Source organism: Delphinus delphis, chromosome X (genome assembly GCF_949987515.2).
Source record: "Delphinus delphis chromosome X, mDelDel1.2, whole genome shotgun sequence".
Classification (NCBI taxonomy): Eukaryota; Metazoa; Chordata; class Mammalia; order Artiodactyla; family Delphinidae; genus Delphinus; species Delphinus delphis.
Window position 1 is genome coordinate 86258970 of NC_082704.1, and position 141232 is coordinate 86400201.

The 141232-nt window shown below is 48.1% G+C and overlaps 4 protein-coding genes across 16 annotated transcripts; 1 reads left to right on the forward strand and 3 right to left on the reverse strand.

Annotated features, from left to right (window-relative positions):
* Positions 1-20942: 20942 nt before the first annotated feature.
* On the reverse strand, positions 20943-51163 carry LOC132418443 (cyclin-dependent kinase 16). 6 transcript variants are annotated; one of them, XM_060002293.2, is made up of 36 exons: positions 51143-51163; positions 46070-46277; positions 45333-45466; positions 45118-45243; positions 44973-45029; positions 44760-44874; positions 43964-44058; positions 43803-43865; positions 43414-43537; positions 43089-43209; positions 42882-42979; positions 42692-42797; positions 42568-42610; positions 42326-42416; positions 40957-41034; positions 36389-36572; positions 28915-29024; positions 28611-28741; positions 28148-28265; positions 27864-28051; positions 27679-27740; positions 27455-27554; positions 26921-27094; positions 26680-26838; positions 26070-26294; positions 25845-25928; positions 25632-25726; positions 24689-24895; positions 23961-24013; positions 23516-23773; positions 23370-23440; positions 23104-23216; positions 22003-22152; positions 21799-21914; positions 21538-21626; positions 20943-21464 (listed from the first exon to the last, which is right to left on the reverse strand). In XM_060002293.2, exons 2-36 carry the CDS (start codon positions 46269-46271, stop codon positions 21327-21329), a joined length of 4278 nt encoding a protein of 1425 aa, XP_059858276.1. In that variant the 5' UTR covers positions 46272-46277; positions 51143-51163; the 3' UTR covers positions 20943-21326. The 6 variants fall into 6 exon arrangements, with proteins under 6 accessions (XP_059858276.1, XP_059858275.1, XP_059858274.1 ...); XM_060002292.2 differs by lacking the exon at positions 51143-51163 and adding an exon at positions 50702-51092; XM_060002291.1 differs by lacking the exon at positions 51143-51163 and having other exon boundaries at positions 23531-23773; positions 27864-28009; positions 46070-46292.
* A 3759-nt stretch (positions 51164-54922) lies between these two features.
* On the reverse strand, positions 54923-77347 carry UBA1 (ubiquitin like modifier activating enzyme 1). Of its 2 annotated transcripts, none has more exons than XM_060002902.1 (26): positions 77226-77347; positions 69195-69311; positions 69007-69065; positions 68738-68906; positions 68516-68650; positions 67453-67559; positions 67103-67193; positions 66864-66996; positions 66282-66379; positions 66041-66187; positions 65735-65911; positions 65505-65609; positions 65337-65417; positions 64815-64970; positions 62989-63154; positions 62641-62837; positions 60576-60640; positions 60139-60334; positions 59345-59419; positions 59036-59225; positions 57583-57671; positions 57196-57288; positions 56877-57068; positions 55597-55698; positions 55392-55492; positions 54923-55254 (listed from the first exon to the last, which is right to left on the reverse strand). In XM_060002902.1, exons 2-26 carry the CDS (start codon positions 69309-69311, stop codon positions 55119-55121), a joined length of 3177 nt encoding a protein of 1058 aa, XP_059858885.1. In that variant the 5' UTR covers positions 77226-77347; the 3' UTR covers positions 54923-55118. The 2 variants fall into 2 exon arrangements, with proteins under 2 accessions (XP_059858885.1, XP_059858884.1); XM_060002901.1 differs by lacking the exon at positions 77226-77347 and adding an exon at positions 73771-73963.
* Positions 77348-82719: 5372 nt separating this feature from the next.
* On the reverse strand, positions 82720-112241 carry RBM10 (RNA binding motif protein 10). 7 transcript variants are annotated; one of them, XM_060002462.1, is made up of 24 exons: positions 111807-112241; positions 109814-109955; positions 97712-97895; positions 96005-96235; positions 94082-94151; positions 92103-92176; positions 90590-90676; positions 88459-88519; positions 88139-88315; positions 87596-87756; positions 87323-87420; positions 87149-87236; positions 86357-86543; positions 86111-86253; positions 85907-86024; positions 85731-85822; positions 85479-85643; positions 84339-84488; positions 84177-84242; positions 83913-84101; positions 83759-83833; positions 83362-83468; positions 83157-83286; positions 82720-83062 (listed from the first exon to the last, which is right to left on the reverse strand). In XM_060002462.1, exons 1-24 carry the CDS (start codon positions 112120-112122, stop codon positions 82937-82939), a joined length of 3237 nt encoding a protein of 1078 aa, XP_059858445.1. In that variant the 5' UTR covers positions 112123-112241; the 3' UTR covers positions 82720-82936. The 7 variants fall into 7 exon arrangements, with proteins under 7 accessions (XP_059858445.1, XP_059858444.1, XP_059858443.1 ...); XM_060002461.1 differs by having other exon boundaries at positions 87599-87756; positions 97712-97937; XM_060002460.1 differs by having other exon boundaries at positions 97712-97937.
* Positions 112242-112384: 143 nt separating this feature from the next.
* Positions 112385-115105, forward strand: NDUFB11 (NADH:ubiquinone oxidoreductase subunit B11). The gene is made up of 3 exons (XM_060002467.1): positions 112385-113100; positions 114599-114729; positions 114884-115105. Exons 1-3 carry the CDS (start codon positions 112894-112896, stop codon positions 115008-115010), a joined length of 465 nt encoding a protein of 154 aa, XP_059858450.1. The 5' UTR covers positions 112385-112893; the 3' UTR covers positions 115011-115105.
* Positions 115106-141232: the final 26127 nt, after the last annotated feature.

Sequence of the window (141232 nt, forward strand, 5' to 3'; positions counted from 1 at the left end):
CTGATGTAGGAACTGTTTAATTAGTTGAGTTTCTACCGTAAGGGACATAAAACTGGTTTACCCCTGTCGTAATAAATGATACACTTCTGCTACAGTTTATGGTCCAGTAGGGTACCACTTCTGACATGGACATCAAGCCTATACTTGCCTGCCACACATGAACCAGTCTACACTCTCTAGCATGACTGGGGATGGACAATCCCATCACCCTGGACTTCCTGCTGGCCACTGAGTCAGGGTGTGTGCAGTTGCCAACACCTCTTGCTGCATCTGAATTAAATGACATATTTGGCTGGCTTGGCTCTGGATCAAGATCCTGGCTGCAGTCTGTCCTCCAGGCAGGTGTGATTATTCTACTGGGAGTCATAGCCACAGTCACTCTCATCTGATTTCACTCAAAATAAATAGAAAGGGTTTTTGTCCAAGCCCCTATCAGTACAATGACTGATGGGGCATCTGATGGGATGGTCTGTGCTTCTAAAAATAATTCTTAGGGACTTCCCTGGTGGTCCAATGGTTAAGATGCTGCACTTCCATTGCAAAGGGCGCAGGTTCCATACCTGGTCAGAGAACTAAGATCCCGCAGGCCACGCCACAGTGCAGCCAAAAAATATAAAAAATAAAATTAAAAGAATTCTTAGCTAGCTGGATCCATGAAAGGTCAGGCAGTGCAGGTGTAGGGGAATGGCTCTGCCGTGGCGGTGACCTTGCACATCTCCATGGAGCCCACATGGGCCAAGGTTTGGCTGAAGTCCGAAATGAGTCTTGGCAGAATGTCCTGGGATTTTCCCTGGGACATAACAAGACAAGCAGCCTGAGGAGGAGCCGCCAAGAGGCAATTTTCCATCCGCCTCCCTGGCTCTGGTGCAGCTGGAATTCCCACCTTGATCACACTTAGGGTACAGCTGCAGGCTTCTGTGTAAAGTCTACAAAATTGCTTGGCTGTGGTTTAAAGTTGGTTCTTCAATAACAGAGCGACCCACGGTCTAACATCTGGCCCTTCTGGTTCAGTGTCAAACTGTGGGACTAAGGACATGGGAGCTGACATCACGCTGGTCTTACTTTTGCTGTCTCTGTAAGGACTACACTGCCTGAGTGAGTTTGGTTTCACTGTTTCTTTTCCGGCTGAATCCGTGGACATGTGACAAGCCAGCTTAGCAGCTGCCAGTGCACTGCTGCTTAAGAGCTGTCGCCCAAGTGACATAAATGTGTTGAAATGTGAAGGAGGATATGCTTTCTCACACTTTGGCGTTTTGATAAAATATCTTCCCGGTGTCACCTTATCTTACAGTTTCCCACATCACCTCCCAGAGTCACATCGCCTGGATGCCACCTGTGTGGACTGTGGAACTCGGCAGGACATTAGTCATTGTGAACCCACTGAGGCAGGAGATAGATGGGCTCCAGGCTAGAAGTTTACAACTGGCCTCCTGTTCATACTTCCTGGGGTGAGAAAAAGATGGGCTCCAGGCCAGACATTCACTACCAGACTCCTGTCTGCATTTCAAGATCTGCACTTCGATGTAAGAAACAACAACAGGAATAGGGCAAATAGCCGGACACTGGACACTTCTATGGCAGGACCAGAGAGGGACTAAACCTTGTTAAAAGATCAAGAGGTCATACACTTCTCATCCTTGGGGCAAGGGAAACATTACACATATGCAGGAAGCCTCCATGGGGTCAAAAAGGCAGGGGATGCCAGACCATAATGAGTCTTGCTATTTTCCCTCCCAGACGCCTTTGCAATGGAATGATACCAACACCATCTTGACTGAGGGGTGCATTCGCACCCAGGGGAGGGTCCTGAGACAAATAAGCCATGGAGTCAAAGAAATACGACTGGTCAAGAAGAAGACAAAGACCCAGAAGACTGCCCCCTTATAAAGGATTTAAACTTCCCAAAGGTGCGACTCTCAGGACTCTCTCGTTGAGTTCGCCCATGCATCTTTCTGCCTGTACTCTTCTTTCCTAATAAGCACTTTACTTTCCTCCATACCTTGTCTCCTTGTCAGATCCCTCCTTTAAAGGTAGACAGGGACTGGGGATTTAGTTTCTGGCTGCTGGCCCTGTGGTCTAGCAGTTAAGATTCCTGGTTTCCACCCAAGCAACCAGGGTTCGATTCCCGGTCAGAGAACTATAGTCTCGCTCCCAGCCGCTGCTCACTGCAAGCTACCACTCACTGCTGAGTGTGTCAGAAATCACCACCAGGAGCTTAGATGTGGAGTGTTACTTAAGAGATTCCAAAAGGGAAGACAGGAAACCATAACCATTTTCCTAGAGAAATACCCCAATGAAAGGAAATTAGTTCATCTGTGTAAGCTTAGGACGCAGATCACAGACATTTTACAGTGAAAAGGGTATTTGGAGATTAATTAGGTCAACAACAGCCTAAGTCAGATGGGTATGTATTATTGTACCCATCTTACAGGTCAGGAAATGGAGACACCCAAATGTAAAGCAGCTTGCCCAAAGTCTCAGTCATGGAGTTGGGACTTACAATGTCCCTTTCTTCCATGGAGTTGGGCCCCTTTCACAAGCTATAGTTGCTGGAGCAAACATTGGACAACTACAATATGTTCTTACACTTTTGTTAGCGATTCTTTTCCCCTTTCAAAAGTTAAAGCAGAGAGTTAAACACCATCTGAAAGCAGGCAAATAGATGAAGTTTCTCACTCTTATGGAAAATGCATACCCCACAAGTGAGACTGCATGGAGCGCTCTGGAATGTCACCACCACCAGTAGGTAGCCCTGGCAGTTGCTGTCATGCAATGACTGTGTATATAGATCACAGTCTCCTCACAGCACGCATGCATGAAGGGCTCCGTTTGCCTGCAGGCTGGTGCTCCCAGTTTGGAATGGCTTCTCCTTTGTGCCTGGCTGCCCTCTTGCTCCCAATCTCTGTTCTGAGGCTGTCACCCAATCCGTGCCTGTTGCATATTCAGATGTATATCTTGGTTTGTGAAGGAGAATTAGCAAGAGAACCAAAAGCTTATTGTATTTGCAGTTTTTGATCCTACACATTAATCAAACTTATAATTGCCATAACCATAGTTATATAGCAACTTATAATTAGTTATAAAATAGTCTCAATATTTGAGTAAAAAGCAAAATACTAGAAAGACCTGGCTTCTTTACCTGGTGTTCCTATTTCTTTTCTGAGTTCCAGCATGGCTATTTGAAAAATCCCTATAATAATTATGAATTGCTTAGATTAAATTAAAGTAGTACTAACATGGTAAATTCTCACATGTTCACTTATGTCTTTTTAAATAAAATTAACTTTAACAATTTATGTTCTTAAAGGAGAATGTTGGGAATTCCCTGGCAGTCCAGTGATTAGGACTCAGCGCCTTCACTGCGGGGGCTGGGTTCAGTACTTGGTCGGGGAACTAAGATCCTGCAGGCTGCACAGCCTGTCCAAAATAAAATAAATAAAGGAGAATGTGATCACAAAACTTTTTTTTCTGTATTATTGCTTTTTTCCCCCTTTTTATATACTGGGGTCACTACAATGAAAACAAAATAGCATTACTGAATTTTAGCTAAAAACTACTGTTCGGTGGAGGCTCTGGGTCTGAGACTTACTCTTCTGTTGTCAAAAGATGTACTTCTTTTGTCAAAAGTTCCAAACTGAGACTTTCTAACTGTGATGCCTACCGAGGCTGAAAGAACCTGGAGAATGGGTCATCTCTCTCACTTGTGATTCTCTGTTATTTAGTGCTGTGTCCATAATTACCACCAGGGATAAATGCACCCTGCACTTAGGACTGAGCATCATTTTATTTAAATTTTGAAATGTGCATCAATTTAAAGAAATATATTAGGGCTCCTACACTGGTGGTGGGAATGTAAATTGGTGCAGCCACTATGGAAAACAGTATGGAGGTTCCTCAGAAAACTAAAAACAGAGTTGCCATATGATCCGACAATCCCGTTCCTGGGCATATAATTCAAAAGATACATGCACCCCAATGTTCATAGCAGCACTATTTACAATAGCCAAGACATGGAAGCAATTTAAATTCCCTTGACAGATGAATGGATAAAGAAGATGTGGTACATATATACAATGGAAAACTACTCAGCCATAAAAAAGAATGAAATAATGCCATTGGCAGCAACATGGATGGACCTAGAGATTATCATACTAAGTGAAGTAAGTAAGACAAAGACAACTATCATATGATATCACTTATATGTGGAATCTAAAATATGACATGAACTTATTTACAAAACAGAAACAGACTCACAGACATAGAAAACAAACTCATGGCTACCAAAGGGGAAAAGGGGTGGGGGAGGGATAAATTAGGAGTTTGGGATTAGCAGATACACACTACTATACATAAAATAGATAAACAACAAGGTCCTACTATATAGCACAGGGAAGTATATTCAATATCCTGTAATAAACCATAATGGAAAAGAACATGAAAAGAATATATATATATATGAAACTAAATCACTTTGCTGTACACCAGAAACTAACTCAACATTGTAAATCAACTATACTTCAATAAAGATTAAAAAAAAACATATTAGGTAATAACGTTCATTTGGTATATGGATATTGCAAAAGTAGTGATGGTTGTACATGAATTACTGAAGTCTGTACCACAGTTTTATCATATGAATATGTTTTCTATGTATATGTGTCACATATGTATGTTATATGTGTCATATGGAACAGATATAATATGAAATCCAAATATGTATACTTTTTATATATACCCTGCATGTTAAAACTCTGGAAATTATGAGGAAAGTATCAGTCTCTGGATTTCTTTTTTAGCTGCAGCTAAAATCTTTATGATGCAGTGAATTGAGAAGTCAACAGGAGAATTAGGCTATAAATTAACACATCACACACCAACTTCAGAGAATGGACTTCTGTGGCCCTTTGCCCATGGCTGTGTTTTGAGCATCACCTGCTTAGTAAGCTGGAACTCAGACCAGTTCTCTTGACTCCAGTGCTTGAATGGTTTAAATTATGCTATGTGCTTAGTAACTGGAAAAACCACATGTGATAAGAAAAACCTATGGCGATGGCAACAGAAATCGATTTATTCCATAGTGTTCACACAACATAAAAACATAAAAGGAAGGACTTATTCTGAACACTTTCCCATTGTTACATAATTATAAAATGTTATAAGTAAAAAGAAGGGCACTTTGCAATTCAAAATATCTCGCTATAGTGTCAAAAATGGGGGAAGGGGTAGATATTTACTCCATAGAGTTTTATTTTAATATTTATTTATTTATTTGGTTGCACCGGGTCTTAGTTGCAGCAGGCAGGCTCCTTAGTTGTGGCTCGAGGGCTCCTTAGTTGCAGTTCGCCAGCTCTTTATTTGTGCCATGCAAACTCTTGGTTGTGGCATGCATGTGGGATCTAGTTCCCTGACCAGGGATCGAACCCAGGCCCCCTGCGCTGGGAGCACAAAGTCTTAACCACTGTGCCAACAGGAAAGTCCCTCCATAGAGTTTTTTTGTTTGTTTGTTTGTTTTTTTGCGGTACGTGGGCCTCTCACTGTTGTGGTCTCTCCCGTTGCGGAGCACAGGCTCTGGACGCGCAGGCTCAGCGGCCATGGCTCACAGGCCTAGCCGCTCCGCGGCACGTGGGATCTTCCCAGACCGGGGCACGAACCCGTGTCCCCTGCATTGGCAGGCGGACTCTCAACCACTGCGCCACCAGGGAAGCCCACCTCCATAGAGTTTTAAACCATTTTAATATATTCTATGAAATCCAAATGTTCAAAGGGCCAACCTTAAAATGTATAAAAATGTTGGAACTGTACTAACACTCATTACTAAAGAATATTCATTGAATATTTGCCCCAAGCCCAGCAAATGAGGGCTGTAACCCCCCACGTGGGCCTCTGCCACCTCTGAGAGCAGCCAAGTCACTCAGTCTCTCTGTGAGGCAGAATAGTCATTAAGAAACAAAAGGTCTGCTCGCAAAATCCTCCAACACATCTTTCAACTTTTTACTTGAAGAAAACAAAAACATTGCAGTTCACATATTTAGACAACTTTATCACTATTGCTCAGAGGAAAGGCCTGTCTTGGTCTAGTAGAATTCTACAGGAAGCCCTTGTGCTTGGTAAAGTGGGGAATATTCGACTCTGGCAGCCCACTAATCTAATTAATAAAATGGTACCCTTTATACCCCACTTGGATTATTAATTTTTCAGAGAATTTGAATGCAAAAAATAACACTAAATCAATATAATTTAGACGTTATTTCACAATTAAGAAAGTATCTCACCAGTCTGTTGAGTTGCAGGTGTTTATGTTCTATCACTTTGCTAAGAAACAGAGATATCCTTTGTGTATCACAAACTGTTCCCAGGCCATTTCAAAATCCTTGTTGGGTGCATTAGGATTTTTTAGGTGGTAAAAAGAAAGTTTTGGATTTTTAAAATTACTGTGGCCCTTGCAGCACTATTTACAAGAGCCCGCTCATGGAAGCTACCTCATCGACAGACAAATGGATAAAGAAGATGTGGTACATATATACAGCCATAAAAAGGAACGAAACTGGGTCATTTGTAGAGATATGGATGGACCTAGAGTCTGTCATACAGAGTGAAGTAAGTCAGAAAGAGAAAAACAAATATTGTATATTAACGCACATTTGTGGAATCTAGAAAAATGGTACAGATGAACCGGTTTGCAAGGCAGAAATAGAGACACAGATGTAGAGAACAAACGTATGGACACCAAGGGGGGAAAGCAGGGGGAGGGGTGGTGGTGGGATGAATTGGGAGATTGCAATTGACATATATACAGTAATATGTATAAAACAGATAACTAATAAGAACCTGCTGTATAAAAAAGAAAAAAGGGCTTCCCTGGTGGTGCAGTGGTTGAGAGTCCGCCTGCCGATGCAGGGGACACGGGTTTGTGCCCTGGTCCGGGAAGATCCCACATGCCGCGGAGCGGCTGGGCCCATGAGCCATGGCCGCTGAGCCTGCACGTCCGGAGCCTGTGCTCCGCAACGGGAAAGGCCACAACAGTGAGAAGGCCCGCATACTGCAAAAAAAAAAAAAAAAAAAAAAAAAAAAAAGAGATAAAAAAGAAAAAAAAATCACTGTGGCCTTTAAAAGAGTAGCAAGTTACTGCATTGTATGTACTGCCAAAAAAGTATCTGGGAATAACGATATAGCAGAACAAAAGCTGAAAATTATTTTCAAGGACTAAGGAAAGGAGTGCATGGTACATGCTACATGTTATCAGTTAAAATAGTCAACTATGGTGAAATATCTTTGGGGGAAAAAGTAGAGATTTTTACAAATGCAGAAGAAAATGTTACTTCTCTGGGTCTAAGTACAGTAACAAGGACAAGGAAAAATATGTCAGAACAAGCAGAAAAATCAGGTTATATGTCTTGAGAATCAAAACCTCTAATTGATTCTCACTAAGAGAATTACTGTGAATAACTAGGTGAGTTTGATAGCAGCATGAAAAACAGAAAGAGAATGAGAAAAGCAGGAAATAAATTCGAATAGCCACAGGAGTGGCTTTGACCATGAGCATGGTGTCAGAATTTCAGCAGTGACAGAAAAAGCAGGCAGACATATGGCAGAGATATTTGCTGGAACCATAAGGAAGAGAGCCTTGAATATGTTATAATTGCTTTTGAACCCTTCAGCGTCCATAGCTCTCTGTGAGGAAAAGCTCTGCTAGCCTTTGAGACTAATGAAGACTGGTTGCCTCGCTTTGGGAAATATGGGAGGTTTAAAATGGAAAAGCCTGGGCTTCCCTGGTGGCGCAGTGGTTGAGAGTCCTCCTGCCGATGCAGGGGACGCGGGTTTGTGCCCCGGTCCGGGAAGATCCCACATGCCATGGAGCGGCTGGGCCCGTGAGCCATGGCCGCTGAGCCTGTGCGTCCGGAGCCTGTGCTCCGCAACGGGAGAGGCCACAGCAGTGAGAGGCCCGCGTACCACAAAAAATAAATAAATAAATAAAATGAAAAAGCCTAGGGTTTCTCGATGAAAAGAAATGTATGATGGGGCATTCAAACCCAAAGCAGCATTTTTAAAAATTGAAGTATAGTTGGTTTGCAATATTGTATTAGTTTCTAGTATATGGCAAAGTGATTCAGTTCTATTTTTTTTCAGATTATTTTTATTTTCCATTATAGGTTATTACAATATATTGAATATAGTTCCCTGTGCTATACAGTAAATTCTTGTTGCTTATCTATTTTACGTATAGTAGTTTGTATAATCCCAAACTCCTAATTTATCCTTCCTCTCCCTCCCTTTCCCCTTTGGTAACCATAAGTTTGTTTTCTATGTCTGTGAGTCTGTTTCTGTTTCTTTTGGGTTTTTAAAAATAATTTTCTTTCTTTTTTTTTTTAGGAAGTCCCTAAATGATATCATATAATATTTTTCTTTCTCTGTCTGACTTTCTTCACTTAGTATGATATTCTCTAGGTCCATCCATGTGCTACAAATGGCATTATTTCATTCTTTTTATGGCTGAGTAATATTCCATTGTATATATATATATACCACATCTTCTTAAACCAATCGTCTATTGATGGGCACTTGTGTTGTTTCCATGCCTTGGCAAAGCATCATTTTTTGAAAATATCTTTGGAGAGCAGCTAATTAGCATTTTCTTCATGGTTGTTCAGGTGTTATATGAAAAGAACCTCTAAGAAACCATCACCTCTGTGACAACAGTTCAGGCCACTCAACTCCTGGTCCTCAGCAACACAGAAACAAAATAAAACCATGCTTCCTAGGACCAACATGGATCACAGAGGGACTCCTGCCTTCTGTGAACCCTTCTCTCTCTCTTTTTTTTTTTTTCTGGCCACATGCGCTGCATGTGGGATCTTAGTTCCCTGACCAGGGATGGAACCTGTGCCCCCTGCAGTGGAAGCACGGAGTCCTAACCACTGCACCGCCAGGGAATTCCCTCAGCCATGTGGCTTAATAAGTCTAACGAAGATGCTCTGTAGCAGTCCTTAAATTCTCATGATGAGACTTTAGCAAATGAGGACCTCCAAGAGTTGTCCCCAAGAAGCATATGATAACTGAGCATCTCTGCTGAAAAGATTGCCTCAGACTCACTTAAATGCAAAGTGCTCTCAAGTCTACAAGGCACTTGAAAAGAAGCACCAGATTGAAGGCAGTGGTTGAAGAACAAAGTCAACACAGAAAGGCAGTCATTCATCACTGATAAAGGTGTTTGGGGGTGGGGGGAAGGGGAAATAAATACTAAAAAGCATCTTTTTCTGATGTGATCACCTGTTTGCTCCAGAAAAGGTTAAAATGGGTCATCTCTCTCCCTGTGTCTCCTCTACCCACCTCCTCCACAGCTCTTACAATTCCACAGCAGAAATAATGGCCAATAATCGCTGCGATCACAAGTAACTGATGGTCACAAATGCACGATCATGAACATAAAATTATCTATACTTTAAAATACAAATTACCGGACTTCCCTGGTGGCCCAGTGGCTAAGATTCCGCACTCCCAACGCAGGGGGCCCAGGTTTGATCCCTGGTCAGGGAACTAGATCCCGTATGCTGCAACTAGGAGTTCACATGCCGCAACTAAGGATGCCACATGCAGCAACTAAAGATCCTGCATGTGGCAACGAAGATCCCGCCTGCCGCAACTAAGACCCAGTGCAGCCAAATAAATAAATAAATAATAAATAAATTAAATAAAATACAAATTACCAAAATAAGTAAAATATGCATACACATAGTTAACTGAGGTTATCATAGAGACAGTCAGCCATACTGTTCCCCATTATTGCTCATCATTGCTCAGGAATGCATCCACTATAATTATATTATTCCTAGAATACTCAGACATGTGTGTGCGTGTGTGCACACACGCACACAGGCTAAACACAGTCAAGCAACGTATTCCAACAAAATTTAGGTTATGCTGTTATTTCATCTGTGCTCTTGGAACCATGGAAACTCAGAGCTGCAAGAGTTCTGTATCCAGAGCCTCACCCAACATACTATGGTTGCAGCTGTAGAAAATGAGGTCAAAGCCTGAGATGGGAATTAGGAGCAGGCTTCTGACTAGACCCCAAGTGCACTCCTTGTCCCTAGAGTAAGATGGCATGGAAGAGACCCCCAGAAAATGCTAACTTCTGGTGAAGGAGGTCCCCTTTGACATTGGAGACTGATGTCTATCATACAGAAAGCACTATTGTGAAGACATTACCGAGCTCTGGAATGTGAATTATGCCTTTATCTCTAATTTTATCATCTAAAAATGCTTTAAAAGTGCAAATATCACTTTTTGATTCTATGCTTTCAGTGAAATTAATAAGTGATCGCTGCAGTTTTAAAAATTGTACTTCCAAAATAGACACATAACTCCTGATTTTTTGGGAATGCTATCACCTAAGGGGCTGGCTTATAAAATTCTAACTTAAAAACAGAATAGGGGGCTTCCCTGGTGACTCAGTGGTTAAGAATCTGCCTGCCAATGCAGGGGACACGGGTTCGAGCCCTGGTCCAGGAAGATCTCACATGTTGCAGAGCAACTAAGCCCGTGCACCACAACTACTGAGCCTGCACTCTAGAGCCCGTGAGCCACAACTACTGAGCCCGTGTGCTGCAACTACTGAAGCTCACGTGCCTAAGAGCCCGTGCTCCACAACAAGAGAAGCCACCGCAATGAGAAGACCGCGCACCACAACCAAGAGTAGCCCCCACTCGCGGCAACTAGAGAAAGTCCACTCGCAGCAACGAAGACCCAACACAGCCAAAAATAAATTAAATAAATAAATAAGTAAAACAGAATAGGTTTTCCACAAATTCTGCTTTAGGAAAGTGTTGGAGGAAAAGTGGGGGAGGGGATAAGGAGGGGTGTTAGAAGGATACCATGGGAAAAATAAGAAACATCCCAGCATTGCAATAAGAAATTAAAGATATCTATTCTGTCTTCGGAAAGATCTCAGAACAAACTGGTGGTTGCCACAGAGGAAGGGTTGGGAGTACAGACGAAATAGGTGAAGAGGATAAAGAGGTACAAACTTCCAGCTATAAGGTAAATAACTCACAGGTATATAAGGTACACATAGGGAATATAGTCAACAGTATTGTAACAGCTTTGTATGGTAATGGGTGATAACCGGACTTATTGTGGTGGTCATTTCATAATGTATAAAATATCAAATCACTATGTTGTACACCTGAAACTAATATAATATTGTATGTTAATTATAACTCAATAAAAAAGATCTTAGTATGTGAGGTGAGAGGTGTTAACTTGTGGTGATCATTTCATAATATATGTGTATATCAAATCATCGTGTTGTACACCTAAAACTAATACAATGTTCTATGTAAATTATATCTCAATAAAACTAAGAAAAAATAAATAAAAATTTTAAAAAGGCCTCAGAACACACACCACCACAAACACACCAGCTTGGGTTCAGCACTCACTTTCCCTGCATGCTCAGATCTCTTTGCTAAGAGATTCAGGGCTTCAGATGTAGTCAGTGACAGGTAATATATATGCACTTAATACATTTCCTTGTCATCTAATTCAATACATTCAATAAAAGTAGCCTACTTGATATGTCTAACTCCCTTGGGCAGTTCCCTGTCCTATCTCTAACAAAACAATTTCTTTTGGAGTTTTCTGCTGAGTTTTAGCATCAGAAAAGATGCAAGCTTTGGATTATGGTTATTATAAACTCTCCATTCTCCAAAAACACAAAATAATCTTTAATTTGTATTCCTGTGAATAAAATTACTTCACCTGAATACAACAGCACAATTTGAAGCTTCCAATATTTCTGTATCCTGTAAAAATGGAGAAGCAGCCCTGTGTGGTTCCATGATGGGAGTCCTCAGAACATGCCAAAGATAGGGATGGAGAGAGACATGGATGAATTACACTGTAGCAGTCAATTACACTGTAGCAGTCAATTACACTGTAGCAGTCAAAACAGGTGATGTTCAGTCTCTGCTTGAGCAACAAAATAACCACCCTCTTCTTTTTTTGATACTGGGTTAAAACAAAGAGCTACCAAAAATAGCTGAAATCGGGGACGGGGGGGGCGGGGGGGCGGGAAATGCCTAGAGAAAGTCAGCTTTGTTAAACTGCTCACTTTCAAACCTTATGCCAGAACCACTAAAAAAGTAGCAAATCCCCTGAACCTGAGACATCCTCCCTTGCCCACCCTATGATGGAGAGCCCTTCACTAACCAGGACGGCATTAACCCCACCATGGCAGGGCACAAAGAGATAAAGCTAGGGAATGAGATGGTCTAAAATAATTAACTGCTCTCTAAAGAGCTGGCTTACTAACATGGCTCATTCTTTCAAATTATAGTAATACATTTCCTTTTTTTTTTTTTTTTGCCATGCCGTGCGGCTTGCAGGGATCTTAGTTCCCCAACCAGGGATGGAACCCATGCCCCCACAGTGGAAGCATGGAGTCCTAACCACTGGACCACCAGGGAATTCCCAACACATTTCTATTTTTTAAAAAGCTTACACATGTTCAAATTCATTAGGAGGGGACTTCCCTGGTGGTCCAGTGTTTAAGACTCCATGCTCCCAATGCAGGGGGCCTGGGTGGTTCGATCCCTGGTCAGGGAACTAGATCCCGCATGCCACAACTAGGAGTTTGCATGCCACAACTAAGGATCCCGCATGCTGCAACAAGGATGCTGCAATGAAGATCCCGCCTGCCGCAACTAAGACCCGGTACAGCCAAATAAATAAATAAATATTTTTAAAAATTCATTAGGAGGAGTGAAAGTACTTTATTTTTCTTTAAACAAATAACAATGCTTTTCGGCACATGTTAGAAGGAATAAAGTAGTAGAAAGAGTGGGGCTGTAGAGCTAAGACTTGGCTAAAAGATACCGCTTATTTGCTATATGACCTTGGGCAAGGGCAAAATGCCTACCTGCCTCAGCGGCAGCTCCATCATCTACGACATGGCAATGATAATACCACGTCCCACAGTGTTACACAGAGGGCAAATGAGAATGTATCTGGAAGCTTTTTTGTAATTTCTGAAGTCCTATACATATTGTTGTTTTTATGACATTAGACCAGCACACAGTATTTAATAATTATGAAAGTATTTTTGTCCCCAGGATAGATTCAAAAACAGATTTTGTTTGAAAACACATATTTTACCTTCACTGAAATTCATAGCCTTATTCATACATCACAGAAAGAAAGGGTCAGCTGATGACAGGGACAGGAGCTTGGGAAGAGGCAGCAGTGATACCAAATGGACACAAAATCTGCTGCTTTCAGCACAGTCTCCATTTGGAAAGAGGAATGGTCCTCTCCAACCTGCCCCATTTCCAACTGGGCACAGGAAACCTATTAACTGAGGGAAGGAGAGAGAGAAAAGCACCTCAGTGACTGTAACTGCTAGAGCAAACCAAATCCAAGATTTTGTTAGGATCTAGACTGGAAAGAAACAAGATTTTAGAGCTGCTCAGAGAATAGGACAGGGATCTTACACGGCAATAGAAGAAAAAGAGGATGCTCCCTTGGAACCCTGACTTCAGACATTGTCCATTGTTAAACATACCAAAAAACTATATTCACAATTAAGTCTTCTTCTACAGTGTATTTACATACTGTTTGTTTTTACCATTTTATAGAGTAGCTAACACAGGCAGTGGTCCGCTCAGTGGGGTGGCTGGTGAATGCAAGTGGACCATGACCAGCCATGCATTGCAGTCTATGGAAACTATAACTGAAGATCTAGAAACAGTGAGGGTTACATGCCATTTCTGTAAACCTCATCCATGTGCTACTAATTTTTCCTACTTTTCTATTCCCTCTTCTCCCTGCTTTCTTCTACCTTCCATATTTCTTTTTTAACTTCCAGATTGCTCTCTCTGCTATCTCCTTTCCACACAGAAAGAGTGTACAATTTTTTAAAGGTACAGTAAGTTTTTAAAATATAGAGATACCCATGTTTATATACATTTTTTCCAGTTGTTAAGGAAACTTTTTTTCAAGGTGAGGTCTATGATGGCACCAAAAAACTGTAAGCATTTCACAAATGTGTTACTTTTTTTATTTAAAGAATTTAAAGAATCCAACAGTGTCAAAAGTAATAAATCTAGTTACATGGGGTTTTTACAATCCATATTTCTGTTTTTTATTATCTAGGAGTACAAACATATCAAGGCAAAAAGTTAGAATAATTAATGAACTAAGCCTTCATCTCAAGAAGTGAGGAAAAGAACAGCTAAACAGCAAGTTTTACAAAGTTGTGGGAGAGCACTTCTGCTTCCAGCCAAGATGAAGCAACAGAGACAAGACTCACCTTCTTGCCTGAAACAACAATACAACTAGACAAAATATGTGAAACAACAGTTTTTAAAACAATGGACAATGGAAATGAAGGACAGTGACCCCTGAGAAACAGGAAGCAGATGAGGTGAATTCCCCAGCTTACTGCCTGGAGGGATTGTCCAGGCCACTGCTCAGGCAGGGGAACCCAGGCAGAGCCTGGCAGAGCCCTTGAGATGAAGAGACACAGCTGAGAGTCTGTGGAGACCAGGACAGCTGGAGTCCTTAGGACAGAGTACCAGAGAGGAGAGAGCTGCAGAGAGAACTCTGGTGATCTGCAGAGGGTCTTCCTGGAGCAATCAACAGAGTATCAAGCAGTGCATCTGTGTGAGGAAACTGCCCAAGACTGGGGAAAGAGCCATTCAAAAGGGTTATAGGGAACAAGGTCTGGCATTCACACAGGGTGGTTCCAGTGGCTGATCCAACCAGGAAGACTGGAAACACTCGTAATTCTCAGGTCGTTGGATACAGGACTCAGGAAGATCTTGCCTCAGTGGTGGGGAATAATTAACCCTAGATTAAACACTTCTTTGGAACTGCCTAACATCATAAAAGCAAGACTTGAAAGGATGAAACTATTTCTAAGAAAATTAGATGCATCCAAGAACAAAGCTCTAGGAGATTTGTAGGAATACAAAAATATCCAGCTACTAGTAAGATAAAATTTACAATGTCTGAGATCCAACCAAAGAGTATCAGAAATGCCTTTTCAGGGAAACATGACCCATAATAAGGAGCATAATCAATCAAAACTGATTCAGAACTGATACAGACATTAGAATTAGCAGAAAAGGACATTAACACAGTTATTGCTATTATTGTATGCCATATGTTCAAAGTTAAGTAGAGACATTGAAGATATAAAGAAGACCCAAATTGAACAGCTACAATGCCCCAGTTGAAAAATACACCAGATAGGATTAACAGCACATTAGACATTGAAGAAGAAAATAACTAGTCAACTTGAAGTCACAGGAATAGAAACTATTGATAATGAAGTACGTAGGAAAAAAAGAATCAAAAAAAAAATGAAAAGAGCATCAGTGAGCTGTGAGACAACTTCAAGCAGCCTAATATATGAGTAATTGGAGTCCATAAAGAAGAAGAGAGAAGGGAGCTTCAGAAAAAAAAAAAAACATATAAAGAAACACTTGCCAAAATTTTTCCAAATCTGATGAACACTAGAAACCTGCAGATCCAAGAAGCTCAAGGAACCCCAAGCACAAGAAACATGAGGAAACGACACCAAGGCAAGAAACTATCAACAAAACAAAAAGCTGCCTACTGAATGGGAGAAGATATTTGTAAACAATATATCTGCTAAGGGGTTACTATCCAAAATATATAAAGAACTCATACAACTCAACGTTAAAAAAAACAAACAACCTGATTTAAAAAATGGGCAGAGGACCTGAATAGACATTTTTTCAAGGAAAACATATACATGGCCAGCAGGCACATACACGAACGATGTTCAACATTACTAATCATCAGGGGGATGCAAATCAAAATCGCAATGAGATATCACCTCATACATGTCAGAATGACTATTACCAAAAAGACAACAAATAACAAGTGTTGGTGAGGATGTGGAGAAAAGGAAACCTTTGTGCACTGTTGGTGGGAATACAAATTGGTGCAGCTAGTATGGAAAACAGTATGGAGATTCCTAAAAAAATAAAAAATACAAATACCATGTGATCCAGCAATTCCACTCCTGGGTATTTATCCAAAGAAAATGAAAACACTAATTTGAAAAGATATGTGTACTCTTATGGTCACTGCAGCATTATTTACAATAGCCAAGATATGGAAGCAACCTAAGTGCCCATCAAAAGAGGAATGGATAAAGATGTGGTATATATATACACAATGGAATATTACTCAGCCTTAAAAAAGAATGAAATCTTGCCATTTGTGACAACATGAATGGACTTGGAGGGCATTATGCTAAGTGAAATAAGTCAGACGAAGACAAATACTGTAAGATTTCACTTATATGTGGAATCTAAAAAACAAAACAAATGAACAAACATAACTAAACATAAACAGAGAACAAACAGGTGGTTGCCAGGGAGGAGGGGAGGTGAGGAGGAGAGAAATAGGTGAGGGAGTTTAACAGGTACATACTTTCAGTTACAAAATAAGTGAGTCATGGGTATGAAATGTACAGTGTGGGGAATATAGTCAATAATTATGTAATATCTTTGTATGGTGACAGTAACTAGACTTATCTTGGTGATCATTTTGAAATACATAGAAAAATTGAATCTCTATGCTGTGTACTAGGAACTAACATAGTGTTGAAGGTCAATTATACTTCAAAAACAAAGAGACAAATTTATAGAAAAAGAGGTCAGATTTGTGGTTCCCAGAGGCAGGAAGATGGTGGGGAAGATAATTGGATGAAGGCAGTCAAAAGGTACAAACTTCCAATTCTAAGATAACTACTAGGAATGTAATACACAACATCATATAATTAACACTGCTGTATGTTATATATGAAAGTTGTTAAGATGGTAAATCCTAAGAGTTCTCATCACAGGGAAAAACATTTTTTTTCTATTTCTTTAATCTTGTATCTATATGAGATGATGGATATTCACTAAACATTGTGGTAACCATTTCATAATGTATGTAAGTCAAATCATTATGTTGTACACCTTCAACTTATACAGTGCTGTATGTCAATTATATCTCGATAAAATTGGAAGAAGAAAAAAAGGAAACTACACCAAGGCATATCATAATCAATTTTTTCAAAACCAGTGCTGAAGAGAAAATCTTCAAAGCAGCCAGAGGGAAAAAAAGACTATGCACAGGGGGACGGAGATAAGGATGAGAGCAGATTTCTCATAGGAAACAATGTAAGGAAGAAGATAGTGGAGGAATGTCTTTAAAGTACTGAAAGAAATAGAAACAGTTGACCTAACATTCTAGACCCATGAAAATATCTTTCAAAAAATAAGGTGAAATACAGACTTTTTCAGACATACAAAAACAGAGAATTCATCACCAGCAGACCTGCGCTACAAAAAATGTTAAAGAAAGAAGGCAAATGATACCAGATGGAAATCAGGACCTACACAAAGGAATGAAGAGCACTGGAAGTGGCAACTATGTGGGTAAACATATATGATTCCTTTTCTTATTATTTAAATCTCTTTGAAGTAATTGACTGCTTAAATAAAAATAACAGGGACTTCCCTGGTGGCACAGTGGTTAAGACTCCACACTCCCAATGCAGGGGGCCCGGGTTCGATCCCTGACCAGGGAACTAGATCCCACATGCATGCTGCAACTAAAAGTTCGCATGCCACACTAAGGAGCCCCCATGCCGCAACTAAGACCTGGTGCAACCAAATATGTATATGTATAACTGATTCACTTTGTTATAAAGCAGAAACTAACACACCATTGTAAAGTAATTATACTCCAATAAAGATGTAAAAAAAATAAATATTTTTTTAAAAAATAAAAATAACAATGTATTTTGGGATTTATAACATGTTAAAGTAAAATGCATGATAACAATAGCATAAAGGCTGAGCAGGGGGAAATGGAAGCACACTATTGTGGAGTTCTTATACTATATGTGAAGTAGTATGTATCACTTGAAGGTAGACTTTGATAAGTTAAAGATGTATAATATAAACCCTAAAGCAATCAGTAAATAAAACTAAGAGTAAGAGCTAATAGGCAAACAAAAGAGATAAAGTGGAATCATTTTAAAATACCTAATTCAGGGACTTCCCTGGTGGCGCAGTGGTTAAGAATCCGCCTGCCAATGCAGGGAACATGGGTTTGATCCCTGGTCCGGGAAGATCCCACATGCCACAGAGCAACTAAGCCTGTGCACCACAACTACTGAGTCTGTGCTCTAGAGCCCACGAGCCACAACGGCTGAGCCTGTGTGCTGCAACTAGTGAAGCCCGCGAGCCTAGAGCCCATGCTCCACAACAAGAGAAGCCACCGCAATGAGAAGCCCGCGCACCACAGTGAAGAGTAGTTAGTCCCCGCTCGCCGAAACTAGAGAAAGCCCGCGCCCAGCAATGAAGACCCAACACAGCCAAAAAAAATTAAAATAAGTAAACAAATTAATTTTAAAAAATAAAAAACAAGTAATAAATGATGTGTAATCTAATGAAAAAATATGAGATTTCTATCAATAAATTTCCTATTTAAAGAAAAACACATAATACACAAAGGGAGTGACATCAGCATAATTGCAGACTAGGAAGCTCCAAGCTTGTGTTCCCCAACGAAAACATAAAATTAAATTTAAAAAGAAAAGAAAAAAGAAAGCAAGCTGAATTGTCAGAACCAATTGTGTCAGTGCTCCGGAAACAGTCACAGGTTTATAGCAACACAGCAAGTACCCAATCAAGAAAAAGACATCTTCAAAGTCGTGGGAAAGTTCTGTGGCATTCTTACTCACCCTCGCCCCACCTTCTCCCTGGGACGGTGGCAGTTGCGGTCTGGAAGCAGCAGCCTAGTTCCCAGTCCCCTTCCTTGAACTGGAGAGGGCAGAGCAGACTATTTGCAAGTGGTTGCATATGTGCTATCCATCCACCTTGTTCCATGTTCCTTTCTTCTTGCCTTCTTTTGGATTATTCATCTATTTCCCTTCCTCTTGTTTGAAATTTATACTTTTTCTATTCTTTAGTTTTTATACCCTTAATTTATCGAAATGTAGTATTAGTCTAACTTAAAATCTTCTACAAGTGCACTACTTAGTACACTTTAAACTGTATCCAATTCACAGAGTCCCTCCTCGGCTATGTCTGATATGTTGCTAAACTCATCCATCGACTTCTCAAACTGTTATTATCTATCTCAGATCTATTACTTCTGCTTGGTTCTTTCTCATTTTCATTTTTAAAAGTTTTAAATTTCTTGTTCATATGTAATCGTCTCTATTTCCATGGCCAGAGTAAGCATAACTGTTTTACATTGATGTCTGAGGATTCTAATATGAGGTGTCTCTGTGTAACTGCGTCTGTTGCCTCTTACTTCTCCTGATTCTTAGGCATGTTGTCTTTTTGAAACGTCTTTGGTTAAACCCGGGAAGTTATTTTGAGTGAATTCATCGTAGGTGGATTTTTGTCCAGGACTGATTGATTACTCATAGCTAATGAGGTCTTTTTTTTTTTTTTTTTTTGCGGTATGCGGGCCTCTCACTGCTGTGGCCTCTCCCGTTGCGGAGCACAGGCTCCGGACGCGCAAGCCCAGCGGCCATGGCTCACAGGCCCAGCTGCTCCGCGGCATGTGGGATCTTACCGGACCGGGGCACGAACCCGCGTCCCCTGCATCGGCAGGCGGACTCTCAGCCACTGCGCCACCAGGGAAGCCCTGAGGTCTCATTTTGAACCAGCTCTTTACGCCTGATTCCTCATCTGCAAAATGGGGTAACAGTGCTTAAACCATATAGTCTTCGTGAGGATTAAACAACAGCTTATGAGTTCCTGGATCCAGTCATACCTTTAACTAGTATTTCTGTGCTTTTCGCTTAAGTCAGTTTGAGCTGAGCTCCTCACAGCAACTACCTCGATTCTTGCCTGTGTCAACAGCATGACCGGAGATTTGTAGGTGATAAAGCTGGAGGTGGGGGCGGGGGGAGGCTGCCAGGTCCAGTGCAAAGGCAGCAGGCTGAGGGGAATGAGGAGACCCTTCCCATGGGAATGGTCTCTCAGCCGTCCTGATCAGGATTCCCTTCCTCAGTGTGAAGGGTTGGGGTGCTTGTCTACATCCAGATACTGCACATCTGTCCACTCCACGCTGCCCCAAGGTTGTCCCCACAAGAGCCGTTTCTCAGAGGTGACAGCTGGTGCCTACGGGAGGGCTCAGGTGGGGGCTGTGCAGTGCTTAGGTGGCATCTTATGCTCAGACACACTATGCTGCACCCATTCTGTGCTAGGTGCACCACCTCACTCTTCTGTGGCATGAGGCTGAAGGGACCCTGCCTGGTGGGGGAGCTGCAGTCATGGCGGGAGGCTAAGCATAGGGGCGACACAAACACAGCACACCTGTCCTGTCAGTTTGTATGGCTTGGGCCAGATGTACCCACTCCTCAGAGGACACTACTGGGGGCCTGCGAGGTGGTCTGGTTAGTATCTTTTATGTCCGGAAACCACCCATTTGCCCACACGGATGCCTGTCTGTTCCAGGCACACCTTTCCCACATCACCTGTAGTGCAGGTCATGTCCACAAAGATTTCCATCCTGGGTCCAGGGAGGTTAAACGTCCCCTCCAGGACTACTGCCGTGTAACTGATAAGGTGTACTGACCTCTGGACCTAGCTCGAGCAATTACTTGACCTCTGTATCTGTTTCCCCATCTGAAATTGGCGATGACAACTCCTGCGTGAGACTGTTGTGAGGATTATGAGTCGATATTTCCAAAATGCTTTGGGAAACACTGGGCATGCAGTTGGTGCTGAGAATCGTGTCTGATGCGCAGATGGTGCTTCAGAAGCACTTAGAATAGTACCTGGCACAGAGATGGTGCACTCAGAGCAGCAGCCATCACACACCTGGCATTCAGTAAGCACACAGGCATAAAACTGGTGCTTGGTAAGTATGTTAAAAGAAAAAAACCCACACTGCCAAGGAACACACTGGCACGTTTATATGTACACAGCAGAAAGTACAGAGTCTCAATAAGAAAATACACTCTGTGTTCAGGTGCATCCCACCACCAACCCCTCAGTTCACCCCAGGTTGAGGACAAGAGGGAAGGGGACAACCATAAATAGAGAATAGAAGGGAGGGTTAATGCTCTAAGGGGCAAACACAGGTAGGGAACACACTGCTGGAAGGAGACATGACCTCTTCTTCCCCAAGAGAAAGCAATATAGCAGCACAGGAGAACAGTAGCCACGACTAAGCCTGTGGCATCTGGCATGGGGCACCTAACACAGGTAAGAGGACAGGGGTGGAGCTGGGAAGGAAGAGAGCAGAGATGGCTACCTTCCCTGTGGCAGGGCCAGGGCCCCTCAATTTACATCCATGAACTCAGAGTTGGCTGGGGTACCAAAGGCTGGGGACGCTGGGGGGTCAGATAAGCTGGGCTGGGGTTGCAGGCGACGTGCCACATCCTGGCGTTGGTAGAACAGGACATAGGCTGCCTTGGACTGCAAGGAGAGGACAGGAGTCAGTGTGGATCGGGGAGGAGGGTGTCGGGAGAAGGGAGGATGGAAATCACACCTCAATCTGATTCTCAGTCACAGGTGAGACACTGTTGTCATCGAAGTAGTGCCATTGACCGCTGTCCTTGTTGCAGGCAAATGTCGTGTCTATAAAAGAGGGGAAGCTGTCCTCACCCACCCTCCTGCCCCTAAGAGGCATCCACGTCCGCTCTCACTCCTCCCACCCTAATGACCTCGCCACCCGTTCACACATCTGGGGACACCCACTGGGGACATCCTGACCCCCCAGCACACGGCCCTGCCACAGCCTGGCACATACAGTGTCCATCCCGCAGGCCCCCGTAATGGTTGGAAACTGCAATGAGATCATATTTGTACAGCTCTGGGGCCGACTCGTTCTGCGGCTTGATGACAAACTTGGAGAAGTCCAGGTCCCTGTGGGTGGGGAGAGGGTTAACACTGCTGGCGCCCCCTTCCCCATTGCCTGCCTTCCCCCCACAGCCAGCCTCCCCGGGCCCCGGACCGGATAGGAAACTCCACAAGGGTATCCAGCTTCTCGCGGGAGAACTTGGTGTAGGAAAAGCGCTTCAGGTGGATGATGAGCGTCTCCGGCAGCATCCACAGGTCCAGCTTCTTGGTGGCCAGCTGGTGCTGCTTGCAATTGGGGCAGTACCTAGAGATGGAGCCCGAGTCAGGACACAGACACTTTCTGAGCACCTACCGCATGCTCTTTGTGCCGTGCGGCCTTCGTGGGCCACGTCTCGTCCAGAGATGCTGCTCTTACTCCTAGCCTGCCTGTTACTCTAGTTTGCTCTCTTGACACGTTAAAATCCTACCAAGTACTCACCAACTCCCCACTGTATACACTTTTGTACTGGCGTGTGTTTTTGTTTGGCTTCCAGTCTGTGAGACACTAGTCTTCTTTTAGAGCCTGCCTCTCTCACTCCAGTTTTCTCTCTTCTATTTTATTCACTGACTCACTCGCCAGGTATTTACTGACGGTCTACTGTTGAGTCCTTTGGCACTACTTTGTATTTCTATTCCCTTTCTGCTCCATGGAGATGCCGCTCTTATTTTTTAGACTGGTTTTGTCTTTTTTGGTTCTCTTTTTCTGTTTTGTTTATTCTGCAAGGATCTAATGAGTATCTACTGCACAGCCCACACCATTATAATCAGTGAGAAGAGACACACTTAAAAGTCTTCCCCCTTAAGGGGTTCACTCTAACAGAAAATACAAAAAAACGATGCAAAAGGGGATCTAGGAGGTGACATCAAGTGGCGTTACAGAGCTAGAAAGAGGGAATGGAGGGAGCTGATGGCTGGGAGAGGAGTGGCTTTTAACAGAAGAGTAAGAGAAGGTCTCTCTGAGGAGGTAACATTTGCTCACAGACCTGAGCAAAATGGAGGTCAAATCCTGTAGATAACTAGAGGAAGAATGACCCTGGGAGAAGGAACAGCCCAGGCAAAGGCTCTGAGGTAGGAATAGGCTTGGGGTGTTGGTGGCCAGAGTGGCAGGAAGGCTTCGAGTGAGGGGGAGGGGGAAGGAGGTGTATTTAGTGGTGACGGACTGGGGGAGGTGGTCCCACCCAACTGCACCCCCAGAGGCCCTGTTCTGGGCCCTCACCAGGGGTTTTCCTTCTCCAGGGTCTCAGTGGTGGTGAAGAGCTCGATGCACTCCTGCAGCCGCACCGGAGCCTTCTTCAGCACGTACCCAACACAGTCATGCTTCACGTAGCCCTAGGTTGGGGGAATGGACAGCCAGGTATGAGGATGGGGGTTGTGGGGGATAAAAAGGAGTCGGGGTGGAAGACACACACCGAGTGGTTAAGAGCATGGACTTTGTGTGTAGCGCAAGGTGAAAGTGCCTCCCATCCCCAGGATCTCGTTTACCTCAGCCTCCACCTCGTCATAGTAACGCTTCTTCATCTCTGGCTCCCAGTCGATGGCAATGTACGGCTGGGCTGGGGGCGAGGGGAGGTGGTCATGGGCCCTGCTGCCAAGCACACCCCCCTCCCGCCTCCCCAACCCTGGCTCACAGCTGAAGGAGACACCATGGGTATCCTCGTTGAAGGTCGAGCGGTCGCTGGTCCCATTGGAATTCACTGTCTGCAGGGTGAAGAGGTGTTTGCGCCGTGCTCTCTGGGGCCAGTGGGATGGTCCAGGGGAGTTGTCCACGGGGGCCCGGCTCCCACCCGCGACTCCAGAGCTGGGCCCAGCCTGCTCCGGCCCAGGGTCTTGGGAGCTGCCCCCAGCCACATGTCCAGCCTTAGGGAGGTTGTCCTTATCCTCCAGGTCTGCTGGGACAGGAGAGGATGTCAGAGGTGGAAATGTGTGAGCCCCAGGGGGTTGAGCTGCAATACACATCCATGTGGACCCTGTGTGGATCAGACCGACCCCAAACCCCCTGACCCTCCCTCAGGCCATGGGGCTGCTTGTACAGACCCTCATCCTTGCCGATCCTCTCTCCTTTCTCCTCCTCACCTTTCTCATCCCCATCATCCTCGTCATCCGAGCTGGGTCTGGTCACATAGCGTCTGCCGACAGAGCAGAGGAGACTCTCAAGGAGGGACCCGAGGGCAGGGAGGACAGAGCCCAGAATCCTACTTTGCTTATGATGGGAAGCTACTGGTAAACCCACACACAAACAGTTCTTAAGGAGGAGCCCGGAAGGTCTCAGGAGATGCCAGAGGGACACGGGAAGAGGCAGCCTGACAATGTAGGATCTTGTGTGCCACAGTTAAGGAGCGTGGATCTTAAGTATGATAAGCCACTGGTAAACAGGCACACAATCAGCTGTAAATTTCCATCAGGGAAGGCCTCTGAGAAGCACTTGTAAGTGCAACATGAGAGAGAGGTGAAGCCAGATAACGCACTGTTGTTTGCCTTGGTAAGGACTCTGGATTTTAAGCACAATGAAAATCTATCAGTAAAAACACAAACAACCAAGCCTCTCCAAGGAAGAGACAATTAAGTACAAGATGAAGTCTGCATTTTGTCTGTCTTGTTCACCTCTGTGTATCCCCAGCACCTAGGAGAAGTGGTGCAAAGTCAGAAATTTAGAGAAAGAAAAAAGCCTACACGTTCCTCTCTGGCCATGTTAAGTTTGAGCTGTCTTCTGGATGCAGACGGGAAGTGGCAACTAAGCAGCTAGACGCCCGGATCTGAGTTCTGACCCCACCTCCCTGCCTGACCCCAAACAGCAGACTCACGAGAGGCGGTACAGCAGGATGTGATACAGGGCGTCCCAGGAGAGCCGGTCCCGGGGCACCGACACCAGGAGCGGGTGCCCAAAGAGCATCAGGCCATAGTAAGAATTGTTGTAGTCCCGGGCTGGGGTGCGCTCCCGCAGGTAGATAGGAAGCACAACGTCCTCTCTGGAGTTCTCGCCAATAGCAGCCCTGCCTGACACCTCGTATCTGTGGGGGATGGACATCAGGTCATGCCTGATCAGGACACCCAAGAGGGATTCGAGGATTCTACCCCAGTTGCTCCAGCCACTCACCACTCACAGCCTGAAAATATTTTTAAAAGGGTCCGAAGAGTTACCCAGGGTTCTGTATTTTACAAACTGTTGGATGATTTACACAGCCCTTTGTTTATGTGATGTTAGATAAAGTACTTTGGTGTTATCAGCGCACTGAGGGAGTTGACAAAAATTTTTTGTGACACAGGGATCTAAAACCATTTTCTTTTTGGAAAACTAAACTGCTTGGTTTACAAAAATTTTTCTACTCATAAAGCATCTTCTATTTTAGTTACCCAAAGATTTCAAACTTGCTCTGAATGTTCTTATGTTCAGAAAGCATCTTAGTGTTCCCCATTTCAAAAATCACTTGGTTTTTGAGGCATGCAATGTGAGTAAGGAGTGCAGATCAGCATCGGGTACATACAAGGTACTAGTTAAGTGCTGAATAAAATAAAGAAACAGGAGCCTCCCTCACATAACAAGGAGGAAAACACCCAAGGACGCCCTGTATAAGGATGTGTCGCCCCACTCACTGACAGCCCCTAGCCCCCTGCCCCACTAAGGCACATGGCCGAAGCCCCGAGCTGTGCAGGTGCCCTGTGAATCAGGCCGAGGAAGGGAGAGGGAAGGTGGTTAACGGAGGAGGTTCCTGAGAAGCCCTCATCTCCCCTCGTCCTCTCACTCACATGAAGATATCATCTCGGTCCAAGATGCTGCTCAGAGACTCCTCCAGCTGGTAGATCTTATAGAAGCGGTGACTGAAAACATCGGCCACCATCATCTGAGAATGGGATGCAGAGAGGGGACCGGTCATTCTGCCAGGTCTCCCCCAGGCCCTTCTGCCTCTTTCTGCCCCCCTGCCCCTGAATCCCACCCTCCTTCTATCTGCAGAGCCTCACCCTTTCTGGCGAGACACCAGTGTGTTTGGCCAGAGCCACACACAGATCCGAGATCTTGCCTTTCTTGGGGACCACGAGCCGGTGCTGAGGGAGGAACGGTATCCACAAAAGAGCAGAAGGATGTGTGGTGAGTTAGTGAAGGAAACCCTGAGGTACGACAGAGTAATCAAACGAACTCTGACTACATGTCCCTCATTACGTCCCCTGTCCCCATTCCCCCCGTACCTGCTCTGGCTTGCGGCGGGGGTCCATGGAGACAAAGAAGACCTCCATGACCCTCTTGTGGGTCATAGGCAATGGGACACTGAGGTAGCAGAAGGGGTCGAAGGTCACAGACACGTTGCCACAATCAGGGCACACCACCGTGGACTTGAAGAGGCCATGGAAAGTGTCCACAATCACAGAATCGTTCCGCCGTTTGTGGTTCTGCCAGGCCTCCTGAGCAACCTCCTGTTGAGTGCCATGGTGGGTGGTGAGGCTTGCCCGGGGCCGGGGAAAACCATGGTATGGGGTGGATGTGCATGGGATTAAAGTTAAGGTTACGGCCACCGGTAAAGTCCAGAGGCAGAGTTACAGTGAGGGCTATCTGGAGACTGCGTTCACTGTCGGGGCCGGGGATTATTTGGGGCAGGAGACCAGGTGGGGGTTAACTCTGGGTTGGGCGTGAGCGCAGATGTGGCGTTGGAGCCAAGGTTGGGACCGAGGTCAGGGAAGAGGAGCTTAATAGAAAATGGTGGTGTGCGGGATACTCCAGGGAGGCCAGAAAATTCCTGAGGCAGAGGCCCTAGTGGCTTTAATGAGGCTCTCAGGATGGGGGTCTTCCAGGAGCGCCCACCTGATCTGGCCTCCCAGCAGCATCGCACAGTTCCACATATTCCTTCTTCTTAACACGATTGAGGTCCTCGTGCAGCCCATCCAGGAGGAACGACAGCAGCTCCTGTGAGTCATGCTGCTGGTAGCCCAGAAACTGGGACGCAAAGTGGCCGACCTTGGTCTGAGAAGATGGGCAGGGCCGTCAGAGCGTGAGGGAGTTGGGGGGTGGGGGCACAGAGGAACCGGCCAGGGCTGAGCCACACCTTGAACACGTGGGGCACGATGGAGCGGTGGTGGCCGGACCACGCCTGCTTCACCAGGTCCGCATAGGCCTCTGCGATCTCCCCCTTCATGCCCAGTGGGTTGCAGAAGTTGAGCTCCTCCAGGTAGCGGTTTTTGAGGAAGTAGTTGGTGAGCTGTGGCACGTTGCTGAGGCACTGCAGAAGGCAGGGGCCAGGTGCATGAAGAGGCGAGAGAGGTAACCAAGGTGGGGGACAGAGGAAAGGGAGACAGGAGGAAGGGGAAAGAAAGAGAAGGGGCAGGGAAGTAGGGGAGAGAAGAATTTCAGGAGAAGGAAGAATGTGGTGACGAAGGAGAGAAGACAAGGGAAAGCAGGGAGCAAGTGGAAGGAAGAGGCATTAACGTTTCAGAAAGTAACGTGGGCATGTCGAGCCAGACTGTGGGGCCCCAGCTTCCAACTGACCCCTTGCCCTGCAATACCCCCCTAGCTCTGTCCCCAATCTCCAACGCTCAAATCCATCCCTGCGCAGTGCCAGACCTAGACCTAATGGCTCAACCTGCAGGGCCGAGTTCATGAAGCACGTGTTGCCCAGATTGGTGAGACCACAGATGCCCGGCTGGCCCTGGAAGTCCTCATCCTCCTCCGACGCGCTGCTCCTGGGACGGATGAGAAACTCTTATCAGCTGAGGACCTACTACTTGTGGGTGGAATGTGCTCTTGGGCTCAGTTGTTCTGCCTACTGTGGGATCCCACTCTGGACTGGAAACCCCAAGGGCTCACATGGCGGGCAGCTGTGCGCTGGGCCAAGTGCCATCCTTGTTTCGGGTCTCCATGATGACCACCTGGGTTGGAGGAAGAGGAGTAAAGATCAGGAAAGGCATTCATGGAGGGTCCACGGACACCTAGCCCTCACTTCCCCCAACCTGAGCACGGGTGGTGGGCCAAGAAGTCCTCCCCACCCTTACCTGCCCAGTCTTGAGAGCGGCGTCAAGCACTGTGACACGTGTGTTGCACAACCTCTCAAAAGAGCCCTCCGCGTTCTTGATCCACAGCCGTGTCTCTTCTTGGGGGCTCACCAGAAACTGCTCTTGAGCGGTGCGCAGAACTAGGTCTGTGGAGGGTGATGGAGCACATTCAAGGTCTTCCTGGGACCCTGGAGGATCCACCCATCTTGGCATCAGATTCCTTAGGTCACCGAGCTGTGACCGTGGCTGGGAATGCCAACTCATTCCGCGACCCTCAGACTCACCAACAGAATCTGTGCGGCTGAACTGAGCGGTGTGAGCTGTGTCCATATCACTGTGCTGGATGAGCAGCAGTTCTACTGGGTACACTTCAACCTTCTGGATGTTGGACAGCTCCACGACCTGGAAGGAGGGAAGGGTGCACACACAGGTGTACCCACCCAACACACACATGGACACAGGAACGACGACCTTTGAGATCAGAGGAACATCCACACAGACAAACACACATGGCATAGACACACGTACGAGGCTCTGTGAGGGGAGCACACACAGGCGAGCAAATGCAGGGGACACAGCAAGATACCATCTAATGACCTGGGAGAGGAGGAGAGGGCAGACCCAGGTGTATGGATACAGCATACGTGAACACACAGGTCTGGACCCATCCTGGGCCTATGGAGGCCTTCCTCCTACGCTCCCCACCCTATAAAAGCCACCCCCCAGCACCCTCCCCACCCACTATACCTTGCGTTCAATGGGAGGCTGGCCATGCTCTAGACCATACCAGTTGACCAGGTAATGCCAAGCAGCCGCTGGGAGCAGCACATAGTCCTCACCTTCCACCAGTCCCTTCTTGAGGCGCCAGTTTACCTGGTCTGCAGGAGGGCGGGGGGAGGTGGCAGAGGAACAATCAGGGAAGGAAAGTGATGAGTCACTCTGGCCATCTCACCAATGACCTAGCACAGAAAAGGGGCTCATGATCATTTGCGGGGACAAAGATGACAAGAAGTCCAGGCTTGGCTGATGTTGGGAGGCAGAAGCCTGGTACCTTCAAAGAGCTCAGCATTGTTGATGCAGCCAGGGAAGGTGCTGGGGTCCTGGTCTCCTCCCTGCACGTATACTTCCCACTGCTTGTACCAGTGCTGCTCCACGAGGAACCTGGACCAGACAGGTGACAGGGGTGTCACACGGCTATCTGGGGGTTAGTGGTACCACTTCACACGGTTATTAGACTAAAAGTATCAACATGTTACAAGTCAAGATGACAAGTTTCATGAACACCTGAAACTAATACAGCGCTATACGCCAACTATATTTCCGATTAAAAAAAGAAATTCTTCCCAGAATTCAACATTTAAAAAAATTTTCAGCATCATATAAAAATAAATTAGAAGCAAAATGTATTCAGTGAAATCCAGATTTGGATAGAATGCTTAACTTCTTAGGATACTAAAAGAGATTTGATGATTAAAAACAGAAAGTGTGCTCAATAACGGCAAAAAAAAAAACCAAAACCCATACCCATACCCATGGGGCCAGAAAACAGGAGATTTTATTATGGAATAAACAATAATTCACTTGTATTAGTCTGTGGGGTAACACAGTCAAATTAGGTTCAAAATAACTTACTTGCAGCTAATGTTGTAAGACTTAGCCATTTGTTAAATGTGCAGTGTTTGTAAAGGATACAAAAATCTTCGGCTAAGAAATGGATTGTTAAATTCTGAAAACCTGCTCAGAAATCAAAAAGAATTTCAACTGCTAAAGGAATCATAAAGTTTTCCTTCAAAAACTGTATACTGCCATCTTAAAAATAATTTCTTATTTAGGATTTATTTTGGCTTTAGAGTAAATTTCTAAGTGTATGGTGACTAGCTCACTCTTTATGTAAAACTGTGGTTAAAACATAAAATTTACCACCTGAACCACCTTTAAGTGCAGTTTGACCTATTCTCTTTTAAAGGAGACTTTTATATGCACTACTAGGATAAACATTTAGGACTGTTGAAATCTGCCTTTGTAAAATGTCATGAGAAATTCTGAAGTCTGCAAAATACTTGACATATAATAAGTGCTAAATGAACATTAGCTGTTACTGTTCTGATCCCAGGGCTTAGACAAAAAAGTTCATGTACACGTAATCCTCCTTCCCCCCTCCAACTCCAACACAAACCTGCTCTGCTATGGAATTTTTTTTTTTCTTTTTTTTTTGGCTGCGCCCACCCGTGGCATGCAAGATCTTAGTTCCCAGACCAGGGATCGAACCTTGCCCGCTGCAGTGGAAGTGCGGAATCTTAATCACTGGACCACCAGGGAAGTCCCTGCTATGGAATTGTTGACACATAAAAGGCTGTCCCAAGTATTTAACAGCCTCAAATAAACACTTTTTAAAAAAATTACAAAACTGATAAAAAATACGTAACAGTTTTCCAGCGATTTAACTCTATAAATTGGATTCCTTAAAATGGCAACTTTTCTTTGTTTAAAAAAGGATCAGAAAGGTAGGGGGATGGGGAGATAGAAAAACCCTGGAATAGTCACATGTTGCCCAAATAGGCAAACTTTTCTGTGGGTTGTTTTTTATTCAGTTATTTATTTTGGGGGTTGCAGTGACCCCCACAGACCCCGTACTTCATTCATGCCAGAAACACACACCCTCCGCACTCCAGTGGCTCAAGCCACAGACACTTCCCATCACTCATCTAGAAAACCCCATTGCGGACCTTACCCTCTGCCACTGTACCTTCACCTCCCCTTCAAGGTTTTAATTGCCTCCATTGATGGTCTATGAGGTTACTCAGTAAAGCTAATTTATTGTTAATGGGACCTTCGAAGCAAAAGGAGCCACAGCTCAGTGGGTTTTTTTAAAAGCAGATTTTTAAGGAAGATTAACATTAAAATCACTTTTTAGAGTGGTAAGCAAAACCTCCAGACCTGGCTACAACCTGGATTTCTAAAGCCATCATAGAAGACTGAAGTTTTACATAAATTTTCACAAAGTATCACTAGCATGTTTTTTCAATTCAAAGACACAAAAACTTTTTTAACATCTCTGAATTGGGATGGCTCATAATCTGTCAGCTCAGGTGGCAGTCATGACAGAGTTGTCATTGTCTAATGAAAAAGCACCACATTGTTATTTACTCCTACACTTCAATTTTTTTTGGTTGCTACTGTAAATGGTATCTTTCAAACTTTAACTTTCTAATGTCTTGTTGCTAGTATACAGAAATAAAATGGATCTTCCTAAAGTCACTTATGTTTGTGTTTCCTCAAATTTGTTAAAATGATATGAAATATGTGCTTATGGAAAGAAATTACTAAAAATATTGTCTGTCCTCTAGATTTCTCTTGTGTCTGGAGAAAATATTGGTTATTCTGGTTAATCATTACACTAGGTATAATAATTACAGAGAAATAGAAATATGGATGTAAACTAAGAGATGGTTTCCTACTTGTTTTATTAAAAGGTTGTTAGCTTATTCAGATGGTAAATGTGCTATTACATTGTTCTAAATTTATTATTTATATATCTGTATAAGCCTACATACACAAATAAGAAGGCAGGCATATAAATAAATCCTTTCTATAAATTGTTACATGAATAATGTACCAAAGGAGAAAAATTAGAATTTGGGCCTTTTTCTGTAAAATGACTACATTAATTTATGCCCAGACTGGAAGTTCCTTTTTCTGTCACCAAATTACTGTTAACTCTTGGTACCTTCTGACATCTCCTTAGCTCATTTTTAAAAAAGAATTCTTGCTTTAAAAAAAAGTTAAGCTCCTAATAATCTTTGTTATTTATCACTGTGTTTTACGAGGTTGACTATAAATATTTCTTGTCTTTACTTCAATTTATATCTTGTTAAAAAACAACTATTCTTCCTTTGTCTTTCACAAATTCAGGCCAAAGTCAGAATAATAACACTGTTAAGATGTTCTTTTCTGTCTAAACTATCTCTGGGAGATACCACAAAGATCTGCTCCTTTGCCCTATAAAAGGAATGATAATAGCATCATTAGGTTTATCCAAAATTCCCCCAATTTTAATTAACTTGAAAATTTCAGAAAAGCTTTCATTTTTCAAACTTGATATTTTTAAAAATGACAAACCAAAAAGAAAGTTTATCTTCCTAGATTAGTTATTAATTATATATAATTAGATATACTAATATAAATATCTTTCAATAACTGCATAGTTTTCAAGCTAAAAAGCATAATGTTCAAGCAACAAAGACTAGTACAGTAACTGTCTACCAAAAGCTCCCCCCTCCAGGACGCTAGACTCACAAACTCCTTTCCCTTTTTGGTTCACAAAAAGTCTGAACAGGTACTAAGGGTGCCGACTCAATTAGAGGGGAATTGTCAGAGGCCTGTTGTTTTTTTCAGTCTTTCATTAGATCCAGTGGCCAAAGCATATTTACCTTGTGTAAGAGCTATAGCAGCAATCGCCAACCAAACGTGTGAAAATTTCAGTCGGTTTAGTTCTAGGGTCTTCATTAAAGGTAACGGTTCCCCGTGCTGTGCAGACTTCTCCATTGACAGAAAACCCTCAACATTTCTAGGCTAGTCTCTTAAGCTCCAGTGAGACGTTGCTTCCCCTTCACACATCACAGTCGATTCTGCAATACTGAACCCAGCCACCCACCTTCCTTAACCTGAGCAAAGAGAACCTCATGCTTGCTTACCTCTGTTAGGAAACTATCCCCACCCTGCACAGACCTAGAGACTCCAGCTATCCCAGATTTGTTTTAGATGGTTCATCCTCGAAAATTTGCCAAGGAAGCTAAACTATCACAGATTTGAATTTTCTCTTAAAATTTAAGCTTCTCCTAGAAATTAAATCAATTTAGATGGCCAAATTAATTAAATGCCCCCACCCAAATCTGCCAGCTGACAAAAGATAGAAGGTGCAAATATTAATATGGATATTAGGTATATGATTTGGGGTTAGTCCATGACTTTGAAATGCTTTATAAGCACAAATTTCCTGACCACTGCAGCAAACCCCTATAAAATAGACAGCAAATTAAAGAATCTTGAGGTGCTCTGCTCTAGATAAGCATTAAAAAATGGAGCTAAGGAAAAATGCTGCATATTATCCACAAAAGCAGAGATAAACTGGCTTCACTGAACCAACATCGATGGGATAAATTTTTTTTATTGACAGAGCATAATTTTTTATTCACATGACATAAAATTAACCATTTAAAAAGTGAACAATTCAATGGCATTTAGTACATTCAGCATTGTGCAACCACAACCTCTATCTACTTCCAAAACATTTTCAGCACCCCAAGAGGAAAGCTGGTACTGGTGGGATAATTTTAAAGGGTATTGTCACAAGGCTGTAAAGGTAGGATGGGGCAGAAACCAAAGGCCCCCCCCGCCCTTCTGAACACCTCCAAGTGGGCTATAAAAACGTTCCTGTTATTGTTTATTCTCAGGATGGATTGAGGTTTTGCCTTGCTGGAGAGCTATAGTGTAATGGTAAAACAAACTGCTCAGTTCCATATTTCCGATTTGGGGAATCTCAACTTGTCTCTCCAGTAACAGGAATATGTATTTCGCTAGTACTGTGATTAAATAACTCTGTAAAATGAGCAAACCTCACTCCTAAAGGCTCTCAGGTGAGAGCATGCTTGAGGCGTTCGAGGAACAGCAAGAGTCCAACATGGCCGGATGGGGAAAGTGAGGGGGAGGGAAATCAGAAGAGCATGGGAGAAGATCAGAGCCAGGGACCAGCCTCGCAATCCTAAAGCCTTGCAAGTCATTGTAAGAATTTTAGCAGTTACATTGAATAAAATAGGAAGACTGTTAAAACATTTTGAGGAAAGGATGGACATAAATTATTTTTAAAAAGAATTACTGTGTACGGAAAGAGGAAAATAGTACCTGCACAGTGGAGAAACCCAGCAGATACCTTCACCAAGTGATCAAGGCTAACATCACCAATGACGTCATGTGAATACAGAGTACCCACCTGACATGATGCAAAGGGCACACCATGTGCATCCAGTCTGATTTCATATATATCCTCAATAAAATGAAAGCTTAGACCACAAATACTATTTAGGGATGCATACAATGGTGGGGAAACGTTAACGAAATTAAAAATTCAGGGTAATAACTTCCCCTGGCAGGGAGAGGGATGATCTTCATCTGGGAGGGGCACAGAAGGATTTCTTAAGGTAACGGTCTGAATCTTAACCTAGGTGATTAATTCACAAATTTTTTTATTATTCTTTAAATTTTTAACTTTGAAATAGACTCAGAAAAATAGCAAAAATAATACAAAGAATTCCCGCGTGCCCTTCATCCAGATTCTCCAAATTTAAAATTTTACCCATTTGCTCGATTATTTCTTTAAATACGTTTTTATATATGCCATTCTTTCAACGATTTCAGAGTAAGCTTGCTTACACGATGGTTCTTTACCCCTAAATATTTCGACATGTATTTCCTAAAAACAAAGATATTCCCTTTCATACTCAAAATACAATTATCAAAAGCAAGGAATTAGCAGTACTAATAGCTAATCTTCAGACCTTAGTAAAATTTTACCAATTTCCCCATTCATATCTTTTACAGTAAAAGAGAGAAAATTCATTTTATGAGAAAAAACTTATTTTTAAATAATTTATTTTTTCTGCTCCGGGATCCAACCCAGGATCACACTTTGCATTTAGTTATCATGACTCGTTAAATCCCGTTAATTTCTTCAGTCTGGAACAGTTCTTCATCCTTTGTCTCTCACGACCTTGAAATTTTTGAAGAGCACAGGCCGTTTATTTTTATAGAATGTCCATCAACCTGGGCTACGTAAACGTTTCATATAATCTTTACAGGTCTTACGTATTTCACAACTTAAAAAACGAGATACAACTCGGCGAGAAATAAAATGAACCCAGGAACAGTACATTTCAAGCACTGGTTAGCAAAGAAATCAATTAAACAAGCCGATTTATCAAGATACGCGTTGACATTTTAAAAAGCTATTTGTTCCTGATTACAAAAACAAAGCATTACAAAACAAAACAAATGTAACATCGAAGGCCCCTCCCGTGCCAATCACCTGCACTTTCTCCCGTCCTGGGAAGAAGGGCTCGGCCAGAGGCAAAAACCTCGCCGCGTCACAAACTTTGCTCATTCGCAGGCGCCATTTTCTGCTTCACAAGGTACCACCTCCCCTCTGCAGTCTTTCCTCTGCCCCAGGACACGCCCCTCGGCCTACGTCACAAGCCTCGTTCCCAGGCTCCAGCTCCCTCCGTCACGGAGGCTCCGACTCCCCTCCCCCCTCAGCCTTTCGGCTCCGATTTCGCTCTTCCGCCTGACATCACCCGCCTCGCCTCCGTTGTCAGGCGCGGCGGAGCACCGCGGGCCGCCCCCAAATGCTACGTTACGTCGCGCAGACCACGCTGCCCCGCTCTGTTGCTGAGAAAACCTCCTTCCCAGGTTCTCAGTTCCACCACGCGACCCTGACCCCGCCGCCGTGGCCCTTTCTTCTCAAGATCCGCCCCCCTGAATGTAAATTGATACAGCCACTATGGAGAACAGTATGGAGGTTCCTTAAAAAACTAAAAATAGAACTACCATACAACCCAGCAATCCCACTACTGGGCATATACCCAGAGAAAGCCATAATTCAAAAAAGCACATGCGCCCCAATGTTCACTGCAGCTCTACTTACAATAGCCAGGACATGGAAGCAACCTAAGTGTCCATCGACAGATGAATGGATAAAGAAGATGTGGCACATATATACAATGGAATATTACTCAGCCATAAAAAGAAATGAAACTGAGTTATCTGTAGTGAGGTGGATGGACCTAGAGTCTGTCATACACAATGAAGCCAGAAAGAGAAAAACAAATACCGTATGCTAACACATATATATGGAATCCAAAAAATAAACAAACAAAAAGTGGTCATGAAGAACCTAGGGGCAGGACAGAAATAAAGACGCAGACATAGAGAATGGACTTGAGGACACGGGGAGGGAGAAGGGTAAGCTGGGACGAAGTGGGAGAGTGGCATGGACATATATACACTACCAAACGTAAAATAGATAGCTAGTGGGAAGCAGCCGCATGGCACAGGGAGATCAGCTCGGTGCTTTGTGTCCACCTAGAGTGGTGGGATAGGGAGCGTGGGAGGGTGACGCAAGAGGGAAGAGATATGGGGATATATATATACGTATAGGTGATGCACTTTGTAATACAGCAGAAACTAACACACCATTGTAAAGCAATTTTAATCCAATAAAGATGTTTAAAAAATATATATCCGACCCCCTGCCTCTCCACAACAATCCGGTTCTCAGGCCGCAGGCTCCACCACACAGGCCCGGCCCCGCCTCTTTCACAGACAAGGCACTTCCCCGCGTCTCTTGTCCTCAGTCTCACAGGCCACTCCGCCCCACGGCACCTCTCCTGCGGACCTTCGCCGCCCCGTCCCCCACCTTCCCCAACGCCTCCATCGTCCCCCTAGCCGAGGCTCCATTCGCAGCTCCGCCTCACCAGCTTTCGCCCGCCCGCAGCGGATGCCCTCGCCCATTCTCGCCGTTCTCGATCTGGCGCCGCTGGCTCTCCAGGCCCGGCACCGCTTTACGCTGTGGCTCTCGGTCCTCGGCCGCAGCCGCAGCCGCCGGACTCTCTGCCACCGCCGCCATGGCCGTTCGCCCTCCTCTCACAGTCATCGCAGCTGGGGATAGGAAAAGTCCCCATAAATGCTACTTCCGGCTTCTGTCCCCGGAAACGGAAACAGAGCCCCCCAAACAGCCGGGGGGCTACTGCCATTTTGAAAAGGGAGCCCCGCTCGGACGCGTCGAGGGGCTAGGCGGGCATCGGACCTTGGGCGGTGATCTCTGCGACGAATAGGCGGGGTAAAGCCTCCAGTTGGGACCTAAAGACAAAGGTGTCTTGTGGGATTCTAACGCCATGTTGAGTCGGGGCAAACGGTTCTGTGGAAGGTGCAGGTAGAGGTCCCCGGGGTGGACGAGGACATGTATTGGGGAGCGCTCAGAGGAACACAAAGGTTCCAGGTCTTCTCGGTCCCATGCTCTGCTGGGGACCGCGGGCCCCTATCCTGGGAGCGGCGTTTTTGCTAGCCTGACCAGAATACCCTTATTTCATTGCACTACCCTTCCCTTCCATCAAAACCTAATGCAAAAGAGGTCACCACTTCCAGGGCGCCGCCCAGCCCTTCGGGCCTCTTCCCTGGGTGAACTAGATTCATTCTCTTGATAAACGTGTTGAAGGCAAGTCAGCCCCAGGCCAGGTATATTTGTTGGAGTTGCAGTACTAATAATAGTTGACCCTGTTTAGGTGTTTTATTGCACGTAAATAGTAGTCTTAGGCAGCAGGTTGCCTATGGGCAACAATGGGGATGCTGAGCACCAGAAACGTTAATTCACTTTGCCCCACCTAGTAAGTAGTGGAGCTGTGGTTCGAACTCAGGAATTCCAGTTCCAGAGTTGGCACCTTAAAACACCAGGCCAGAGATCCTCAAACTGTGGTCCTAGGCTTTCTACCGGTTCAGGAAACCCTTTCAGGGGGTTCACAAAGTCAAAACTATTCACAACAATACTTTTTCATGGTCATTCTCTCTTGCACATGCGGTGGAATTTTCCAGAGGCTGCATGACATAAGCAAAAGCTCTTTGGATGTCCTCAATTCTTAAGAATATAAAGGGATCCTGAGACCAGAAGTTTGAGAACCAGTCCACCATGCCAGGGTTTTTTCAGCTTAGGCACTGTTGACATTTCTCTGTTGTAGGAAGCATTGTAGGATGTTTAGCTGCATCCCTGGCCTCTGCCCGCTAGCATCCACCAGTTGGCACAACCAAAAGTGTCTCCAGACGCTGCCAGATGTCCTCTGGGGGTGGGGGAGATTATCTCCTGCTGAGAACCAGTGCACTAGACTATGCCAGCCTTTTCTCTGCTAGAACTCCCAGCCCTACATGTTGGTGATAACTAAAATTTCCCTCTTTGGCTCTCTACATCTACCTGCCTATTGGCTGTCCCCACTTGACCATATCACAAACTCCCCAAGACAGGCTCATGACTCTGGGTCTGTTTCAGTGATTTCCTTCACTATCACCACCCATACCCACAGGCAAAAACACACCTTGCCTTTCCACACCTAGGCCCAGGCACACACAGGTCCAGAATACCCTTTCCCTGCACAATTTCAAATCCCACTACCACCCATACACATGATCTTATGATTTACCTGTTTTCGGTTAACTTCTGCAGGGCAGGGATTGTATATTACTGTGATTCCAGCCTCCAGCTCAGACCTGGCACAGGTGAGGGGGTCACAACTCAGTTGTGCAAACTTTGAGGGAGGAAAGGGAGCAGCCCTTTCACCTGGGGATCCCCGAAGTGGCATTCGAGTTCCGTCTGGCACATGGCAGATAGCTGCTCTTCAGGCCCAGCTGAAGCTTGTCAGATTCTCTGAATTGACTCTTATTGCCCCTCTGCAAACTCCCCCTCCGCATTTAATTGATAGCCCATCCTTCCTACAATCCAACAAGAGGCCTCCCTCCCTAGGCCTAAACTTGATTTCTCCGTTTTCCAGAAACCAACATCTGCCCACACCAGGTACCCTACCACTTCCCAGAGCAGTTGGATGAATTCTAGTCCGGCCTGGCAATCTTGTCCCCTTTTGCAAGGTCTTCGTTTTCCCCACCTCCCTTGCTGCCAGAGGTGGCCATGTCAACTGATTCTAGCCAAATGATGGCATAAGTCCGCTGACGAGCTTGTGGAAGTTTCAGCCCTGTTACAAGGATGCGGTCAGGTAGGGAGGGTGATGTTTTCCCTGCTTGCTTTCCCATCTTTGGGGACATGGCAGCCATCATGGAACTATAAGGCTGCAAGCTATCACCAAAGTGCTTACAGGGACACAGTAGAGGTCCGTCGGCCACTGCCACCGCTAGACTTCAGTAACCAGTCACTTAAGCTTGCATCTCCTGTAGCATTTGCCTGCCCACCCTACCTCTTCTGCCTGGAAGTCTATCCTAGGCTTTGCCCAAGATGGTGGACAGGGGCTAGAACTCCCAGGACAGAGGAAATCAAAGCCTAGACTTGAGACCAAGTCCCAGGCTGTCTCTTGACCTCTAGCCTCTCACAAACCACTGCATCCTCCCCAGGGTCATCTCATACATGTCCATGGTTTCCATTACTTCCTAGACACCAGTAATCTAAACATGCAATTCCATCAATGGCCCTACTCCTGAATTTGATCCATGTATTAAAAGCATTCCCCTATCTACTCAGTGGTTCAAAATCTACCCTCCTCTCATATTCCCTCTCCAACTGGCCTTTCTCATGCTCCCAGCCAGACATGTCTTGGTCATACTGGGCCTCTCTGCCTCATCTCCCCAACTCATTTTATTGGGCCTTCCAAGTGTCTTTCAAACAGCCTCTCTACACCCACCAGTCTACCCTCTATCTGGCTCCCGCATATTCTCAGGTAAATCTGATTCCTCTCTCCTTAGCCTATGCTCTTATACAGCCTGCCCTGCCTGCTTCAACTCGATGTTCCACCGTTGTGTGCAACCCCTCAGATGCCTTTTTCATAGTCCTGACGTGTCCCTGGCCCACTCCCAGTGCTCTTCTAGACGATGGGGACCAGGTATGAATTCTCCAAGGTCCCAGTACTCACCCTGGGTTGAGCCCACCCCCACAGGGATTTGCAATCAGGTTTTTCACTTTAGACTTTTTAATATTTCATACAGCGATTATGGTGCATTCAGGAACCCACCCCTCCCAAACCGCCCTAGGAAGGCCCCTGCCCTCCCACCCCATTTGAGGGCCCCAGGGTTTAGAGTGAAGGGGAGGTAACCACCCATCTGGAGACTGACCCCAGAGACTGTCCCTGCCCTGCCTCATCTTCCCCAGGGGTTAGGGGGTAACGCCTGGGCACACCCCCCCCCCCACCATGTGCCCCTCTGTCCCTGCCTGTGTACATATACACACTATGGCTCCTCGCTGAGTTGGTCAGTTCCTGGCAGGGGCCCTACTCAACAGCACCGAGTGGGATGGCGGCAGGAGGGCTGGGCTAGGGAGACCCTGAGAAGGAGGCCCCTGCTATGGGACTGCAGGAGGGAAAGAGTGGGGGCCCCCCACCTCATCCATCTCCCAGAGAATCTCCAGTAGTCCCCAAGTCCCCCTGCAGCTGGGGATGGCAGGTGGGGGTCGGAAGGCGAGTGGTCGAGGCATGCTTTCCCTTAGCTGACCCCAGGGTCTGGTGATGGTCAGGGTTTTGAATAGGGGTTGTGTCCCTGCCATGGAAAGGCTGGGAGCGGGGCTTCATTGCACAAAATACTGTGGGAGGGCCACACAGTGGGTGGGGCCCAGCCAGCCTGTATACAGAGATATTGCATTTAAAAAATGAAAACCTCATTTAAAATAATTAAAAAACAACAATGAATGAAACAAACAAAAAGAAAAAGGCCCACACAACATGAGGCAGGTGGGGCAGGCAGGAAAGCAGACAGGGGAGCCTCAGACCCAAGGCATCACCGTGTCTTGTCTGAGTCGAGATCCCCAGCCTGGGCTAGCTCCAGACCCCTGGCTTGCCGTGGGGTAGTGGTCCTGCGGGGGGTGGGGCATGATGGGGAGGGGTATAGGCCTGGCCTCAGTGTGGGAGGCTGGCACGGCCATGCTGTCCGCCGGCAACTACCGAGACAGAAAGAGAGAGAGACACACAGACAGACAGACAGATCAGGCGAAGGAACGATGAGAACTTTGTTAGCACCCAGCAGACAGGCCAATGGGTGGGCCAACAGGCCAATGGTCGGGTGTTCAGACAGGCAGCAGGGGACATGTGGGCAGGCGAGCATGAGTCAGGCAGGTAGGCAGGCAGCAAGCAGGGAGGATGATGCAGTTGGGGGCTGCCCTGTGAGGGGTATGGCATCCCTCCAGCTGCTGCCTGCTGGGGCCTCGGTCTGTGGCTTAGAACTCGGTGTCCACCACTCGGAAAGCTGGCCTGCCTGCAGGGGAAAGCAGAGCAGATGGCTGTTGGTGAGCAAGCAGGTAGGTGGACGGGGCAGGGAAGAGGGTGAGGGCCACAAGTACACTTACCTGAGTCAGGCATTGACGAAGACCGAATGCTGGCCTCCTTTTGTAGCTGGATCTCCTTTAGTGCAAATATGGAAGTAGCTGTGGGTGGAGGAGAGACAGGAGTGGGGCATGACCCATGAGGCCACCTAGGACCACCTCCCATGTGGCCCCGTCAGGGAAATTAGAAAAAGCTGCCTTTTCTTTGAGAGCCTTGACTTTCATCCATCAAATAATCCCACACACAAACCAGCTACAACCAGGGAAAATGGAATATAGACTATTACATGACACCAAGAAATCACTAACTTTGTCAAGTGCGACAGTGATACTGCGATTACCACCTATAAAGTCTAGACAATGGATGGTGTTTGGGATTTTTCTTTTTGTTTTTTTTTTGCGGCACGTGGGCCTCTCACTGTTGTGGCCTCTCCCGTTGCGGAGCACAGGCTCTGGACGCGCAGGCTCAGCGGCCATGGCTCATGGGCCCAGCTGCTCCGCGGCATGTGGGATCTTCCCGGACCGGGGCACGAACCCCCGTGTCCCCTGCGTCGGCAGGTGGACTCTCAACCACTGCGCCACCAGGGAAGCCCGGTGTTTGGGATTTGATTGAGATTAATCCAATCAAATGTTAGCGTGATAATGGTATTACTGTTACGCTTAAGAAAATATTTTAGAGATACATGCTGAAATTGTTTATAGATGAATGATGTATCTGGAACTTGATTCAAAATAATCAGAGTGATTATAGATAAAACCTGATTGGCCATGAGTTGATCACTTGTTGGAGTACCTGGGGACTCATCATATTATTTGGTCTAATATATAAATATATCTAACTTTAAAACGTCCATATTAAAAAGTTTTAAAAAGTCAGACATAACGGAACACGCCATGTGCCTCCATTTCTGTAGGGGACAGGGACAGGGAAAGCATATCTATGCTTTAGAAGTCAAACTAGTGGCAACTTTTAGAGGGGATACCAGGAATAACTGAAGGAGAAAAGAGGGCACTTCAGGGGAGCTTCTCACATCCTATTTCTCGACCTGTATGCCGGTTACACGGGTGTTTAGTTTGTAAAAATTCATTGTGCTATATGCTTATGATCTATCATTTCTCAGTATCTATTTCACAACATTTACTTTTTTTTAAAAGGTAAAGTGATGTTCCATCGGTTTTTATGTACGTTTGAAAATTTCCAGGAACTGAAAACTAAAAAACTCTTCTGTAATGAACAACACATCACACACGTGAACAAGGGCATACCCCCCCACCCCACCCCACCCCATCCAAGGTGGCAGAGCCAGAGCCCAACACAACCTGCCCAGCTATCTGCAGCAGTCCTGTTCCCCAAAGCCCCCCACCAGCCGGTCCATTCCCCAGCTCCACTCACTGTCAGGAAGTTTGTGGATCCGTTCCCCCAGACTGAGGAAGAATGGATGTTTCATGGCATCTTCTGCGGAGATCCGATTGCGACCTTCAAACTGAGTGTGTGTGTTGGGATGGGGGAGTATTGACACTTTCAACAAGTAGGCTTCTCTTCCTCCCCGCCCCAGATCCTGCCCCTGTAGCTCCCTGTTTCCCCACACCTGGAATCCGCTAGGCCCCAAGGCTGGCCCAGGAAGATCGTCTCACCTGCAGCAGCTTGGTGAGGAGGTCAGCCCCGTCGCTGTCAAGTCTACCACAAGGACAAGGGGACCTGTTTTAAACTCAGTTTGGGTACTCTGGTCCCTAACACCCACCTACCCACCAGCCTCACCGGGGTGCATGGCTCAAAAGGGCCTCGGCTCGGTACTTGGGGTAGTTGTATGTCTTGAACTCTTCATTGGACAGGATGCCCGGCCATGTCTCCTCAGTTGGGGTTCCTGGCGGGGAAGTGGAGTTATCCTAAACATCTCACAGGGCCTCCCTGCATGTCCCCACAGCTCCTAGGGCTCATGCCTCCTCACCCAAGATGCGGAAGATGAAGTGCAGCTGTTCCTCCACCGTGGAGCCCGGGAAGAGGGGCCGGCCTGTGGCCATCTCATAGAAGATGCAGCCCACACCCCTGGGCAGGGAGGGCACAGTGAATATGTAGGCAGTTGGCCGGTTGGCTGTTGTGACCAAGCCACCCCCCTTCACCGCATGGCCCCTGCCACACTTCGACCTGTCCTCACCACATGTCAATCTGAGTGGAGTAGTCCGTGGACCCGAGCAGGATGTCGGGGGGCCGGTACCACAGTGTTACCACCTCATTGGAGTAGGTCTTCGTTGGAATTGACTTGGCCCGGGCCAGGCCTGGTAGGTGGAGAGAGAAGGGGCAGCTGGAATTGAGGAGGTTGTGGGCAGTATTGGGGAGAATGCAGTTAGGACTGAGGGCATCCTAAGCAAAGCCTGGAGGGGCTGAATGGGAGGGACTGAGACCAGGTGGTTGTGGGGAAGGGGGAGGCTGGGAGAGTAAGGCTGGGGGATCACTGGGAAGAAGGCAGAGGCCAGGGGTACCAAAGTCGGCCAGCTTGAGCTCTCCTCTCTCATTGATGAGCAGGTTCTGGGGCTTGAGGTCTCGGTGTAGCACCTTCTGCCGGTGGCAGTAGGCCAGGCCACGGAGCAGCTGGAACAGGAACAGCTGGGGACCCAGGAACGGCAGGCAGAGGTCAAAGAGTATCCAGCAGCCTGACCCCCAGCAGGCACTGCTCCCCCTCCCAAAGACAGGCACTGAGCCCAGAGCCTTGTCTCACAAAAGAGGATAGGGTCCCAATGCCCTCCAAGGGCTCCCAGCTTTTTTTTTGGCAAAAAAGCCAAACAGGAAAAGTCTGTTTCTGGGAGATTTGTGGGGTGGAGTGGGTGAGTGAGGGGCCCCCTTGTGCCCCTGCTTCCTGCCCCACACCCACTTTCACATTGTGCATGTTGATGACGTTCCCACAGTCATCCAGGTACTGCTTCAGGTCCTTGTCCTGAGGAAAGAAGAGCAGGTAGAGGAAAGAGGGTCACATCCTGTGGCTCCTGGCCATCTCCCCACCTCCCCCCAGGACCCACTGCCACCCAACCTTACCAGGTACTCAAAGACAAGGGTGAGGGACTTCTCCGTGTGAATAATGTCGTGTAGCGTGACGATGTTGGCGTGTTTGAGGTCCTTGAGCAGGGACACTGCAGGAAGCAGGGGGGTGGGACAGGGGAAGAGTCAGGGCCCACCCTCAGAACAGAGGCAAGGAGGAGGACTAGACCGGGTCGAGCCCAGATGGCTTGGGGTGGTGGCTCACAGCCACCGGCTCTAACCCACCTGATACCAGGAAGAAGGTGTGTCCCCAAGTTCCAGATGTGGAAACTAAGGCTCAGAGAAGAGTATAGAGCAAGAACCTGGGATTGCAGCCCCAGGCTTATGTGACACTAGATTTTCACAACCAGTTTTTGGTTTCTGGAAAGCGCCCTTGCTCCAATCCTCAGTACACAGATCTGCAGCATCGTGTGAAAATGAGTTTGCACACTCAATTACTATGCAATTCAGATTCATTCCATGTGAAATTCTGACTAGAAACTATTGTGTCAAGTAAACTGGTGAGCACTTTCAGGGATATTCTCAGAACCAAAGCAAGCACCCTGCTTTACAATTCACCTACCTCTTCTCCACACAGGAAGATTCCTGGTTACCCTGATTTATTATCTGGATATGTGGCTGATGGGCACTTTCTCATGAAGCCCAGAACGTCAGGAGGGAAGTCCCAGAACCCCTAGTCCCTGTCCTCACTATGGGTGTGTGTGTGCAAGTGTGTGTGTGTGTGTGTGTGCGTGCACGCGCACACCATGGGGAGAGCCCGGGAAGCCTGGGGCAGATCAGATGGGGCCTGTACCTTCCCGGATGGCGGTGCAGGGTGCCCCCTCTTCGTGTTCCAGTCTGATCTCCTTGAGTGCCACGAGGTTGTCTGTGAGCTTGCTTTTGCCTTTGTACACGGTGGCATAGGTACCCTGGAATGTGAGGAAGAGTGACAGGAGACGAGCTATGAAGCTGCAGGGAGTTCCCACGGACCCCCAGCCCTACCATGGGCCTCCTGGCTGTCTCTCACCTCTCCCAGCTTGTCCAGCTTGATGTAGGTCTCCAGTTTCCCAAAGCCAATCTCAGACTGTGGGGCAAAGGAGGCAGGCTGAAGTAAGCTCAGGGGAAGGGACTGGGAGGAGGAAGAGGAGGAGACAGGAAGAGAAGACGCTCACCAGGCTGACACGGCGGAGGCGGCGGCTGAGGGGCTTGTCGAAGATGGGGCTATTGAGGGTCAGCTTCTCAAGGTAGCCCTCGGGCAGCCGGATGTCGGCTGGTAGTGATAGGCGCTTGTTGATGTCCTGGCAGGCAAACAGGACCATGAGCTCCAACTCCCCAGGTCCGACCCTCTTTTCCAGCCCCGCCACTGCCCGGACAGGGGGTTCAGCACCTCAGTGGAGATCTTGCGTGGGGGATGGTTGCGCATGCGCACCCTCACTGGTGACTGCACCTCATCCGAGGACGTGGCTGAAGCCTGGTCACTTTCCCCGTCAGACCCCATCTTCAAGTCCTCGTGTACAATCTCTGGTAGTGGGGACAGGGGGAGGGCAGGCCGGGTGGGCTCAGAAGCCCCAGGACAAATCCCCCCACCCTCCCGTAACACATTCCCTCATCACACACGTGTGCACATGGCCCCCAGAGCAGCCTGGAGTCCCTCATGGAGAGGGTGGGAAGGCCCAGGGAGGTTCACACAGGTCAAGACAGGTTGAACTGGGAAGGCAATAGTCACCTAGTGGAGCACCCCGCGTCAGCGGCGAGCTGAAACTGCGGCTGGCCCAGAGCCAGTGGGCAGGCAGCAGAAGTAGCCAAATGCCCTGGGAAGGCAGGCCCAGGGCAGGCAGGTGCCAGGAGGCCTGAGGGGGGTGTCACAGAGCGCAGGAGAAGGGCAGAGGGAGGCTTGGGGCAGCTGTGGCAGGCGGGGCACCCTTCCTCCCCGCTGAGGCCTGGGCACAAAGCCAAGGAAAGGGACACAGATGGACAATAGAGAGAGGGTGTTGAGAGAGGATGGCAGAGATGAGGGAAAAAATGGAGAAAGGAAAATGAAAATAACGCAAGTTTAAGAGGAACTCAGTTGGAAGGCAGCACCCCTGGGACCAGTCTGGGAGTGGGAATGGTCAGTGGACCCACCTGGTGCAGAGCTGAGTGGGCCCCGTCCAGAGCGAGGTTCACCAGGGGCAGCACGTGTGGGGCCCTCTCCAAGGTCACTGCCGCCGCCACTGCCACTCTCATCCAGGCCTATCTGTTCAGGGGCACCATTGGTCTTATCTACACCTCGGCCCCCTCGGAGTGTCATTGACAGCTGCCGTTTGATCTTCTTCATCCGATCCATGGCGACCTGCGCAGGGGGTATGGATGCGAATGGGTCCCACATTAGCATTTGCCTGACACCCATAGGCCCCCTAAAACCCATGACAACCCAGTGAGGTGCACTGACATGAACCTGTGTCAGTGCCCACCCAACCACTGTGGAGTCCTGGGACCACTCAGGATTCCTAGAAACCTGGCATGGATGGAGACCCTTGTCAGTGCCTGCCACCTACGATGACCGGCCCCAGGGCACCCTGCTCCTAAGGAGCCCACCTGGGTACTGAGGCTTGGGTGGCTGGCTGAGGGAAAGGGCCCAACTGGTGGCGTGTTGGCCTCTATGGGGGCACCCTCACTGTGGAAGCAGAGGCTCCACAGCAGGCATTCTCGGGTGCAGCAGCACTGATGGACCTAGCCATTGGTGTAGCGGGGGGCTCGCCCAGGACGCCGGAACCACTGACACGGCCCCGGGCACGCCCACAGAATGGCATGTTCTGCTGGCACCAGCTCACATCACCCCCAACTGCCAAGGCGGAACGCTCCCCGCGACCACAAGGACCCTCCTGCCTCCCCCAGCAGCCATGGTCAAGGTGGCTAAAGGATTACCCCAGTGGGCTACCCAGGTGAGGGGTGCAGGGAGAGGGAGGGAGAGTCCTGCCCAGACCCAACCACTGGGTGGGGTTGCGGGGGGATCTAAGTCTACCAGCTGTCCTGGTTCCATCAGGTTGAACCCAGATTTTACCAGATTTTTACAAGCCAGGTCACATTTCTCCTCTACTTGAGAACATACCACATGTCCCTTATCACCCCAAATAAACGTCTCAGTCCTTAATGTGGCCCACAAGGCCCCCATTCACACCATTACCTCTCTGGCCTCACCGCCCCCTCGTTGCTAATTGCTGTTCTGAAACCGCACCCAAAAGTCCCACCTCAGGGCCTTTGCAGTGGCTGTTCCTGGTACTTAGAAGACCCTTCCCCTAGATTTCAAAATAGCTCACTCCCTCATCCCCTTCAGGCCATTGCTCAAATATCACCCTTTTCACAGATAACCACGAATAACCCTATTTAAAATCGCAATCATTCTGAGCCCCCTCACCTTGCCAATTACCCCCCCAGCACTTATCACCTCCTCAGAAATGACACCATCTAGTTACTGGTTTCTTTATTCTTTACTGTCTGTCTCCTCACCACCATAACTAGAAGATCAGCTCCGCCAGGGTAGATTTATGTCTGTTTAGGTCACGGCTATATCCTGAGGACCTGGAACAGTGACTGACACAGAGTAGATGCTCAAAAAGTGCTTGTGGAAGAAATTAATGAAGCAGGGGGCTAAGGGCCTAGGACCAACATCTGTCAGGGTGAGCAGGGTCAGTCCCTGCTACTCATGAACAACCCCAGACAAGGTGACCCAGGGACACTGGTATCAGCAAGAAGATGGGGCTGCTAGAGGGAACGGGGCCACCAAAAGGCTTAGGCCAGCCTTCTTCTGCTTCCTCCTGGGCTCTGGGCCAGCAAGGAGGGGGAAAGACCTGGCCCAGGAACCATCTGGACTCACAGCAGGGCCTAAGATGGCCCTGGGCCCAAGGGAAGTGGAGCTAGATAGAAGGTTGACGATGAGGCTGGGGCTGGATTCGAAAGAGAGAGAAGTGGGTCATCTGTTACCTTGAAATCAGGTGCTTACCCTAGCGATCCCCATACCCCACTTCTGCCTGCCTGAGCTCATCACCCCCAGAAGGGGTAGAGGGCCCAGCCTAGCAGAAAGATCCAGTAAAGAGGATGAAGTCCATCCAAAGAACCCAAGATAACAATAACAAAAAAAATCCTGACCCAAGAGGCTGAACACTGGACCTGAGGCTGAGGAAGGTGAAGCATGGCCAGCCCCCAAAGACTGTTTTCCATACGTCCATATGGCATGGATACCCAGTCGCTTTGCCTGTTGTGGCAGGGAATGGGGAGCTGGGGCGACTGTAAGTAGAGCTGGACGGAGGATGAGGAAGGAACCCGAAGGAGCCATGGATCCATGACCTCTAAGCGGTAACCCCAAGGGCTGGACATATTCCAGAGTTCAGTTTTGGGGGGATTTTAGGGAGACAGGGTACAAAATCTGTGTATCATGCAACGCCCCCAGCAGGGGAACCCTGGACAGGGCCCTGTGAACAGAGACACTTGAACATTAATCTGCAGTAAAACTTTTAAATATCATTTCAGTTTTCTGAGATTTTTAGGTTTTAGAATACTGAAGGAGCAAGAAACTGGATACACAACCCCACTCTGAGAAGGGCACATGTCCGTCTTGACCCCCTGAGGGGATGCTTCCATCCTCAGAATACTTCCACACCCAAGGATACTCACCACCTCACATCACACCAACCACTGAGGACACAGTCATCACACTCTACTAACTCCTATAGGAACATACCATCCTCATTCTGTTCAGGCACATCTCATAAGCACACACTGGACTCTCAGTGTCCTGCTTCCTTCAGTACACACTGGACCCTCAAGAAGGCTTCTCTGCATTGTAACTGCCATCGGCAACGCAATTTCCCTATTTATCTCTAACCCCCATCAGCACACAAAGCCTCAACAGAGCACTAAGCTCTGTTAGCACACCACTGGCCCCTCTAAGTTAACTCTTAGCACCACATGCTGCCTGTTTTCTTCTCCACAGCACTCACTGTTCCCCCAACATGATTCTGACCCCTATTAACATGCACTTGGGACCCTCTACAGCAGTAGAGGTTGGTAACCCACATTAGCACTCACTGGACCTTCACACTACCCTGAATCCCATGAACACAAAGTGAATCTTGCAGATCCCTGACCTGTTTTAGCCCACACTCAGATCCCTCCACAGCTATGATCATCACTAACACATATTCTGGTCCTCCCACTACCCTGTCCCCCCATACCCCATCAGCACAGGCTGGACCTTCACTTCACCCTGACCCCTATTAGCACACACCGGGCCTCACAGTGCCTCCCCATTACCACACCCTGAACCTGTACTCAGCCCTAGTCCCCAGGGACACACAAACACGCTGTTCTATAATGGCCTGACCCTCATTAGTGCACACAGATCTTCATTCAGCCCAGAACCCCAGTAACACACTTCAGCCCTCCATGGCACTAATCCACTTTAGCACACCTGGACTGTCACGTTCCTGTCCTTTAGTTCTCTTTGTTTCAACTCCTCCATAGCTATAACCCCTGTCGGTTGACAACTGGATCACTTCACAGCGCTGATCTTCCTTATTGTACACAAGATCCCCTCCACAGCTCTACCCTCCTTTAGCACTCTCTGGAACCTCAACGCACCTCAGTCCCCCAAGAACACACTGTCTTCAGAATGTTCAGACGCTCATTAGCATATTCCAGAACTCATACTGCTCTGATTCTCCCCCCCATTGGCACACATTTAAGCGCCTCCATGACTCTAAATCCACATTAATAGTCACTAGAACTTCATATATTACCCTGCTCCTTCTTAGGGTGTCCTAGAGTCTCACATCCCTTGACCTCATGGACCCACACACACTGATCTCACACCATCCTGATCCTTAATACACTGAACCTCTTACAGTGCTTAGATACTTCCCTCACCCCCAACCCACACACACATATATCCACAACTCTGATACCCATTAGCACAGGCTCAGGGCTTCCACTACTCTGCCCCCATTAGCACATACTGGGCCTCATACTACCCAGACCTTTATTATCATATGCACATACCCTCGAGAGCTATGACCCCCATTAGTACCCTCTCAACACTGGAGTTCTTCCACTACCCTGTCCTCCATGAGCACACTCTGCACCCTCACACCTCGCAGTCCGTCATGGACAAATACACAATATTAACACCATCCTGACCACCCCCCCCCTTACCACACACAGGGCCTAAGAACCCCGATCCTACTGGCACACCCTCTGGTACCTCTACCACCTTATCCCCCAGTAACACACACGGGGCCTTTCTACAGCTATAACCCCATTTGCATATCTTAGCACTCCTCCGACGTCCTCTCCCTTGTTATACATCCTCAGGTCCCTCCATCGCCCTGCACCGCCCCTCCGTTAGCACACACTGGGCCTCAAAACCTTACAAAGCGGTAAGACTTATTACCACATGCTCCGACCCCTCCACAGCTCAGGCCCCCGTTAGCAAACCTCGAGTCTTTCACCACTCTGCCACCCATTTACACACCCTCTGGTCCTTCGATTACCCTGCTCCCCATTAGCACCCACAGTACTTCCCATCCCCAGTTCCCAGACCAGGCCCAGGGCGGGGCCAAGGTCAGGGAGGCCCCAAATGACCCCCGGCCCGGCGCATTCTGGGAAACTCGCTGGGGGAGGGGGCACACGCCAGCAGTGCAGCCCGGCAACGCCCGGGGTCTGGGTTGGTTCTGTAGGAGGAAGGGCAGCCCCCACCCCACGCCTCGTGGACGCGCTCACCGGCGGGGGCGCGCGAGCAACCTCAACGCCGCGGGACCGGCGCGGCGGCGCCTGGGGCGGCGGCCCGGGCTGAGGCCGCGCGACCTCCTTCTCCTCCTGTTCGCCGCAGGCGCCCGTCCCAGTAGTCTTCGGCCATGGCTGCTGGGCCCGGGCCGCCGCCGGCTGAGGAGGAGGAGGCGGCGGCGGCGGCGGTGGCTGAGGCGGAGGCGGCGTCCCGCTCAGCCGGCCATGAGCTTGGCCGCTGCGGGCGATGCCCCTGGGCTCGCTGGCGCCGGCTAGAATCCGAGAGCTCACGGCGGCTCGCGGTTCAGAGCCGACTGCTCGCGGAGACGCGGCAGATCCCAGAGCCGAACACCCTACGGCCCAACCGCTGCGCGCGCCGCGCTCCGCGCATGCGCACGCACGCGCTGGAAAGGGTGAAGTGGTAGGGAAGGGACTCACCTCGGACTGGATGTACCAAAAGACCCGTCCGCAGCGGGAGGGGGCGCGGCCATTGCGCGCCCACTGGGGAATGTGGCGCTGCCCTGGAATGGCGCCAGGGGGGAAGTGTAGAGGTTGTTTAGTACTCAGTTCCGATCTTGCTAGAAGTTTGCTAACGCTGAAGTGGGCAGCAGACAGTGACCAGCGTGCCGGTCACCACTCGGTCCCCCTACTCCGTCTCACTTGGTACATCCCCATGATAGCAAACGGGACTTTGGGAAGGAGGAAAAAGATAAGGCAGTCAGTCCTAGTCCCTTGAGGTGCCTCCGGAGACAGGGACTTTAAAGGTTCGCGAGAAGATGACTTTTCTAGGAGAAGCGGCCTGGAGAATCACTGGCCTCTACCACCTTAGATAGGACAGAGTCTAGCCCCGCCCAGCTGCTCCTCCCCAAACGCGAGCTCATTCCCACTGTGAATGTATGCGGCCCCGCCCTTTGAGATTGTCGCCCATCCAATCGGATTTGCTCCCTGGGGTGAGGCAGAGCAAGAATAAAGGGCGTGGCCTGGCTGGAGAGGCGTGATTTCGCTGCCCCGGCCGCGCCTCTGCCAGGTTTTCATTGGTTTCACCGTCGATGGGGCGGGGCCTCCTTTTTGTTCTCAACCATGGGTCGAATGCCTCGCAAGGTGATTGGTCAAAAGGTCTTTCAATCGAATTTCGTCCCGCCTTTAACCCCTCCCATCTCCATCAGCGAAGCTCACGGGGTGGAGCCTAGGCTGAAGGGAAAGATGGACCTTTACAGGAGCGAGTGCATTACTACGCATGCTTGGGACTTTGGGTTGGAAAGGGGGCTCTTTTCCGCCTCACGCGAGGATTTGTACCCTAAATTGGGTTTTACTGCCACCTCTCAACGACCTCTTCTGGCCCGCCGGAGCCCCGCCCGTGGTTCCCCCTGCCCCACCTCCTGGGCTCTCCGGTTTTTCATTTTATTTATTGGGCGCCTGTTGTGTGTCAAGCACTGACAAACCAACCTAATCCCTCACCCCTCTCTGCCTGCAAAACTCCTACACTATCACCAAGCCCAGTTTAAATGGCAGCAGACTCCGTCCGGCAGGCCATCTGGAACATCTTTACACGGCACCCCAGTGCAAAGCCAACTTCCCCATCTCTTCTGGGCTTCCCCTTATGGTACCCTTGGTCACACCAGTTCATATTAACGAGGATTTACCGGAGCATGTCGGGAGTGGAAATATTTCACAAAGACAAAAGTCCACCTCGGGATAGATGATCGCGTCCATCACTTCCCAGACCTCATCTGTTAGCCGCCTCACTCGGCTCCAGTCGTACTAGTATCCTAGCTGTTCCTGAATGAAGCAGGCACAGTCCAGCCTCAGGGACTTTGCACTTGCTGTTCCCTTTGCCTGGAATGCTCTTTCCCCAGATATCCACTTGCCTCATCTTTTTCCAAGTCCTTGTTTCAATGTCACCTTCTTCATGAAGCCTTCACTGACTCCCCTATTTAAAACTGCCTACCTGCACCCCCCCATCATTCCCCAGACCTGGCTCTACAGATCTTCTGAACTGCACTGATCAACTTCTAACATACAATTTACTCACTGTGTTTATTGTCTATTCTAGGTCTTGCCCTAGCAAAACATAAGTATGCGCACACGCGCATGCACACACACACACAACCCACCCCAGGACACGGATGTTTTTTATCTATTGCTATCTCCAACACCTACAATAGAGCCTGACACACAGTAAGCAGTCAACAAATGTTTGTTGAATGCCTGATGGTAAATAGTTCTAGGCAGAGACAAGAGGAAGCAACCTTGTCCCACCCTGTCCTTTGTGCCTGCTGGGTGCAGGGGGCTCAGTGCAGTGACCCAGCCCTTGCCCACTGAGCCCTGGTGTTATAATGGTAGACAAAAATGATAGAGAAGTGAAATGGCATGTGTGGGGAACTGAAATGCAACCAGAAAACATGGGTTCTTGATGAAGAAACTGTTCTCAAACCTTGTGCAAATTAGGTAGCAAGGGGATCCAGGAGCTGTGGTGGTGAAGAAAGGGACAGCAATGTCTGGAGTCAGGAGGTGTAATGGTGGGGGGTGGGGGGGATACAGTGAACAAGGTCTAGAGTACCCATGAAGGCCCCAGGATAGTAGAAGCAGAGAAATCAAGTTTGTGTGCAAGCCTCAGATGCTGAGGTGGAAATGGTGGAAACAGTGGACAGACGTGCAGAGTTTGGGGGTACTCTAGAGCAGCAATAATGGAAAAAGTACCTGTGGCGGGAAAACCTCTCCACTTGACCTAGATAGCTAGCATCACCACTAAATGGATGCCAGAGATAAAGCACTTCAGTCCCTAATGTCCTGGGGGAGAATGAAAGGAAGTATGGAAGGATGAGGTCACCCAAACAGAATAGGCGAAGAAAAAACAAGTAACCAGAAAGGGACTTCCCTGGTGGCTCAGTGGTTAAGAATCCACCTGCCAACGCAGGGGACACGGGTTCGAGCCCTGGTCCAGGAAGATCCCACATGCCGCGGAGCAACTAAGCCCGTGCGCCACAACTACTGAGCCTGCACTCTAGAGCCACAACTATTGAGCCTGTGCGCCACAACTACTGAAGCCTGCGTGCCTGGAGCCTGTGCTCCGCAACAAGAGAAGCCCCTGCTCGCCGCCAACTAGACCGTACGCAGCAACTAAGACCCAATGTGGTCAAAAAAAAAAAAAAAAAAGTAACCAGAGGGAGGTGGGGCAACGGCATATGCTGTGCCTGGAGTCTGGAGCTGGCCCAGGAGACAGCACATGTGGGAACAGGCTGTGATGGGTGACAGGTCAGGGTAAGGCCAGTTTGTGTGATTCCCAGTACTTGAGTTAGAGTGAAGGAATGAGGGGTCTGTTTCTAAATGGAAAAAGTTGGAGTCTGGCTGGGTGAAGGACAGAGGTTATGAGTGGCATCCTCAGGCACCAGGTGGCCAGTCCGATTGGTGCTTTCAACTGTCTGAAGTGCTCAGCTGAGACTAAAGACGGAGTGCGGGCAGTTCTGCAGTCCTGGTGGGGCTTGTGGTGAGCCTCCTACTGTCTGCTCCAACCAGTCAACAACCCACAGCCGCTCTCTTCTCACAGGTGGGAGGCCTCAGGACAAGCAGACCAGGCCTGAGGGACAGGAAAGAGGCTTTTCCTTTACAGATGTTCTCAGCCAAATATTTTCATCAGAACTGCAAAGTGTGCACAAACACTGGCATTCCTCAGTCAAGCAGAGCTGTTGAGGCCCCTCTGCAGCAGGGAAGTTGAACTAAGGACACCACGGGCATTCCTAGCACTGGGAACCATGATGCTAAAGGCCTGTCCAGGGTCTGAGTGCTTCGGTCCAGGTGGGAAGAGATGTGCCCCAAGGACATAAGCCACAGTGACCAAGCCCTGGCCAACTGGTTGCCATAACTTTTCCCTTCACAGAGGGGGGACAAGGTTAGAGAAGTTAAAGGACTTCCTCAAACACTGCTCTTAACTACCTCTCAAAATCAATATGGCAGGGAGTTAGGAGCTAGAGATGGAGAAAGTGAATTTGAACCCACCTCCAGTGAAGTCACAAGGACCTAGGTACCTGCTCTCCACAGCTTCACTACTGCCTCCATTTCTTCCTAAGCAGGAAGGGCAGGAGGAAGACATGACAGTTCCCACATTTTCTCTGCCCAGGAAGCTGGCAGCTGGGGTGAGGCTGAGCCCTTTTGGTTACTATCTGAACCAGACAGCTCCAGAAAGTCCCTTCTTTCCCTGGAACCAGCAGCTATGTCACATCTGGGTTTACAACGCTTTATTAGGATTCAGGTTCCAAACAAGGTAGGAAGCAGCGGCAAGAGGGTTCAGGTAGAGGGACGAAGAGGGAACACCAGGCTTGGGTAGCTGGGCCGATGACAGAGGCCAAATGGGAGCCCTGGGCTGGAAGGGGTCTGGAGAGGGGGCCTGGGGTCAGTCTGTAGGAGAGGATAGGGGTCAGCGGATGGTGTATCGTACATAAGGGACCTCAACGTCCTCGCCACTCTCGTCGTTGCAGCACAGCTCAAGCACCAGGGCCCGCACATGGCGGCCCAGCTTTCGCTTCGACACACGGCTTACGATCTCTGTCATCCTGGGGGCGGGGGAGCAGAGGGTCAGGGAGGCAAAAAGTAAGTGAAGAGGGGCAGGTAGCTGAGGGCAGAGGAGGTGAAGGGCAGTGAGCAGGAGTGGGACAGCTGCCAAGTTGAGGGTCCCCACTACCCAACTCACGGCTGATCCAACCGTTCCTTGAGCTTGGCGGCCGGCATGAAGAAGGAGTAGAGCATAGACACACCCTGGGACAGCATGGTGATCTCCAGCTTATGCTCTGTCTGGAGGAGAAGGGGGAGGACAGCAGTGTCACGGGGGTGGACAGGCCAGCCAGTCGCCTGCACACTCCGCCCCCAGTGGGGTGAGAGAGAGAAAGGGGTCTCACCTTGAAGTAGTCAAGGAACTGTTTGAGGGTCATCTCCTCACCATTAGACTGCAGCCCCTGTACCTCAAAGCGATCCCACAATGTCCACTCTTGGTTATAGTACTGTGGGACAAGGAGCAGGCCAATGGGATGGGGGCCACCAGAGGGCGCAGCCCCATCAGTCTCCCCCTCCACTCATGCAGACATGCTAAGTCAGATCACAAGCCTCTTGTGTCCAAAACTTTCTCATGGCTTTTGTCTTGCCTTGAGTAAAGAATGAAACCCTTATGATAATGGAGATAAGGCCTTAAGTCATTGGAATCCTATTCTTTTCTCCTCATTTCCTATCCCCTCATCCTTTCACTCACTCTGTTCTAACGACTTCTTCCTCAAACATCCCAGGCACACTCCTACCTCAATATCCCCGCAGAGACTGGCCCCTCTGTCTGGAATGCCTTCCCGGCAAATCCTTCATGGCCTGTCTCCTCACCTCCTCCAAGTCTGGACTCACATGTCATCTTCTCCGTAAGGCCACTCCTGATTATCCCACAGCTAAAATCCCAAACCCATCCCTTCACCACCTGGTACTCTCAAGTTCTCCTTATCCTGTTCTTTTTTTGGGGTTCCAAAATCATTTATTGTGTTACTCTATTTCAGGAATATAACCTTAGCACCTGTAAGAGTACCTAGCATGCAGTAGGTGCTCAGTAAATATCTGAGTGAATGACGAAGCAAGCAAAAGCATTTCACATACTAAGCACCCAATAAATTTTGGGTGCTACTATTGTGCAGTTATTAATCATAATCTACTATTCAAATATCTTTTCTGAGGTCTTCCACAAGCAGAATCAGACCAGTACTTAGCACATAGAAAATACTAAAAAAAAAAAATATGGGGCTTCCCTGGCGGCGCAGTGGTTGAGAGTCCGCCTGCCAATGCAAGGGACACGGGTTCGTGCCCTGGTCCGGGAGGATCCCACATGCTGCGGAGCGGCTAGGCCTGTGAGCCATGGCCGCTGGGCCTGAGAGCCCGGAGCCTGTGCTCCACAACGGGAGAGACCACAACAGTGAGAGGCCTGCGTACCGCAAAAAAAAAAAAAAAAAAAAAAAATATATATATATATATATATATATATATATATATATATGATGAATGAATAAATGAACAAGGGGGTAAACAAAAGGAACAGGTACACACTGACAGAAACCCTCTCCTGGTGACAGGCTATGAAGCAAGCTAGAGCCAGCTCTACAGAGCAACACCCACCCACAAATCCACTTCCCCTGATGCAGGCCCTCACCTGATGACGGGGTGCTGCAAGGGGTTCGGAGAAGCCAAAGAAAGGCAGGGCCAAATTGAGGAAACCATTCTTATAGGAGTCAAGCTGTCGGTGCCCCTGCACCACCTTGTACAGCTCTAGACACACAAGGCCAACCACGGCTGCTGTGGTCGTGGCAATGGCTGGGATGATCTTTCCTGCAATCAGCTTGCTCTGTGAGGAAGGAAAGGATCAAGGAAGGAATTTAAGGGTAGAAGAAGCTCATATTCTACAGAAGGGATAGAATGTGGGCAACTGCAGCCTGGGAGGGGGTGAAACGTCAAGTCTAGATTTGCCTCACCTTGTGCCGGTCTGCAGGGGGAATGTCATAGTTCTCTGCCCGGAGGTTGGATGCAGCCACAATGAAATCCATATGGAAGTTGCTGTCATCATCCTTTTATGAGTGAGAGGTTAAGGGAGGAGGGTGGGGAGACAATAAGGAGAGGATCAGAGGAGGAAGAGGATTCCTGGCCTCCGGAGACACAAGTATCCTCCACTGCAATTACCTGCTGGGCTCTCAGATCACAAAGCATGGCTGGGAACATCTATTCGTTCAGGGCCCCATAGTAGGCCTGTGATCCAATCCCACAAAGGCCTGGGGCTGCCTCTAGATCCCCAGAACCTGTTCTGTCCTGCCCATCTGTGCTTAGCCCATCCCCACTGCCTGCCCAGGGCCCCCACCCAGCACCTTCTCGAAGTCAATGGGGTACATCTTGAACCCAGGGAGCTTTTCTGGACTGGGCAGTATGGCCTTGAGCTCCTCCAGACGACTGTCATCTGCAGGGAGAGAGGAACACCGTCAACCCTTTAGACCCCAGGCCAGGGTCTAAGGTAGAAACAGGAGCCCAGGTGGGGCAAAAGGTGTTTAGGTAGATAAAGGATTTGAAAAGGAAAGACATCCTGGGAGGGAGGAGGAGCAATGGGGAGGGAGAGAGCAGGACAACAGAGTACAAACCTGAATAAGACAGGGGACAGGGGGCAGGTATATCAAGAGAGAGGTATCTCTAGAGACTCTAAGGAACTGAAAATGAAGACATTAGGAGAAAGTGGGGATGGACAGATCAGGATGGGAGAGCTGTAGATCTCAGGAAGAATGATGCAGAGAGAGGTGGGGAGACGTAAGAGGATACAGGGGAAAAAGGCAGGGGAAGATACATAGAGGGGAAGTTGGGAGAAATATGCAGATGTGGATATTGAGGTTAAGATACTGGGGGAAAGAATATATGAAGAGTGGAGAATAGGGGCATATACAGAGGATGAGATAGGTGAAAAAAATTTTATACACATGATAGATACATCTTATATATACCCTATATATGCTGTGTGTGTGTGTGTGTGTGTGTGTGTGTGTATATATACACACACACACAAAGTTTATATATATTTTACATAGACCTTGCATATGTTTTATATATATTACACACAGATACATATGTATGCATGTATATGAGGAACAAGATGGAGGAAATACACAGAGAGGAACATGACAGATATATATTTGGGGAGGAAGATGGGGACATGGGAGAAAATAAAAACAGCCACATTCGTTCATTTGTATGTTGTGTATGGCTGCTTTTGTGCTTCAACTGCAGAGGTGATTAACTGCAGACACTATATGGCCTGCAAAGCCTAGAAGAGTCACTGTTTGGCCCTTACCCCTGATATACAGCATGAGCTGGGGGAAAGAGATGGAGAGAGATGGGGAACTGGGGCAGAGATATGGAGAGGGAGATGAGGAAAACTGTGGAGAGCAATACCATGGCAAAGATGCACACAGAGGAACATGGCGGTGGGAAGATGGGGCAGATACCAAGGGAGCAAGACCATTGGCGGAAATCACACCCTCCAGATAAACAGATCAAGAAGAAACAGAGAAAAGTTGTTCTTTCCAAGGGAAACACACACAGAGGAAGAGAAACAAACAGCTAGTTCTCCTGAGGGCCAGGGAGTGGGGAGGAGGAGGCAGGAGGGATAGAATTTAACCCAACCGACCCTCATTTCAGAGCAAGGGAGGCTCAAAGGAAGGTGTGCGGAAGCCTTAGGCCAGGGGTTGCAGAGCAGTGCCAGGGGCAGAGAAGGCTGGACTGGGCAGGGGACAAGTTGGGGTGGTGACTCCTGGCCGACTGGCCAAACATCCTCACCAACAGAGGCATTGGCGCTCTGTAGCTCCTGGTCAGAGACATGGATCTTGACGCCGGACTTGGGGGTAAACTCGGGGACCTGCACAAACTGTAGGAGCGCTGCCACAGCATCTCGGTCCTGAGAGCCTGTCAGCCCATAGGTCTGGGCAAACAGGTTGGCAGCAGCCATCACGTAGTCCAGATGCAGAGGCTAGGAGAAGGCAGGGCCCAGAAGGGTGAGCACGTCCACCCTCACCTGGGGAGTCTCGGCCTCCTTCCCACCCACGCACCCTCCACCTGACCCTAGGAGACCCCAAGGAGGAGACTTACATTGTTGACATCAAAGGTGAGCGGGTGTGGACAGCGTTTGGGCCCAGACCAGAATGGAGCTCCCGAGCTTGTGAGCTAAGGAAGTAGAGAGAATTTTGAGGAGCAGGACCTGAGATTGGAGTCCTCTCTAACAATCCTAACTTCTCACCTTGGCCCTGGATGTGCCCTGACTCACTATTCCTGGCTGGGCACGCGCAGGGGGCTAGAATAGATCACGAACAACCTAGACTGTAGGGTCCTGTAGATGGAAGTGCTGATGCCAGGCTGAATGAAACAGGGGCACCTCACTGAAAAAAAACTCCTGGCACTCACTCTGTGCTAGCCACAGCCATTTAACAAACTCTTATGAATTGCTAGGCACTGTACTAAGCTAATATTAATAAATCCTCACAAAAACCCTCATGAGGTAGATTACTGTTATCTCTACTGATGAGGAAACTGAAGTACAGAGAGAAGGTATGTGACTTGCCCAAATGAAAATGGAGCTGGGATTTGAACCCCCACTGATTCCTGAGCTCTTAACTCCAAAATCTCTCCACTATGATCCTTACAGTCCTGGGAGGTGGGTGAGTCAGCCCACACCACAGGTAAGGGAAACAGAAGTGAAGTCTCTTGCTCAAAGGAAAGGGGACAGCAAAAACAGGTCGAGTTTAATCATTCGTGTGAGACCCCCATGCTTGGGGCATCTGCCACAGCTGGACTAATGACCGAAAGGAGCCACACGGAGAACGCACAGCAGGCTCCTGTTTCTGGGAAACGCATCCCACCAAATGGACCTGGCAAGTGGGCATTACCTGGTCGGGAGGGAAGTTGTGCAGCAGCTGCCGGATGTTGTTAGAGTACTGGGTGTGCCAGTGGTGGCAGGCCCAGGCCACACAGTCGGCCCAGGTACATGGCCGCTGCAGCACCAGGCTGCGCTGCACGGCCTCCAGCACCTCCAGGGGTTGGGTGCCCGCCAGCCGCAGGGTCCGCTCCACAAACTTGGGGTCTCTATCAGGAATTGGAGGGGTCAAAAGGGCAGGATTACACAGCGGCCCCAAGCGTGGGCTCCAGGGCAACCCCACTTTCTCCACGGAAAGCTAGTCCTGACCCCCAGTGGAATGAGGCCCCAACATTCACTGACTCACTTGAGAAGTGTGCCTGGTGCTGGGTGTCACACTGGTGAGGAAAGCAGACAGGATGCTCTGGCTGGAGGGCAGTGGGTGGGGTGAGGGGGCATTTGGTTACTTACGTGAGGTACTGGTTGACGTTTTCTGCCGGCTGCTTGAAGAGGCCTTCAAACTCATCTCTAGCCCACTGCAGACAGAGCAAACAGATTACAGGGGGCGATGGTTGACAAAATGGGCTTCTGGAGGCATTAGAAAGACCATCAGTGAACAAATCAATCAGGATGAACAAAGCTGCTCTGGCAGAAGGTAAGCCCCGCAATCACTGTTCCCAACCTTCCCCACTCCACCCGCCCCCAGCACCTCAATTTGAAAAACCAATGAACTTGATCTGGACAGCAGTTACACTAGTGAATGCGTGAAAAAAATTTAGTTCTGTGTACCTTACGTGGGGTATGTCATGCCTCAATAAAAAAGAAGTAATTCAGTTACGTGTATTTTTAAATTACATTACATATTTAAAATTACGGTCCTATACAGGCCCTGAGGACTCAGCAGCAAACTGGACAGAGGCTCTGCCCTCTGAGAATTCCTAGAACAGTAAGTGCTGTCACTGGTGAGGGGGTTTGGAGGATATAGATGTCAGAGATCAAAACCAGCTCCGCTACACAGTATCTAGCTTTGCGACTTCAGGGACACACAGTGACACTTAACTCTGTGCCCTCCTTTCCAAAACAGATACTGTAACAGTAGTATGTACCTCACAGGTTGCCAAGTATGTATATATTTAAAGTTTATTTAAAACAGCACCAGATACATAGTGAATGCTAAATGCTTTACAACCCCATAAAGTATATACTGCTGTCACCTCCATTTCATCAAGGCATGGGGAGGCTAAGTCCAAGGTCACTCATGGCCTAGTGAGTCTGTGGTGGGTGCACAAATACAAAGACACCCAGTCTGGAACTGCAGGGGCAGAAGGGAAAGTGATAGAGGGAACTGTTTCCCGCCCCCCCCCCCCCATTTTGTTCCCACCGCCCCATACTTTTACTAAACGTTCTGAATGGTTTGCTCTCAAAGACTGTACTAAGAATCATCTGATAACACAATGGTTATCCTTAGGTTCTGGTCTGTAGGCCTAGGTGCTGGACAACCTAGATATGTTCGCTTTGTAAAAAACTCAGCCAGATAATATGTGCACTGCTCTGTATTCTGTATGTATATGCATCACGCAAACAAAATCAACCTGGAAAACCAGCTATTAAACCCATTTTGAGCAACAGCAGGGGAAACCTGAATATGGACTGAGTATTAGAGACAAATAAGTAACTAGGAGAGACAGTAAGAATTACCATTAACTTTGTTCAGCACGAAGGTGGTGTTTTGGTTAGACACGGCAGTTCTTACCTGGGGGCAGTTCTCACCTGGGAGAGATCTTGCCCCCAGGGGACATCCAGCAATGTCTGAAGACATTTTTAGTTGCCACAAATGGAAGGGGGTGCTACTGGCATCTAGTGGGTAGGAGCCAGGGATTCTGCTAAACATCCTACAGTGCTCAGGATGCCCCCATGATAAAGAGATATCGGGCCCCAACTGTCACCAGTGCTGAAGTTGAGACCCTGTTATGTGCGAATACATCCTCCCTTCGAAGAAGCAGAGGGAGTGAAGCATTGTGATGGCCACAATATACTTCACCAAAACAAGAAAAAGTCACATGAATCTATGAAGAGAATGTGGCAAAACGTTAACAAATGTTAAAACTAAGAGTATTTGAGTGTTCCCCACACTATTCTCTGTATCTGTCTAAATGCTGAAAAGTTTTCAAAACAAAAGTTAAAAAATGGCTTCCCTGGTGGCACAGTGGTTGAGAGTCCACCTGCCAATGCAGGGGACATGGGTTCGTGCCCCGGTCCGGGAAGATCCCACATGCCGCGGAGCGGCTGGGCCTGTGAGCCACGGCCACTGAGCCTGCGTGTCCAGAGCCTGTGCTCTGCAATGGGAGAGGCCACAACAGTGAGAGGCCCCCGTACCACAAAAAAAAAAAAAAGTTTTAAAAAAAAGAATGAATCATTCTAGAAACCAAGGTTGCAAGATAGAAAGTAAGAGAGGAAGGTTTAAAGAAAAAGCACAGGGGCCAGTGGCCGTGAGGCCGGGTGCCTGACCCCTGCCCTCTCCCCCCATGCTGATCACCTGCAGGGTGTGCTCGATGGCATTGGGGAAGTTCTTCAGTGTGCAGATGGGGATGGACTTTTCAGGCGGGTCCTGGCTGGAGCTGTATGATTCTGTCAGGAAGGGGATCACCACCTGCACATTGCCCTTGGTGCCCAGTGTGCCTGACTCCAGCAGTGGCTTACGGTAGTACACGCAGCGGCGGTCCATGTACATGCCTGGGGGGCGGGAGGGGTCACAACAAAACGTGAGTGCCAAGAAATGGACATCAGGAGAATGGAAGACAGGCACCTCCAAGACACACGCACACACGCACGCACGCACGCACGCAAGTTGGCCCCTGACCTCCTCTCCCGCCTCCAAACTCACGGGCATCCACATTATCCAGGGCGTTGGCCACACCATCCAGGTTTTGGAAGAAATCGTCATCATAGATGCGCTCGGTGTCAGGGCCTACACGGTTCTGGTGGCTTGTCACTCGGATGTGCGGATTCATCTGGCGCACAGCTGCAGCAGCTGTGTCAGACTTTAACTTCTGGGGGGGGACGGGTAGGAATGGGGGAACAGAACTCAGTTATTCATGCATGCACCAGCAAACCTCCACAGAGCTGTCCTCCTGAAGGCTGGCTTATTTAATGCTGGGAAGAACCAAGCCCTGAGTTCAGGAGGCTCCCTGGTTTGGCAGGAGACAGTTCGTGACAGTACCACATGGCTAGGGCTGTGACGGATATGGCAGGGGCTCAGTGAAAAGGGAAGCAGTGCACAGACACAGGCTGGAGACGATAGGCCAGCCACTTGTTCTTCTGCCTACCCAACTTCTATTGTTCTTGCAGTTAACGGCACCCAGGGCTGGGGAACATTCCCCCAAACAAAACAGAATCTTAGCACACAGACAAGGAGGATCCTTTCAAAGTCCAAATCAGGTGACGTCCCTCCTCTGCTGAAAACCCTCCCTTGGCTCCCACCTCCACTGAAGGCAAAATGAGTTGGCCCCCGTTTCCTCTAGCTCATCTCCTATTACCCTCCCACCTCAGGATCTTGGCCTGGAGCACTCTTCCCCAGAAGAAGGGACTCTATTCCCTCATGCCCTCCAAGTCGGCAGAAATGAGCCCTTCCTTAACCACTGTAATCAAAACTGCAAACCGATCTCCCTGGCCTGCCCACTTCCCTCATCTTGTTTTTGTTGTTTCCTCTGCACAGCACTTATGGACGTTAACTATAAACTTCGCTATTGTACTGTGCTGTTTACTGTCTGTCCCCGTCCACTAAAATCTTTGTTTCCTTGGTGTACCTAGAACAGAACTTACTCAATAACTACTTGGTGAATAAATGAATGAACAAAAGGGGAATCGATCCTGGACAGGCAACAATGACACTGTCCCCTACAGAAGGCTTCCTAACTAGATCACCATATAACCCAGCTTCTATCTGTGCAGAGAAGAGTGAACCTAGCACAAGTACTCTCCTAGGAAAGAGGCCTGCTGGCCAGGTTGGCCCTTGGCTGCAGTCTGGGAACCTGGACTTCTGGAGGGTTCTTGCCATTCAGTACCTGGTAAGGGCTTCTCACTGTGCCTAGACTGCTTAAGCAAACCCTGTGGTTTATGCTGAACTCCTGCTCTCCTTCTGGGAGTCTGGAATTTGGGGACATTACCAGCAGAAGGTGCCTATGTGACCAGACCACAGTAAAAACCCTGGGTACTGTGTCTCTAACGAGCTTCCCTGGTTGGCAACATTTCACGTGCTGTTGCAACTCGCTACTAGGGGAATTACGCATGTCCTGTGCGACTCCACTGGGAGAGGAGTCTTGGAAACTTGTGCCTGGTCTCCCCCAGACTTCACCCCATGAGCCACTTCCCTTTGCTGATTTTGTTACGCATCCTTTTGCCAGAAGAAATCGTTAACTGTGAGTACAACTACATGCTGAGTACTGCTGAGTCCTAGGGGACTAGTGAATCATTGAACTTGGGACCCCCAACACACTGTCCCAACCAGCACTCATAAGAAGTCAAGGAAAAAGAAAAAAAAAAGGAGATAAAAAACGGTAGATTCGATGGAAGGGTACTCAATGTTTGTTGAACGAGTGACAGAGAGAAGGTAAAGGAAAGAAAAAGGTGGTAAAGCCCCTTTTCCAAGAATGAGAACAAAAGAGGAAAACAAGATGACAAAGTCCCACCTCCTACCCCCACCACTCTCACCGTGACGTCCCAGGGCCGGAACAGAAACTGTCTGTTCAGATTTGACTTCTCAATGGTGTCCATGTCTGTGACGACAATTTCTCCGCCCTCCCCACAGCCCAGCCCAATCATGGCAAAGTTCTTGAGCAGTTCACAGCCAATGGCCCCTGCGCCCACCTAGAAGACAGCCAAGAAGAGAGAAAGAGGCTAGTCAGGATGATGCAGGTCAGTGTGAAGTCACTCATCACTCCTCACTCTCACTCCCCTTGAAGATAGCAAGAGAGGGGAGAGGTGGGTCTAGTGCCACATCCTCAAGTGCCAGGGCTATGAGAAATAACCCAGGCATCTGAGGGAGGAGGCACAAGATGGTGGAAACAGAAGGACACACCAGGCTTTCCCTCAAGATAAAAGAAAATGGCAAAAGTCATGCGGTGGAGATATAAGAACCAAAGACCCGCCCTCAGGAGGCAGAAGGAGACCCCTTAAGAGGTAGCCAGAGGCCACAGGAGATGAAGAAAGTGGCTGTCCCAGTGGATCACTCACCAGGAAGTACTTCTGCTTGCCCAACTTCTCTTGCAGGTGTGAGCCAAATACAGCTACCTGCCCATCATAACGGTTCTGGCGCTGAGGAATGCAGAGGGAGAAGGGTCACAGAAAGGCCTCACCAGAAATGCCCCCAATGACATCTCCCCCAGGGCCCCACTCACATACCGGGAGGCACTTGTCCTCCGTGAGGGCCTCTTTGTCCTCGGGGAGACACTCCAGTGCATCAAAGTACAGCCACTGCATGATGGGCATAAACTTCCCGGAGCAAGCCTGGGGATTGGGCAGGACAGGGCAAGTGGTCAGTGGTTAACTGGGGCCTGACACAGAAGGACAAGCGATGGAATCAGGGAGGTGTCTGGCCCAACCCAACCCTGTCCTTCTCCATCTGTGCTGACCTTCATGACCTCCTGGGCAGCTAGACCCCCGATGAAGGCATTTATCGGTGCCAGATCCCCAGCAGCCACATATGCCAGCTTTCGGATGAGGTCCTCATCCAGGCTGTCCTGCTGCACCGCTGGCAGGGCTCGAGCATTCACAGCCCGGGCCAAGGTCACCAGCTCTGTGGCATCCTCCTGGTGGGGCAGAAGGAACCAAGAGCATGCCTGTGAGGCCACTGTGGGGGGTGGGGGGCTAGGTAGAGAGGCACTGTGGGCCTTCGATGCCAAGGTCATCTGCCCTGGCTGGCTCACCCACCTACCCACCTCATTGCGGGGCCGAGGGGGCCGGCCATGCTGAGCACAGAACTGGTGCAGGGCCTGGAACCCAATGTGCAGCTGGGCGGGGTGGGAAAACTTGGCGAAGTCCGTCATCACAAAGTCAGGCTCTGCCAGGGAGGCCAGCAAGGATTTCTGTGGGGGGCGGAGCATCAGAACCAGAAGAGAAGAATGGAGAACATGGAAATGCCTGGCACCACCCCCAGAGCCCACTACTCCCCACACTCACAAAGCTGATCTTCTTGGGTACTTTGACCTGGCTGACGATGCCTCCACGGATATAATCAGAGAAGTTGGAGGTGTCACAGATGCTAAAGGTGTAAGGACCTAGGGTAGACAGGGAAACTGTCAGGCTACCCACCCTTCCTAAAACCCACAACACCCACAAGATGAGGAAAAATCCATCCCTGACCCAGCCCAGACATCAGGAGTAATCGATTCCACTCGAACTTCAGAAACCATCTACCCTCTCGCCCAGCTCAGAGCCCATGGGACCCTGTGTCCCTGACCCCAAGTCTACACTAGAAGACATTCTCTGCTCCCTGTCCGAATCCAGTCAGACATGAGTGGATCCTCTGATCTGCTTTGTTCAAACACCAGAGACCTTTTCCCCCTCAATGTAGATACCAGGAGCCTCTTCTAGGAACAGCTCAAACACGAGACAGCACTTCTCTCCCATGTCCCCAGCTCTGGGTGGACCCCAGGGGACTCTGTCTCTGGTTCATCTCAGACACCCAGGATGTGCCTCCCCTCACGCAGAGTCCAGGGAAACACCTCCTATCTCCCATGATTCCCCATGGCCCTAGCTCACCCAGGACTTTGATTTCCATGGGCTGACTTCCATTGAGTTCAATCATGCCCTGTACTTCCGAAAAGGAGACAAAGTCGCCACTCTCAAAGCCATGCCGGGCCTCATCCAGACAGGTAACCACACCGGGGTTGTCCTGGTTAAAGGAGGAGTACCTCAGAGGCAGGCCCAGGGTACCGGGAGCAGACAGGAAGGCCTGCCGCCCATCTGCCTGCCAGGACCCCTGAGGCTGCCCTCCTCACCTTGGTGACCATAGAAACCATAGCACTGAGCGGCTGCTCCCCATTGGAATCTGTGAGGATCATTTTCTCTCCAAAGTCACAGAAGAGCTGCCTGTAGAGGGAGGCAACAGGGCTGATGCTCGAGTCCCATGCGCTCAGGGACCCCACGTGTCCCTCAAGATGCAGCAAGTACTTGCTGAGCAAATTCAGCCCATCACTGCTGGGAATCAGATGGCACTCATGCTACATGGGGTGAGGTAAAGACACAACATCCAAAACCCAAGGGGCTGAGGGGGGCTGAGGGCAGTCAGAGGTTGGGGGTCTTTTCCTGGGCATGGCAGGGGTCAGGGGAAAAGGGTGGGGGCACTCACCCAAACAGGCCCCGTGTGTCTGCTACCACCAGCTTGATGCCAAAGCTGTGACAGAACTCACCCACCCGCAGCTGGTCCTCCAGGGGGGTGTTGGTGAGGACCACCACCTGTGGAGAGATGGCAGCTCAGGCGAGGGCCCAGCACCAGGGGAAAGGGGAAAGGGGGAGATGGTGGAGGAAGGCTGGTGCGAGGCCTCAGGGAGTCCTTAAGGCTTTGCTGGTTCAGCTCTCTATCACAAATACAAAGTATCTACCATGTATCAGATTCAGCCCAGGTGAAACTCAGTGAAGAGAAATGTGAATCCCTAAACTATGGCAGGCAAGGTAAAGAGGCAGCTGGGAGGACAGAGTCTGGACAACAGCTGATTCCTTCATTTGCCAACACCCACTGCTGCCTGCCTACAACCCTGCCATGCCCTGCGAGACACAGAAGTAAAACTTCATCCTCAGCCAAAGTCCGAGCTCACTCCTACCACACCCACTTGCTCCCAATTCTCAGGACAACACCTGCTCAGCCATGATCCTTGGGACTTAGCTCTCTGCCTGAATGCCCACCCATTCCATCAGGGTGAGCTCCCATAGCTACATCAGGGTTCGGCAGCCGTGTCCTGGCTTGCTGGGACACCCCAGGGCACAATCTCAGCTCCCACAGCTCCTCTTTCCAGCCCAGGGTTTTTATTTAATAAAAAACCAGCTGCTATTCTAAGTGCTTAGCCCTCACAAAATCTTTATGAAGTCGGCATTATTACCATTCCCATGTCTACAAACAGACAAAAGGCAGGCACAGGAGACTCAGTGACCTGCCCAAGGTCACACCAGTACAATGAGAGACTTGTGCCAAGGCGGTTTGGCTCCAGTCTGTGCACTATGCTGTCCTGTCTGCTGGCTCACATCTTCCCCCTGAAGAGGCAGGTCCAGCGTCTAAAGCCTGCTCGCATCCCCTAGCTGCAGCCTCAGCATGAAACCTGGCACCCGGGCTAGTCCATTAAATATTGATCATATGAATAAACCAGAGATGGGCTCTGAGAGAACTGGGCAGGAGGTCGGGCGGTGGCCCAAGGTACCTGGAAGCCACTGAGGAAGTCCTCTACGAGGGGTCCAGTATAGGCGCTGACAGGCACGTAGCTGTTGAGCTCAGCCAGGTGGGGCTGGGAAACCTCAGCCCGGTTTTTCCCAATGTCCTCCTCCCGCAGGTAGAACTGCAAAGGGGAATGAGGAAAGAAATGAACTGGCTGTGTAGCCTGGGGGATGGGGTCTCAGCAGAGAAGGGCGATGGGAAGAGGTACCTGTGAGGAGAGGTCGGCCCACTGGGCAGTGCCCTGGTCATGCAGAGTGACAGCCTTGACCCCACCAAGGATGATGTTCTTGGCAATCTCCACGCCCAGGCCCCGCAGGCCTGATACCAGTACGCTGGATGTCTGGAGCCGCTTCATTGCCTCATGGCCTAACACATACCTGCCAGGTTAGGGGGTGTCTCAGGTCAGGGCCAGGCCCTTCTGACCCTATCCACTCAGTGCCCCCTCCCACCTCACAGTCCAACCTCGGCCCCACTTACAGCTGCCGGGAGTAAAGTCCCTCATCTATGTCTGCTTCACTGCCGTTCTTCGCCATTCCCTAGAGATGGAGGGGAAGAACAGGTTCAGGGAGACATGCAGGAGGAGGGGAGGGACAGATGGGACAGCGATACAGAAGACTTTCCCACCCACCACCCCGCCTGCCAGTCTCCAGGAAGAAGACACTCACGTTGGTTGGCACCGAGGGCACTTTGGACAACACGGAGTGGGCAGGGGAACAGTTAGAACCCGGCTTTGGATCAGGCCCGGACACGCAACGTTTCTTGGACAGCGGCGAGCTGGACATCTGGAAGGAAAAAAGAGATCAGAGATGAGCCTAGGGCATGTGGGTGTTCCTGTTGGTTAGTGGTGATTGTGGGGAAAGGGAAGACGTAAGGGCTAATATCCCCATTTTACAGAAGAGGAAACAGGTACAGAGAGGTGAGGTGACTTGCCCAGGGTCACACAGCTGTCAGAGCTAAGATCTGAACCCAGGTGGTCTGGCTTGCAATCCATGCTGCTAACCACTAGGCCATTCGCCTTTCTCCCCAGCCCAGCATAATGAGCGAGAGACTCCAATACTGTGGGGGGAAAGGAGTGACAAGAATGTACTTGTCAGGAAGTCAGAGAAAGGATGTAGCTTCAGGTCAGACCCTGGCACTCCTTGACAGTCATCATTTAACCCCTATGGCCTCGGTTCCCTTGCCTGTAAAACAGGGGTGAGAAGAGCACTTACCTACCCCATGGAGCTGTTGATGTGACGAGATATAACACAGACCAAAAAGCCTGGTACAGAACAGGTAGGCAATAGCAAGCAGCCCTCCTCTCCCTTAACTCTAGTGACAGGGGTTTGAGAGGGAAACGCGGCTTGGACATCCATCAGGGTGGCATGATGGCAGGAGATATTGTGCTGAGAACTCAGTTCCCAGGGGGGCTCACGGAGGAGAGTTTCACAAAATCCAATCTGCTTCCCACCACCCCCAGCTCTGGGAGGGGAAAACACCCAGGGCCAATAAAAGAGGTCGCAGGGAGAGAGAAAACACACACTTCCCAAGCCCTGTCTGAGTGTGGAGTCCCTAAAACAGATCAACAATAATGATAAACGAATATTTATTAGGAGTCCTCCCTGGGCCAAATGTCAAACACAGATCACTTTATGATCTGTGCCTCACTCTGTCCTCAGGGCACCCCTGTGGGGTTTGGACTACTATCAGTAACGCTGGCAACTCACACTGGAGGAAAAGAAACTCACTCAGGGAAGTTTGGTGACTTGACCTAGGTTCCCACAAAGAGAGTGGCCAAGCTGGAACAACCCGGGGATCTGCTGACCCTGAGGCCCAGGCTGCTTCCTGATGTTATGGCGTTTCATCCCCTCAATGGTCCTGACCCTGCAAGGAAGGGCCGAATGTCCTTGCCAGACAAATGGAAAAACCTGAGCTCATGAGGACTAGGTCCCAGAGACAGAACAATGCAGGCTGCTGTGGAAGTGAAATTGGCGGGGGGGGGACTGGTTCCAGACGCTGGAGACAACAGGACCCCCAATCACTCCCCCCCACCCCCAATGCTCCTCTGAGCCTCTGTTCTCCTACACTGAGCCTTTTCTGACACCCAATCACACCAAGTACCCCCACTGTACCTAAGATTCCATCTTGGCGCTTGTCACATGCTAGCACTAAGCAAGACGACAGGAGCTCTCTACCATCTACCAAGAGCTTACTGCCTGTCAATCTCAGAGTAAAGGGCTTTGTATAATCCTAACAATGCCTATGAACCAGATAACCTTATACCCATGTCACAAGTAAGAAAACAAAGGCTAAGAGAACTCTAGTCACTTGCCCAGTCATGCAGCTGGTGCTGGACTGTTTGCCAATGCTTCCTGGGGGAACAGAGTCAGGACCCAGCTCAGGGCCCAGCCCACAGGGCTAAGAGATGAGGGGTGAGGGAGGGGGACCCAGGAGGCTGGCTAGGTCCAAGTCATCTAGCTGAACTGCTGGGAACGCCAAGAACCAACTTGGGTAGAAGAGGCTTGGTGAGTTAGTAGGGAGACCAAGGCAAATCATATTTTTCCATTTACTGACTTCCTGACGCGTGATAGGTATCTCATTTCCTCTGAGCCCCCCTTTTTTTCCCCCAAAGCAGGGGCAAACAGAAATATCCTCAAAGGGCTGCTAGGGAGGTTAAAAGAGTCAAGGTCTGTGGTCAGAACTCAGAGGCTTAAGGACATAAGCTCCTCCCTGGGCACCTGCAGAGGCCTCCACTACTTAGTTATCGCCTTGCCTTGTCACTGATTTGGTTGTTTGGGACACACCATCTTCCCACTTCCGAAATCAGAGATGATCCAGGGCCAGAGAGATCTCTGCTATCTGGACCTTTGACATCTGGACCCCTAATGCTGGCAACAAGGGTCTAAGCAGGTTTTGGTTGATGGTCTGAGAGTGGATTTCAATCGCAGAGATTTGGAACAGGCCAGTCTCAAGGCAAGCAGAAGGGGTCTGGGGCAGAAACCCCAGAGAGGAGCTAAGATCCTCCACCCCCAGCATAAATTCGAAACCTTTCTCTCTCAACACATGCTCAGGCCCCAATTAGAACACATACACTATCAACTGTTCAGCAAAGCTGAACCGAGGCTTAGAGAGTTTCAGAACCTGCCTGAGGTCTCCAATCTGCTGATTTTGAAGCCTGAGCATTGTCTACCACCCAAACCAGAGAAGGAGGTTTGAGGTAGGAGTCCTGGAGCAGGTCTGAGAGAGGGCAGACACAGGGTCAAGTTATCAGGATAGAGAGAAGCTAGGGCACAGGATGCTGGGGCCTGTCAAGCCTCCTAGGAGGGATTAACTGAGAGGTCCCTGGGAATATAAAAGAGTCAGGAGACGGTTGTCTGAGCCCTTGGAGGCTCAGAGGGAGATGGGAAAGGGGATGTTAGAAGCCCTGGGGGGCAGGAGGGGTGGTGCTGGGCAAGGTTGTTAAGACTCATATCTGGGTCCTTGGAAAAGGAGTTTTTACGAAAGGGCCAGGAAGTTGCACCTGAGGCCCCAGCGGCTGCACAGGGAATGGGTGGGGGACTCTGCAGTCCAAGGAGGCTGTGGGAAGACGCTGGGGTCTAGGGGTGGGGGTGTTCTCCATCAGGGGGATGCTGGGGCCCTGGGGGGTCTTCACTGGTGGCAGAGGGAAATCTTTGACCAAAAATAACTGGGACTTGCAGGGAAAAGGTGTCTCTGACATTGATGTCAGAGTCCCAGGAGGCTATGAGGGTGGATGCTGAGGCCCGGGGTGGGGTCGTGGAGGGATTTCTAATGGAGTACAAAGGTCTTGTGTTGATCTCTGATTGGTACGTGCTAGGTACTGCAGCTGCTCTGAGGAGTGGAAAGGGGAGGCTGAGCCCAGACAGTTCTGGCCCTAAAAACTTCAGTAAGCAGATACTGGCTAGGTCCCCAGGTGGGGTTGGGTTTCTCTGACCAATTATGTGGGACCCCATGGAGGCTCGGAGAGTAGATGCAGAGAAAGGGGTTTCCTACTCTGATGGAGAATTGGACCTGTTGTGGGAAGGGACAACTGACAATGATGTTGGGGTCCTACGAAGCTGAAAGCCTAACTGAGGATGCTGGAATCCTGAAAGGCTCTGAGGGCAGATTCTTAGGCCTGATGTGAGGTTAAGGGGTCTGTGAGAGAAGCTGGAACCCCGGTTGGCTTTTGAAGGCAGAGGCTGAGTGAAGCGTGGGATTTGAGGCAAGACTCTGATGGAAGGGGCTAGGAGCCAACAGGGTCTGCAAGGGCAGATGCTGGCAGAGAGATCTCTGATGGAGGATTTTATGTCCAAACAGTTCCTCCCTGGTGTCTGGTCCCCTGGGAGGCTCTGAGGGAAGATACTGGGGGTTATGAGTGTCTGATGGGGGAGATGCTGAGGCCTGCAAGAGGTACTCTCTGAAGAGAATACTGGGACCATAAAAAAGGGTGCATTCTCTTAAAGTAAAGTAAGTCTCTAAGGGCAGATTCTAGGAATTAAAGCAGTCTTTAAAGGTGAGTGCTATGTGGAAACCTCTGAATAGAAATGCTGGCCCGGAGAGGTTTTGGAGGGAAGATGCTGGGCCAAGGTGGGTTGGGAGACCTCTGAGATGTGGGGGAGTGTTCTCTGACATGGAGGCCAAGCGCAAATGGCCTTTCACAGGGTCTAGACTCCTTCAAAGCTGAGGGCAGAGGGTGGGGGGGGAGTGTGTGTGTGTGTGTGTTGGGGGGGGTAGGTTCTGAAGGAAGATGCTAGAAAAGACTCTTTTAGAAATGAAGCCAAATGGACCCTCCCTGAGGTCTGGCCCCTCTTGAAAGCTGCGAGAGCAAATACTGAGGAACTAGGAGTGAATGAAGAGAGATTCTGGGGAAGGTCTTTAATGACATACACTGGTAGGAGGCTTTGACCAGGAATACCGATCCCGTAAGTCTCTACTGCTGATTGGGGGAAGTTCCGGTCTGCGATGCAAGGCTCAGGATGGGGGTCAGGTCACTGACTAGGAATGTTGGCCTGAGTCTCTAAAAGCAGATTCTGGGGGTCTGACTCTAAGGTCAGATTTTGGAGCCCGAGGGACTGGGCTGGTCCCGGATGGGAAATGTCGGCCCCGCCCCAATATCTACCCCCCCCTTCTCTCCAACGATTCCTGCGTCCGAGTCATCACCGCCCGCCCCAACGTCAGCTTAGCCCTGCGCCGACCCAAGACCCTCCAATGCTTCGCGAAGCCCCTGCCCCGGCCAAAGAACTGAGAAAGGCCATTTGTTACCAATGCCGGTTCCCCGGGTCGCGCCGCCGCCAACTCCTCTAGGAGCCGAAGCCAAGCCCGGCCGCCACCCTCCTCCTTCTCCTCCTCCTCCTCCCTGCCGCCTGGGCCGCCTAGAATCGCCGTCGCTGCCTTCTCCTCCTCAGGCCGTAGTGGTTGTGCTCGTCCCTGGGACCTCCTTACCGTCAGCCGCCGCCGACACAAGATGGCGGCCGTTGAGCCCGGGGCCGGAACAAAACCTTGGGCCCCACCCCCAGAAACCCGGATGCAGGCAGGCCGCGCCCGTTTATGAATCATGCATGACGGCCCCTGCCTGTCTGTGACTCCTTCGAAGGCGAATAGCGCCACCTGGTGGTTACTATAGCAGTAACTAGGAAAACAGGTAAAACGACATAGAGGGCACGCCCATGGAAGGTGAATAATGAATACATTGTTACAGCCAGGCTACCATGGAAACCAAGAAAGGACATCAAGTCCACACTTCCTGATCGTGAATTATGCACGAGGCCGGGTGGCTGGTTGACTAACACCCTGCAACCAGAAAGCCAATGTTAAAACATGGAAGTCACACCCCAATGCTCATGAATAATGAATGATCTTGCTGCAGCCTGTAAGCCAAGGAGACCGAGGCCACATCTTATCATGAGTAATGCATGAGGCCCGGTGGGCAAGAACAAAAGAGACAGGTCCGCCCATTACTGCATCTAATACCCAGTAAGCAGGGAAATAGGGCTAACACAGGGAAAACACACTCCCCCAGCTCATGAATAATGAATGGTGATGCTGCAGCAGCCCAACCTGGAAACTCAGAGAGGTCAAGAAAGGTCCCACCCAGTTACTCATGAATTATGCATGAGTCTGAATGGACAGATACACTCAAGACAGCCCTCTCCAGCAAGTAGGGATTATGGTCCTCCAGGCGAGGCAACTTGGTCACCCCTTCCCGTTCATGAATGATGAAAGGTGCTGCAGAACCACAGGGGAAACCCAAGAGAAGTGCAGCTACCTCCTCCCTTAACTAACTGCACCGGGGCTGCCTTGGTCCAACCAAATCCAGGTTTACCACATACCGCTGGCAGGTGCCTCAGTTTCTACAACTGTAAAATGGGGATAGTAGTAGAACCCATCTACATCGTAAAGGCAAAATGTGTCACTGTGAAAACCAGAGAATATGAACTACGGAATGAGCTCAGAGCAGTGCTGGCACAGGGCAACGCTAAATTTTTTAAGTATTATATATTAATTTAAAGGTGATATGTAAATATATTTTATATTAATATAAAATTACTTATGGGTGAGGGTGTACCCAGCCACTAGAGAAACCCCCAACTTGGGACATTATCTAAAAAATAGTGCCTTGAAACACCCTTCCAGAATTACACTGGAAAACAGAGTGCTAAGGCCACCAATGTCCATTAAATAGGTAGGAGAGACTACCAGGTCACCAGAGATACGACTGTATACCAAAGCCCCAGGCACACGATAAGCATCCAGTACGATTCTGTCAAATAATAATAATAATAGATCACATTAACTGATCGCCCACTATGTGGTGGTTCCTGTTGTGTGTCCTTTCCATGCACTGCACCACTGGTCTCAGGAATGCAGAGCAGGAAATCGGTTCCTTCTTGTCCTTCAGGTCTCAGCTCAAAGGTGACCTCCTTAGAGAGTTCTAAAACCCTCACAAAAATCATTTCCATCCACCGATGACTAGCTGTGTGACTTGGGACCAGGCACTTCACTTCTCTGGGCCACTGTTTCCCCACCCATAAAATGAGAACAATAGTAAACTACCTTGTGATGAAGCTTAAATGAATAAATATGTAGAAAGGTCTCAGAACAGTGCCTGGCAGGCAGTGCTACATGACTAACAGTAGTAGTAGTACCATTGAATTGGGTGGATGGGAGAGAGACATTATGACATTTGATTAAGACTACAGACTCAGGACTGTAGACTCAGACTCACTGACTGAGTAACCTTAGGCAAATTACTTAGTTTCCCGGTGTCCCAGTTTCCTCATCTATAAGATGGGACAATAATAACCTACCACCTAGAATTGTTGTGGAGATTAAACAGGCTAATAAAGTGCTAAATGAGTGTAAACTAATCTGATCATCATTATGCTCTTACTCATTTTTTCAGGCTCACAGAAATATTTGCCAAAGATCACACAGCTGGCAAGGATCGATGGGACTTGAATCTAGAGCCTTTGCTGATAATCTGGGATTACTGGGCCGTAAGGAATGAACAATGAGCGAGGCCTCGTCCCTTCGCTGAGACGCAAAATTTAAATCCTGAAACCTCTAAGGGAAAGCTAACAGCGGATCATGCAGATGAAGCCGTAAAAGCTACGCCCCTCATGAATTATGCACAATGCCCCTAGAAAAGCCACAGAAAACTCGGGGTGCTACTCACCTTTACGCTTAATAAATGAGATCTAACTTGCCCGGCAGACTGCAGAACGCCCCTTTCAGCACACCCCTTCAGCACGCTGATCCACCCCCTCGTGAATAATTCATATGCTGACACTTCCAATGGACCAGGTGCGAAAAAGGCAAAAATGGTCTTCCACAGGGCTTCCCTGGTGGCGCGGTGGTTGGGAGTCCACCTGCCGATGCAGGGGACACGGGTTCGTGCCCCGGTCCTGGAGGATCCCACATGCCGCGGAGCGGCTGGGCCCGTGAGCCATGGCCGCTGAGCCTGCGCGTCCGGAGCCTGTGCTCCGCAACGGGAGAGGCCACAGCGGTGAGAGGCCCGCGTACCGCAAAAAAAAAAAAAAAAAAAAAAAAAAAAAAAGGTCTTCCACAACAGCCCACCTCCTTATGAATGACGAATAAAGCCACGGTCCATGAAGGCCCCGTGGCACACTGTCCCCTCGGGAAGAACCTAGCACACTAGGTTCCGGTGTTACTTCCACAGCCTGGGCTGGGTGTTCCTGTTCCTAAAAAAACTTGTGGGCCCAGATGTGTCTAGTCTCTCCGCGGTGAGACATCATAACTGAACCAGAGGTCAAAAAGGCCATTCGATAGGTCCACATGCCATGTCGGTCCCAAACGTTCCCACCGTCACCAGAACCTTTCCTGAAACAAGCCCCCCAAAATTCCGCCCTGAGTTCAGGAACCTCAAACTTTGCCTCTACCTTGGGGAAGCACACCAAATCCTGCCTCGTGGACAGAGTATTCATACACGAACCCTAAGGGTCTCCCCAAACATCCCCCTAAACCCTGTCTCCAAGGGGTATAAACCCTGCCTCCGAGGGACGCTCCTTAAAACAGACTCCCAAGTCCCACCCCGGAGTCCCTAAACGCCACTTGCTAAGGGTCCCCTCAAAAACAGCCACCTCTAAATGCCACACCGGGCTCAGAGCCTCTAAATATGCCCATTCGGGGATCCCCGAAATTGAGCCCCCTCCCTCAAATGCTGTCCAGGGGGTTGGGGGTACCGTGCTCCAGCTTACCCCCTGCGCCGGGCGGAAGCCTCGCCTTCCTGCTGGAGATGAGCCGAAGCCACGGGGCAACGGAAGAGCGAACCACCTCCGTTGTACAAGAAGAGCCAGAGTTTCCGCGGGGCTCGGAAGCGCGGGGCCTTGGAGGGCCCCCTGTTTGGAACGTACCACAGATGCTTAGCTAGAGGGGCGCGCGCCCTTGCTTCTGCGGCGTCAGGGCCCTTGTCAGACCCAGATACCCCTATGGGTTGTGGTGGTACTTCACGAACGCGCGAGGCATGCTGGGGGTGGTAGTCCGGTCGGGCCGGCGCCTAGTGCACGTGGTGGGCATGAACGCCCAGGGTATGGGAAAATGTAAACCTGGGCTGCGGAGTTCCGGGAGCAGCCCTCTGGAGTGGGGGAGGTGTAGGAAAAGGGATCGGAACATGGGGGTACCTCCAGATGGAAAGGCACACCCATCCTACAGAAGGGAAAGCTGAGGCTCAGGTGGCCAAGGGAGTTCATTCATTTGACATTTTGGAGCTCCAGCTGTGGGCCAGGCGCCAGGGATTCTTCCTTGCCCTCACGGAGCTGACAGACTAGCGAGAGACAAGACCATAAATGTAACAAATAAGTAAAAATTATATTAGATACATGTGAATATAATATAAATTGTGTCTAATAAAATGTACATGTTAATATTACACAGTTTACATAACATGATAGCCAGTGTCAATATGTAAATAATTTACATCTGTAGGGAATTCCCTGGCGGTCCAGTGGTTAGGATTCCACGCTTTCGCTGCCAAGGGCCGGGGTTCAATCCCTGGTCGGGGAACTAAGATCCCACAAGCCATGTGCTGTGGCAAAAAAAAAAAAAAGTTACATCTGTATATAATAAATGTCATATTAAATACATTGTGTATAGCCTATATTCATATGTGAATATACAATTAAATATATATGTAAATATGTCGTATATATGTGATAACTGCTAAATGCTGTGGAGAAAAATAGAACAAGGTAAAGGGAAATCTGTGGGGGACAGGTTGCATTTTTAGATAGTGTGGTCAAGGAAGGCCTCCCTGAGAAGGTGATGTTACAGCAAAGGTATTTAACACAAAATGCCTTTATCACCTTATCCCAAATTCTGTATCACATATCCTGTCCTCAAATCTTCCACATTTGCTCATTTGAAAAAGATTTATTGAATGCTTACTAAGTGCAGGGCACTGGGAACATAGCAAAGAACATAGAAAGGAGACTACTGCCCTTGCAATAGTTAAGAACGCTCTTCCATCAGATCTTTTCCTTCTGATTTATTGTTTGCCTCACCTCAGGGAGACCTCCCCTGATACCCCATGCGAAGTAGTCAGGGAATGAATCTGAGGAGGTGGCCTGGCCTGTGAAAAGTGAAGAAGCAAACCATGTGTAACACGGGGGGAAAGCATCAGACAGAGGGAACATCAGGGGCAAAGCCTTGAGGCTGGAAGTTCTTGAAATGTTTGGGAAGAGCACAGATGTCTGTGTAGTTGGAGAGGAGTGAGGAAGGGAGAGCACTGGCAGATGAGATTCGAGGCCATATCAAGCAGGGCATTGTAAGCCAGGCTGAGATGTTTGGTTTTTATTCTAAGATCCATGGGGAGCCATAAAAGGATTTTAAGTAGGGGAGTCACATTATTTAAATTATATTTTAGAATCCGGCTGCTCTCTGTGGAGAGAGAACAAACTGTGTGTGTGGGGGTGGGGTGGGGGAGAGGAAGCAGAAAAGCCAGTGAAAAGGCTACTGCAAGAGTCCAGGTAGTGATGAGAGAGGGTCAGACCAAGGTGGTGAAAGAGGAAGTGTGTGGGGTTCTATTTTGAGTTGATTTTGAAGGTAAAGACACCAGGATTTGCTGAGAAATCGGATACAGCGCATGAAAAATAGAGAGGAGTCCCGGCTGACCCGTGGGTTTCTAGCCTGAGCTGGAAGGATGGAGTTGTCATTGACAGGGGAAATACTCCATTAGGAGCAGGCATGGGGCAAAATCAGGAGTTGGTTTTCAGACGTTACATTATTTATTTATTTATGGCTGTGTTGGGTGTTCGTTGCTGCACGTGGGCTTTCTCTAGTTTGGGGAAGCGGGGGCTACTCTTTGTTGTGGTGCACGGGCTTCTCATTGCAGTGGCTTCTCTTGCTGTGGAGCAGGGGCTCTAGGTGTGCGGGCTCAGTAGTTGTGCCTCGTGGGCCCTAGAGCGCAGGCTCAGTAGTTGTGGCGCACGGACTTAGTTGCTCCGCGGCATGTGGGATCTTCCCGGACCGGGGCACGAACGCGTGTCCCCTGCATTGGCAGGCGGATTCTTGACCACTGCGCCACCAGGGAAGTTCCCAGATGTGTTACATTTTTGATGCCTGTTAGATATCCATGGTCTGGTATGTGTTGGTCGAATTAACAGTTTGGGGACTAGATCTGAGTTTCTGTGGATGGATTTAGGGGCCATCAGAGGTGGCAACTGAAGCCGTGGGTGTGGCCGACTTCTCTGAAGAATTGATTGCCTTCAAAAGGATCAGTAGGAGTAATTGAGGCAGGATTTGGACTTTGGACTTTCCCAAGTGAGAGGGAAGGGCATCCCAGCCGGAGGGAACAGCTTGAACAAAAGCCTGTGGAGGTAAGAAAGCAGGGAGAAAGGGGAAGTGGGGGTGAGAGTTGTACAATTCGCATTGCCCCCAGCCACGTATGAGAGTGCAGCTGGTTCACAGCCTCACTGAGCAGATTGTCAAGCCTTTGGATGTTTGCCAATCGGGTGTAATTATAATGTGTATTTCTCTTATTAGGCGTGAACTTGGGCATCTTTTCATAGATTTAGAGGTATTTGCAGTTCTTGTTTTCTGGGAATTTTCTGTTTCCTTTATCCATTTTCTATTGGGTTGTTGTACCTCTTATGGATTTTTAGGGACTCGTTATTTTTATTTGTTTTATAAATTTATTTATTTATTTATTTTTGGCTGCATTGGGTCTTCGTTGCTGTGTGCGGGCTTTCTCTAGGGGCTACTCTTCGTTGCAGTGTGCGGGCTTCTAATTGCAGAGGCTTCTCTTGTTGCAGAGCACGGGCTCTAGGCACCGCGGGCTTCAGTAGTTGTGGCGCATGGGCTTAGTTGCTCTGCGGCATGTGGGATCTTCCCAGACCAGGGCTCGAACCCATGTCCCCTGCATTGGCAGGTGGATTCTTAACCACTATGCCACCAGGGAGGTCCCTAAGGACTCTTTATGTATTAGCCATTTTTTTAAAAAAATGGAGTCTTGAGAATGAGAATGATTTGAACAGTTGTGGTGTGTGTATTTATTCATGCTTCCATGGTCCGGTATGTGCCAAACCCTGTTCAAGGCATCGGGGACACAGTGGTGAGCAAGGCAGACAAAAGTCCCTTCCCTCCTGATGTTTTCATTCTAGTGAAGGAGACTATAGAAAAGTAAGAAAACTTATAGTATGTTAGAAATTGAGAAATGTCATGGAGAAAAAGAATGCAAGGAAAGGGGCATAGGGAGTATGGCAGGGGAGAGTTTGGAACTTTAAATGGGGTAGCCAGGAGGTAACATTTGAACATACAAATGGGATGTCTCCTTCAATCTGGAACGGTTCTTCAGTGCTCCCTTGACCTTCATGACATTGACACTTTTGAAGATTATAAGCCAGGAATTTTGTAGACTGTCCCTCAGTTTGGCTTTGTCTGATGTTTCCTTGTGGTTAGATTCGTGTTCTGCATATTGCCTGGGAATATCACAAAAGTGATGCTGTCTCCTCATTTCATCCTATCAGATGGCTCAGGATTTTAATACTGATAATGTTCACTTTGTTCCCCTCATTAAGATGGTATCTGCCAGGTTTCTCTACTGTAAAGATACTATTTTCCCCCTTTGGAATTAACTAACATATATCTCATGGAGAGATACTTTGAATCTGTGTAAATATCCTGTTTACATCAAAGTGTAACCGCTAGCTTTAGCACCCAGAGATTTCATAACATTAACAGAACATCATCATTGTGCCGTGATTATTAGTTGACATTCTACTGTATAGGAGATATTTCTCTTCTCCTCCATGTATTTATTCTTTTATCCATTAATTTCTGTAAGTATGGATTTATTGATTCTTGAACCTTATCAAATGCTTTCTGTGGTTGAGATTATTACGTTTGTTTACTTTTGGTCTGTTAATGTAGAGCACTACATATATAGTTTCTCTAATGTTGACTCAATTTTGCATTCCTGAGATAAACTATTTGATCCAAACATATTTGCTAAATATAATATTGGATTCATTTAGCTAACATTTTTTAAAAATAAATTTCTTTCTTTCTTTTTGGCCACGTTGGGTCTTCGTTGCTGTGTGCAGGCTTTCTCTAGCTGCGGCAAGCGGGGGCTACTCTTCCTTGAGTGGGCTTCTCATTGTGGTGGCTTCTCTTGCTGCGGAGCATGGGCTCTAGGCATGCGGGCTTCAGCAGTTGTGGCATATGGGCTCAGTAGTTGTGGCTCACAGGCTCTAGAGCGCAGGCTCAGTAGTTGTAGTGCACGGGCTTACTTGCTCCACGGCATGTGGGATCTTCCCGGATCAGGGCTCGAAACCGTGTCCCCTGCATTGGCAGGCGGATTCTTAACCACTGCGCCACCAGGGAAGCCGTAGCTAAGACTTTATTAAGGATTTTTAATCTACAGGTGTAAGTGGCTTGAAATGTTCTCTTCTTGAATTATCTCATCTGTTTTGGGGATCAAGATTACACCAGCCTCGCTTTTTCATCCCTCTCCTTACAACTTGTGTAGGGTGATGTCATAATGCAGACTACTAAGTGAGGAAGGAGGGGCTTTGAACCACTTGCTCTTCCTACACTACCTCCCTTCCACCTTCTTGTCTTAAAAGCATGTATGTTTTGGGGAGGGGCGGTTCCTGGCCCCGTTTCACAGCCCAGCCCCCCCAAGGCCCGGAGAGGGCAGCCCCAGCTTCGTGTTCCACTGTACTCAGACCTGTGCTGAGAGCACACGCATACTTGTGAATCACAGGGTGGAGACTGGTTAGTGGGACTGGTGCTGTGGTAAAAGCCGTGGAGCGGATGAGGACGAGGGTGGACCCAACTAGTGGGGCATCCCTGGGACTGGCAGGCTGATTCTCTTATCTCCACACCTCTGGGGTCATCAGCCTGTTGAGGGCACAGGGCCCACTGGCGCCAGAGTGCCTATCGTTGTTCACTCAGAGGTGCCCTCAGGCATTGTCCCCAGACCCAAGTACAGTTTAGCCTTGCAGCCATACAGCAAGTGCAGCTGCAGGGTGGCAAGGCCAGGGGATGGGGGGTTCCTAGTCCTGGCTGTGACCCAGAGGGTCTTCAAGCCTGACGGTGCCCTGGTGGTGCTTGGTTTCCTGGTACAGCATGACCTGCTGGACCCGATAATGGTGAGGGGCTGTGACCAAGATCTTGTCCATCTGTGTTTATGTCCCTGTATCTGTGTGGGCCACAAACCACTCTGGGACATGAGAAAGAGACATGCAAGCTGCAGACTTTTCAGCTTTTATTACAAAAAGAAAGACATGAACCCAGCCCAGTTTTCCAATAAAAGTCACCAACTCAAAAGTCTGACTTGGTCAGGGCCTCTCTGGCTGCGGAGTTAGGCCAGTCAACAGGTGCAGGGCCCCTGTTCTGACCACCCAACATTTCATCCTCCCCTGCTCCAGGCTGGACACCCAACATAAGTATAAGTAGGTCTTGCAGCTGCTCACTGGGCCTCGTTGAAGCGGGTCACCATTGTCTTGTGCAGCGTCTCCTTGTATGACTCGGTTGAGGTGACCCCATAGGAGCTGCCTCGGGCACCCAAGCCGGAGCCCCGCACCCGTGTCTGGGCCTGTGTGAGGGAGGCAGACTCTGTCAGGTGGGGCGGGGGCCAGGGCTACAGCAGAGAGTACCGGAGGATGGGGATGGGATCCCCACAGACTCACCTCAATGGGAGTCACAATGCCCTGTTTCTTGCGGCCCAGGCCACTGCCCTCTTTCCAGCCCATAGCCTGGAGCATGCGACTGCCAATGTTGTCACTGCCCAGCCCATCCCGCGTGGGCTGCTCAAAGTCCCTGCAGGAGACAGTGGCACAGTGTGAGTGACTGGCCTGCCGGCCCCAGGCCCCCGACCTGGCCCCGGGCACTCACACAGAGGCCGCAGACATGCCGCTATATTTCCTCCTCTTGGGCTCCGGCGGCTCAGGGATGCCATACTTCTCTCTGCGTTCAGCTGCGCGGTCCCGGTACTTCATTTGCTGAAAGAGTGTGTGTGAGAATGAAGGAGCTGATCGCTATTTGCAGGAAACATGGGCACAGCTGGGGGGCCCCCAAAGGGAGCTAGATCTAGCGAACAGATCTGTGGTCCTGTGAATGCCAGCAGCCAGCATGGGGGGAATCGGGAAGAAGCCTTGCAGGGAAAGGACGTGAAGTGGCTGATGGCAGCCAGGCTGTGTCTAGCTGAGGAACCTGAGCGCCAGCTGCCTACACGGATGGAGCGCTTGGTAAGGGACCAAGGGATGGAGCCCAGGAGTGGGTCACACCTCACCTCCATGTCGTTCTTCTCAAGTGCCTCCAGCTCATTTTCTGACAGGTGGGCTCGCCGGTGAATCTCAAGGTTTTGCTGCAAGGAGGACAGGAGGAGGAGTGAAGCGGCTGGGCCGGGCCAGGACAGGGTTCCCAGCCAAGCCTCCCTCAGTCACCTTGTGGAGCCCGGAGAGCTGCTGGTGGCGGATGAGCGCCTCCTTGCTGGGGAACTGGCGCCGGCAGAGCAGACAGGCCAGCTTCTGCCAGTCAGTGAGCTTCTCCTCCCGCTCCGGCCCCCCGCGCTCTTGCTCCTCCTCACTGTCACTCTCCCCGCTGTAGGCTGCCACCAGCCCCCTCGGTGGGCTCTGAAAAAGGTGAGGGTGAGAGGTCTGGTCTGGCTAGCTCAGAGCCCTGCCCTTCTTTCTGCCCTGGGCACTCACTGGGCGGTCATCACTGGCCAGTTTTGGGAGGTCCATGCTGGTGTGCTGTCTCTCAGCTAGTGCTCCCTGGGGTGGAGGAACACAGAAATTCAGAGATTCCACGGAAGGACCAAAGGGATGACAAGACTGGGGGGCAGGGCGCGGATGGACAGCCACACACACCTTCTTCTCGAGGATGGCGTAGCCAGCATCTGCGGTGGCCGACTCCCGCCTTTCATCGTCTCGTAGGGAACTGATGGGCTGGAAGCTGTTTTTGAAGTTTTCTTTTTGCTTGTTGAGGCTGCGGGCCCAGCGTTCCATGTCCTTGGCAATCTAGGGGCGAGGGTGGGGGTGAGGCTCTTAGGAATCCTCCGACTGCTGGGGTCGCCAACTCCAACCTCTGCCCTTGCAGCAGCCCGCCCCTTCCTGCCCTGCAGCCTCAAGCAGAAGGTGAGAGAGGCGGAAGTGAAAGTCCCCATTTCTCTGTCGTCCTGTCATCAGTGCTCCTCAGCAAGCCCCTCCCCAGCTGTGCCCCCATTCTCCTCATGGGCACCCACGCTATTAGGTTTGCCGTGTGTTTTCATTTTATCGTTCTAAAATGCATAGAATGGCTTGCTCTGTGTATAATTTTAATTTACACGTGTGATACTATGCCACGTTCCATGTCGTTGCCCAACCCCGACCCCCAGGCACAACACCATTTTTAGAATTTACCAGGCTGCCAAAGGAACACGTAGTTCTTGCTTCTAAGTGTTGCACCCAGACTGTCATATTCTTCCTCCACAGACAAGACACTGAGGTTCCCTCCAACTGCCCACCACCACAGAACACTGCGATGGTTGTCTTCCTGCCCACCCCCTGATGGGCCCGCAAGAAGCTCTCTGGGGTATATATACACAGACAGACACGGACACACCCTTAGGTGGGTTCTGGGCCCAAAGGAGCATGCATGCGCATTTGTTTCCACAGGCAGGGCTAGCCTGGCTTCAGGCGTGCCCACACCAGCCCACATTGCCACCAACAGCACAAAGGTTCCCACCAGGGGATGGGAAAGCAGACAGGGTACACTTGGATGGCACTGGCCACCTCAGGGAGGTGGGCAGCCCTACCATGTACCTGGTAGGGAGACGGCCCTGGCTCAAGGTCACGCAGCAAAGAGCAGAGCTGGACCGGGAGCCTGGTCTCTCCTGGGCACAACTACTGCCCACGTGCACATCCACCGCCATCCCCTCCCTTGGCAGCGGAGGATAACAGATGACAGAATGGCATTCATCAGAAGACACCTAACAGCCAGCCAGTGACTGCTGGACTCCCAGTGTTCACCTGTTGGGCCGTCTTGGTCTTGTGCTTTTCCTTCTTCTCTTTGCCCTCCTTCGAGGGCGCTCCCGTTTCCTTATGCCCATCAGCTGACTGCTCCAGGGCAGGAACATAGGTCCGCCTTTCCCCATCCCAGTACAGGTACTGCTGGCTCTGAGCATTGTAGTAGTACTGGGGGAGGTGGGGGAGAAGGGGTGTGAGGGAAGACCTCGAGGAGGGGACTGCAGACCCTGCCCACTCCCCAGACTGCCCTATCACCTGAGAGTTGGGGTCGTAGTAGAGGCCAGTCTGGGGGTCATAGTAGTAGCCAGATGTCTCGTCGTACTGGTAGGTGGAGACGTCAGGAACAGCTGGAGAGTGAGAAGAGGGGGTCGCACTCCTCTCTGCTTTGTTAAGGAATTCCCCACCCCTCACCATAGGCCATGGCTACTCACGGTACTGGCTGTAGGACTCCTGGGCAGAGGGACTCGTGGCTGGTGGCAGGGAAGAGCTGGGATGGGTGGGGCTCTGGAGCTCAGATTTGAGCACAGCGGGTGACATGATGGTGTATGACTAGTCACGGGACAAGACAGGGGAACAGGGCTCAGTGTCTACCAGTGCCCCCATGGCCCCCAGGACCTCCCCTTGATTTTCCTCACCTGGCTGTTGGCAGCAGTGCCCTGGCTGCCGCTTGCTTCAGCTGCTGACTGCTGGTAGACACCAGGGGTGGCACCAGGCTGGGTGCGGGAGAAAGCCTGCAGGGACACAGAGTCTGCCCCAGGCTCCAGGGAGGCCTCGGGACCTGTAAAGGGGGACAGGGAAAAAGGAGAACGTGAACGGCAGGGCCCAGGACCCTATGCTTGCCAGTCCCCACCATGGGCTCAGGGAGAGATGCTGAGGCTAACCTGCTCCGGCTGGGTCCCCTTTGGTTCCAGTGATGCCGGGGCCCTTCGTGCCCTTGAGGTAGCCATGGGCATAGAGAGAGGACTCTGTGCCCTGGCTGCCGCCATAGCCCTCCTCCTGTTGGTAGTAGCTGTAGTCGACCGGTGGCTCCTCGGGGGTGGCCCAGGCACCCTCCCCACCCTGGGAGGCCTGAGGGGCAGGTGGGAGGGGTTCATTAGCAGAGGAGGGGGCACAGAGGGGAGGGGGACCAGCTAAGAGACGTCTGCCCACAAGTGAAGCAAGTGTCTGCTGACAGAAAGCATGCAGCCCTCAAACAAGGGCCACCCGGCCAGAGCAGAGCAGGGTGGTGACAAAAACAAGACTGGAACAAAGACATGCGCCAAAACGCTCCTAGGGCTGACACTGGTACATGTGTTGCGTGATATATGTGTTGGGTGTCAGACCAAGGAAGATACCATCCTCCCCTTCTTTATTGTCATCTGCCAATTTTCTTGCAGCCACTTATAAATTCCCTTTTACCAAGAAAGGTTGTAACAATTCAGGATGATATACAGCTACCAAACAGAACAGAAAAGCAGCCGCGACGGCGCTGAAAAGGAAAGCCTGGGAGGAGGTGCCTGGGAAGGGAGCTGCAGCGCGGACCCCATAGCCCCCACCGGCGACCACTGTGAGAGGTTTTCGGGGCCACAGGAAGCCAAAACAGCAAGCCAGCCCTCCTGTTTGCAGAGAGGGAGCGGGAGGGTGGAGGCGGCCCAGGTACAGGGATGCTGGGGTGGAGGGGAGTCTCTGAGTACCTGCGAGATGGCCCACTGGGCCGCGGCAATGGCAGTGCTGGCCACAGAGGCAGCATTGATGCGACTGCCTTCGTTGGAGGCCATGTCCCTGGGGAGGATGTCAGAGACTGGGAGTGAGACAGGAGGCCCCAAGCTGGGGGGCAAGCTGGGAAAGGACACAGGTGGGGCCCTGACCTCTTAGAACCCTTGGCAAACTCAACGTTGATGGTCTTGCCGTCGATGGTGAGCGGCGGGTGCAGGGCCTGCAGGATCTGCAGCAGCTGGGCTGCCTCCTGGGGGAGGAGGTGGCGGGGGCAGGGGCAGAAGGGTCAGGCCCGGGGAGGTCCCCGGCTCCATTGCCCCATTTCCAGGCTTGGGGCCGCGGTGGGGGGCTAGGGTCAGGGTCCCTCCTCCCTGCCCCGGGGGCCGGGATCCTGGCTGCCCGGCCCCCCCCTGTGCCGCCCTCACCACGATGGTGGAGAGCTGGATGAAGGCAAAGCCACGGTTCAGTTGGGTCTGCTTGTCCTTGATGACGCGTACGTTGGAGGAGGACAGCACTGCGTAGGGTGCCAGGGCCCCCAGGATGGAATCCATGGTGCTGTGTGGGTTCAGGTTGCGCAAAATGATGGCTGCAGGAAGGGGCCCAGCATTAGGAAGCACCACTGATATTCCGCTCCCGTCCTACCCTCTGGTGGCTCCCCTCTGCTCCCTCTCCCCTGGCCTCCGCGTCCTTGCGCCCACTGCTTCCCCTCACCTCTTCCTCTCAGATAAACTCTGCTTGTCAGTCCAAGTCCCAGCTCGGTCACCCACCTGCTGAGAACCTTCTCAACACACCCCCAAAGTCGAGTTTGGCAATGCTCTTCCTCTGCTCTCCCTACATTACATGTGTGTCCCCCCACCAGGCAGAGGCCCCTGGGAGGATGAAGTCCTGGTCACCACCATCTCTCTGGCCTTGGAGAGCCCAGCCTAGACACCCTAGGGCAGGGAGGAAGGAAGGAACAACTGACTCACTGTCGTTGGCGTTCTCTGAGCTCGGCTCCGAGCCCTGTGACAGGGCCTGGGAGGCCAGCACTCCCTGGGCCTGGTAGGGCTGTGGCAGGGGCAGCAGGCCCTGGCTTAGCTCCCGACCACCCAGCGGTAGTGTCTGCTGATCCAACCTTGCGCCCAGGGGCAGCTTCTGCTCTGCCTCTGTCAGGGGCGGCAGAAGACAGGCCAATGACGAAGGGGGAGGGGCTCCCAGGCTGGTCTCCCTCCTCCCAGAGCACTGGCCCCTCACCCTTCTCCCTCTTCCCAGCAACGTCCCGGGAAAGAGGGAGGTAGGAGGGCCATACCTGACTTGGGCACACCACATTTGAAGCACTTCTCACGGCGTTTGAAGTTCTGGACGCCACACTGTGAGGCACAGGCCAGGCTATCAGAGGGGGTGGGGCTTTCCACTGCACCCTCCAAACGTGGATCCAGAGATCCCCCAGGGAACCCGCCATGCCCCGGGAAGGTCCCAGGGTCAGGGGTGGCAGGGGGCTTTGGGGCTCTGGCTGTCCTCCTCGGTCCCGTGAATCTTCCCTTTACATGGTCTCAAATTTGTCCTCAGTGCCAACCCCTCAACTCAGGATCCATAACTCCCCCCCCTCTGTTACCAAGTGCCGCCTGCTCCAAGGTACCAACTCCCAGAAATGCCCCCACCTCCAAAGTCCCTTTGGTAGGTTCCTCTTCCCAAAATGTACTTCCCTATTCAGAAACCCTCGTTATTTCTATCCCTCAAAGCCAGCAGCCCCTCTCTTGCCAGACTCCCACCCCTCCTTCATCTCGAGGACTGGATTGGATCCTGCCGCTCTTGAGAAATAAATCTGCCTGGGATGTTGCAGCCTCTGGAGATGCCCAGCTTTCACCACATTTCTGTCTGTGATCCATGGTCACGTACTAAGCACTGCTCCCGCGCCAGGCTCCGTGCAGGATATGGCCTCTGCCCTCCTGGCCTAACAGTGGGGAGCAGATGTAGCACAGAGGGGCAGCAGGTGAGTCTGTGGAAATGGTCCCCCCCAGGGGCTCTGGGAGGGGAGCGGGCCTAGAGGCCCAGATCACTCAGCTGGGTATAGTCAGCAGGGCTGTTTGATCTGGGAGGTCCAAGAGTTTGGTTTGGTTTTGCTGGGAAGCGACTGCTGGCGGAGGCAGCAAGAGATTTTGTGTAGGAGGGTGAGGAGAGAGGCAAAAGCAAAGGCTGGACAGGGAAGGTGACACTAGATCACAGAGGGGAGTCACACTCAAGCTCAGAGTTGTGGGGGTTTTCAGCAGAGGAGGAGGGACGTGGTCAGAAGTGGTTTTGAGGAATGTCACCAGTGAGGGAGTGGGAGAAAGAGGCAAGAGGCCAGCACACCAGAGAGGGGCCTGTGGCGACTGTGTGGGGGAGGAGGTGAGGACTGGCCTGAGCAGTGGGAATGGCATTTCTGTGATGGAAGTGACAAGACTGGAGAGCAACAGCATGTGGTGGATAAAGGAGAGAAAAGAAAGAGAATCCCCTAGTTTCAAGGAGTATCTGAAAATACAGGAGGGATGGAGTCCTCCCGTCACTCTGTCCCTACCTCTCCAGAGAAGTTGGACACCCGCCTTCTGATATTACTTTTTTGGTTTTGAAATAAGCAGGAACCACTCCCCTTACTGGGCAGAGTTCCTCTTGGGGAGAGGGCCCCCGCAAGCTCTCAGGTCTCCCCTTAGGTCTCAGGGCTGCCAGACGGCTGCAGGAGGTGAGGCTATAGAGTCCCAAGGCTGCTTGTGAGGCTGGCCCCAGGGGAGATCTGAACTCACGGTGGCATCCATGGCCCACGATCAGGAGCAAGGCACAACTCAAGGTTCCACCTCTCTGAGCCTCAGCCTCCTCTTAGGGAATATGACTGCAAAGAGCTACAGCTTGTACCCTAAGTCTCAGGCGGACATGGCTTTGTCAGAGGTTGGGTCACCTGACACAGGCTCTCAGAACACCCTACACGTTCCTTCAGGACAAGAGCTGACACTGAACATTGTTAACGGCGGGCCAGGTGTCGTTCCAAGTGTTACCCTCTCATCACCACATTTCAATCCTCCCAACTACCTTTGGGGAGCGGGGTCATTGGTATTTGCATCATAGAGATGGGGAGAGTGAGGCAAAGAGAGGTTAAATACCCTGACGAAAATCAAGGCAGATTTGGGAGAGTCTAACTTCAGCTAGTCTGGTTCTGAAGCCCACATTTTATGGATCACATTATGCCTCCACTGTCACTAGTCACTTACATAAACATCTGTTTCAAGTCTACTGGGGCTTCAGGCAAGATCGTGCCGCATGAGGGCAGAGCCTGGCACCAAGTGAAAGCTCAGTACAAACTGGTGGGTGGGTGGCAAGGAGCAGCGCTGCTTGAGCTGAGCCAGTCCTCCACACCCACACCACTCAGAGGCCCCGGGGAGACAGAGACGTTGCCACCGCCCCTGTACCTTATTACACAGCCAGTCCTCATTGATCTTGGGCTTGGGGTCGCTGTAGTGCATGGACACCTTCTGGCCCAGGATGTTGAGGGAGTGCTGCGGGGAAAAGCAGAGCACAGTGAGGCCTAGGCAGCAGTGCCCCACGCACCGTCTCAGCACAGGAGAAGAGAGTGAGCGAGCCCTTCAGCTGGATGGATGAGGGACAGGGAACGGAGGGAGGTCGGAGAACTGACGAGGGAAGAAGGAAGGGAAGGAGGGAGGGAAAGCGCCACAGCCCTCGGGCGCAGCTGTTTGCTGCCTTTCCGGGCACGCGCACGCACACGTGAACACACGCCACCAGGCACACAGTGCTCGGCTGCCCGAAGCTTGCCGGACAGCGGGGGAAACCCCCACTCGGCCCTGACACTGCCAGGCCACACCCAGGGCCAGCACTACACAGGCTACACTTGGGATGAGGGGGGACGGGGAGGGGAGGGGAGGGAGAGGAGGGGAGAGAAAGAGAGAAAGAGAGAGCGCACGCGCACTAGTGCTGGAGAAGGGGAAAAAGAAAGAGCCATATTTAAAAGATGGACGGTCCTGCTGTGAGGCTGTCTTCCCGTGGCTGGCTGGGTCCTGGGCCCATGGCACTAGCCTGTGGACCGGCAGAGATGGCCCCAGGGCCGCCCCTGCTGAGCCTCCCTTCCACCACATCGCCCCTTCCTCCCCTGAGGCTTTCCTTCAGTGCCCCACACCAGTGAGCTGGGCTCTGGGTGCGCGAGCAGAAGCTTTGGGTCTCTGAAGGTCCCAAAGCTGCTGGGTTGGGAGCCCGTGCCAGGCTGGGGGAGCAGGCTCCCCTCCCTTCTGGACAGCACGGCTCCTCGCTGAGAGGGCAGGCCTGTCCCTAGTGGAGTGGGGCAAGTGGTGACTCCTGTGGGGGCCAGGTGCAGTGGGAGGGGTGGGGTGACCGAAGTGAGTCCTGGTGAATGAAACCATCACTCCTGACTGGTACTTTCGATCAACAGAGCAGTGCTGGCCTGTCCCATGGAAATCAAAGGACCAAACTCACATGCAGGGACAGAGCTGGCAAAACAGGACTTGCTAGTTAGTGTGCCAACAGCTAAGTTCCCCAATGGCTGGACTTCCAGCGGTGCCCAAGAGTGGAACAGAGTCCTGGCTCTGCCTGACCCCAGAGCAGGGCGGTCCCCCGGGGAGTGGGAACTTAGGTAGAAGAACCCCACCCCCACCCCACCCCCAAGGCAGCCCTTTCTCTGAAAGCTCAGCCAGGAGAGGAAGAGAGGCAGAGCTAGTGCCTGGCCAGTGGGAAGGGCCAGTGGTGAGTGTGGGTTCCTGATGGGAAGCCCAGTGGGTAGCGAGAGATGGGAAGAGGAGATAGTGAGGGTCAGGAAGGGGGAGAGAGGGGGTGGGGGGATGGGACACAGGGCCACAGGGCAGGGAACTGTGTCCGTAAGAATCAGGCGATGGGGAGCGCTCGATTACAAAGTAGTATTTGTTTGGGGGGGGGGTTCAAGTGCGGCAAAGCAACCTGATTGGCTTCCATCCATCGTGTAGCGTCCTGCAAGTGACTAAACTCGACGAAGGCGAAGCCCCGGCTCTGACCTGGAGACAGCATTCAGATACAGACGCAGTGGGTTAGTCAACAGCTTTGGACACACGGCGTTCCCGGGGGCGGGACCCGAGGGGAGAGGACTGGGGGGCAGAGAGGGAAGTGGGGAGAGGAAAAAGGAAGAAAGGGAGAGAGAGAAGCAAAGAAAGACCAGGGTGTGGGAGGCAAGGTAGATGGTCGGGAGGGGCAGGAAAGAGGGAAGCGGGAGGGAAGAAAACAGAGCTGGAGAGGGGTTGGGGGCAGGGGATACACACACGCCAGCTGGGAAGAAAGACAGAGAGATGGGGCTCAGGCACACCTGCCCGGACAGCCTGGGGTGATAGAGATGGAGAGAAGGAGCTGGGAGGGAAAGGGTACAAGGAGACGTCTCCAGAGAAGGAAGGAGGACAGATGGGCAGGCAGCTGGCTTCACATGGGCCAGAATAAATAACCAAATGGTGGGGCCCAGCACAAGGCCAGGGCAGCCCAGGAGGGGTCCTGTAACAGGTGTTTAATCAAAGGAGCAAAAGAGAAGCTGGGCCAGGCTGCTCGGGGAGGCTGGGAAGGCTCTAGGCCCAACAGGAACCAGAGGGAGTTAGGGACACAAGGTCACCTCAGCCTCACCACAGTCCAGGGAAGGTTGGCCTCACCAGGGAGCCACCTCAGGGCCAAGCTGGGAAGATTACAGCCACCTACAGTCCAAGTCCTCCAAGACAGCAGGAGAATGGGGGCCAGGATCGTCCAGGTAGATCTTAAAGAATCAGCAGGTGCCTGGGAGAAGCGCCCAGGGCCACAGAGAGGGCTGCACCTGGGACAACGCCTCAGGGAGACCAGAATCCTGTCAGCTTGGCTGGGGTACAGCAGAGCAAGACCTACATGCTATGAAGAGAGACTCCAGGCCTGGCCAGGGCTGGGAAAAGGATCCAGGGCTTGATACCAGGGGAAAGTAGCTCCTTCTTTGGAGGTGCACACACAGGGAGGGCTTAGACACGGCGGGACTTGAGGGGCATGCTTGATCTCCGAAAGAATAACCATTAGGATGCACAGGAGGATGGAATGGTATAATTAAAGAGAGACAGAGACAGAGACAGAGACAGAGAGAGAGAGAGAGACAGAGAGAGACAGAGAGACAGAGAGACAGAGAGACAGAGAGAGAGAGAGAGAGAGAGAGAGAGAGAGGGAGAGAGAGAGAGAGAGAGAGAGATATGGAGAGAGAGAGAGATGGAGAGATGGAGGCGTGGGGAGGAGAGAGACTGAGAGATGCAGAGAGAAGCCCAGGCAGAACGAGGCCCCACTGTGCCTGCCCTGGGGAGCCTGGGCCAGAGGTCCTGCAGAGACAACCCCCCACCACCCTACTAACCTCAGGCCAGCTCCAAGCAGCCTGCAAGAGGGAGGGAGGGAACAAGCGAGGCCAGCGATCCTGGCTGCTCCTTGGGATGCACCCTTGGACAAGAGCCATCCCCTGCCTCCCCTCTTGGGACACATGGGTGGGGCCGTGTCAGACCTCTTTCTGGTCAGAGGCTGTTACCAGAAAAATGTGGGGGAGAGCAAGGGGCAGGGGAAGGAGAAGAAAGGGGAGGGAAGGGAGGCTACTGGGGGGACGGGGTGACCATCTCAGATACTCAGAGTCCCAAAGAGGAGGTTCCCCGGAGCCTGGCCCTGGCCCTGCCCCCGGGGAGCACTCAGCTCATCTCAGAGCTGCACCCCCTCCCTGACAGCCTCGCACAAGAGGCTACTGGCCGGAGCTGTGAGGAGAGTGGGATGAGGGGGAGAGAAGAAGAGGGTACCCCCAAGCTGCCCATTCCCAGCTGTGGCAGGAAGGCAGGGTAGGGAGGGTGAGGGAAAAGGCAGAGGCAGGAGGGAGACTCGGAGGCTGAGGCTGGCCAGTGGAAGAGGAAGGTACTAGAACAAAAGCTCACCTGAGGATTTGTTCCGCATCAGCCGGACCTCCCGTGCTTGGACGCCGTGGGACTGCAGCTGGCCACGGATCTGTACGGGGCGATACGGATTGGAGCAAGCTCAGCACGAGGGGGCTACTGGGTACCTGAGGCTGGCTGGAGGCCTCCAGGACCCCAGAGGGTCATAGGGGATGTGCACACACTGTCTCCTCTCCCTCTCTCAGGGCTTTCCCCCAAGTGACCACAGCCCCAGCCCCACACCAGTACCCAGTCTCAGCTTTCAGCCCCAGACTTGCAGAGTGAGTCAAATGAAAAAAGGGGCATGGTGCAAGGTGAAGCATGGCAGCATAACGACCCTCAGGGATGGAGAACAGCAAGAGAGCAAGCGAGCCAGCAGCTCAAGAATGGTGGGCAGGGGTGGTCTGACAACAGGCTTGGTGCAGCCACAGAGCAAGGAAAGCTGGCAAGCAATTCTGGCCCTTTGCAAAGGGACTGCCCTCCGGCTTGCATCAAGAGAGACCCATGACAAAAAGTACGAAACTGGGAAGGACTGGGGACTGAGCAAACCCCAAACATGTGTGCTAGACCATAAATGGAGCAGTAACTTGGGGTGGAAACCAAAAGGCATGGCCGTGGGATTTGGAAAGCTTCCTGGATGACCTAAGCCAGAGGGAAGCTGCAGATGCAATTTGGGATTTGGACCAGGCGAGGCAGAGTCTCTAGGCCAGTGGTGCCTCTCGCAAGCGATTGGGAGCCTGTGCTGGGCATTCTTGGGCAGCAGCCTTAATGCCTCTGGGCCTGTTTCCTCATCAGGTTCAACAACAAAAGGGAAATTAAACATACACATACAAGGATGAAAAAGAAAGACACAGAGGAGCAGATCAGAACTGCTAACACTCAGGGAGAGCTCAGGAAACAGCTAGAATGTGGGCTCTGGGGTTCAGCTGTCCAGGTTCAGACCCCAACTCTGCTGTGCCACTCACCGGCTGTGGGACCTGAGGCAAACTGCTTCACTGCTGGGGGCCTGGCTTCCTCATCCGTAGAATGAAAATACAAAGAGTACCTTCCCTACAGGGTGGCTGTGCAGATTAAATCAGACCTGACATGTGGCCCACCCTGTGATAAATCCTCCACAGATGTCAGCACTCAGTTACCGTCTGACCCTGAACAGTGCAGGTGGGCCAGACCTGACAGCTCTCAAGCACACAGGTGGGGTTTTCTCTGCGACAACATAGGCAGCCAGCAGGTTTCAGAGGAGAGATGAGCAGAGAATTCACGGGCAGTGGGGAGGAGGCGGAGAACTGGGGAGGCTAGTGAGGAGGCTGTTCTAGTGGCCCACTTGGGGTTTTCCTGCTCTCTAGGAGAGGTCTGCACGAGAAGGGAGGAGGATCGGAGGGAACGTCACACAGGAAAACAGGGTGGGAAGGCTGCAGCAGCAATGAAGTCAAAGGAGAACCCAAGGCTCTGTGGTCGTGCCAGTGAGGAGATCTGATGCTGCTGGCAAAAGAGGGTGGAGGGCGGGGAATGAGAATAAAACCTCAGAAAATCCCACGGGGAACCACCCCACCGCCCAGGCTGCAGGGTCTCCACAACATCTCTGTCACCAGAAATATCTGGCACTGGGACTGGTGAGCATCTGGCCTTTGATGGACATTTGCAGAATGGATGGATGGCCAGTGGAATGTGCAGAAGGAATGCTCTGTTCCCTCCCCCACCCACCACCACAGCCCCTGGGCCAAGTCAGCCTATCCAACGCTCCTCCCTTCCAGACTAGGAGACAACAAGGCCTATCGGGGGACGGATCAGTGCTGGCGGACAGAAGCTAGTGGGGATAAGGCATGAAAAGTGCTGAGGTTGGGGGTAAGGGAGAAGCTGAGGGCCCTGGAGGAGACCCAGCCTGGCCTCCTGCTCTGCCACCTGCCCAGGGACACGGGGGGCACGTACGTCATCCTCAGTGGCTGCCTGTGGCAGCATCCTCAGCATGACGATGTTACTGGCCTTCTCCTCCTCCTCCTCCTCCTCCTCCTCCTCCTCCTCCTCCCCTTGCTCGGTCCGATAGTCCTGGTCCCGATAGTCGCCGTCTCGGGGGAAGCCTGGTGGGCCGGTGGGGCTGTGCCTGTGCCGCCGCCGCCGCCTACGCTGAGTCTCGGAGCCCGGGGAGGCCTCGTAGGAATCCTGGCCAACAGAATGAGACGAGAGACACCAGACGGGCAGTCAGTCTGGGGTGGGCCTAGGAGCTGGCCGCTGGCTCTCCGAGGCAGGCAGGCTCTGAAAGCCAGGGGTGGGCGGGCTCCGGCTAAAGGCTTGGGGCAGGCAATGTGGGCAGGCCCTGGACTGCAACCCTTCTGGGGTTGGAGATTCTCCCCAGGATGCTTTTGGGGGCTGCTTTGGTGGGGAGTGGGGAGAGGCCGGTGGCAGTATTGGTGTGGGAGAGGAACTCCCACAGACAGGTGACCAGACACCATTTAAAACCTCCTTGGGAAGAGACCATTTGGGGTTGGCACACTAAACCCTGCTCTGTTTCTCCCCCCTCCTCCCTCGCCAGCTCAGCTAGCATGTGCACAATTTTTCCCTGTGCCATGGAAGGCCACACCTCGCTTAAGATTCCCAGCCTGGGCCCTGCCACCAAATCGTGGGTTTAGGAATAGCTTAAGACCTCAGCCAGAGCCAGCCAGCAGGGCCTGGCAAAGGTGCGAGGGCTACAGCGCTGCCTTCTGGTCCCTGATCCTCTGCCTGGCCAGTCCTCCATCACCACCAGGCTCTCTCCTAACAGGGTGTGGTCACTGGATTCCTGGGCGTTGCCCAAACCATCCTTTCAGGACTAAGCAAGCCAGGCCTGGGTCCACACCCCTCCTGCCCTCACGGAGGCCAGATAACTCAGCACTCCACTCCTCCTGGTCCACCCAGGGCCCAGCCAGTGCCCTGGAGACATCCAGGCACAGCTCACAGCTGCCATCGAGGAAGCTTGGTTGCCCACCACAGGGGTCTTTCCATTGGACCCCCCAGAGGGTGGCCGGCAGCCCACACTCTGCTTCCCACTGGAAAGGAGAGCTGTCTGCTTGTGTGGACCAGGGCCCTGACGCCCCCTCAACTTGGGGTTCCCGTAAGGCAAGGCTGCTGCTTCCCGTCAGATGGGGGCTCCCTGATGGTGAACATCATGCCTCCCCACTCAGGCCAGGGCTAACTATACAACATGGAAATGGCTAGCTTCTGAGCTCAAAGTAGAGGCCTGAGGGGACTTCCCCTTCTGTCTAGAGGCTCTGCCACCACTGGGAATGCCCACGGTCAGCCCCCCAGAGCTGCTTTGCTTGGTGATATCCAAGTGATATCCAAGTGCCCTCCCAACCCTAGATGCCGGGTCCCCAAATTGGCTGGGAGCAGGCAGTATAGGGCTTGCAGTGAACCCTGAACAACAGGGAAGAAGGGAGACAGGTGGTGGCCAGGGGCCCTCAGAAGTATAGAGCCAAGCACGTGGAAGTTAGGGAGACCCAACTTGGGAGAGGAGCCCTCAGAGAGGGGAGTGGGGACAGACCCTCCAGGTGAGGCAAAGCCACCGAGCACAGTCTGAAGGCATGGGAGCTGAGAGCTACCTGCACACGGTGCTACAGCCAGACAGAGGCCCTGCAGGAGCTGGCCCTCCCCTGCCCTCACCTCTGCACTCTGCTCTTCGGACGAGTCATCATAGTCGTGCTTGCCCTCCTGGCTGCCATACTCGCGGGGATATGAGCGGTAGTCCATGTCCCGGTAGTCGTGATCCCGGCTGCGGTTCTCCCCACCATCATCCTGTGAACGATCGGCGGCTCCGTAACGGCCAGTCCTGTCTCCACGACCCCCTCTGGGGAAAGAAGGATGGGGAGGGAAGAGAGGGCAATCCTTTCTGAAAGGTGCAAGAGGTGAGAGTGACCCCACCCACCCCCCTCCCTAGACCCTCAGCCCCAACCCCTGACAGGGATCCCTACATGCTGACCCCGTGGGGCCAACTGGCTCCCACCTCTCCCTCAAATTCAACCCACTTCTCTCCTTCCCTTCCCCACCTCTCCATTCCCTCACTGGGCCCTTAGATGTGGAACCCCGACTGGTCTCCTCACCTCCACCCAGGCCTCCCCTAGTTTACTCTCTATACCCCAAATGTGAGTGAGGGTTTCACAAGGCAAAGTCAATCAAGCCCAACCATATTGCTCCTTACAAAACACCAAAATGCTCACTAAGGTCCTACAAGGTCTGCAGGGTCCTGCGGGATGAGGTCCCTGCTGACCTCTTTCCTTCCACCTCATCGTGCACTGTGCTACCCTGCACCCCTGTTCCACGGTCACCTTGCTAGCACTGGCAGCTGTCTGTTTGCACGTATGTATATATGTATGTATTTATTTTGTGCGGGCTTTTCTCTGGCTGCGGCGAGCGGAGGCTACTCTTTGTTGCGGTACGCAGGCTTCTCATTGTATGTATGTATGTATGTAGTTATTTCGCGTGGGCTTTTCTCTGGCTGCGGCAAGCGGAGGCTACTCTTCGTTGCGGTACGCGGGCTTCTCATTGTATGTAGTTATGTATTTATTTATTTTGCGTGGGCTTTTCTCTGCTTGCGGCGAGCGGAGGCTACTCTTCGTTGAGGTATGCAGGCTTCTCATTGTGTGTATGTATGTATTTATTTCGCGTGAGCTTTTCTCTGGTTGCGGTGAGAGGAGGCTACTCTTCGTTGCGGTACGTGGGCTTCTCATTATATGTATGTATGTATGTATTTATTTCGCGTGGGCTTTTCTCTGGTTGCAGCGAGCAGGGGCTACTCTTTGTTGTGGTGCGCGGGCTTCTCATTGCGGTGGCTTCTCTTGTTGCGGAGCACGGGCTCTAGGCATGCGGGCTTCAGCAACATGGGCTCGGTAGTCGTGGCTCGTGGGCTCTAGAGCGCAGGCTCAGTATTTGTGGCACATGGGCTTAGTTGCTCCGCGGCATGTGGGATCTTCCTGGACCAGGGCTCAAACCCGTGTCCCCTGCATTGGCAGGCGGATTCTTAACCACTGCACCACCAGCGAAGCCCCTGGCAGCTGTTTTGTTAAAATTTCTCCTACTGCAATAACTGTAAAATAATTATCTCAACATTGATTTAATGTGCATTTCTTTGATGATTTAAAAAATTACTAGACTGGCTTCCCTGGTGGCACAGTGTTTGAGAGTCCACCTGCTGATGCAGGGGATGCGAGTTCGTGCCCCGGTCTGGGAAGATCCCGCGTGCCGTGGAGCGGCTGGGCCCGTGAGCCATGGCCGCTGAGCCTGCGCGTCCAGAGCCTGTGCTCCGCAACGGGAGAGGCCACAACAGTGATAGGCCCGCGTACCGCAAAAAAAAAAAAAAATTACTAGACTGAGTTTTGGGAGATGAGGGAACCACCTGTTCGGTTCACTGCCCTATTCCCCAAAGCTTAGCTTAGTGCCTAATACTCAGCAGGTGCCCAATAATTATTCTTTGATAAAATAATGACTCTAAAGAGCACTGAGGAACCACTGGACCACCAGGAAACTCCCTCTAAAAGTATTCTAAAAGCAACCAATACATATCTACTTAAAACAAGACAAAAATGGACATCACCATAGACTACTACTAGCAGGATCCCAATCGTGGTCAGAAATGATACTAGAATATCCATTATCCACACCATTATTAACATTATTCTAAGATACTCGCTATTAAACAATTAAACAAAGGAAAAAAAAGATTAAGAGCTGGAAAGGAAAAGGTAAAATTACCATTACTTGTAGATGATATGAGGATGTATCTGCCTAAGCCTAAGAGAATCAACTGAGAACTGATTATAAATAATAAGATAAATCAGTAAAGATGCTGGGTTCAAAATTAATACACAGAAATAAATATTGTGCTTGTATTCAGAGAGCCACTGTTCAGAAATAGGAAGATCCCAAGGATCACTGCATCAAAAAGGTTAAATACCTAGACATGTGCAAGATCTTATGACTATACTTCACACATATAAGCCAGGATACATTTGAAATGGGTCAAAGATTTAAATGGAAGAAATGAAACCATAGAGGAAAAGAAGAATAAAACACGAGATAGTTTTTTGATAATCTTGAAATGGGGTAAACTATGACCCAAATCCAGAAGCCACAGAAGAAAAGACTATTAAATCTGACTACATAAAAATAAAACATTTCTGCTTGGAAAAAACAAAAACCGTCAAAAGCCAAGTCAAGACAAACAATAAACAGGGAAAAGATAAGGGATAAAGAAAAAGGGAACTGAATTCACAGAAAATAATACAGTTGACCTTTGAACAATGCAGGGGTTATGGGCACCGACCCTCTGCTCAGTTGAAAATCCGAGTATAACTTATAGTCAGGCCTCTGTATCTGTGGTTCCTCCACATGCTCAGATTCAACCATGGATCCTGTAGCATTGTAGTATTTACTATTGAAAAGAATCTGTGTATCAGTGGACCTATGCAGTTCAAACCTGTGTTTTTCAAGGGTCAACTGTACAGATGGTTTATATTTGAAAAGATGCTCTATCTCACTCATAATGAAAGATGAAAATTAAAACTATACTGGATAGGTCATTTTTATAACACTTAAAATTTATTTTTGTATATTTTTCCTAAATCATTTTTACTGTGATAAAATATATTTAACAAGAACTTTACCATTTTTTTAAATAAATTTTTTTATTTTTATTTATTTACTATTTTTGGCTGTGTTGGGTCTTCGTTGCTGCACGCGGGCTTTCTCTAGTTGTGGTGAGTGGGAGCTACTCTTCATTGCGGTGCACGGGCTTCTCTTGTAGCGGAGCGCAGGCTCTAGAGTGCGTGGGCTTCAGTAGATGTGGCATGTGGGCTCTAGAGCGCAGGCTCAGTAGTTGTGGGGCACAAGCTTAGCTGCTCCGCGGCATGTGGGATCTTCCCAGACCAGAGCTCGAACCCGTGTCCCCTGCATTGGCAGGCGGATTCTTAACCACTGCACCACCAGGGAGGCCCAAGGACTTTACCATTTTAAAGTATACAACTCAGTGGCACAAAGTACACTCAAAATGTTGTACAGTCATCACCACTATCTATTTCTAGAACCTTTTCATCACCCCAAACAGAAACTCTGTACTCTAATTAAACAATAATTCCCCACACCACCTGGCACTCTCTACTCTAGTTTCTGTCTCTATGAGTTTGCCTATTCTAGGTACCTCATAAAAGTGGACTCATATAACATTTGTCCCTTTGTGTCTGGCTTATCTCACTTAGCAGAATGTTTTCAAGGTTCAGGTTGTAGAATGCATCAGAATTTCATTTCTTTTTATGGCCATATATGTATGTATGGTATATGCTACATCTCTTGATGGACACCTGGGTTGTTTCCACCTACTGGTTGTTTTGGATATTGTGAATAATGCTGCTATGAACACTGGTGTACAAGTATCTGTTTGAGTCCCTGCTTTCAGTTCTTTTGGGTACACACCCAGGAGTGGAATTGCTGAATCCTATGGTAACTGATTTTTTGAGGAACTGCCAAACAGTGTTCCATAGCAGCTGTACCATTATACATTCCTACCAGCAATGCACAAAGCTTCCAATTTCTCCACATCCTCATTAACACTTGTTATTTTGCATTTTTCATGTGCTTATTGGCCAATTATACATCTTCTTTGGAGAAATGTCTATTCAAGTCTTTTGCCCATTTTTGAATTAGGTTTTTCTGTTGCTCTTGTAGGAGTTCTTTATATATCCTGGGTGTTAATCCCTTATCAGATATATGATTTGCAAACACATTCTCCCATTCTGTGGGATGTCTTTTCATTCTTTTGAATAGCATTCTTTGATGTATAAAAGTTTCTAATTTGATAAAGTCAAACTTATTTTTAAGAAATGATAATTTTGGGCTTCCCTGGTGGCGCAGTGGTTGAGAGTCCGCCTGCAGATGCAGGGGACACAGGTTCGTGCCCCAGTCCGGGAAGATCCCACATGCCGCGGAGCGGCTGGGCCCGTGAGCCACGGCCGCTGAGCCTGCGCATCCGGAGCCTGTGCTCCGCAATGGGAGAGGCCACAACAGTGAGAGGCCCGCGTACCACAAAAAAAAAAAAAAAAAAAAAAAGAAATGATAATTTTAGATTTACAGAAAAGTTCAAAGATAATACAATTCTCATATACTTTTCACCCAGTTTCTTCTAATGTGAAGAGAACCATGGTACATTTGCCAGAACTAAAAAGTTAACTAAACTGTAGACTTCATTAGCATTTCACCAGTTTTTCCACTACTATCCCCTTTCTGTTCCAGGATCTAATCCAAGATACCACATTGCATTTAGTCATCATGCCCCCTTAGTCTCCTCTGGCCTGTGAAAGTTTCCCAGTCTTGCCTTGTTTTTTTATGACCTTGACACAATTTTGAAGCATACTGGTCAGTTATGGTTTTTTGAAGAATACAATAGACGTGCCCTTCTGATCACATCAGATCTCAGGGGCATGCTATCAATGTGACTTACCACTGGTGACACTGAACTTGATCATCTGGTTATGGTGGGGTCTGCCTGGTTTCTCCGCTGTAAAGTTTCTTTTTCTCTTACACTCTATGCTTTAGAAGCGAGTCACTAAGATCAACCCACACTCAAGAGGAGGAAAATTAAGCTCTACTTCTTAGAGTGGGGAGTATCTACATATATTATTTGGAATTCTTCTGTAAGGAAGATCTGTGATCGAATGTTTTTAACTCAACAAACCTGCAGAAGTCCAAATGTTTGACAACAAACTGTTGGCAAGGCTGTATGGGAAATAGGCACTCTCATATTGGTAGTAGGAGTGAAAATGGAACGATCCTCATGGAGGAGAATTTGTCAATAGCTGGCAAAACTAAAAATCTATATACTCTCTGACCCCCAATTCTCCTTCTGGGAATTTAATGTACTGATACACTTGCACACATACAGAAACAGTACTCTCAATGCAACACTGTTTATAACAGCAAAGGACAAGAAACAACTTAGAGAAGAGTCAGGAAAATTCTGTTTAAAAAAAGACTAATGATGGAGAGAGGAACCCCACCAAATATTAAAACATATTATAAAGGTGGAGCAAATGAAACACAAATGGACAGATCCGGTAAAATCAGAGTTCATAGTACACAAACACACATATGGAAATTTAGAATCAGGCAAAGGTTGCAATTCAAATGAACAAGGAGAAAATGGATTAGTCAATAAATACTAGTTGTGATAACTGTCTAGCTCAGGAATTGGTAAACCACAGCCAGGGGGCCAAATTCAGTCACCTAAATAAAGTTTTCTTGAACACAGCTATACCTGTTCATTTACATATTGTCTGTGGTTGCTTTCCGCAGACTGGTTGTGACAGACTGTATGGTCTTCGATGCCAAAAAATATTTACTATCAGGTCCTTTACAGAAAAAGTTTGTTGACCTTTAAGAAAATAAAGTTGTTTATCTACCTCATTTCTTACACCAAGTAAATTCTAGATGGATCAAAAATTTAAGTCCCTGAATAGACACCTTAAAAATATTAGAAAGAAAATGTAAGAAAAAACTGATTACCTCAAGAATGGGGAAGACCTTTATAAGTAAGGCAAAACCCAGAAGTCATAAAATTTAAAAAAAAGATAAATCTGGCTTCATAAAAAATTTTAAATATCTAGAGTATAAAAAATACCATAAACAAATAAGCATGTGATAAAACAAATATGATAAAATGTTAATGGTAGAATCCAGTGGATGGATATAGAGGTGTTCACTGTAAAATTCTTTCAACTTTGCTGTATGCTTGAAATTTCATAATAAAATACTGGAAAACCCCCCAAAAGCTAAAAGGTAATTAACAAATGGGAAAAATAAAATGTTTCCAGACATTTCAGTTGGTTTGCAATTTTTCAAAATTGTTCATTCATTTATTCATTCAACAAATAGTAATGTAACATTTGCTATGTGTCAGGTGCTATTCTAGGTGCTGAGGATACTGCTGTGAACAAAATGAAGTCTCTGTCCTTGTGAGCTTGGCTTAGAACCCAAATTGTTTCCTTAATGATAAATGCCTAGACAAGAAGCAGCTGGTGTGAGAGATATGAGTATTTTTAAGGTTTTTGATATGAACAATGCTTTTCATTGTTGCTTAATGTAGGTATTCCTCGATATTTGGACTCTAGTTATCAGAATCTAAGAACTGAACAGATTTGGGGACTTCCCTGGTGGTGCAGTGGTTAAGAATCCACCTGTCAATGCAGGGGACACGGGTTTGAGCCCTGGTCCAGGAAGATCCCACATGCCGCAGAGCAACTAAGCCTATGCGCCACAACTACTAAGCCCGTGTGCCACAACTACTGAAGCCCGCGCACCTAGAGCCGGTGCTCCTCAACAAGAGAAGCCACTGCAATGAGAATCCTGCACACCGCAATGAAGAGTAGCCCCCGCTCGCCACAACTAGAGAAAGCCCCCGCACAGCAACAAAGACCCAACACAGCCAAAAAAACAAAAAACAAAATAAAAACCAAAACAACCGAATAGAGTTGAATAAATATTCAGATGAAATCCTTAACTGACACCCAGCATCTAAATCAAATAAATTTGGATACTGAACTCTTGCTATCTAAACTCAGGAAGGGAAAAGATTTAGATAGTAAGGGATACTTTTCATTGGCCACAGAGCACTTTGACTAAATACCTTCCAAAGGTAGTCCCCATTCATAATACATTTCTAGGAAGCTGGACTGAATCACAATATAAGAGGATCTCCACAAAATGAGTATATTTCTGGAAAACATAAAATGCCATAATTGGCAGAAGTATACAAAATGATAATCAAAAACCCAGGCCCCTTTAAAGGTGAGTTTTACCAAATTTTCAAGGGACAGATAAGTCTTTTATGAGTTCCTCCAATAAACAGAGAAATAGCAAAAGATGCCCAATTCATGTCATGAGGCCACCTTGATTCAATGCCAGATAAATACCAGAAAAGGAAATTATAGGACCCCATCACTGATGGACACAGATGCAAATATCCTAAATAAAACAATTATCTAATTAAATGTAACAGTGTTTTAAAAGTATACACATTATTTAAATAATTTTTCTTCCAAAAATTCATGAGTAAACATTAGAAAAACACAAATTGAGAAACATCTACGAAACAACCGACATGTACTCTTTAAACATCAAGTTCATAAAAGACAAAGATTGAATAACTATTCCAGATTAAACGAGACTAAAAAACAAAGTAGCTCAATGTGATGTGTGATCTTGGATTGGATACTGGATTAGGGAAAAACAGCTATAAAAGACATTTTTGGAAGAACTGATGACATCTGAATATAGACTTTAAGACAAAAGTATTGTATCAATGTTAAATTTCTTGATATTGATAAGCATCCTGTGATTATGAAAGAGAAAGCGGGACGAACATGCTGTAGTACTTACCGGTCATGTCTGCCACTAACTCAAATGAGTCAGAAAAAAATGTTATGTATAGAAAGTGGAGGAGGGGTAGAGGGAAGGAGAAGGAAGAGGGGAAGGGAGAGGGGAGGAGAAAAGGGAGAGGGGAGAAAAAAGAGGGGGAAGGAGGAAGGAGTAGGCTTGTAGGTAGGTAAAGCGAATGTGGCAAAATGTTTACAATTAGTGGTTCTGGGTAGAGGATTAAGGGAGTTTGTTGTACTTGCAATTTTTTTTTTGTAAATCTGAGGTTTTTTCAAAATGAGAAGTTATAAACATACACATACATACCATGATCAAGGAGGGTATATCTCAATAAATCAAGGATGCAATTGAATGCAATTTATGAAGTTGATGGACAAAAGGAGGGAAAAAAGCATGTAATTATGAAGTTCAATACTCATTTCTGTTCAGTCTTAGCAAACTAAAACTAGAGAATTTTCTTGATTTATTGAAGACTATATTCTAAAAGCCTACAGTACACATCACACTTGATGGCTAAACAAAAGGGGCTGCCTATCAGGCCTGGACTGACTGTCTGTCTGCAGATGTCCTTTATGGGAAAGAAAATAAACTATATTGTTTAAGCCATTATTCTTTGGATTTTCAGTTACAACCTACCAAAATGAATCTATACTTGTGACTCTTAACTAAAATGAATCTTAATCAGCATCACAGATACTATTTAACATGGTATCAAAAGTCCTGGTCAGTGCTATAAGTGAGGAAAAAGAAATAAGAAAAGCCAGGATTGGTTTGTATACAACATGGCTAACTACTTAGAAAGACCATCAAAGTCAACAATGAATGAGTAGAAATAACAATGGAACACAGCAGAGATAAGATAACTTAAAAAAACCAACAGCTTTCTTCTACCCCAGTAAACACCAGCTTGGAAAATAAAAAGACAAGATGCGAATAAAAACTACTGAAGCATCTAGGAATTACTTTAACAAACAATACACGACCAGATTAAACTTAAAAGCTTTTACACAGCAAAGAAAACTATCAACAAAACAAAACAACCGACTGAATGGAAGAAAATATTTGCAAATGATATGACCAATAAGGGGTTAATATCCAAAATATATAAACAGCTCATACAACTCAATATCAAACAAACAAACAGAAACAAACAAACCCAACTTAAAAATGGACAGAAGGGGCTTCCCTGGTGGCGCAGTGGTTGAGAGTCCACCTGCCGATGCAGGGGACATGGGTTCGTGCCCCGCAACGGGAGAGGCCCCAACAGTGAGAGGCCCGCGTACCGCAAAAAAAAAAAAGAAAAAAAGAAGACAGAATTTAATTATTGCAACAATGTTTCTTTCTCCAGCATAAGATTCCCTCTTGAATTCCACTTTTGCCTGTTGTCAGCAACATTCCGTTCAAAAGATATCAAGAGAGCTACTGCTTTTTGCAATTCAGACATAGCCTGTGCTCCGCAATGTGAGAGGCCACAACAGTGAGAGGCCTGCGTACCGCAAAAAAAAAAAAAAAGGGGACAGAAGACCTGATAGACATTTTTCCAAAGAAGACATACAGATGGCCAAGAGGCACATGAAAAGATGTTCAACATCGTTAATCATCAGAGAAATGCAAATTAAAACCACAATGAGGTATCACCTCACACCTGTCAGAATGGCTATCATCAAAAAGAACACTGACAACGAATGTTGGTGAGGATGTGGAGAAAAGGGGACCCTCGTACACTGTTGGTAGGAATGTAAACTGGTGCAGCGACTGTGGAAAACAGTATGAAGGCATCTCAAAAAACTAAAAACAGTCCACTCCTGGGTCTATATCTGAAAAAAATGCAAACACTAATTCAAAAAGATACATGTACCCCAATGTTCACAGCAGCATTATTTACAACTGCCAAGATATGGAAGCAACTTAAGTGTGCATCAACAGATAAATGGCTAAAGAACATGTGGTACATATATACAATGGAATACTACTCAGCCATAAAGAAGAATGAAATTTTGCCATTTGCAACATGGATGGACTTGGAGGGTATTAATGCTAAATGAAGTAAGTCAGAGAAAGATAAAATTCTGTATATCACTTATATGTGGAATCTAAAACTTAAAACAAAGTAATGACTATAACAAAACAGAAACAAATTCACAGATTAGAGAACTAGTGGTTACCAGTGGGGAAAAGGAAGAGGGGAGGGACAAGATAGGGGTAGGGCATTAAGAGGTACAAACTACTATGTATAAAATAAATAAGCTATAAGGATATATTGTACAACGTAGGGAATATAGCCAGTATTTTATAATAACTATGAATGGAATATATAATCTTTAAAAACTGTATCACTATGCTGCACACCTGAAACTTACATAATATTATACATCTACTATATATCAATTTTAAAAAAAGGAATACCAAAGACCTGTATTTTGGTTTATTCAGATTTTTATGTCCTTTAAACGAATTTTATAGATCTTTGTGACCTGTTTCAGAGGATGAGATGACTACTTACAAAGTAAGTATCTGGGGGGCTGTACTGGGAAAACTGCCCACTATATGGAGGAAAATAAAACCAGAACCTACATTATAACATATTCAAAAGTGGCCTCTAGATGGATTTAAAGATGTGAAAGCAAAAGGTAAAACTATAGAGTGAGAACAATCTTTGTGATCCAGAGATAGGAATAGAGAAGATTCTGAAAGGAGAGGTTATAGGACAAAAAGTGATGAATTTCAGCACACCAAAATTAAAAACAGGTATCCATCCTTGAGGGAATCATTAAGTAAAAGGCAGTAGGCACACCCCATGGTGTCTTTGGGACCAACTAGAAGCAAAGCACTAACATACACATGGCAATACAGACAGATCTTAAGAATGCAGGGCTGAGTAATACAAAGTCCAGGAAACAGAATGAAGACTGTAATACTCTGCCATTTGTGTAAATTGAAAACACACACACTCGAAACAACACTACATATTTTAGAAGGATACGTTTCAAACACAACAGAGCAGCTGCCTACAGCTATGGGTATTGGAAATAAAAAAGGAAAAAATAAATATGGCAAGAGAAGGTCTTGTACCAACCTATGATAGAAATGTACCTTGAACTGGAAAAGTATGATTAACTCAAACCTCTGCACTTGAGGTCCTTTAAAAGCCAAAAGAAAGCCAGTGGCTTTATTTGGTAATAAAGTCTGAGGCAAGTATCTTACCTACTCAAACTCAGAAACTGCCACAGAGCTCTTCCAGTGAATACCATCCAAAATCGAATGCCTTTCAAAAGACATTCTGAAATAAAGTCAAGGCTGAATAACACTAGAGGATGACCACACCTCAAGTTTGGGCTCATCACTTTTCAGAAACAAAATATTATAATTCTATATTTTTGAAAAGGTGGTGGTAGCAGAAACCCTTTGTAAGACATTAAAAAAATTATTTCCTCCCTGACTTTTCATAAATCTACTGACTCTTAATAGAGGCTCTCTGGGACAATTAGGTCTACTTTCCTATACAATCTTTAAAAGTCAGGAATAAATCATCTTCGTTAGAATCAAGCGAGGTGATCCACCCGTATGGGAAGGGTATGGCCCAGGATCTCTGTATTTCACCAAGTGTCCCAACTGTTTCTTGTTCGTACCAGAGTTTAAAAATAACTGTATAAGAGTGTCCCATTCCAAGACAAGTATCACAGCAACTTCAGCCCACCCTGTCCCTGAATCCTAAATCTTAAAAATGCAGTGCTGAGTAATACTATCTGACCTGGCTTGCCCCATACATTTTCTGGGCAAATTCCTGACTCTGAAGGCACCACTCCTCTTCATCCCTCAAACCCAAAGCTACAGCCCACACCTCTCTCCTGAGAATCCACAGCACTTACAACCCACCCACTGCCCATCTGTCATGCACCTCTGCCTCTCCTCCTGCAGTGGCTGTCCACACCTTGGTGAATGGCACCATATACCTATCTGGCTCATCCAAACTGGAAACCTAGGCATCAGTCTCCATTCCTCCCTTTCTCTGGATCCCTTCCCACTCTGCAACCAAACATGGCACCTATCAAGCTGTTTTGTAATGATCTGTAAACTGTGTGGTCTCCCTTGTGAGACCCTAAGTAAGGAGAAGGCTACAATCTTATTTGTCTCAATTCACCAATGCACTCCCAGAGCCTAGCACAGGTCCTGGCTCACAAGTGCCAAGGTAAATGTCTGCTGAAAAGAAACCAATTATCTGCTGTGCTGTTTTTTGTTGTTGTTGTTTTTTTCTGCACAAAAGCCCCCTCCTAGCACTTTCCTGGATCAACTCTCACACAGGGACAAGCCTAGATTTCTTGGCAAAGGTGGGAGCAGGTAACTCACCGTCTTTCATACTCCATGTCCTGATAGGGCCTGCGGGGGCTGCTGGGGCCCCTCCTCAGCCGCTGGCTCCGTTTCACTTCCCAGCCACCCCCACTGCTGCCACCATGATCTGCCAGCCTGGGTGATGCCTCCTGCAGGGACTCTGGAGAGAGCAGAAGGAAGAAAGGGGTCAAGGCAGTTGGGGCAGAGAGGGCCTCCTTGAGAAACGCTTATTGCGAAGGCTTTCTGCTGTCCCTGAGCCCAGCGACGCTGTTTCCCAACTCCTAGCGCTCCTGTGGACCAGAGCAGGAAGGCAGTCCCTATTTGGCCTGCTGCTTCGTTTCCCTACAAACGTGAGGCTAGAGCCGGCCGCCCTAGAAACAGCATGGCCTTCAGCAGACAGCATCTTGCAGAGACCCGGTGGTGCCACCAATTCTGTGATCAGGGCTTTGCCACCTGAGACTGGTAGACAAGTCAAGCCCGGAGCTACCTGCCCAGGGGGCTCTAAGTGCTGGATGACTTGTCTGAGATCAGGCACATTAGGCATGGAGGCGAGACTTCACAGCGGGAGTCCCAGGCACCCACCAGGCTTCTTCCATGAGCCCTCAGGTGCCATTTCATCCTCCCAAGAAGATGCTGGCTGCCCACTATGAGACAGCAGGAGACCACGAAAGGCTCAGGGGGTGAAGGGTAACTTGGCAATGAGACAGCTGCCGCCTCCCTAGGCTCCCGGCTAACACAGTTTTGGCCCTCACAGGGCAACTGGCTCAGCCCTGAGCCCTGTCTCTTATGCACAGCCAGGTCCCCCAAGGCGGCTCCCTCTCCAGGGCTCTGGGCCCAAGTTATTCAGAGGTAATAAGAAGCCCTTTCGGAGCCTGTTTTGAACCACTGTTACTCTGCTGGGACGGAAGGGCAGTCCCTTCCCGCAACCCTCAGGGCTGCGGTGAGAACGAAGGAAGGCCTGAAAGCCATGTGACCGGGCCAGGGGTCACCACGAAGTATCCCAGAATCTTCAGGCCCCACCCTCTAAACAAAAATCAGGCAAAGTCAGGCGTTAACAGCACCTGCCCAACACTAGGTTGCCACCACACCTTTCCTCCTTGTATACACTCACACCAATTTTCTCTTCCTCTTCAAGCCACAGGGAACCAGAGTTACCTGCTCCCAGATGGGTAAGAGAATCACAACCAGGGGCCCCAGTGGATGAGAGCCAGAGACAAAACCCTCAGTAGATCTGGCAAAGGGGCCAGAGTCATACACTGGTATCCAAAACAGATAGGGACCAAAGTCACAGACTCGAGCCCCAAATAACTACGGGCCAAAATCACAGACAGGAACTCACAATCAACACGGGCCATAATCACACACTGAGGCCCCCTTTCACAGGATGAGCGTCAGAGTAACAGATACGAAGCCCCCCCCCCAAAAAAAAAGACGGGGAAATAAGTCTTACACACGTTCCTTGCACTCCCCGCCCCCACCCAGTAAGTGGATTAGGGCCAATCGTAAGAAGACTTTCTATGGATAAGGACCCCTCCCCATGGATAAGGACCAGGGTTACAGACACACACTCCGAGGATAGAGACCCGAGTCATACCGACGTTCTCCCTCCTCCCCCACCCAAGAATAAGGACCAGAGCCACAAAACACTTCCCCATGGGTAGGTAAGTACCAAAGTCACACACGATTGCAGAGAGCACACTTCTATGAATAAAAAGCAAAGTCGCAGACACCCGCCTCCCACGGATAAAGTTCGGCGTCGCAGACACAGTGAGCCACAGTAGCCCACTCCCATTCGTCCCTCCCTTCCCCCAACCCGCGTGCACCCATCCAGTGTCCCAATCGCGCACGCGCCTCTGCTCTCTAAAGGAGAAAAACAAAAAACAAAAAGACACCCCCTCCCCGGCTCAGACCGTGCAAGCATCGATCGGTTCTTTGCGAAGCCCAGATCCGCCACCCGCAGTCCGCCCTCCCGCCTCCTCTACGCACCCCCTCCCCCACCCCGGCCCCTTACCTCCGCCCCCACGACCAGCGTCGACGCTCACCTTCTCGGCCCGGGCTGTCAAGGGAGGGCTCTCGGACATCACCTCGGCCCGCCGCCACCTCCTCCAACTCTCGCAGCTCAGCCGGAGCCGGTCCGCGCAGCTACCAAGTCCGAGGCTAGGGGCGGAAGGGCGGAGGAGGGGGGGAAGGGCGGAGATGGGAGGGAGGGGAGAAGCGCGAGGCGCGCTACCCTCTCCTGGAAACCCACTGCCGCCTACTCCCAGCCGGCCGCGATCACCAGCACAAAATGGCGACGACAAGACGGGAGCCGGCGCTTCAACCACCATCCACCTACTAAGGGAGCGCGCTCTGGCCTGCCCAGTCTATTGGTCGCCGTCCGCCGTCGGCCAGCCCCGGCTTGCTCTGATTGGCAAGTGTACGCCATTTCCCCGCTCCCCATGCAAACTCCCACAAGTCGAGAAAAGGAGCAGCAATTGGCCAATCCGGCGAGGCGCTTTTAAGAAAGGTTGGCTTCCGGGCTTCCCTGGTGGTGCAGTGGTTGGGAGTCCGCCTGCCGATGCAGGGGACGGGGGTTCGTGCCCCAGTCCGGGAAGATGCCACATGCTGCAGAGCGGCTGGGCCCGTGAGCCATGGCCGCTGAGCCTGCGCGTCCCGAGCTTGTGCTCCGCAACGGGAGAGGCCACAACAGTGAGAGGCCCGCGTACCGCAAAAAAAAAAAAAAAAAAAAAAAAAGATTGGCTTCCTTCTAAGATGAAAGAGCAACGGAAGCTCCGCCCTTCTCGCCAGAGGGCAAGGGAGCTCTCCGTGCGATTGGTTGGGAACGGAATTCACACGCGTGCTACCGCTTTATTTTCAAGGAAATTCCACAGCCTTTCGGTCAGAAATTCCATAGCCTGATCGAGAGGATAAGAAGATGGTTGCTTCCGTGAGGCCGTGACAGAGGGAGGGAAAGAGGACGCCTCGCCCTTTTGAAAACAAAATCTCGACTCGGGACCTATTGCGGTAGGGGCGGAGCGACAATTCTCGCGCTCGGACCAGCTGCAGCTGCGCAGTCACATTTCCGTCCCCGCCCCCGATAAACTGCAGAACGATCTGTCATGGTGGCCGGGATGTTAGGTTTGTGCGGCCGCCGCCTTTTGGCGGTGGCGGCGAGGCGAGGGCTCCCGGCTGCCCGTGTTCGCTGGGAATCCAGCTCCTCCAGGGCTGTGATCGTCCCGTCCGCTGTGGCGGGAAAGCGGCCGCCGGAACCGACTTTACGCTGGCAGGAGGACCCAGATCCCGAGGACGAAAACCTCTACGAGAAGGTGAGAGGGAGGGGATACGGGACGCCGGAAGGGTCAATCGGAGACCGGCGGATGGGCGCCATAGAGGACGTTCTTAGTCGGCTGAAGATTGCGCAGCCGGCGAAATCCTCGAAGATTTGGGAATTTTGCCTAGCTTGTTTTCCTCCTTTGTCCCCTGATCACCTTCGGGTTCAGGGCCAGAGGCGAGATTGGCCTTATTTTGCAGACAGATATCAACCCTGAAGTGGACAGTGCTCAAAACACGTTTGAAGCAATATAACAACAGTAATACTAAACACTGATATAGTGCTTGCTCAGGTGTTTGAAACACTTTACATATATTAACTCATTTAATCCTCATAACAACCTTATTTCGAGGTAGGTAGTATTAGTGTACCCATTCTACAGATGAGGAAGCTGAAGCATAAAGATGTTAAGTGACTTGTCTAAGCTCACATAACTGAATGTGTGGTGGAGCCAGGTCTGCTGTGCTATACCGATATCAGAGACTGAAATCAGAACGCCTGAGTTGGAATACAGGCAGTGACCTTGGGCAAGTAGCTAAACCCCTTGGTGCCTCAATTTCTATGTAAGATGGGGAAAGTGTTAGGACACCTTCTAAAAAAATAAAATACTACAGTACACCTGCCTCGTGTAATTAAATGAATCAAAATGCTCAAAACAGCAGGTGGCACTTAGTAAGTACTCACCATTAGAAGGTGTTAATTATTCTTGCCACTTTCCACTTCACTGGGATATTGTGCAGTTTGTGCTTGTGAAAAGGCCTGGCATATAATAGGTACTTCATTAATACTAATCTCTGGTTGAGGGGCTGTGATATATAGGATGCTTATTCATTTATTCATTCATTCTGTAACTATGTATTGAGGGCCTGCTGTAATGCCAGGTTAAGTTCAGGGTGCTAGGGATTCAGCAGTATGGAAATCAGATAAAGCCCCTGCTTTCACAGAGCTTACGTGGTAGTGGAGAATACTGAAAATAAACATGTACAATGTTAGAAAACAGTAATATAGAGTATGTAATCAATAACATAAGATGATGTGATCAGAGGATTTGGAGGATATGCTACTTTGGTAAACTAGTAAATGCTAGAAAGTTAAGCAAGGTAAGAGGATGGAGAGTGACTTGGGGGTAGGGAGTTAATAGGTTGAGCCATTTTTGACCTGTAAAAATGGCAATTTTCTGTAGTTCAACTTAATAGATAAGGTGACTAGGGAGTGCCTCCTAAGGGGAGTGATGATGAAGCCAAAACCTTGAATGAGGAGACAGATCCAGCCATGACTAGATCTGGGGGAAAGGCTTTCCAGGCGGAGGGAACAGCAGGTGCAAAGGCCCTGTGGTGGGAAGGAGCTTGACAAGTCCTAAGAATAGAGAGGAATTTAGGGAGGGAGGGGAGATTGGTCCAAGGTGAAATTGGAGACCAGGTTATGCAGCGCCAGCATAAGGCTTTGTGGAGCAGCAGGAAGCCCTCATTGACCTCTTCTTCTCTTTGCCATAGAACCCAGACTCCCACGGTTATGACAGGGACCCTGCTGTGGACCTCTGGAACATGCGGGTCGTCTTCTTCTTTGGCTTCTCCATCATCTTGGTCCTTGGCAGCACCTTTGTGGCTTATCTGCCTGACTACAGGTGCATGGGGTGTCAAAGAGAGTGGGACGGGTCGGGGCAGAAGCAGGGGTGGAGATTGAAGGAGACTGCCAGAAATCCTGTCCTTGGGGAGCTAAGATGGGGATTGGTGTCCATTGAAGCTCCCTCACGTCTACCCTCACGCTGCTGCCTCCAGGATGCAGGAGTGGGCCCGCCGGGAAGCTGAGAGGCTTGTAAAATACCGAGAGGCCAATGGCCTCCCCATCATGGACTCCAACTGCTTCGACCCCAGCAAGATCCAGCTGCCAGAGGATGAGGACTGACCGGTTACTGAAAGGGGCTTAAGAAGCACCACCTTCTCCACCCCTTGTCTGCCATTCTGCCCTCTCTTCAGAGCACCTAATTAAAGGGACTGAAACTGTGACTGGCTGGTGTTGCTTTTGTTGTAAGGGGGATGTGGGAGTGGGATGTCAGGCTTTAAAAGCCTTTTCTGGGTATTCTGGTTATCTGTTGCCATGTGACAAACACCCTAAAACTCAGTGGCTTAAAACGACAATTTACTATTACCTTTCATGGTCCTGTGGTTGACCAGGCTCAACTAGATGGTCCTTCTTGGGGTGTTGGGTGGCTTGGGCTGGAATCATCTGGAGGCTCAACTGGGCTGGACATCCAAGATGACTTCTGTATTCCCATGTTTGGTACTTGAGTCTTCTATGTGGCCTCTCTCTCCAGCAGAGTAGCCTGGGCTTTTTATGTGGTGGCTCAGGCCTTCTCTGGATCAAGGTGTAGCATATGAGAAGAAATTGACGGCAGCCGTATTTAGAAAAAAGCTACCACACTGGGACCGCCTATGTTGGAAGAAGGGCCAGGGTGACCAGGGATTGAGGGTAGTGGGTCAGAGCAGGGCTTTTCTATTGCTGAGGATGAGTGTTTGTCTCGCTCCCTGCCTTCTTCTCTGTTTCTCTCATCTCTGGGGTTTCTGCCTCCGTCTTGTGTCTTGGTGAGTGTGGATGCCTCTCTCTTCCCCTCTGCCCCAATCTGGATGGTCTCTAACTCAAGATGCACATCTCTGTGTGTGTGCATGTGTGTCTGTTTCTCTCCCTGCCCCCTTATCTCTCTCTGTGTCTTTCTGTGTCTCTCTTTCGAGCAGGAAGTCTCTCTCCACTGCCCACCCCATCCCCCATTCTTTTTCTCTGGGAATAGGCCATGTCCTTGCGTCAGGGGCTCATTCTCAGGCTCTCTCTGTCTCCGTCTCTCTGGATCTGGCAGATGGAGTTGGACACTTGCTCTGGCTCTTTGTTTCTTTCCAGGGAGTCTCTCCTAGATCCCCGTTAAGTCTGGGCATCTGGGCTCCCCTTCGTGCCCCTGGCATCTCTGCCCTCTCCCCTGTGGCCCCCTTCCACAGCTCACACTATGAGATTCCCATATCACATGCTCATTGCTGCCATCTCTGTGCATGTCCCTGCCTGGGGTGTCGGAGAGGGCAGGAGCCCCCAGTCACTGGCTACCGGAAGAACATCTGGCCTGATGGACCCACCACTACAGGTGATGCCCCTAACCCTAGCTTCTGAGTCAGGAGGAGTCCTAGTTCACTTGTATGAGGCTAAGGTGGGAGTGATATCCAGGTGAACCTTCCTGGAAGTGAGCAGTGTCACTCCCTGAATGCTCCTTGTGGAGCCAGTCTCCCAACTCGAGGGCAGCTCCAAAGCAGAGAGTACTAATGTGTAAAGCCAGCACTCTCCACTCTCCAGCCGACAGTTACGGGGACTGTGGAAGTGAAAGGGGCGTGTTATCCCAGCCACCAAGTACCTGAGTATATGGGGGGAATACCCCCATAATAAACCTCAGCCTGTTGCAGCCATAGCTACCCTTGGCCCAGAGAATATGTCCCCCCACTAACCCCCACCAGGATGTAAGCTCCACGAGGGCAGGTATTTGGGTATATCTGTTCACTTAGAGCAGGGATTGGCACAGTATGTGCTGCAACACACTGGTATTGTTACCTCTGGTATAGGTGCCATTCCCTACCATCAATGCCCTTCAGGCTTACAGCCCCTGAGGAAGAGCATTTCTGATCGCCCCCTCTGCCCCCCCCCACCCCGCCTCCTCATCAAGCTCTCAAGCTCTCAAGAAACCTCCATTCTGGTCAAACAAGAAGCTGCACTTAGACCAAATCCTAAAATTCATGTCCTTGCCCCCTTTCTGACAGCAACCTTTCCTCTCCTTCATGGGCCCCAGCCACACTGGCCACCTCTTAAATCATTAAATTAAAATGTACATACAGAAAAGTGTACACACCGTAAGTTTACAGAGCTCATTTACTTTTTACAAACTAGACACACCCATGTGACCAGCACCCAGGTCAAGAAAGAGAATGTGAAACAAACGCCAGAAGCTCCCTTCAAGTCCACCCCCCTCCCCCAAGGGTAATCACTCTCTGGACTTCTAACAACGTTCAATCTCATGATGTTTGCAAGATGGATCCACGTTGTTATGTAACTAGTCGTTTGCCCATCCTCACTGCTGTATTCTCTTGCATTGCCATGAATAGACCACACTTCATCTATTCCACTGTTGATGGGCATTTGGGTAGTTTTCTATTTGGGGCTATTAAGAATAATTCTTCTGTGAACATTCTTGTATATATCTTTTGATGGATATATGCACTCATTTCTCTTGGGCATATACCTAAGAATGGAATTACTAAATCATGGGAGTAGACATACGATCAGCTTTGTAAATCATGCCAATTCTCCAATCTACACTTCCCCAGTGGTGAATCCTCAGCATCACTCAGCACTCCCCATCTTTTTCATTGTAGCCATTCTGGTGACTGACTGACATTCTAAGGACCACATTGGGATGAAGGGGTGGAAGTTGAGTGCCTACTATGTGTCAAACCCTGACAGTGCCAGGCATGACAGATACCAGGATCCCTGTCCTCAGGAATTTCCCAGGGTGGGAGTGGAGGCCAGTGTGAGTGGTCAGAGACCTTACACTCAATGTTTTCACCATACTGTTTGGCCCCAAGGATATTTGAACCTTGATGTATGGAGCCCAGCTTTGCTCTGGCAAAATAACAGGTACGAACCAGCTTCACCTTTCAGTCTAATAGAGCACGTACCATGTGCAAGGCCCAGTGAACAAGACAGTCACAGTCCCTGTGGCAGACACTGTCAGTTCCCTAACCATAGTCGCTGTGGCAGACACTGTCAGCTCCCTCACTGCTCCGGTGTGCACTGGCCAACTGCCAACTGCCAGGGTCTGCATCTCTTGGCTGGAGGGCTTCTCTCAAGCTGCATAAGGCCATTCTGCCTCTGGGCCTGGCAGGCTGTAGGGGCCAGGAAATGAACACCTCCTGGCAGCAGCCCTCAGCCAATGACCGACGAGAGCTGGTAGATAAGTACCCCTGCCCCCTTGCCCCTCAGATGGGACATCCCCGAGCTGTGTGTTCTCCACTGGCCTCCAGAACTCCACAGTGGGAACAAGTCCCAGTTGCCCACAGCACTAAGTCGTTTAATAACACTCTTCATCGGCTGCCCTCCCTTCTTTGTCTCACTTCCTCACTTCCCCACTGCCTGACAGGTGCTTCCTGGAATCACATCCTAAATAAACTACTTAACTTCAATCTTTGTCTCAGGGTCAGCTTCTGGAAGGACCCAAACTAAGACAGTCTCTGTCCTCATGGACTTTACCTCAAGGCTGTGGGTGAGACAGAGGATAAACAAGCATGGAAACCAACAGATGAGATAAATTCTGCCAGAAAGCGAGTGTGGCTGGAATACTGTGCTTACTAGAATCACTGGAATCATCCAGCAAAAGAGTGGTTAGAAACGAGGTTATAGAGATGGTCATGGGCCAGATCTGTAGGGCCCCATGGGCCATGGTTAGAAGGAGTTTAGATTTTTTTAAAAAATTGAAGTATAGTTGATTTACAATGTTGTGTTAGTTTCAGGTGTACAGCAAAGTGATTCAGTTATATATATTTTCAGATTCTTTTCCATCATACGTTACGACAAGATACTGAATACAGTTTCCTGTGCTAGACAGCAGGTCCTTGTTGGAAGGAGTTTAGATTTTACACACTACACAAAGTTGACCAGAAGCTGACTGAAAACCCAGCTTAGCAAAGCCCATCCCAGACAATTCTGGACTGTCTAAGGGGATTGCTTACAGTTTTTCTCCTGGATTACCCAGGAAATAAAAACAAAATATCTTACCGGATTCACAATGACTATTACTGATAGACATAATCACTGCAGAACAAACTGACAACAGCTAAAACCGTGAACTTTAAAATGTGTTAAGGGAAAACAGAACCAATGCTCTCAACCAAACATGAACCTGCAAACTGCAATCTTGAAATATTAGACTTGGTGAAAACTTGCCACAAATAAAGCTCAGAAGAACAGGAGCTATTCATTCAACAAATATTTATTGAGTGCCTACTGGGTGCCAGGCACTATTATAGGTAGTGGGGATACAGCCGGGAACAAAAGATTCAAAACTTCCTGCCCTTGTGGAGTTTTGTTCTAGCAGAGGGAGACAGACGATAAACAAGACAATAAATTACATTATATTTGTGTATTGGGAGGTGATAAGTATGCATTAAATTAAAAATAAAGGCGGGGGGCTTCCCTGGTGGCGCAGTGGTTGAGAGTCCGCCTGCCGATGCAGGGGACACGGGTTCGTGCCCCGGTCCAGGAAGATCCCACATGCCGCGGAGCGGCTGGGCCCGTGAGCCATGGCCGCTGGGCCTGCGCGTCCGGAGCCTGTGCTCCGCTACGGGAGAGGCCACAACAGTGAGAGGCCCGCATACCGCAAAAAAAAAAAAGACAGAATTGAATTATTGCAATAATGTTTCTTTCTCTAGCATAAGATTCCCTCTTGAATTCCACTTTTGCCTGTTGTCAGCAACATTCCGTTCAAAAGATATCAAGGGAGCTACCGCTTTTTGCAATTCAGACATAGCCTGTGCTCCGCAACGTGAGAGGCCACAACAGTGAGAGGCCCGCGTACCGCAAAAAAGAAAAAATAATAAAGGCGGGGGAGGGATAAATTAGGAGTTTGGGATTAGATATGCACTACAATATATAAAATAGATAAACAACAAGGACCTACTGTATAGCACAGGGAACTATATTCAATATCTTGTAATAACCTATAATGGAAAAGAATCTGAAATATATACGTACATATATATGTATACATATGTATATATATATAACTGAATCACTTTGCTGTATACCTGAAACACTGTAAATCAATTATATCTCAATAAAAAAATAAATAACAGCAGTAAGGGGGATCAGGAGTGCAGGATGGGAGAAGATTGTATTTGAATAGGGTAGTCTGCTTAGGACTTGTTGAAAGGCGATTTTTTTTTTGAGGAAAAACATGTGAAGAAAGAAAGAGATGAACTACAGATGCAAGAGCATTTCTGGCAGAGGGAACAACCAGTGCAGTCCTCAAAGCAAGAATGTGCCTGAGCTGTTCAAAGAGCAGCCTGAGGGCAAGGAGATATCAGGGGCAAAGCTATTATTGCTGAAATATGACACAGATAAGAATATTGATGTGTTGATCTAATAATCACTGTAAATATTAACCCGAAAATGATTCATCCCACTGAAAACAATTTCAGAAAAGTGAAAATGGACAAAATTGGCTTTGGGTTAACTTCACCACTGTACGGCATTGAACAAGAATTTATATTGACTCAGAATTAACTCCAGGGCAAACTTCCTCAATAGAAATTAATCTGAATTGGTATAATTCTGATTTTAAACGTTAACATTTGTAAACAGAGCCAATACACTTGCGGTCGAAAGCATGGGAGTCAGAGGGGTGAATCCAGAGCCAACCAGGATCCAAGCAAGGCAGCCTGGAATCAGCCATCATTGGAAGGGTTCATTCACTCACTTATTCATTCTTTCATCCCACAAGGGAAGGGTTCATTCATTCATTCCACAAATATTTACCAAGTGCCTACTGTGTGACAAGGGATACAGCAGCAAATAAAACAGGCGAAAATCCTTGCCCTTTTGCAGCTGACTTCTAGTGCAGGACACAGATATTAAATGTAAAGAACGAATAACAATTTGCGGTAATAATTGCTAGATAAATAAAATGTATAATATAATGATAAATGTTAAGGAGAAAAATGACGCAGGAAAGGGTAGAGTGTGTGTGTGTGTGTGTGTGTGTGTGTGTGTGTGTGTGTGTAAATTTTAGCTAGAATGGCCATGAAAAAGGCCTCACTGAGCTGACATTTAAGAAAGACATAAGGGAAGTGCCTAACTGAAGAGAGAACTTTGAAACAAGACCCATGATTGCAAGACAGTCACAGGGGTTAAGGGCATGGATTCTAGAGCCAGACTGGGTTCAAATCACAGCCCTCTCCACATCCAATGTGTGACCTTATATTCCCATTTTCCTCCTCTATCAACTCGGGCTAATGACATTAACTACCTCCTAAGGATCTTGAGAGGATTAATCTGAGAGTACTTATAACACTGCCTGCCACAGATTAGGTGTTTGTAAATATTGGTTGAATGAATGAATCCTCATTAATATTAATGTAGTGGCCATGGAAGTGCCCTATAAAATGAACTTGTGGTAACTATGGTTTTGGGGATGTTCAGATTGTGGACTCGGTATGGAAGGTGGTTCTGGAAACCTGGCAGTCACTACTGAGAGGTTTAGGGTGTGGTATTGAAAGTTGTGGTTCCAGTAGGCAAGGTCTGAAAAATTACTTAGGCCAGTCAGGTACTTTAGGTAGCAGTTGTCAGAAAAGCTGCAGGATTCTTGGAGTCAATTGCTTCAAAGGTAGAGAGAGTTTGGGGAACTCTGACAGGGTCAGAATGAGGATCCAGGGTTTCAGCTGAACTTTAGGAAAAGAGCAGAGCAGCCATCAACAAATGCCACGAGGTGTCAATTAGAGGCCCTGAACTGGGGCCCTGAAATGCTGTAGCGTTGTCTTTTTATCCTCTTTCCAACTCCCTCACCTCCTTCAAGTGTTTTGCTAAACATCAGCTTCTCAAAGAGGACTCCCTTCGTTTAAAGGTACAATCCCCCTTACTATTCATTCTCTAGGTTTTTTTTTTCTTTTGGAGTTTTTTTCCCCCCACAGCACACACAAACTGCATTAGTTGTGTTGTCCTTGTAATTGAGGTCATGCTACCAGCAATTAAACAAAAATAAACTAGGTTGTTATTTTAATGAGGGGGAGAGGGAAAGGAAGAGGAGAAAGAGGAGAGAGGAAGGGGAGATGGAGGAAATCTTCAAAAACCCTAAACCCATCAAGACGTGGCAGGAATGGTGGTTTGGGGCCAGGTGTCACACCGAGGTTTGGTGTGTGTGTGTGTGTATTTGAACAAATTCCATCTAAATGAAAAACATTATTTGCACAGTTTCCAGCCTCTGTTTCTGCCAAGATTCTAAGTCATAACAACCTCTGGGCCGCTATTTTTCTAACCTAGAATCCACTTTCTCCCTTTTTCAGAAAATTCCACTTGCCCTACAAACGTGGCCTCTTTGGGGGGAGATTCATTTTGAAAAAACAAGCTCAGAGGGGCCATTTGGGATCTGACCCTGAAAAAGGCTTTTGATTAAAAAAATTTACCATTATTAATTTAAAGTCTATTTTGTCTGATATATAGCTACACTTGCCTTTTTGTGTGTGTGTGACCATTTGCTTGAATTACCTTTTTCCATCCCTTCACTCTCAGTCTACATGTGTCTTTAAGACCAAAGTGAGTCTCTTGCAGGCAGCATATGGTTGGGTCTTGTATTTTTTAATCTATTTTATCTATGTCTTTTGATTAGAGTATTTAATCTATTTACATTTAAGGTAATTATTGGTAGGTAAGGATTTACTATTGCCATTTTCATTATTCTCTGGCTGTTTTGTAGATCCATTGTTCCTTATTTCTTATCCTGCTGTCTTTTTTGTGTGTTTTGATTTCTTTCAGTATCAGTATGTTTTGACTTCTTTATCATGTTCTTTTGTGTAGTTACTGCAGGTTTTTCCCTTATGGTTACCACGAGGCTCGTAAATTATCTTGAAATTATAACATCCTATTTTTAGCTGATAACTTCAATAGCACTCCTAAACTTTACACTTTTCCTCACAATTTAGGTTTTTGATGTTACAGTTTATATATTTTTTACATTGTGTAACCAATAAGAGTATTGTAGTTATGGTTATTTTTACTACTTTTGTTTTTCAACTCAAACTAGAGTTGTAAGTGAATTACTCACTACCATTACCATATTACAGAATCTTACAGAAAACACAATTACAGAAAGTTCAAATATATTTTGAAAAAATCAGACATGCACACATGCAGGTAAAATTTCCCATGCAGTCTGAAGGAAAGCCAATACCTAAGCGCTAGGTGAGAACTCCAAAGAAGCAGCTCGCTGAGTTAATCTTTAAAAGTGTTTTGGACCCACCCCCAGGTTTTTGTTTTTCCAGAATGTGGCTGCGTAGGGACTCTCCCTCTGCGGTCTTACAGTCTGGGAAACCTACACTGCGCCACGGTCTCTCTTCCCTGGTGGAGACTGGGCTCCAAACCGGACACCTTAAAAGGACCAGCAGAGGGAAGCTGGGATGCGCGCAGAGCCTGTTTGCAGGCACGCCCGTCTTCGTGTCAACAGATGTCTGGGAAGAGGTGGAGCCAGTCGTGACAGATCTGTGGGCCAGTGACAGCCCTTGGGTTAATCAGCTGTTCATCACAGCAGCTTTGCCACCTTTAGAGGGTGGATTCTCCATCTGAAAGGGCAGCAGATGGCCAATCAAGAGCTCTTGCTCCTGGGGCACTGGGCGTGCTGAGCGAGAGGGTGGAGGACTGATTGACCAGCCAGCCTGTTTGTGAGTGCAGGCTCTGGACCCGCCGCTCATCTGCGAGCAGGGGGCGGGAGTGGGGACTTGATTGATAGCCTTTCCAACGAGTCAGAATGTCTGAGCCACGGGGCCCTGCATAGCACGGGTCTATTGGCAGTTGAGGGGAGGGTCTTGCTTTGACTGACACATTTATCATCCAGTAAGCAGGTCTACTTGAGCTGGGGGCGGGGCGGCTAGTGGCAGAAAAGGCAGGGTCTTGTCCTTGACTGACCCTTGTTTTGCTCAACGAGGAAAACCAAATTCCACAAGTAGCACTCCCCCTTTTCTGTTTTTATTTTTTTATTTTAATTTTTTCCCCTTTTCTGTTTTTGAAAAGGCTATGATACTTTAAAAAGTTGGAAAATCACAGCTTTAGAGCAATTTAGCTTTCTCATGCTGGACAGAAATGGTGGCCTCACTGTGCCTGTGAAAAAAAGAGCAGCCCTTAGAAAAGGTGATCTTAGTGGTGGGCACTGGAAATGGAAGTGGTTCTCAGAAGCAGCTGAACAGCAGTTGGCATAGAATTGGAACTTGATTTGAGATGGTGATGGAGGAGGTTGTCTGATAGAGGGTCTCTGGTGAGAGTGAATGGGTGTTTCTGAGGACAGTGATGGTGGCCTGTGGGAATCTGTAATGGATGGTGAGTGGTTGAGGTCAGTCTGGGTGACTGATGTAGACGTCCATAGTATGGGCCTGTTCTCTGATGAGACCAACTAGAATCAAGCAGCGGATGGAGTCTGTGCTGCTCAGATCACTGCCGTTGTCCCTTGGACATGGTAACACATCCACCATCAGAGACTGGGTACAAAGTAAAAATCTCTATGTTTCTGATGCAGACTGTTTGCAGTCTGACAGTGGTGCACCCAACAGTGCTCCCTACCATCAGCAGGTATCTTATATTGTTGAACATTGAACAGCCTCCTCTAAAATGGACTCAAAAGGATTTCAGACTCTACCTCTCTCTACCTCTTTCTGGTCCACACACTTAAGTAAGTCAGTTTGGTCGCTGGATGTGGCTGCCACTGGAAAGGGATCGCCTATTGGATACCTTCTGGGTAATGGTCAGGACAAAAGGAGTGGCAACTCAGCCCAAAAGGGACCTAGGGGATTTGAACTTCATTCTGGTTCAGTCACCTGGATTCTTTTGTTGGATGGACGTGGTCGTAGATCATAACAACACTGACCACTTGACTGAAGACACTGCTTACCGAATTCCCCTCCAGTGGCCCACAGGGGCCAAGATAGACGACATTAAAAAAAAATCTCTGTAAATTTTATAAAAATGCCTTTTGTCCTCTTGCACCTGACCCTGCATCTGGATGGAAGGTCTGTGTGCAAACAGGAAATGATTGAATAAAAGTGAAGTTATAGGCACTGGGATGGGACACAGCGATTTCATGGCTATGGAAGGAGTGTACTTGGGGAAGGAACATCTTAGACCCTGAGAGGTGCGAGATGGGGAGCCAATAAATGTTCTTTGTCCCCTAGATTGAGCACTACAGCCTGGCAAAACAATCGTGTGGTTTCCCTGAGTCAAGCAGACAGCTGGCAATCTGACCTGCTACCAGGTGTGTCATCACTTCCTTGGGATGACAAAAACAGAAAAACTCATGAGAACATGGCTGGTCCTAAACTAGTCTACTGTGCCCGAGGCCATCAATGTCAACTCCTGAAGACAGACCTCCCTCATAACTGTACAAACACATGGGCCAGCATGACCTTGTTTAGATCTGACCGATACAAATTCATCTGCTTCCCCCAACACCTGAATGGTCTCAGATTATGCTGTGTTTAGCGATTGATGTTGCCACCTATTGGACATCACCAAACCAATGTCATGGTGTTCCCAGTCAAGTCTAACAACAAATTCTGAACTGAAATGAACTGTGTTCCTTTGGGTTATGTGTTTGTATATGGAGGAAAGACTGGGGCATAGAACGTCTCTCCACTGGGGATGGGGTTTGCTTTTGGATGCTGTCATTATTGATGCTGACACCAAACATCCGAAAGTCAGTCTAAGCTCCTTTGTGTTGGGTGCAGTATAATAGCCTGACCATAGACTACTTCCTGGTTGTCTAAGATGGACTCTGACCACTTAATACCTTGGCCATTTCTCAGGGCTGTGTTGACAGTGAGGAACCTTGAGGGATGAGGTAATATCTCCCTCTGGGACAAAGAGCAGGCTGGATTCCCCAAATTCAGCTTTTCATGGCTGTGATGTAAACCCACTGTGTGTGCAGCATCCACCAGGGTCCCTCTATGTCACCCCTGTGGGACTTCGAGGACATGGGGTGCCGATATGATGTACGTGCTGCTTGCTGCTCCGTGAATAGCAAACTCCTTTGTCTCTGCCCCAGGAATCTCATGTCTTCTGTCAGCATCTCTAAAACTTGCTGTCTTCTAAGAGGGTAAAATCTCAGACCCTTTACAAAAATATCTTGACCCTGACAGTCAAGGACTGAGGGATGGTTCTGTATACTCTGATAGTCCCTATGATTTGGCCATTGGCAGTTTTGGAAGGTCAGTGATCAGCTGCCAGTGATGTTGGGAATGTGGCTCCATTAGTGAGTCCTGAGGGAAATAGTGATTGAGGCCTGCGAGGCTGCTGATTGAGGATACGTGACTGTCGATCACTGGGAGAGCGGCTGTGCTGCTCGTGTTTATGTGGGCCAGTGACGAGCGACACTCTGATGGGGGTTTCTTTGGCTCCTTAATTGGATTCTTTAAGGGTCAGTGTTTGGGGCTGTGTGTCATTGGTGTTTGGAGATTTTGGAGGACCCTGTGAGAAATACAGCTGCCCTTCAGGAAGATATGCAATCTTCAAGAAGATATGGGATAGGATTTTTCTTAGATAATAGTCACCCTTTAGATTCAGACTTACCTGCATTTGGTACTTAGCTCTACCACTTACCAACTATGTTAGAAAAAATCACCCAGTTCTCCCTCTTGCGTATAGGAAAAAATATCCCACCCGCGCCCTTCCCTGTGTCTCCCTTACTTCAGGGAGACACAGGGAAGGGAGAGGATGGGATTTCTGACACTCTGGTCACCAAACATGTGGAGGTTTTTTCCACAGCAAGCAATTCTCTGTGACATCAGCTGGGTATCCTACAACTGAACTCAATTCTAACACTGTCTACCTGGAGAGCACATCAGATCCCACAGGTTAAGGGCTCAGTCCCACAAGACTGCCCCCCACCCCACTTCAAATGCCATTTGCAAGTAGTAGGTCCCCAGGTTACCCACAAATTCTGTCTGATTTGGTTGCAACTTGGAGGTTCCCACGACCTCCTCTCCAGGTTGGATTAGTTTGTAGAGCAACTCACAGAACTCAAGGAAATACTTACTTACATTTACCAGTTTGTTAAAGGACATGATAAAGGATGCCGATGAACAGCCAGATGAAGAGATACCTAGGGTGAGGTCTGGGAGGGTCCCAAGTGCAGGAGCTTCTGTCCCTGTGGAGTTGGGGTGCATCACCCTCCTGGTATGTGGATGTGTTCACCCACCCGGAAGCTCCTGGAACTCCATGCTATTGGGATTTTATGGAGGCTTCCCCACGTAGGCATGACTGATCATTAACTCCATTTCCAGCCCTCTCCCCTCTCTGGAGGATGGAGGTTGGGGCTGAAAATGCCAAGCTCCTAACCATGGTTTGGTCTTTCTGGTGACCATCCAGGAGCCCACCCAGAGTCGCCTCAGTAAAATAAAGGTGCTGCTAATGCTCTTATCACGTAGGAATTTACAAGGGTTTCAGGACCTCTGTGTCAGGAACTGGGGGCAGAGACCAATATATTTATTTTCCTTTATTTCACACCAACATAGTTTGACTTTTGTTAAATTCCTTATTCCTTCTGAGCCTCAGTTTCCTGATCTGTAAGATGGAGATAATATATAATACATATAGTATATAAAACGTATAATATCTTAGTATTATTGTGGAAAATGCTCAGCATGTCTGTAGTGTAAGACCATACACAATTTGGGGGAATAGGGACAGTAATACACTGGGGTAACCCCTATGGATTCAGGACTTGGAGGATGGGGTAACAGTGTGGATAGGGAGTGGCTTTTTTATATTGTAAAATGCATTTATTAGGATTTGGTTTTAAATGTTAGCAATTACTTTTTAGACATCTATTATATTATTACATGATGTTATTTTCTTATTTAACTTGAAATGGTATTATGTTAAAATTTGTCTGATACTGATATTGATCCTTGGACTTCTTTTTCTTTTAAAATTTATTTTATTGAAGTATAGTTGATTTACAATGTTGTGGGGGTTTTTTTGTTTTGTTTTTCTTTTTTTGGCTGCATTGGGTCTTCGTTGCTGAGCGTGGGCTTTCTCTAGTTGTGGCGAGCAGGGGCTACTCTTCGTTGCGTTGAGCGGGCTTCTCATTGCGGCGGCTTCTCTTGTTGCGGAGCACAAGCTCTAGGCATGCGGGCGTCAGTAGTTGCAGCGTGCGACCTCGGTAGTTGCGGCACGCAGGCCCTAGAGTGCAGGCTCAGTAGTTGTGGCGCACGGGCTTAGTTGTTCCACGGCACGTGGGATCTTCCCAAACCAGGGATCGAACCTGTGTCCCCTGCATTAGTAGGCGGATTCTTAACCACTGTGCCACCAGGGAAGTCCCTACAATGTTGTGTTAATTTCTGCTGTACATCAAAATGATTCAGTTATACATATATATACATTCTTTCTCATATTCTTTTCCATTATGGTTTATCACAGGATATTGTATATAGTTCCCTGTGCTCTACAGTAGGACCTTGTTGTTTATCTATCCTATATATAATAGTTTCCATCTACTAATCCCAAACTCCCAATCCTTCCCTCCCCTCCCCCTTGGCAATCACAAGTCTGTTCCCTATGTCTCTGAATCTGTTTCTGTTTTGTAGATAAGTTCATTTGTGTCATATTTTAGATTCCACATACAAGTGGTATCATATGGTATTTGTCTTTCTCTTTCTGACTTACTTCACTTAGTATGATGATCTCTAGTTGCATCCATGTTTCTGCAAGTGGCATCATTTCATTCTTTCTTATGGCTGAGTAGTATGCCATTGTGTGTGTGTGTGTGTGTGTGTGTGTGTGTGTGTGTGTGTGTGTGTGTATCATATCTTCTTTATCCATTCATCTGTCAATGAACATTTAGCTTGTTTCCATGTCTTGGCTATTGTGAATACTGCTGCTATGAGCATAGGGGTGCATGTATCTTTTTGAATTATAGTTTTGTCCAGATATATGCCCAGGAGTGGGATTGCTGGATAATATGACAACTCTATTTTAGTTTCTTGAGGAACCTCCATACTATTTTTCATAGTGGTTGTACCAATTTACACTCCTACCAACAGTGTAGGAGGGTTCCCTTTTTGGAGATATATATTTTTTCATGTGCCATTGTTAATGACCACTAGGCAATTAGATATACATAGTGAAATGATTACTACAGTCAAGCTAATTTACATATCTGTCTTCTCACATAGTTACCTTTTTGTGTATGTGTGCTACGAGCCCCTGAAATCTACTCTTACAGAGCATTTAAAAAAAATTTATTTATTTTTGGCTGCGTTGGGTCTTCATTGCTGTGTGCAGGCTTTCTCTAGTTCCTGTAAGCGGGGACTACTCTTCATTGCAGTGTGCAGGCTTCTCATTGCGGTGGCTTCTCTTGTTGCGGAGCACGGGCTCTACGGTGTGTGGACTTCAGTAGTTGTGGTGCATGGGCTCAGCAGTTGTGGCTCGCAGGCTCTAGAGCGCAGGTTCAGTAGTTGTGGCACACTGGATTAGTTGCTCCACAGCATGTGGGATCTTCCTGGACCAGGGATTGAACCCATATCCACTGCCCTGCATTGGAAGGTGGATTCTTTTTTTTTTTTTAACATCTTTATTGAGGTATAATTGCTTTACAATGGTGTGTTAGTTTCTGCTTTATAACAAAGTGAATCCGTTATACATATACATATGTTCCCATATCTCTTCCCTCTTGCATCTCCCTCCCTCCCACCCTCCCTATCCCACCCCTCCAGGTGGTCAAAAAGCACCGAGCTGATATACCTGTGCTATGTGGCTGCTTCCCACTAGCTATCTACCTTACGTTTGGAAGTATATATATGTCCATGCCTCTCTCTCACTTTGTCACAGCTTACCCTTCCCCTTCCCCATATCCTCAAATCTGTTCTCTAGTAGGTCTGTGTCTTTATTCCTGTCTTACCCCTAGGTTTTTCATGACATTTTTTTCCTTAAATTCCATAGATATGTGTTAGCATACGGTATTTGTCTTTCTCTTTCTGACTTACTTCACTCTGTATGACAGACTCTAGGTCTATCCAGCTCATTACAAATAGCTCAATTTTGTTTCTTTTTATGGCTGAGTAATATTCCATTGTATATATGTGCCACATCTTCTTTATCCATTCATCCGATGATGGGCACTTAGGTTGCTTCCATCTCTGGCTATTGTAAATAGAGCTGCAATGAACATTTTGGTACATGACTCTTTTTGAATTTTGGTTTTCTCAGGGTATATGCCCAGTAGTGGGATTGCTGGGTCATATGGTAGTTCTATTTGTAGTTTTTTAAGGAACCTCCATACTGTTCTCCATAGTGGCTGTACCAATTCACATTCCCACCAGCAGTGCAGGAGTGTTCCCTTTTCTCCACATCCTCTCCAGCATTTATTGTTTCTAGATTTTTTGATGATGGCCATTCTGACTGGTGTGAGATGATATCTCATTGTAGTTTTGATTTGCATTTCTCTAATGATAATGATGTTGAACATTCTTTCATGTGTTTGTTGGCAGTCTGTATGTCTTCTTTGGAGAAATGTCTATTTAGGTCTTCTGCCCATTTTTGGATTGGGTTTTTTTTGTTGTTGTTATTGAGCTGTATGAGCTGCTTGTAAATTTTAGAAATTAATCCTTTGTGAGTTGCTTCATTTGCAAATATTTTCTCCCATTCTGAGGGTTGTCTTTTGTTCTTGTTTATGGTTTCCTTTGCTGTGCAAAAGCTTTGAAGTTTCATTAGGTCCCATTTGTTTATTTTTGTTTTTATTTCCATTTCTCTAGGAGGTGGATCAAAAAGGATCTTGCTGTGATTTATGTCATAGAGTGTTCTGCCTATGTTTTCCTCTAAGAGTTTGATGGTTTCTGGCCTTACATTTAGGTCTTTAATCCATTTTGACCTTATTTTTGTGTATGGTGTTAGGGAGTGATCTAATCTCATACTTTTACATGTACCTGTCCAGTTTTCCCAACAACATTTATTGAAGAGGCTGTCCTTTCTCCACTGTACATTCCTGCATCCTTTATCAAAGATAAGGTGTCCATATGTGCATGGGTTTATCTCTGGGCTTTCTATCCTGTTCCATTGATCTATCTTTCTGTTTTTGTGCCAGTACCATACTGTCTTGATTACTGTACCTTTATAGTATAATCTGAAGTCAGGGAGCCTGATTCCTCCAGCTCTGTTTTTCGCTCTCAAGATTGCTTTGGCTATTCGGGGTCTTTTGTGTTACCATACAAATTGTGAAATTTTTTGTTCTAGTTCTGTGAAAAATGCCAGTGGTAGTTTGATAGGGATTGCATTGAACCTGTAGATTGCTTTGGGTAGTAGAGTCATTTTCACAATGTTGACTCTTCCAATCCAAGAACATGGTATATCTCTCCATCTATTTGTATCATCTTTAATTTCTTTCATCAGTGTCTTATAGTTTTCTGCATACGGGTCTTTTGTCTCCTTAGGTAGGTTTATTCCTAGATATTTTATTCTTTTTGTTGCAATGGTAAATGGGAGTGTTTTCTTGATTTCACTTTCAGATTTTTCATCATTAGTGTATAGGAATGCCAGAGATTTCTGTGCATTAATTTTGTACCCTGCAACTTTACCAGATTCATTGATTAGCTCTAGTAGTTTTCTGGTAGCATCTTTAGGATTCTCTATGTATAGTATCATGTCATCTGCAAACAGTGACAGCTTTACTTCTTCTTTTCCAATTTGGATTCCTTTTATTTCCTTTTCTTCTCTGATTGCTGTGGCTAAAACTTCCAAAACTATGTTGAATAAGAATGGTGAGAGTGGGCAACCTTGTCTTGCTCCTGATCTTAGTGGCAATGCTTTCAGTTTTTCACCATTGAGGATGATGTTGGCTGTGGGCTTGTCATATACAGCCATTATTATGTTGAGGAAAGTTCCCTCTATGCCTACTTTCTGCAGGGTTTTTATCATAAATGGGTGTTGAATTTTGTCAAAAGTTTTCTCTGCATCTATTGAGATGATCATATGGTTTTCTCCTTCAATTTGTTAATATGGTTTATCACATTGATTGATTTGCATATATTGAAGAATCCTTGCATTCCTGGAATAAACCCCACTTGATCATGGTGTATGATCATCTTAATGTGCTGTTGGATTTTGTTTGCTAGTATTTTGTTGAGGATTTTTGCATCTATGTTCATCAGTGATATTGGCCTGTAGTTTTCTTTCTTTGTGACATCTTTGTCTGGTTTTGGTATCAAGGTGATGGTGGCCTTGTAGAATGAATTTGGGAGTGTTCTTCCCTCTGCTATATTTTGGAAGAGTTTGAGAAAGATAGGTGTTAGCTCTTCTCTAAATGTTTGATAGAATTCTCCTGTGAAGCCATCTGGTCCTGGGCTTTTGTTTGTTGGAAGATTTTTTTTTTTTATCTTTATTATTTATTTATTTATTTATTTTTTCGGTACGCGGGCCTCTCACTGTTGTGGCCTCTCCCGTTGCGGAGCACAGGCTCCAGACGCGCAGGCTCAGCGGCCATGGCTTACGGGCCCAGCCGCTCCGCAGCATGTGGGATCTTCCCGGACCGGGGCACGAACCCGCGTCCCCTGCATCGGCAGGCGGACCCTCAGCCACTGCGCCACCAGGGAAGCCCTGTTGGAAGATTTTTAATCACAGTTTCAATTTCAGTGCTCGTGATTGGTGTGTTCATATTTTCTGTTTCTTCCTGATTCAGTCTTGGCAGGTTGTGCATTTCTACGAATTTGTCCATTTCTTCCAGGTTGTCCATTTTATTGGCATAGAGTTGCTTGTAGTAATCTCTCATGATATTTTCTATTTCTGCAGTGTCAGTTGTTACTTCTCCTTTTTCATTTCTAATTCTATTGATTTGAGTCTTCTCCCTTTTATTTCTTGATGAGTCTGGCTAATGGTTTATCTATTTTGTTTATCTTCTCAAAGAACCAGCTTTTAGTTTTATTAATCTTTGCTATCGTTTCCTTCATTTCTTTTTCATTTATTTCTGATCTGATCTTTATGATTTCTTGCCTTCTGCTAAGTTTGGGGGTTTTTTGTTCTTCTTTCTCTAATTGCGCTAGGTGCAAGGTTAGGTTGTTTGTTCGAGATGTTTCCTGTTTCTTAAGGTGGGCTTGTATTGCTGTAAACTTCCCTCTTAGAACTGCTTTTGCTGCATCCCATAGGTTTTGGGTCATCGTGTCTCCATTGTCATTTGTTTCTAGGTATTTTTTTTATTTCCTCTTTGATTTCTTCAGTGATCACTTCGTTATTAAGTAGTGTATTGTTTAGCCTCCATGTGTTTGTATTTTTTACAGATCTTTTCCTGTAATTGATATCTAGTCTCATAGCATTGTGGTCGGAAAACATACTTGATACAATTTCAATTCTCTTAAACTTACCAAGGCTTGATTTGTGACCCAAGATATGATCTATCCTGGAGAATCTTCCATGAGCACTTGAGAAAAATGTGTATTCTGTTGTTTTTGGATGGTGTGTACTATAAATATCAATTAAGTCCATCTTGTTTAATGTATCATTTAAAGCTTGTGTTTCCTTATTTATTTTCATTTTGGATGATCTGTCCATTGGTGAAAGTGGGGTGTTAAAGTCCCCTACTATGAATGTGTTACTGTCGATTTCCCCTTTTATGGCTGTTAGTGTTTGCCTTATGTATCGAGGTGCTCCTATGTTGGGTGCATATATATTTACAATTGTTATATCTTCTTCTGGGATCAATCCCTTGATCATTATGTAGTGTCCTTCTTTGTCTCTCCTAATAGTCTTTATTTTAAAGTCTATTTTGTCTGATATGAGAATTGCTACTCCAGCTTTCTTTTGGTTTTCATTTGCATGGAATATCTTTTTCCATCCCCTTACTTTCAGTCTGTATGTGTCTCTAGGTCTGAGGTGGGTCTCTTGCAGACAGCATATATATGGGTCTTGTTTTTGTATCCATTCAGCCAATCTGTGTCTTTTGGTGGGAGCATTTAGTCCATTTACATTTAATGTAATTATCGATATGTATGCTTCTATTCCCATTTTCTAAATTGTTTTGAGTTTGTTATTGTAGGTCTTTTCCTTCTCTTGTGTTTCTTGCCTAGAGAAGTTCCTTTAGCATTTGTTGTAAAGCTGGTTTGGTGGTGCTGAACCCTCTTAGCTTTTGCTTGTCTGTAAAGGTTTTAATTTCTCCATCAAATCTGCATGAGATCCTTGCTGGGTAGAGTAATCTTGGTTGCAGGTTTTTGTCCTTCATCACTTTAAATATGTCCTGCCACTCCCTTCTGGCTTGCAGAGTTTCTGCTGAAAGATCAGCTGTTAACCTTATGGGGATTCCCTTGTGTGTTATGTGTTGTTTTTCCCTTGCTGCTTTTAATATGCTTTCTTTGTATGTAATTTTTGACAGTTTGATTAATATGTGTCTTGGAGTATTTCTCCTTGGATTTATCCTGTATGGGACTCTCTGTGCTTCCTGGACTTGAGTAACTATTTCTTTTCCCATATTAGGGAAATTTTCAACTATAATCTCTTCAAATATTTTCTCAGTCCCTTTCTTTTTCTCTTCTTCTTCTGGAACCCCTATAATTCGAATGTTGGTGCGTTTAATGTTGTCCCAGAGGTCTCTGAGACTGTCCTCAGTTCTTTTCATTCTTTTTTCTTTATTTTGCTCTGCAGTAGTTATTTCCACTATTTTATCTTCCAGGTCACTTATCTGTTCTTCTACCTCAGTTATTCTGCTATTGATCCCTTCTAGAGTATTTTTCATTTCATTTATTGTGTTGTTCATCATTGTTTGTTTCATCTTTAGTTCTTCTAGGTCCTTGTTAAATGTTTCTTGCATTTTGTCTATTCTATTTCCAAGATTTTGGATCATCTTTACTATCATTTTTCTGAATTCTTTTTCAGGTAGACTGCTTACTTCCTCTTCATTTGTTAGGTCTGGTGGGTTTTTATCTTGCTCCTTCATGTGCTGTGTGTTTTTCTGTGTTCTCATTTTGCTTATCTTAGTGTGTTTGGGGTCTCCTTTTTGCAGGCTGCAGGTTCGTAGTTCCCGTTGTTTTTGGTGTCTGTCCCCAGTGACTAAGGTTGGTTCAGTGTGTTGTGTAGGCTTCCTGGTGGAGGGGACCAGTGCCTGTGTTCTGGTGGATGAGGCTGGATCTTGTGTTTCTGGTGGGCAGGTCCACGTCTGGTGGTGTGTTTTGGGGGTGTCTCTGGACTTATTATGATTTTAGGCAGCCTCTCTGCTAATGGGTGGGGTTGTGTTCCTGTTCTGCTAGTTGTTTGGCATAGGGTGTCCAGCACTGTAGCTTTTTGGTCGTTGAGTGAAGCTGGGTGCTGGCGTTGAGATGGAGATCTCTGGGAGATTTTCACCATTTGATATTATGTGGAGCTGGGAGGTCTCTTGTGGACCAGTGTCCTGAAGTTGGCTCTCCCACCTCAGAGGCACAGCACTGACTCCTGGCTGGAGCACCAAGAGCCTTTCATCCACCCAGCTCAGTATAAAAGGGAGAAAAAATAGAGAGAAAGAATTAGTCAAAGTAGGAAGAAAGAAAGAAAGAAAGAAAGAAAGAAAGAAAGAAAGAAAGAAAGAAAGAAAGAAGGAAGAAAGGAAGGAAGGAAGGAAGGAAGGACGGAAGGAGGGAAGGAAGGAAGAAGAAAATAAGGAAAGAAGGAAAGAAGGAAAGAAGGAAAGAAAGAAAGAAAGGAGGGAGGGAGGGAGGGAAGGATGGTGGGAGGAAGGAAGGAGGGAAGGAAGGAAAAAAGAAATAAAGAAAGAAGATGAAATAAAATAAAATAAAATAATTTTATTAAATTAAAAATAATTATTAAGAATATAAATTAAAAAAAACCAAAAAACGGACGGATAGAACCTTAGGAGAAATGGTGGAAGCAAAGCTATACAGACAAAAATCTCATACAGAAGCACAGACATACACACTCACAAAAAGAGGAAAAGGGGAAAAAATCATAAATCTTGTTCTCAAAGTCCACCTCCTCAATTTGGGATTATTCCTTGTCTAAAGGAAGGAAGGAAGGAAAGGAAGAAAGAAAGAAAGAAGATAAAGTAAAATAAAATAAAGTTATTAAAATTAATTATTAAGAAAAGAAAAAAAAAAAAAACCACGGACGGATAGAACCCTAGGACAAATTGTGGATGCAAAGCTATACGGACAAAATCTCACGCAGACGCATACACATACACACTCACAAAAAGAGGAAAAGGGGAAAAAATCATAAACCTTGCTCTCAAAGTCCACCTCCTCAATTTGGGATGATTCGTTGTCTATTCATGTATTCCACAGATGCAGGGTACATCAAGTTGATTGTGGAGCTTTAATCCGCTGCTTCTGAGGCTGCTGGGAGAGATTTCCCTTTCTCTTTTTTGTTCTCACAGCTCCCAGGGGCTCAGCTTTGGATTTGGCCCTGCCTCTGCGTGTAGGTCGCTGGAGGGCGTCTGTTCTTCGCTCAGACAGGACGGGGTTAAAGGAGCCGCTGATTCAGGGGCTCTGGCTCACTCAGGCTTGGGGGGAGGGAGGGGCATGGAGTGCGGGGGCGAGCCTGCAGCGGCAGGGGCCAGCGTGACGTTGCACCCGCCTGAGGCACACCGTGCGTTCTCCCTGGGAAGTTGTCCCTGGATCCCGGGAACCTGGCAGTGACGGGCTGCACAGGCTCCCGGGAGGGGAGGTGTGGATAGTGACCTGTGCTTGCACACAGGCTTCTTGGTGGCTGCAGCAGCAGCCTTAGCGTCCCATGTCCGTCTCTGGGGTCCGCGGTTTTAGCCGCGGCTCGCTCCCGTCTCTGGAGCTCCTTTAAGCAGCGTTCTCAATCCCCTCTCCTCGTGCACCAGGAAACAAAGAGGGAAGAAAAAGTGTCTTGCCTCATCGGCAGCTCCAGACCTTTTCCCGGACTCCCTCCTGGCTAGCCGTGGTGCACTAACCCCTTCAGGCTATGTTCACGCTGCCAACCCCAGTCCTCTCCCTGCGCTCCAACCACAGCCCGAGCCTCAGCTCGCAGCCCCGCACGCCCCGGCGGGTGAGCAGACAAGCCTCTCGGGCTGGTGAGTGCCGGTGGGCACCGATCCTCTGTGCGGGAATCTCCCCGCTTTGCCCTCCGCACCCCGGTTGCTGTGCTGTCCTCCGCGGCCCCGAAGCTCCCTGCTCCGCCACCCGCAGTCTCTGCCCACGAAGGGGCTTCCTAGTGTGTGGAAACCTTTCCTCCTTCACAGCTCCCTCCCACTGGTGCAGGTCCCGTCCCTATCCTTTTGTCTCTGTTTTTTCTTTTTCCCTACCCAGGTACGTGGGGAGTTTCTTGCCTTTTGGGAGGTCTGAGGTCTTCTGCCAGCGTTCAGTAGGTGTTCTGTAGGAGTTGTTCCACGTGTAGATGTATTTCTGGTGTATCTGAGGGGAGGAAGGTGGTCTCCACGTCTTACTCTTCCGCCATCTTCCCCTCGTCCCCCCTAAACAGCCTCAGAAGGTGGATTCTTAACCACTGAACCACCAGGGAAGTCCTGTGGAATCTACTCTGTGATTTCCTGTGAAATCTAGCAAATTTCCAGTATACAGTACAGTATTATTAACTATAGTCATGCTATACGTTAGATTTCTAGAACTTACTCATCCTACAAAACTGCAACTTTCTACCCTTTGACCAACATCTCCCTATTTCCCCCACCTCTCCACCCCTGTTAACCACCGTTCTACTCTCTGCTTCTATGAGTTTGACTTTTCTAGATTTCACACATAAGTAAGATCATGCAATATTTTCACACATAAGATCATGCTTATTTCACTTAGCTTAACGTCCACTATGTTCATCCACATTGTTGCAAATGGCAGAATCTCCTTCTTTTTAAAGGTTGAATAATATTTCATTGTATATATATCCACCACAATTTCTTTATCCATTCATCTGTTAACAGACACTTGTTTCCTTATCTTAGCTATCTTGAATAATGCTGCAATGAATATGGGAGCACAGATGTCTCTTCAAGGTACTGATTTCATTTCCTTTAGGTATATACCCAGAAGCGGGGTAAATGGATCATATGGTAATTTTATTTTTAATTTTTTTGAGGAATTTCCATACTGTTTTTAATAATGGCTATACCAATTTATATTCCCACCTACAGTGCACAAGTATTGTCTTTTCTCCACATCTTTGCTAACACTTGTTATCTTTTGCCTTCTTGATAATAGCCATCCTAACAGGTGTGAGATGATATCTCACTGTGGTTTTGATTTGCATTTCCCTGATGATTAGTGATGTAGAGCACCTCTTCATGTACCTGTTGACTATTTGTGTGTCTTCTTTGGAAAAATGTTTATTCAAGTCCTTTGAGGGACTTCCCTGGTGGCACAGTGGTTAAGAATTTGCCTGCCAATGCAGGGGACACGGATTCCATCCCTGGTCCGGGAAGATCCCACATGCTGCAGAGCAACTAAGCCAGTGCGCTGCAACTACTGAGCCTGTGTGCCACAGCCACTGAAGCCTGCGTGCCTAGAGCCCATGCTCCGCAACGAAGACTAGCCCCCACTCACCACAGCTAAAGCCCACGTGCAGCAATGAAGACCCAACACAGCCAAAATATAAGTAAAAATTTTTTAAAGTCCTTTGCCCATTTAAAAACTTGGGTTATTTGTTTTGTTCTATTGAGTTGTGGGAGTTCCTTATATACATTGTATATAACCCCTTATTAGATATATGATTTGCAAATATTTTCTTTCATTCTGTAGGTTGACTTTTTATTTTGTTGATGGTTTCTTTTGCTGTGCAGATGCTTTTTAGTGCGATGGAGTCCCACTTACTTATTTTTGCTTTTGTTGCTTGTGCTTTTGCTGTCATATCCAGGAAATCACTGCTGAGACCAATGTCAAAGAGCTTTTCCCCTATGTTTTCTTCTAGGAGTTTTATGGTTTGGGGTCTTAAAATTTAAGTCTTTAATCCATTTTGACTTGATTTTTGTGTATGGTGTAAAACAAGGGTCCAATTTCATTCTTTTGCATGGGGATATCCAATTTTCCCAACAAGATTTATTGAAGAGATTATCATTTCCCCATTGTGCATTCTTGGCACCCCTGTTGAAAATTTATTGACTGTATATGCTTGGATTTATTTCTGGGCTCTCTATTCCATTTCATTTCTCTATGTGCCTGTTTTTATGGCAGTACCATACTGTTTTGATTACTATAGATTTGTAATATAATTTGAAATCAGGAAGTGTGATGCCTCCAACTTTGTTTTTCTTTTTCAAGATTGCTTTTGGCTGTTCAAATTTGGAATTTTTATAGGGATTGTATTGAATCTGTATATCACAATATTGATTCTTCCAATCCATGAACATAGGATATCCTTCCATTGATTTGTGCCTTAATTTATTTCATCAACATTCTATAGTCTTCAGTGTACAAGTCTTTTACCTCCTTGGTTAAATTTATTTCTGAGTATTTTATTTTTGTTGTTGTTGCTATTGTAGATAGGATTGTTTTCCTGATATCCTTTTCAGATAGATCATTGTTGGTGTAAAGAAACACTACTGGTTTTTGTATGTAGATTTTGTATACTGCAACTTTACTGAATTCTTTTATTAGTTTTAACAGTTTTTTTGGGGAGTCTTTAGGGCTTTCTACAAGTAGGATCATGTCATCTGCAAACAGAGATATAATTTTACTTCTCTTATTTGGATGCTTTTTCTTTTTCTTGTCTGACTGTTCTTGCTAGTACTTCCAGTACTATGTTGAATAGAAGTGGTGAGAGTGGGCATCTTTGCATTGTACTGGATCTTAGAGGAAAAGCTTTCAGATTTCCCCCATTGATTATGATATTAGCTATGAGATTTTTATAAATGGGCTTTATTGTGTTGAGGTAAGTTCCTTCTATACCTATTATGTTGAGAGTTTTTAAAAATTATTATGAATGGATGTTGATCTCTGTCAAATGCTTTTTCTCCTTCTATTGAGATGATCATGTTATTTTTACCTTTCATTTTGTTCATGTGGTATATCACAGTGATTTATTTGCATATATTAAACCAAACTTGCATCCCAGGGATAAATCCCACATGGTCATGTTGTATAATATTCTTGATGTGTTGTTGAATTCAGTTTGATAGTATTTTATATAGGATTATTGCATCTATGTTCATCAGAGATGACCTTTGGGTAGCAGTTGGGAAAGTTGGGACATTAGATAGCAGTCTATCCCCTTTCAGGGAGAAACTAGGGACTGGGTGTTTTTGCCCATTTGCTCTGGGCTGAGCCAGGGGGAGCAGCCATCAGGAGTGCTTGTGCACCCATTTTATTTTATTTTTTTTGATTTTTAGAATTTTATTTTTTTTATACAGAATTTTCTTTTTAGTTATCCATTTTATACATATTAGTGTATATATGTCAATCCCAATCTCCCAATTAATCACACAACCACACACCCTCCCCCCCAATGACTTTCCCCCCTTGGTGTCCATATGTTTGTTCTCTATATCTGTGTTTCTATTTCTGACCTGCAAACCGGTTCATCTGTACCATTTTTCTAAGTTCCACATACATGCGTTAATATACGATATTTGTTTTTTTCTTCTGACTTACTTCACTCTGTATGACACTCTCTAGATCCATCCACATCTCTAAAAATGACCCAATTTCATTCCTTTTTATGGCTGAGTAATATTCCATTGTATATATGTACCATATCTTCTTTATCCATTCATCTGTCGATGGACACTTAGGTTGCTTCCATGTCCTGGCTATTGTAAATAGTGCTGCAATGAACATTGGGGTGCATGTGTCTTTTTGAATTATGGTTTTCTCTGGGTATATGCCCAGTAGTGGGATTGCAGGGTCATATGGTAATTTTATTTTTATTTTATTTTTTTTTATTTTTTTTTTTTTTGCGATACGCAGGCCTCTCACCGCTGCAGCCTCTCCCGTTGTGGAGCACAGGCTCCAGACACGCAGGCTCAGCGGCCATGGCTCACGGGCCCAGCCGCTCTGCGGCACGTGGGATCCCCCTGGACCGGGGCACAAACCCGCGTCCCTTGCATTGGCAGGCGGACCCTCAACCACTGCGCCACCAGGGAAGCCCTTATTTTTGTTTTTTAAGGAACCTCTATACTGTTCTCCATAGTGGCTGTATCAATTTACATTCCCACCAACAGTGCAAGAGGGTTCCCTTTTCTCTGCACCCTCTCCAGCATTTGTTGTTTGTAGATTTTCTGATGATGCTCATTCTAACTGGTGTGAGGTGATACCTCATTGTAGTTCTGAATTGCATTTCTCTAATAATTAGTGATGTTGAGCAGTTTTTAATGGGCTTCATGGCCATCTGTAGGTCTTCTTTGGAGAAATGTCTATTTAGGTCTTCTGCCCATTTTTGGATTGGATTGTTTATTTTCTTAATATTGAGCT

What these genes read in the sequence shown, in the direction of transcription:
- LOC132418443 (XM_060002293.2), bottom strand. Translation starts at nt 46,271, where the DNA reads ATGGATCGGATGAAGAAGATCAAACGGCAGCTGTCAATGACACTCCGA. An exon ending in TCAACATGCACAATGTGAAA is followed by an intron (nt 43,538 to 43,802) that starts GTGGGTGTGGGG and finishes CTGGGTCCCCAG; the next exon opens with CTGTTCCTGTTCCAGCTGCT. An exon ending in TCCTCACCAAGCTGCTGCAG is followed by an intron (nt 42,417 to 42,567) that starts GTGAGACGATCT and finishes ACACACACTCAG; the next exon opens with TTTGAAGGTCGCAATCGGAT.
- UBA1 (XM_060002902.1), bottom strand. Translation starts at nt 69,311, where the DNA reads ATGTCCAGCTCGCCGCTGTCCAAGAAACGTTGCGTGTCCGGGCCTGAT. An exon ending in TGGTTTCTATGGTCACCAAG is followed by an intron (nt 66,997 to 67,102) that starts GTGAGGAGGGCA and finishes TCCTTTAACCAG; the next exon opens with GACAACCCCGGTGTGGTTAC. An exon ending in ACAACTTCCCTCCCGACCAG is followed by an intron (nt 59,420 to 60,138) that starts GTAATGCCCACT and finishes CTACTTCCTTAG; the next exon opens with CTCACAAGCTCGGGAGCTCC.
- RBM10 (XM_060002460.1), bottom strand. Translation starts at nt 112,122, where the DNA reads ATGGTGGTTGAAGCGCCGGCTCCCGTCTTGTCGTCGCCATTTTGTGCT. An exon ending in CGCTGGTCGTGGGGGCGGAG is followed by an intron (nt 109,956 to 111,806) that starts GTAAGGGGCCGG and finishes TGCTCTCTCCAG; the next exon opens with AGTCCCTGCAGGAGGCATCA. An exon ending in GCACTGCTGCCAACAGCCAG is followed by an intron (nt 86,025 to 86,110) that starts GTGAGGAAAATC and finishes TCCCGTGACTAG; the next exon opens with TCATACACCATCATGTCACC.
- NDUFB11 (XM_060002467.1), top strand. Translation starts at nt 112,894, where the DNA reads ATGGTGGCCGGGATGTTAGGTTTGTGCGGCCGCCGCCTTTTGGCGGTG. An exon ending in ACGAAAACCTCTACGAGAAG is followed by an intron (nt 113,101 to 114,598) that starts GTGAGAGGGAGG and finishes TCTTTGCCATAG; the next exon opens with AACCCAGACTCCCACGGTTA. An exon ending in GCTTATCTGCCTGACTACAG is followed by an intron (nt 114,730 to 114,883) that starts GTGCATGGGGTG and finishes TGCTGCCTCCAG; the next exon opens with GATGCAGGAGTGGGCCCGCC.